The 123,476-nt window shown below is 43.9% G+C and overlaps 1 protein-coding gene and 1 long non-coding RNA gene across 2 annotated transcripts; one reads left to right on the plus strand and one right to left on the minus strand.

Annotated features, from left to right (window-relative positions):
- Window positions 1-25,125: 25,125 nt before the first annotated feature.
- barx1 (BARX homeobox 1) lies at window positions 25,126-29,884 on the minus strand. The gene is made up of 4 exons (XM_086002293.1): window positions 29,078-29,884; window positions 27,316-27,610; window positions 26,420-26,504; window positions 25,126-26,336 (listed from the first exon to the last, which is right to left on the minus strand). The coding sequence occupies exons 1-4, from the start codon at window positions 29,280-29,282 to the stop codon at window positions 26,172-26,174; spliced, it is 750 nt and encodes a 249-aa protein (XP_085858419.1). The 5' UTR covers window positions 29,283-29,884; the 3' UTR covers window positions 25,126-26,171.
- Window positions 29,885-53,897: 24,013 nt separating this feature from the next.
- Window positions 53,898-105,224, plus strand: LOC147111123 (uncharacterized). The gene is made up of 3 exons (XR_015080114.1): window positions 53,898-54,161; window positions 104,159-104,212; window positions 104,314-105,224. It is a non-coding gene; the product is annotated as an uncharacterized LOC147111123 (long non-coding RNA).
- The last annotated feature ends 18,252 nt before the right edge of the window (window positions 105,225-123,476 follow it).

A 123,476-nucleotide genomic window follows, 5' to 3' on the forward strand; every position in this document is an offset into this window, starting at 1 on the left:
GAAAAATAAATCAATAGTTAGGAATCAAGATGGCAGCCACTCACCTCAGCTCAGAAGGATTAGGCCCACCCACACACGCAATGAAATGCCCCCCATGACGCACCGATTGGTCAACCATCAGGTTAATCCCCTGTATGATTGGTCAACCATCACGTCACTCAACGCTAATGAGCGGAATGTTGCGGTTTTTTGAAACTTTTTTGTATACTGTCCGAACAATTTTTGTCTGACCAAAAAGTAAATACGCCTATTAGACACCCCTAATGATAAGCTTTCTTTTGATATAACATGCGTGTAGGTACGCTGTATAACTTTTGAGTGTATAGCGGACAGACAGACAAACAGACAAACCGCTTTATATATATAGATAGATAATCCTGCCTGAAATGGGGGAGGAGTGGAGAATGAAGCTAAATATAGTGGTGAGGAGGGGGGACAATCCACGGAGATTTTTTCTAGCATCCACTCTAGTTACTGCCACTTCCCAGGACCACAATATGGAAGGTGGCAGTAGGCTCCGGAATGCAGTGGCCATGAAGACCCACAATTGAGGGAGAGGATATTGTAATGGTCTCCTCTCCTTCCAATATGGCCCCCACTTACCTAAGCTTGGATGGTGGTTTAGTAGATTTTGTCTTGCATGACTTCCAGATCTTAAGGGTCTTCTGCTCCTTTAAATGCCAGGCTGTCTCTTCTGATGCTGTAATGGCAGTCTGCTGCAGCACTACTGCAATTTTGCGACCATGCACTTGCGGGTTCCTTTTTTAAAATTTGTTCCTGGGATGTGGGCGTCGCTGGCAAGGCCAGCATTTATTGCCCATCCCTAATTGCCCTTGATAAGGTGGTGGTGAGTCACCTTCTTGAACCGCTGCAGTCCTTGTGGTGAAGGTACTCCCATAGTGCTGTTAGGGAGGGAGTTCCAGGATTTTGACCCAGCGATGACGAAGGAATGGCGATATGTTTCCAAGTCAGGATGGTGTGTAACTTGAAGGGGAACTTGCAGGTGATGGTGTTCCCTGTTCAAGCCTGTTGCCCTTGTCCTTCCAGGTGGTAGAGGTCGTGGGTTTGGGAGGCAGCCAAGGGTAGATGCAGGGAGGATGTTTCCCCTGGCTGGGGAGTCTCGAACCAGGGCTCACAGTCTCAGAATAAGGGGTCGGCCATTTAGGACTGAGATGAGAGATTTCTTCACTCAGAGGGTGGTGAATCTTTGGAATTCTCTATCCAGTTGTTGAGTATATTCAAGACAGAGATCGATAGATTTTAGGATATTAAGGGAATCAAGGGATATGGTGATAGTGCAGGAAAGTGGAGTTGAGGTAGTAGATCAGCCATGATCTTATTGAATGATGGTAGAGCAGGCTTAATAGGCCGAATGGCCTACTCCTGCTCCTGCTCCTATTTCTTATGTTCTTATATCTCATCTGAAAGACGGCACCTTCGACATTGCAACACTCCCTCAGTACTGCACTGGAGCATCAGCCTAGATTTTGTGCTCAAGTCGCTGGAGTGGGACATGAACCCACAACCTTCTGACTCAGAGGCGAGAGTGCTACCCACTGAGCCATGGCTGACACATGACCCTTCCCTGCACCAACCTCTGCCTATCTGCCGCTGAAACCGCCCCTCTCTGTAAACTTCAACTCATTCAAAATTCTACTGTCCACATCCTATCCTACACCATCTCACTCTCCCATCACTGCTGTCCTCACTGATCTACATTGGCTCCCATTCCCCAGCACCTTAAATTTTAAATTCTCATCCTCGTATTTAAATTCACCAATGGCGGTGGTCTTCCTTATCTCTGTGACCTCTTCAGTGTTACAACCCTCTTCCCTCTGAAATCTTGCTCATTAGACTCTGATCTTGTGTGCATCCCCCTCCCCCTTTGCCCCATCGTTGGCAGCCATGCCTTCAGCCACCTATGCCTCATGCTTTGGCATTCCCTTCTTAAACCCCTCTGCCTCTTCACCAGCCTTTTCCCCTTTAAGACCCTCCTTAAAATTGACCCTTTTGACCAAACTTTTGGTCACCCCTTGTGTCGAGCGTAATCACTGGCATAGACCTGGTGGGCCAAATGGTCTGTTTCTGTGCTGTAAAATTCTGTGTAACTTTGCTGTACTGTTGGCCCAACAACATACATACAAGCAACAATTAACATTTTAACAAAAAAAAAGATAAAATGAAGGCATGCCTCTAGCCTGGCCCTGGTTGTACAGTTGGTTGTGCCTCTGTATATTATGATTTCTATTAACCAGGGAGTAGCAATTTCTCAGTACTTGTACCAGATTCATATGAAGGTTTTACACCCCATGAGGGCAGTCAAACATTAGAATTATATCCTCGCAATGCCGTATTTATGATCGATGTCTAACACTATTTATAAAAATCTCTTAGTTTTTTGATACCACATAATGTTGCTCAATGGGGAAAATACTAAGGTATAATATAGCAATGAAATAAATGCTTTTACAACCAATTTTCCAATTCTAACTGCCACAAACCCTGCACTTCAAATCTGACCATGTGTGTTGATTTCTGCAGTTTTATTTGACTGAGATCATTTCTGGCTCACAGCTCTCCTCTTTGGGCCATTGCCATTACCTGCTTCCAACCAATCATCCCAGGCTCGTTTTGCTCTTATTCCTGGACATCCAAGAATTCTTCACCTGAATTTTTATGGCAGTGCTACGTGTTTCACAGTACTGGGCATAATAAATCCATCTGTTCAAAGGCTGGAAAAAGTTAAAGCTCTGACGAGAAACCAAATTAGGATGGGAGAAAGAGAAAATGAAGAAAGAGGAGGGGCAGAGAAATACAAAAAAGTACAAAGAAAGAAACTGAACGGATGAGAAATTAAAGAAGCTATCTTAATCTAGGTATATATGAGGAACTTGACACACAATAAGTTCTTGTTTTTTTAGTAATTCATTAAAAATGTGACTTGGCTCTGAGGGGAAACTTTGGAAAAGTGAAGGCTTTGAACAATTCCTTATTATGTAAATCACAAAATTAATATTGACCTTTATTTCTCCTATTTTGAAAGCCAACTTGTTTGTATCAAATTAACAGAAAAAGTATTTGGTTAAGATGCTGGAGCTTATCTGGAGGTTCGTCCTACAAGATGGTTGTCACTGAGAGAACCTTGAATAACAGAATGTTCTTTCCTATGTCATTCTTTCAGGACCCTCCATGGTTGCTCCTCAGTAGTTCCAACCTAATATTTTTCTATTTCACTTGTTTTACTTCTTTGAGTCATCACAGAGAAATCATTGCTTCCTTTTTCTTGTGGCTTAAGATGAGTAAATATTGCTTTTACCAGGGCTAGTCGTTTTTTTGGAACTCGCTCTTCTTGCATAGTTCTTACATACCCTCCTTGTCCAGTTTCCCTTCATTTTAGTCAGTGATACTAAATTTGTGGCAGTAACCTCTGACTAGCCTCCTTTCTGTGGCAATGTTATTGTTGGATTTTTTTTGTATTCTTTGGCATGACAGCACAGTGCTTCGGAGTGTGATATTTATGATGTTAATAGTTTTGGAACTTATTTTTACTGAGTGTTGACTAAAGAAAAAATCTTATGCTTCAATTACTGTGACCATACTTCTGCAGCACTGGCATTGTTTGCACATTGGTGCAAATGCAAAGCACTCAGACTCCTATTCATGCTCAAACCCCTCTTGTACTACTGTTGAATTTTATGCTGAGAACTAACAAGACTATTATTTTTTTTAATCAAAAATAAGAAAGGTGGTCTCCTGCATTCCCAAATTTTAAATAAAAGGCACCATCCCCTTGGCTCCGTTTATAAAGTGCTTACCTGGTCAAAAAGACTCCTTGAACTTTCTTAAATAGGATTTGACACTGCACTGGTGTTATATTCTATCAAGTGTCAAATTCGAGCTGTGTGAGACAGGCACCGCCAAAGAGTCTCACACTGCTGTAGTCCAGAGGCAGACCAGGGAATAATTGGCCCGTAATTTCCGATAGGAGGCTTCCTGCGTGCGGATGCCTCCTATCGGAAAAAAATCTACGCACTTATCCGAGGGCTCCCGAGGTCCGGACACTTCCGCTCCTGGGCCTCTCCACAGTCGAAATGCGCAGGACCCACATATCCCAGGGGCGCATGCAGTTCGCAAGCGTCCTGGGATCACATGGGTCAGGCAAGCCAATAGGAGAAGGGAATCTCCCTTCATACTTTTGACAGATAGACCTGTCAAAAGTATGAATGGAGATCACCCCAAAAAACATTAAAACATTAAATAATTTTTTTAAAAACCATCACGTTTTTAAAATAAGTTAAAATTACATTAAATTAAATATTTGAAACAAAAATTTAATTTTTTGAAAAAAATAATTAAAGTTTTTTTACGGGACTAAAAATAAACTTATCTTTTTTCAAAGTATTTTTAAATTATAAATGAGTGAAAAAATTGGGTTTTTTTAACTTTTAAACTCTTATGCTGGTAAAAGCGGGCCTTACGCCTGCTTTTACCAGGCGTAAGATTTCTAAGGGTTTTCAGCGGGCGGAGGTTGTGCAGAAAGCGGAACTCTCCACCGCAGAGGCCCTTCTCTAGGGCAGGTGTCCGATCTGTCAAGAGCATTCTTGACAGTTCCCAAATGCCAGTTTTCAGCGCATGCACTTCGCATGCCTGAAACTGGCATTTCTGATGTCCCTACGGGTGTGTACACACACGTAGGGATCGGAATATATGGGCCAATGTCAGTTGCATTATATTACACCTTTGTCAGCAGCACAAGAAAAATCTCTGTGTAGTGCCGATATCAACAAGAACAGAATTAGTAATAGCAGTGTCTCAAAACCTTTCTTTCACAGAGACATTTAAGGTGTAGTGACACTGCCACTTTTGCTAAGGAATCAGGTCCCAAGCACTTTATAAACTTAAGACAAAGTTTTGAGAAGTTGGGAACTCCGGCCTATGCTCTCAAAATATTTTATTTACTGTGGGAGAGAAGAGCTCTTTGTATATGTATGCGCACAAGTGCAGAGTTCACTCCCGGCTCCGAGAGTTTGATGAGGAGCCATGTGGTATGGAACAGGTATGGCTGAGTTGGAATTGATTCTGGAGCTACCTGTCTCAGACCTGTGGCTACAGTACTAATGCAGGCCAAAACTACCAGAAATATAGGTCAGCAGATTATTGGGTATACGTCGCATCATTTTAGATTTTAATGAGTGTACAAATATAAAATATAACTCTGCATTGCCAGGTCTAAACACTCCCACAAATAAGCGTGCTTTTCTTTATAAAAGCAGCAACATTGGGCAAAATTTGATTGCGATTCTGCTAAAAATACAGCCCAGAGCATGTTTTTTTTTGTTTGACCTGCTTAACTTCAAACCCTTTTAAAGTTCAACTATTAACCAAACGTTAAAACAATCCTCCGCCATACAAAAGAAATGCTGTGTAGTTATTTTCTGGAAAAAAACTTGGTTTTAATACTACAATATAACTTTCTTACAGGCCTGTAAAAGAGAGGGAAGTTCATTATTCTGGAATTGTTTACTTTTATTAATTCAACCTCAGCCACCGCCGAAGAAAGAACTCATTTTGCCAAGAGCTGGGGGGCCAATCAGTTGTCTCATTTGCCACTTTCACTTTCCTGGAGGCAAAATAGATCTAAAAGTTTGGCCTGTTGTTATCATCACATGACTAGGTCAGATTTTACTAATCCGTTTCCCAACTGGCAGAAATAACCGGGGATGAAATTGGGTTTGGGGCGATAGCCTTTAAAAGTTTGAAAAATTAGCGCCAGGCACTATGTTTTTCAAACTTTAAAAAAATTTGGTTTCCTCACACCAAGAGGGAGGTGGATCGCTAAATCAAGCGCTCCACTTCTCTCTTGGAGTGTGATTGGCAGCAGGCGGGGCGGTGTATTCTACAGCCGCGTTGGAAGGCTGCTTCCCTCCCTTAAAGGGAAGGGCCATCACTGCAGGCTCTGCAAAAGAAAGGGCACCTACCTGGACCACCAAGGGAGCGGCGAACCTGAGCGATCAGCCCGGCACCCACTCAGAGTGCCGGGCTGATCGATCTCGGGCAGGAACCCGCAAAAAAAAGGATCAAAAAAGGTAAGTTTTTTTTTACTTACCTCGGCCACCTCGCCTTTAAGCATCGCCCCCGAAGTGGCCAGTCGCCCAATGCATGTCCCCTGAAGCTGGCATTGTTTTTGCCTGGCGATGTTTCAGGGGGTGGAAATTAATTTCGGGTCCGGGACGATGCGCAGCCAGATGATGTCACGATCTCTGGCCGCAGGCGAGCATGGCGATAAGGGTTACTGCCGCCGCAAACCAGCAGGCGAATTTCGCAGGTGGTGGTAACATCGCCGCGCCCAGGTGTTAAGACCTTAGTGTCCATTATCACCCTCTGGAGGCGATAATGGCAGGTGCTAAGGCATCAAATTTCTAGCCCATAGACTTTAAAACTGGTGCTCAGCCAACCAGCAATGGCTTTTATACAACACAAATCCTGGCCCCAAAAATTACTGTGTGTTGGTGAGGGCAGAGGAAAACAAGTCAATGTCTAAGAGAAAGACAAAATAACAACAAATAAAGGATAAAATAGAGGGCACATGGGAAAGAGAAATGAAAGTGATGTTATATATATTACTGTACTAAACTTACTCCTAATATTTCAATATTATTATAATTGAAGTAATTGTTGAGCTCCTCAAAGTGTGAGGTAAACTGTTTAAAAATAAAGTACCACCAGACAAGGAGGTAGAAAATTGCCTTAAGATAATGGTAATGTAAGGATTCAATTATTGTGCCAGCTGTGGCTCAGTTGGTACTTTGGCTCCCTTGCCTGAGTCATGAAGGTTGTGGGTTCAAGTCCCACTCCAGAGATTTGAGCACAAAAATCTAGGCTGATACCCCTCAGTGTAGTACTGCACTGTCGGACATGCCGTCTTTCAGATGAGATGTTATACCGAGGCCCTGTCTGCTTTTGCAAGTGGACATAAAAGACCCAATGGCATTATTTGAAGAAGAGCAGGGGAGTTATTCCCGGTGTCCTGGCCAATATTTATCCCTCAATCAACGTCACTAAAACATATCGGGGACAAAATTGGGTCGCGCCCCCTTTGGGGCGCTACCTTCGCCGGGGCGCTAAAAGTAGCGCCCTGAAAAAGTTAGCACACCCGCGCTCGAAATTCACTGGTAGCACACCAAGAGGGAGGCGCCCCTCCTCCCTCTTGGGGTGCTACGAGTGAATATCGCGACGCTATGTGCCACAGCGTCATGCGCTGCGGTACTGCAGGCCTTCCTCCCCTTAATAAAGGGGAGGGGCCTTGCGCAGCACAACCCGGGGCCCAGCTGGGCCACCAGGGATCGGCGTGCCGGCAAAAGAGCCCAGCACTCAAGAGGAATGCCGGGCTCACGGAGCGCAGCCGGCACCCCGCGGGGAGGGGCTTCACAGGAGACCAGGGACAGCAACGGGGGCAGGTGCTGGCAGGCGGCCAGCAACAAAAATGGCCGCCCGGCACCTCCCCTTTAATTTACGCCGCCCCGGCCGCAAGTAGGCCCCCTGACCCTGTCGGACATGGCGTCTGGCGGTAAGTCAGAAGGTGCTACTGAAGATCGCGGCCGAAGCGCAAGTGGGGTGCTGCGCACGGCGATGACGTCATCGCCGGAGGCGCAGCACCACGGGGCACTAATGGCTACCACCGCCGCTAACCTCCCGCTGAATTTCACAGGAGGCATTAGCGCCACCGCGCCTGGACGCGCCTTGCTTTGGGCGCTAACGGGAGGTGCAAATCAACCAAATTTTTCCCCCCTTATCTGGTCATTATCACATTGCTGTTTGTGCGAGCTTGCTGTGTGCAAATTGGCTGCTGCATTTCCTACATTACAACAGTGACAACACTTCAAAAAGTACTTCATTGGCTGTAAAGTGCTTTGGGACGTCCGGTGGTCGTGAAAGCCGCTATATAAATGCAAGACTTTCTTTTATTGAACAAGGTTAATGCTTATATATAATAAGGCTTGTAATTAAGCTGATAGAGTCTTGAAGTGTATTTAATTGTTATAAAAACTATCTAGCTGTGCAAGAATTATACTCCATATACTGTTCTGAGATCCGATATTTGTTTGAATGCATAGTGATTGAATAGACCGGAGTTATACTGTCCACCCTCTCTGCTAAAGCTTTGGTGTTGTGAAAACTGCAGCTGGCTTTGTGCACATTCTCAGAACAGGGACATGATGATGCTTGCATGTCTGAATGTTCATGTATGTATCTGCTGGGGGTGTTGCAAAGGTAGAAAGGAATGAGGCTGTTAAAAGATTTAAAGATGAGAATTTTGAAATCAATGTGCTGAGTGATGGGAAACACTGTAGGTCAACAAGAATTGCGGAGGTATGTGAGTTGCACATTCACATTCAACTGTGAAGGGCATCGCAGGAAAGCCCTTCTGAAAGCTTTTACTTGTAGGGCATCACTAGATAACAATCAGGAGTAGGAATTATGGCTAATTAAAAATGTTCCCTCTCTCTAGATCAGAACTCTGTACTGCCCTTATTGCCTTGTCGCTGGGATCAGCTAACGCACAGACTTAGCATCGAACTTGGAATTGCCTGGCTTGTATGGCTCGGTACGATACCTGTGATGGATTTACCCACTGAACCATCAGCAAACTTCAGGTTTCACTTTGAAAGGCATCCCCCAGAATTAGGGTTGTTTTTCATGTTTTTTTAAATGTTACAGTAAAGTGTTTGTTTCCAAAATTTCAAGTTCAAACACAATTCTTTGACTAGATATTTTGTTCTTCCAGCAGAGGTAAAACTCTGCCGCAGGACTGTAGTGTTTCATAAAACCTGTATTTTGATATAGAATGGCTACATTTTCATGTGCTTAGTTTTGATGCTTCGAGCAATACTCACTTACAAAAGTAAGCTGTGCGGTATTTCCCAAGTGCCTGCCTCTCACACAGCCAGAAGTTCTCCCATCTGTTCTTCTTAAAACTCTTTTGCTCCAGGCCTTTTTCTGTTTCAATCAGAAGGCCATCTTCTCTTTCTCATCCCCTGTAGTACAGAACCTGATTACTAGCGATTGGAAGCTTGACACTGTGTAAGCTGTGCCCCCCCACACACACATCACCCACCACCTCCCCCCCTCCCCCCACCCTCACCCCCCCGACCTGATCTAATCTTAATGCTAGGCCTGACAAGGCAACATGAAGAACTGTGAATCTTACTGAAATAAAATGGAAGTTGCTGAATGAAGCTTAATCATTACTTTCAAAGCCACAATAAGAAGTGTCGGAAAACCTTTTTCATCAGTTTGTCAGCTCAGGATAAGATGGGTCAAAAGGTCAGTGCATCACTAAAATATTTTGTGTCATTTGTTCAGGGTACCATCAAGATGAAAATATGTGTCTGTGTTCCATTCCTCAAAAAGTGAAAATTCCTAATTTAAAATATTAATCATCTTTTAGCAGTCTGAGGGTCATTTAGGGAAAATACTTTTTCAATACTAAAATATCTAACTGGGAGGGGGGGGAATAAATTACTGGGCTCAGCAAAAAGATTATTTTTCTAATTTCTTTCGCTTTTAATCTTCTTTTCATGTAATGTCTCTTCTAAAATCTTCCATCCTTAGAATTATAAGTGGATCATACCCCAAAGACTGGAAACTATTTAATCAGACCAAAACGCTCAGTGCACATGCCAACCAATCAGAAGACAAGTCATTCTATTTAACAACTTGTGAGCTTGTAAGAATCGCTTTCTGTGAGGAGCTTCATTGTGGAATTATTTAATCAAAGAGTGGCCTGGTAACAAATGTTCTAAAGAAAAATGTACATGTAACACATCACATCTTTTAGAAAACTTCCTTTGAGGCAGCTCAGTAAAAAATGTTATTGTGGGGCAGTGCAGCTAGGGACAATGTCACTGCAATAATGGGTCGTATGAACCACCTGGTATTCAATCTGAGTCCCAAGAATCCTAGAATAGAATTATTCTCAAAAGTTAGTTTTTTATAGTGTTAATTATACAAAAAGGCACAATGTGTGATACAAAGATGATAACAAAAATGGATTTTATTGCTGCACTTATTTTGTCTCAAAAGCTTACTTGAACTTGACTAAATTTACCATTTTACTTACTTTGAATAGTTTTGATTTTTCTGGCCAAACTAAGGCAACTTGTTAAAATCTGACTATGCTGTAAGTTAAAAATGGTACAATGGCAAAATTTACTGTTGATTCATAAAATCAGGATTCTTCCTGTTTCTTCCCCGAATTTTCTCCTCTCCTTTCCTGAAAGTGGTGGCAGATACTGGGATACGGTTCTAGAGAGGCCGCCAGCCCTCTTGCACATTGCCCATGTGGCCAGTGTGAACCTAGAGAGTGAGGGCTGAAATTTCACAGGGCTCTTCTGATTGTCCACCGTAACTTCAGCGGAAGGGCCATGGAAATCTTGGAAAAAATTACGTAATCGCTGTTTATGCTGTTTTTCCAGGTTTTCTGTGGCCCTTAGAGTCATAGTCATAGAGTTATACAGCACAGAAAGAAGCCCTTCAGCTCATCGTGTCCACGCCGGCCATCAAGCCCTGTCTATTCTAATCCCATTTTCCAGCACTTGGTCCGTAGCCTTGTATGCTATGGCATTTCAAGTGCTCATCTAAATGCTTCTTGAATGTTGTGAGGGTTCCTGCCTCTACCACCCTTTCAGGCAGTAAGTTCCAGATTCCAACCACCCTCTGGGTGAAAAACTTTTTCCTCAAATCCCCTCTAAACCTCCTACCCCGTACCTTGAAACTATGCCCCCTGGTTATTGACCCCTCTACTAAGGGGAAAAGTTCATTTCTATCTACCCTATCTATGCCTCTCATAATTTTGTACACCTCAATCAGGTCCCCGCTCAGCCTTCTCTGCTCTAAGGAAAACAATACCAGCCTGTCCAGTCTCTCTTCATAGCTGAAGCACTCCAGCCCAGGTAACATCCTGGTGAATCTCCTCTGCACGCTCTCCAATGCAATCACATCCTTCCTATAGTGTGGCGACCAGAACTGCACACAGTATTCCAGCTGTGGACTAACTAACGTTTTGTACAGCTCCATCATATCCTCCCTGCTCTTGCCTTCATTAGCCGAGGCATAGAATATAAGTATCCCATATGCCTTTTTAACCACCTTATCTACCTGTCCTGCTGCCTTCAGGGATCTATGTACATGCACACCAAGGTCCCTCTGATCCTCTGTCCTTCCTAGGGTCCTACCATTCATTGTGTATTCCCTTGCCTTGTTAGTCCTCCCAAAATGCATCACCTCACACTTTTCAGGGTTAAATTCCATTTGCCACTGTTCTGCCCATCTGACCAACCCATCAATATTGTCCTGTAGCCTAAGGCTTCCCTCCTCGCTATTTACCACTCCACCAATTGTTGTGTCATCTGCAAACTTACTGATCATACCTCCTACATTCATATCTAAAACATTAATGTACACTACAAATAGCAAAGGACCCAGCACCGATCCCTGCGGTACACCACTGGACACAGGCTTCCAGTCACAAAAACAACCTTCAACCATCACCCTCTGCCTCCTGCCACTAAGCCAATTTTGGATGCAATGTGCCAAATTGCCCTGGATCCCATGGGCTCTTACCTTCTTGACCAGTCTCCCAGGTGGGACTTTGTCATAGCCTTACTGAAGTCCATGTAGACTACATCAACTGCACTACCCTCATCCACACACCTAGTCACCCCCTCGAAAAATTCAATCAAATTGGTTAGACATGATCTCCCCCTGACAAAGCCATGCTGACTATCCTTGATTAATCCTTGCCTCTCCAAGTGGAGATTAATTCTGTCCGTCAGAATTTTTTCCAATAATTTCCCTACCACTGATGTTAGGCTCACTGGCCTGTAATTCCCTGGTTTTTCCCTACTATCCTTCTTGAATAATGGTACTACGTTAGCTGTTCTCCAGTCCTCTGGCACCTCCCCTGTGGCCAGAGAGGTTCTGAAAATTTGTGTCAGAGCCCCTGCAATCTCCTCCCCTGCCTCATACAGCAGCCTGGAATACATCTCGTCTGGGCCTGGGGATTTATCCACTTTTAAGCCCACCAAAACCGTTAGTACCTCCTCCCTCTCAATGCTAATTTGTTCAAGTATATCACAATCCCCCTGCCTGATTTCTATGTCTACATCGTCTTTCTCCATAGTGAACAGAGATGCAAAATATTCAATTAAAACCTCACCTACATCTTCCGGCTCTACACACTGATTGCCACTTTGGTTCCTAATGGACCCTACTCTTTCCCTGGTTATCCTCTTGCCCTTAATATACTTATAAAACACCTTGGGATTTTCCTTTATTTTGCCCACCAGTGTTTTTTCATGCCCCCTCTTCTATTGAAGTTATGGTGGCCGAGCAGGAGAACCCCCATGGAAATTCACCCTTCCAGGCTGTTTGACTATAGAAAGCATCAGAACGGAGGCTGGTCTTCTTCACTCTTACACACTTTCCAATGGGGGTCACTGGATAGCAATCAGAAGTGGGGCACCTGGTTGCATTTAATTTTTCCTATGTATAGGACAAGAGCACGGAGGTGTTTTTTACTACCATCTAAGGCAACATCAGCCAATTTAGCATGGACCAGATATCAAACCTAACTTAAGGGTGCATTTGCCTAATGAGCCATTGAAGGAACCATAGAGATATGTGATAATATATGGTTATAATATTTTTCTAATGTGGACACTTGTTAATGAGAATCTGAGAATTGTTTGGAGTCTGTTTAGAAATTTAGCCAGACATACAATTCACTATCCTTTTGGACCAATTTGACCACAACATTTTGTTTTTAACTTGATTGATTGAAATCAGTGGGTAATTCAGTATATATTTCGAAAGGCATTAAATCAAGACTTGCATTGTACTTTGTTTCTTCATTTTTATATTTTTGGCATGCAATTGTTTCCAATTCTATTCCCTTTTGATGTATTTTTAATCCGTTGCTTACCAGCTTGTCATTCTTTGGTTTATATTAAAGAGATTTTAAGTCTTTAATTTGAATTAAACATACCAGCTGTATTACCAAAATATCATTTACAGATGCAGACAGGATATTAATTGCATAACAAAGCACATTACATCATATTTCCAGGAGATGCATTGCAGCCTCCTGAATAAACAGGAGAAAATAATTCATCATCAATGTTCTGAGCTGAAAGGTCTCTGGAGTTGTTCTTTGTTAGTCGCAGGACAGATTCAAATGCGCATTAATGGATAGGTAAAGTAGAATGTTAAGATTCCATGATATGGATCTAGTAATGGAGGGTTATTCTGATTTCTGCTTCATAACAATGATGATTCTTGTTAATGAGAATGGTTCAATGCAAAGACCATTACTGTTAGTTTAATAGAGATCACTCCAACATTGAGTTGAGCCTGTAGGGATAAAAAATGAATTGCTGTCTGTTATACATAATAGATATCATACTTGGGCCATTTACAGTGGATACAGGGTATTTTATTATTGTTCATGTAAATAAAATGAAAGTGAAAGTTTACCTTCATTGTGATTGAACTGAAATGCTATTACTCAGTAAATATGTATTTTGTTTTTACTTTTACTATTGCCCATTCTGGAGTGGGTATGTAAATCAATCTTTTTAGTTAAACCCACTCAATCATAGCAGCTCCTTCTTGAAACATTACAGTGTGAATGGTCATTAGAAAGTTTCTATTGCATGTAAATTAAATGAGAACAACTATAATTTAAAAATCAATCGTAAACAAGTGGAAAAATCTCTGCGTGACATTCTGAGTTATGAACCTTTACCTCCAGTAGATATTATGACACCCTCAGTAAACCATCAATGATTAAAAAGTAGATTTAGCACTCGTACTTACCTAACAGTAGATCAACGTGTAACTTACTGACACATTTTTGGCTCCTGTACAGATTTTGCTAAAGGCAAAGTTAATTATTAATGTGTTTTCCTGATTTATGCCCGCGTTCCTTCTTTTAATAAAACCTCTTTTTAATTTACCTTAAACACCCTTAAAATATGCAGTTCTTCTCATTATTTATATATTTATACACTGAAGTGTGTTCCAAAAATAGTTTTATAACAGATTAGTTAATAGTAAAAGACTAAGATAAATGCTACTTATACAAAAAAAGATGGCATTTATTACAAGAAATATAAACATTTCAAGTTTATTAAACACATAAGCTATGTAAATGTAAAATAATTTAGGTTTTAAAAAAAAAGTATTTTATAAGCAGGTAGCCCAGACAAGTAGGGTTATGCCAACTTATACAATAAATGGTCTATATGGTGGTTTGTGTTTGATATTTGGCACATTACCAAGCCGCCACCCTAACTTTTATTAAAGTATCAGTACAAAAGTAATCTAATTTTATTTTTTAATTCACCCAGTCCTTATGTATATCTGCCTTACGTAAGATTTTTTTTTAATGGCCCAGATTCCCAACCAAAATTTAAAATTTGTAATTTTAGTTATCAAAAGTACATATGATTCCTGGTAGTTTACAGAGAATAAACCATTCATACCAAAGGTGACATAACTCACTTGTACCTGCGATGACCCTGAGTTATGCAGCCGGTACTAATTGGTTCAGTTTTAATACATCACCTCCTGAAAGTGTATCACCACAATTGTTCTATTATTCAATTCTAAATTATATCACAAATGTAAGTCAATCTGTATGTCTTTATTGATTTATACATTTTCTAAACATTTCCCATTACACTACAAAGGATTGAGCAACTTTAAAATATTGACCTCATAAATACTTTGGTATTTACATTTAATATTGTAGTATTGCTGACTGAAAACTGGCTATAAAACCAAGAACTGGAGGCCAGTAAATTTATTCTCAAACTGTTTTTACAGAAAAAAGTATTTTTGCAGAGTCGTGCACATATCAAAAGCACATCCTGTACTGACTGCCATGAGCTCTGCCAATTCCTAGGAACATACAAAATAGGCTGGAAGGAAAAGATGAGCAATCTTCATTTTGCATATCAGATGTGCCAGAGACTGCCCCACACCTCATGGCTGAAACATCCTGACTAGACACTCCCCCCCCCCCCCGCCCCCCCCCCCACCCCACCCTGCCCCCAACCCCACAACCATGTAATCTCCTGGGAGAGGCAAATACAGAGAAAAAAAAACTCTGGAAAATTCCTCTACAACCCCCTCAGGTGGTAGAAACCAGTCCAGAAGATCACATGGATCAAGTGTTGTCTATAAAGACACTTACCTTCAAGGGGCAGAGATTGCATCATATGAAGAACTGGTCCAGCTCCCTCTTGAAGGCATGCAAAGAGTCTGTGTATAATAACACCGAGATCTTTTTCTCTCTCAACCTCTATCAGTATTGTTCCCTGCAAATGATACCTGTATTCTGTGTTGGCCAGACCAACATGCCTGACACTATTTATCCAAGTTAAATGCAATTTGCCATTACGTGGACCACTGCCCAGGTGCATCTAAATCTTTTTGCTTTTGATTGCACTCCTCCACTGTGTGAACCTTTGCACAGATTTTGGTGTCATCTGCAAACTTACTGACCATACTTCCAAAACTACTGTCCAGATCATTAATAAAGACGGTGAATAGTAGCAGGCCTAGAACTGCCACCAAGTTCCAGTTTCAGAAATTCCTAGGAGTAATGACATATACACTCCACCGACTGCATGATATATTTGGAAATGTCACAGTCATTACTTTGGATACCATAATCATTATTTTTCATTGGCAATAATTATGTTGGAATAAAGTAACCTCAGAACTTTTATCACCTAATCCTGTTTGTTGTAGAGAGTTATGCCATACGAACTAGTCTGATAAAATATCTAATTAACACTGCAACTTATTACTTGGATTTTTGCAATGCATACTGAGAATAATGGTGAGTTGTCCTGATAACCTCCTGTTCTAAAACAATAAATAAGCTGTTGTCATGGGACACACAATTAAAGTAAAATACTTACTTTGGGGAGATGATTATCAACTAACTTCAGTGCTTATATTTAAAACAAATAAAATTTACCTGAAAATGTTAATGTTACCTGCATCTAGTGGAAATTGTTGCACATATTAGACGTTCTCCGAGTATAAGCTCTGAATTTAAGCTCCGACTGTCAGCTGTGGCTCAGTGGTTAGCACAGTCACCTCTGAGTCAGAAGGTTGTGGGTTCAGGTCCCACTCCAGGAACTTGAGCACAAAAATCTAGGCTGACACTGCAGTAGGAGCGCTGCACTGTCGAGGTGCTGTCTTTCAGATGAGATATTAAACTGAGGCCCAGTTTGCTCTCTCAAGTGGACGTAAAAGATTCCATGGCACTATTTTGAAGAAGACCAGGGGCGTTGTCCCCAGTGTCCAGGCAAATATTTTGTCCCTCAAACAACATCACAAAAAAAACAGATTATCTGGTCATTATCACTGCTGTTTGTGGGAGCTTGCTGTGCACGAATTGGCTACTGCGTTTCCTATATTACAACAGTGACTATACTTCAAAAAGTACTTAATTGTCTGTAAAGCGCTTTCGGACGTCCAGTGCTCGTGCAAGTCTTTCTTTCTTTCTTAAGCCTGTATTCAAGCTACAAAGTTGTAAAGCACATAGCACAACCTCTATCCAATGGGAGGAGAACAGAGCAAATCTGTCTATTAACTGTCATACATTTATGACAACAATCATTTGTTTTTTAATACTCCTGTGAAGTGCCTTGGGATGTTTTACTACGTTAAAGGCCTTACATAAATGCAAGTTGCTGTTGTTGTTGTTGCTGTCTTTGACAGATTGCATGAACAATATGTAAAACTTTATTAATTTGGTTTAAAAAAATGATAACTGGTTTAAATGTTGTCAACTGAAATTAGTTCAAAATACGAGATCTTTGAGGACTTAGTCATTTTTAAAGATCCTCATTACAATGAGATGCTCTAATCAAAAGCTACTTCGATTTTTTTTTGTGTCAGGCACCACAGACTTTACTGATGTCTGGATTCTGTATGTGTGTTGTTGTTGTTGTTGATTTGAATGGCATTTAGGACAAGCATGAACTGGAACAGATGCTGAAATAAAATACAGAAACTCTATGCTAGTTAACGATGCTTCGCAGTCCATTATATATCAGTTTAGTCTTGTGTAAGCCTATTTAAAGGAGATGCATTAAAATGTGTTCCGTGTAGATATTTCTTCATAATAAAGATTACCTACACAGTTGTTCTTACAGATCTTATCCAAACAGTAACATTCTAAAAACCACCTTTCAGTCAGAAGTGATTGTGCGCGTTAGTTAAATACAGTGGCAGTTCATTACTGCAAAGTATTGACGATTCTTTAGATTATTCTTATTGAAGGTCTACTATTGAGGTCGCAATGGAACGTCTAGCGCCGGTTATAATGAGAGCTTCATAAAAAACAACAATCTGTATTTATAAAACGTGATGCAATTGTGTTACACTAAAGCTACGTAGACTGCAAGGCCCAGGAAATGGACCTGGCTTCTAGTAACGGCTATACTGCGCTCAGAGACAGAAAAGCAACTGGGCATGCTCATTATTAATTTTAATATGAGACATTAACTTCAATACAGTTTAATTTAAATTGATAATATTGGGCAGGAGCAGCACGCCTCTCCTAATATTAAAGAGAACCAAAGGTAAGTTCATGAATACTTCCCAGGAGACCGAATTAATACTTTTTGGTACCTTGGGCACGTTTAAAATGTGGCTTTATACAGGCTGGAGTTACACGACTCCACGTCAGCCCTAGGCGGGGGTGACACTAAGTACCGGAGGTGGGCTCAGATTGAGAGCTGACTGCCCAGTTACTTTGCTGTCCTCACGTCAATGCGCTGCCGAACCCACTTCATATCACATAATACAAGGCCAGCCTAATAACAGGTGTATAAGATAGAAATCTTTACTCCTGGGAAAACGCATGATATATATATATAACAAGTTATGCTAAATTCAACAAACTATTTTCCCCATCGGAAACATGGATAGGTAATGCAACCTATAGGAAAAATAGTTTGTTGAATTTAGCATAACTTGTTCCCACACTCAGTTTTCGAGCATTATGGCGCTTCAACATGATGTGGGAGTTCTGGAGTTCAGCCCTTGCGCGCACTCAAAGGTTTAAATGAAATCCTTGATTATAAAAGTACCCAGTGAATGGGCCGTTTACACTTATATCTTTCGGGAGCCGGCTGCTTGCCGCGGAACAAGCATTGTGTGAATTATAAAATCAAGCACATGGGATTCGGTTTTCTATAAAGAGCAACCGGACTCACCAACATAAATTCAATTTCCCTTTAATGTTAGCGCTTATCTAAATAGTAAGGTGACTGAGTGGGTAGCGCGGGTCACTTGTATATCTTGAACTTTGAGGGATGCGGAATGTCGGTGACAGTGATGTTGAGGATTGTGCCCGTGAGATTTGGTTTAAAAAAACAATCAACTTGCAATACAAAAGTTATGAGTCATCGATGAAGCTGTGATCCTGTACACCAACACCTGCTGAATTCAGGGATCCCAACTGAGATTTATTCCTCCAACAGTTTGATGAAGGCTCTGGCTCCGAAGAAACCTTTTAAGCTGTGCTGAAACTCCGAGGATCGGAAGAGCGGGTTTCTCCTAGTCTCTATCAGAGCACTCACACATAGGAAACCCAAGGAGGGGGTGGGGGCGACTCGAACCAGTGTTCTTCATCCATCAGCAGAATTCCGTTATTTTAAAGAAAGCTCTGCACAGGCAATTTAAAACTAGAGCGGCCTTTTTCCGGGTGACCCTGTCGATTTCAAATCATTCGGGTTTTTTTAAATGCTGTGTCTGATATACGCCGTGGAGAAGTAAATGGGTTACTGAATTAAACTGTCAATAATATTCAAAGGAAAGTGTACAAACTGAAGCTCGCAATCTAACAGGGATACGAAGAAGATTTTAAAATCGACGCAGCGGGTTCTATGAAAGGAAGTTCTTTTATGACATGTTACGATTTCAACTACCTTTGCGAAAGAGTTTTCTCGGGGCGGGGGGAAGTGGTGGGGGGGGTGTTAAATGACGATTTTAGACATTGTTAAGAATGTATCTGCCCACCTTAGGGCGTGAAGTTCTGACTATTTGCCTTTGGTAGAGGAGAAAGACAAACTAACTGGTGGCTCAATCGAAGAGTTTATTTGCTACCTGGAAAACAAAACGTCTGCTAACCACAGTAACACCTTCAAATATTCGGAACAAAAATAACCAGGGGGATGCCAGGATGCAGTTTATATTAATGTATTTAGCCAAGTATAACGAATCTCGAGTACAAACAGGAAAAAAAAAGGTTCCGGGGTCGCAAGTCGCAATTGCACTATATGTTCCCACTTACTCTTGTGCCTCTCACTCTGTGAATCCTGTTATGAGATTTAAAACATAAAAGTGACGGATGTACCTAACCATGTCTAAACACCCAGACACTAATGTATGTTGCTGGCTGTAAACAGGTCAGTTCTAAACCGTCAGGCATACACTCCTTGCTTGGGTAATCTGGAGACCGCTGTGGATTGAGTAACGCGCACATCTGCACTCCTCCTATTCCTCGATCTTTTGCGCTTTGACCATGTGGAAATTCAGAGGGATCAGCCTGCCCTCAGCACACGATGCTGCGAGGCTGGAAGGAAAATGTAGTAAAGATATATTGTAGTAGCAATAGTTTATAAGAAACAGGATTGCATGCGTGCATTTATCCTGGCGCCTGTGAAATTTGTGAATGGCGAAATTGTAACTGGCTCAGTAACTTGGTACAAACCAGTCTTTGTTTATTGCAATTTTATTACACTTTTCATGGCTTCTAGTATTCCTCTGATTGGGAAGTGCTTGACAAAAGTCTCATAATGATGGCATACGACAATTAAAAAGCTGCGGTATCACATAAATTAACAGTAATTCAGAAATGTATGTCAGATGTAACATAGAAACCAACATCCACACGAGACCTCATTACAAGGTATAATGCATTTTATTTATGTCCAACCAAATGTATACATATTTCCGGCAAGCTTAAGACCGTTCACATTCAAACTGAAAATAATTGCTATCTTGGACACAATTATTCATTGCACATTATGTAAACTGTCAGTATTGATAAGACACGAAGAATCACGATTTAAATGGTGGAATATTTAAATAATAAAAGAGAACGTTATTCAGATGCTAATTTATTATTGCGGTGCTCTTATTTAAAACGTATTTACTATGTGTTCTGATAGAAGGGAAAAGAACTTGCGTATCTATGTAACGCCTTTCATGTTCTCGAGACGTCCCAAAACGCTTCCCATGTCACTGAAGTACTAATGAAATCTGGCCTCTATTGTAATGTAGGCAAACTCCGCGGCCAATTTGCGTGATACACTGTTTAATTCTATTTAAGTTAATATTTTAAAACGACCCGAATCAAAAAATCGGCGTGATTAAGAGTATTGAAGGGATTGCATATTTACAGTATCAAAGATAAAATAAATTCAAGCTTTTGAAAGACTGATTGTTAAATCAGATCACTAACATAATAAATATTTGACGGCAGTGAATTTTAAAGTGAGATCCATAGCTCCTCTGTGTACTTGTATGTGTGCTTTCATTATTCATTCCTGTTTACAAGTTTATTATATTGCTTTAAATGCATCTAAAGTTGTAATCGTATTGAACTGTAAGAAGCACCGTCCTTGACACAAAGTGTTGTATTAAAATTCAATACGTTTCATTAATTGGACTTAATTTGAAAGGCAGTGAAAGGCGAAAGGGAATTGCGTGTTTATACATATTCCCGCATCACAACAACCACTGAGGAGAAACAACATTCAACTGGTCAGGCTTCTTGAAATACCACGAAACCAAAGTCGAGAGAAGATTGAGTACGGGACGATACAGTTCCGGCCTTGTTATCAGGCCGTACTGTCGTGGACTCTAACTTGCTGCAACATACAAACTAATATGAGGACATTATTCAACGTTGATAGGACTGTGTTTTGTGGCATATATTCTTTACTGAAGAAAGTGATATGATATAGTGCAAGGCTAGAAACATTAGCTGCAATGGCAGTGCCAAAAGTAAACAGTTGGCTCGCCATGCCCTCTCTGAGAAGCCTTGGTTATTTTCTTAACGATGTGTTCTGAATGTTTTTTTTTAAGGGTTATGTCATTACACTCATTCTACTAAATAGTCGTAATAATTTTAGCCATTAGGCCAAATTAGGAGAAATTCTCCAATGAAATGAAAGGTTAATTGCCCATTTAACCTAATCATCCCACTGCATTAATTCCAACATGTGTTCGCCGCATACCGACCGTTATTGGGTGGTGTGTCACTTCTCCTTTGCCCTTCTCATTAGTGTTGTAATGCAGTTGTGTACTGGTCCGCGTGATTTGTATCCATCACTTGATTTGAATCTTACTATTGGTTGGTCAGTCTACATGACGGCTTTTTTGTTTAACTTGGAAATAAATGACCGAATGGACAGTATACCGAATAGGCCTATGTAGGCTGAACTTTACATATAAAAAATAAAATTATAACGACATAACCTTGCTTTACATACCTAATATTTCTTAGCACGTTTAAACTAGTATAAATAACAGGACATTGCGGCAATGCTGAGAAAATATCTCTGCCAAAATTTAGTTTATACAATATTAAATATTTTAAACAACTGTCTGGGTTATTTTGTATGCCCGAAATATGTTTGAAAGCGATCTAGATTGGATTTCTGATAGTGTAACCACTGGTATTGAATTTATGTATCTTTAAAATAGGCATGTTTCTCTTTAGTTCCTATGCTGAACATCAAGTGAGAAAAGCTAGAAAACTGCGGTTCAGTGCACTCTAAGCCCTATGGGTTCTAAAAAAAGATATGTGTTTAAAGAGACCGAGGGAAATGCTTATTTTGGACGCTACTTTATTGCAAAGTGTTAGGATGCTGGCATAATGTTGGCCAGCTGTGTTTGATTTCAGTGGGTTTGGCCAGTAGCTCATCTGATAACCATCAGATCGAAGCCTTCGCGGGAGCACAGTGCTGACATTGTTATTCTGCAGATGTCAATCACACCAACTGCAGTCCTGGGTTTCCACACCTGTATGGCGCACCTTTTCACCTTTTGACTCCTGGGTTTCCTTGCCTGCTTCAAAAAAAACCTTCATTTGATATAACTCTGGGGGAAAGTGCTTTCCTAATTTTCAGCGTTCTTTAAATGTGGTGAAACGCTTTAAGTATCATTGAAGAAGTGCGATTCCTATCTAGCGTTCTTTTCTCATCTTTTCTATTGTCATTATTTGATTTTGTCACGTGCGGTTCGGTGCAGGTATATCTGATAAAATGAAAGCAGTCGGACTTCACAGAGCCCGAGTTCTTTTTAAGCTCAGTGCGGGCGAAAGGGTGACCGACTCGACAGGAGTGTGAATTGATTCTGCATGAATTGTTTCAACTGACTTGAATAAGATTATTATTTGCCAAACGTTGTGTGAATATTTATTATGACATTGTTATAATTAAATATTGTAATGATCCTAGCTTAATTAAACACGGAGTCGCAGTTAATATTCCCACATTATCCTCCCCCATGCTGATTTTCAAATCAAATATGAATGTCATATTTTCAGGGACAAATACTTTTTTTTTACTTTGATGGGTATTGGCGTCTCTAGCCTGTTATTCATTCAGGAATATGAGGAATTCATTCTCGTTATTCCAGTTAGCTGCTCGTCTATTGGTGCGTGTGTGTGTGTGAGTGTGTATAACATAGTAAAACCAGAGCAGTTTTTCCCATTTGGTAATATTTAGATTGAGTTACTAAAGATAATTCAATTTAAACCGGCCCACCGACAATCATTCTGCCTACACTGATAAGACAGTGTCGTTATTCATTTTAAACAGTTTTTAATTAACGAACATACTTTTCGGAGTTGATTTTGTCGAAATGTAGTGATTTCCTTTTCATCTCTCAAATTTGAGTTTCCAGATGTGTGGTGTGCGTGTCACGTGAACACTGGAGAATCAGACTAGCCAGAGTGGGCCCAACGTGGAGTTAAAGGTTTATGATTCGGAGTGCGCAGAATGGGCCCAACGTGGAGTTAAAGGTTTATGATTCGGAGTGCGCAGAATGGGCCCAACGTGGAGTTAAAGGTTTATGATTGGAGTGCGCAGAATGGGCCCAACGTGGAGTTAAAGGTTTATGATTCGGAGTGCGCAGAATGGGCCCAACGTGGAGTTAAAGGTTTATGATTCGGAGTGCGCAGAATGAGCCCAACGTGGAGTTAAAGGTTTATGATTCGGAGTGCGCAGAATGGGCCCAACGTGGAGTTAAAGGTTTATGATTGGAGTGCGCAGAATGGGCCCAACGTGGAGTTAAAGGTTTATGATTCGGAGTGCGCAGAATGGGCCCAACGTGGAGTTAAAGGTTTATGATTCGGAGTGCGGGTGGATATCTTTAGCCTTATTTGTATTTTTCTATTTAAAACGCTTTCAATTTTCAACATATTGTAGTGCAACAGTTATTTGGGTGCCATTCGTCGGAGTTTGTCTTTGAAATAAACTTGCAAATACACTTTGTACCCTATTATGTAAAGCACCTTACTTCAGAATTCAGTCCTTAACCTCCGGACAGTTGGATACGTGATCCAGAATCCAGTCTTACTACAATAATATTGTTACACTACAGGCAATGAATGTTAGGTTCGGATTGATTATCCCTGACAACAGAGATATAGCACGTGTTCTATTATTATTAACCTAAACTTGCAGTTACATTTCAGGAGTAACAATTAAAGGATTTTCGAATTACGTTTATTTTCCACGCAGTAGACATAATAAAAAGTCGAAGCACTTTTAGTTAAATACCCCTATTAAATATTAAGGAAAACTGAGAGATGTCAGACATTGAGAAAATTGTTTAATCGTTTAAATTAGTGTAGTTTTTTTGTTTGAAGTTTGCATTGGCAGTAATCCACAAATATACAGTGTATAGATTATTTTCATAAAGTAGTCATATCTTTACATAATCCAAAATTGGATTGGCATGTTAAAACTTCAATAAGAAAGCTAACAGAAATGGAAAATACCAAGTATGCTGTTTCTACATCGGCTGCTACCTGCAGGAGTCCCGCATGCTTGTTGTTCCAGTAGATCACATATCATTAATGTGTAATGTTTTTGACTGACAGACTTTTATAGATGTTTAACTTTTTTTGAATAATTGAACAGGGCATAGGTCATGTGGCACTGGACCACTTAAGAGCAAATCATAGACCCGTAACGGTGAAGCAATGTCCTGCATACAGCAGCAATTCGGTGTTGTCAGCATCCACCCCCCCCCCCCGCCCCCTTTAGTAGAAACAGAAGTTGTCTTCTGAACGTCAAATGTTTCAGCTGAAGGCCCGAACAATTTCCGTGAGCCTTTACACTTCTACACAGAGCTAGTTATAGCGTAAAGCAGCAGAAGTAGATTGTTTGCGTCTTTAATTATTGTAACATAATGTTACATTGACAAGCATTATTCAAATTTGGACTGTCCACCAATTTGCTATCGGTTTCAGTCAGAATATATAGCCATGTCTAGCTGTTTGATTTCAATCGTATGAAGTTATCGGCGGGGAGAAAAATACAAATCAGAACTTTTCTTGTTTTATTATGTGGCAGCTACCAATATATATTAAAATTGAAACAGCGTGCGGACTGGCTCGAAAGGGAACCATAGGGTTAGGATCGGCGAAGGAAGCGGGCACAGACTGCAAGTGAACAGTTGCAGGGAAAGCAATGATTTGCATTAGCATGTAAAAAGAGCTGCACTTAACTGCAAATAAGACTGACTATATATAAAATTACAAGTATTTAAATATCAGGTTAAACTGAATACCTTTTCCTCCGTGCTATGTGGAATCCGAACCGTTTGTAATTGCTTAACATCCACTGCACGTTTGTGGTTTATGTATCTAAACCATTCCAGCCGGCTAAACAATGACATGCATAATACGCTGTAACATTTAAGGAAGGAATGCTGTGAGGGATATGTTTAATATAAATATGACATTGTTTTACAGCATGCGCCCTGAGGATTAAACTTGCACGTAAAAAGTACCAACCCATGTCTAAATATAATGGTTTAATATATTTTTCAGTCTGAACGCGCGCAATATTTTTTTTTAAACCAAAGCGTTAAAATAAAAAATATAAATACGAGGACTGACTAATCTTTTATTGTTGGTATCCGTGTCAGGGTAGTATAAACGGAAATATAAATTTAAAAAATACAAGCACATTTAATTAGATATCAAAGTTTCTGTACTTTTCTCTTGTCGAAAGGCATAAGACACACTTCTTGGCATTATGCCACAGTCATTGCTGCAAGAATTATTTACAGTTTCTCCTATCTTTCACAAGTGTATGAAATCATTTATAAATTCGGTACTTGGTACAAACACTTCAAATCTGCTACTGCAGCTGTGGCTCTTTTGCACTGAACCATAACATATTGTACTTACTAGCAAACTGGTTTGGTCAAAATATTTATAAAACTAACTTGACAGAGAGGCACCACAGGATTGTAGGCTGAAACCTAAAATATAAGTCACGACAATTGCATCTCCCTCAACAATACTGACATTTTGTTAAAAAAAATAGCAGAACGTGTTTGAAAGACTGTAAAGTGTAAAACTTACGATTCTGAGCTTTAATTTTATGTAGCCAAAACGTGTGTAAGAAAGGCGCTAAAATGCTAAATTACGTACAATCGAAGGGAAATGTGATCACTTTGATCCACTAAACAGTTCTCAGTTTCTTTCTCGATAATCTCACTTAGGGACTGAAAACAATGTCATAAAACCGGATATGCGTTCTGCAACAAACTTCCGTGTCAACGGCAAATTGATCCAATCTCCAAGTGCGACTAATTACTTATTAAAATATAATAATGGTGAATCTGTCAGCGGCAAGTTCCATCAGCTGGTGTTTGGAGAGAGAGAAAACAGTTTAATTCAAAGGTGGAGCTGACATTTACAGTTTGGGTGTAAATTCCACATGAATGACGCGCTAAAATCGGTAGACACGTGGCTCGCTGGCGTTTCAAGGTCAGTCTGTAACAATTCATCACCCCAGCAGTATGGAAATCAGTTTTGTTTCAACCACCGTCAAGCGTTATTCTTCCTGATTAACTTCGGAAGGTGATGGGGAATTCTCGATCTGTTTTTCGGCTTCTTTTACCTTCTCTTGTTCTGAAAGTTGTTCACTTGTCGGAATGGAGTTCTTCTTTGGACGACCTTTGGGTTTTGTCGGGGACTCCAGGCCTCCGCCTTGCAATACCTTTAAATAAAAATATAATTTAGCAACAAACCACTACCAGGAAGGGGTTTCGTTATTGAACGTTCATTAAATAGAATACTTACTATTTTCTTCCACTTCATTCTTCGGTTTTGGTACCAAGTTTTCACCTGAAGTTGACTAAGACCCAAAGATTCTGCTAGGTCTATTCTGTATTTAAAACATATAGAAGTAAATATATTTTGGGGCAAATCAAAATATCATGTATTTCAAATAGACATGAACCCGTTAATCAATCTGCCATTACAATTATTTCACGTTTTTGAAGAGTCTGTAGACTTGGAAATGAACATTGCGCTTTGAAAATCAATTGAACTGCACTCCAACTGCTTGTGTCGCTAAAAACTAAACTGCATTTCGACTGCCTGTTGTTACCTTTCCCACTCCCCGCCCCGAAAATACTCATACGAAACTCGAAGGAAATATTCTAATATACAAATTGCTATTAATTCATCTGCATGTTTAGATTGTGGGGAGACTATTTGTTGGGAATGATAGAATGTCACTGTCAATGTCAAATCGATGAAATGGCTGATGTCTGATCTGGCTCCGCACACTTGTATGTATATGTTTCAGACACTGTTGACTGCTGATTAGCATGGACTGTTCAATCAGTTTGTGTTTTTTTTTCCCTCGTTTGTTTAATCTTGTTTTTTCCCCTACTGTTCATTGGTGGGGGGAAGGGAAGAGATACAAAAAAATGATCACAACTTGAAAAGTGGTTATAAGGGGGGAGATGGTGGGAACTTTTCCGATCTCTAATCTAAAAGCAACAGGTTTTAATGCAATAAACAGTTAAACTGTTTAAAATAATATAAATTAAATGTTTAAAATAATATAAATTTAGATGTTACTAGGCAGAAGAGTGCAAACTAACTTTCTCTGTTGAGTTGTATATGTCTGTAAAAAGTGTCAATGTTATGCTTTGTATTTTTAATAAAGGGAAAATGTTCAAAGTTACCTGTCCGGCGTTGATAGATATTTCTGCTTTTCAAATCGTTTCTCGAGTCCCATTAGTTGTAGTTCAGTGAATACTGTTCGGCTCCTCCTGCCTTTTTTTGCCTTGTTTCCTGGTTCTGGACCTTGTTCGAGCTTTGACCGGAGATGCAGGTCTAGCGGAAGATGGGGACCTCCGGGGCCGGTGGGCAGACTCGATCCTCCGGATACCAACGCTGAACCCAATGGAGCGGCAAGGCTACACGAGATCGGACCCAGCGGGAACTTAAAAACTCCAGCGTGATCTGATTTCAGGCCAGCTGCAAGCATTTCGGGCACAAATGTTACTGCCAATGTTGTAGTGAACTCAAAGATTGTAATTAAGTGCATTCAAATTAAACCTGCCTTCGTCTATACAAGGTATAATTTCATGATTGCGCAGTATATTTAACAAAGAGACTGATGCCTATGTCAGTGAAATATTGTAGTATTAAAAAAAAACATTTTCAATGTGCTATTTGGTTACACGCAAGTACGATGTTATTTTAATTTTTAGTTTCACGAGTAACTATCCGTCTTCCTATAATGCTTGCTTTACGCCGTCATGATATGAAACAATCAGATAAAAAAAACACCAATATCTGAAATATATTCAGACTTTGTTTACTTTTTGGGGGAAATAATATTTCGCAATTCTTCAAATCAGCCATTTAATGGCTGATAAATTAATTACTATCGAGCACTACACATTTTAAAATTAGATAGCACCCTTTATAGGAAACTGTTCATTATTTGCCTTCCTTTATAGCACTAAGTATAATAAGTCATAAATACTCTCTATTGCAGCAGGACTACAAGGTTGCCTTTATACGCCAGTTGTCTTGTAGGAAACAGGAAATTATTCAATTTACCACATCATTCACTAATGTATTTCCATAATGTGCAATGACATTACTCAGGATCTGGATTAAAAGAATTGTAGTATTCGTGTGTGACATTTTTGTGAAAAAAACGTTTACTAGTTTAAATGAGGGTTGATTTGGGAGAATGTTGGTTAAAGTTTGGTACAATACTGGTCATTTATGCCTGTGTGTGTGTTTGTGTCTTGGAAGGGGTGAGATTCCCCGCTTCAAAATAAATGCTGCGATTATACAGGGGTTTTGGGGTTAGAATAGTTGTTAACCATATATTTCCGACCCGGGGACACACTGTTTATTCTAGAGAAATATGGTTGGGATCTTAGGTAATATTAAGAGAAAATTAAACACTGGATATATTTTTGTTAAGATTACAGATACCATGTGAAACATATGCAACATTTATTGTATAATGCCAAACTGGCGGTCTGCTTACAATGCTCGGGCAGGTTTTCTTCATTGCCTGGATTGCTGCACCTCGTTTCCTAGGCCTCTTCAAAATATTTACTGTGATCTACTATTTCATTACTTTGCTTCCATTTATTTCATTCTCTGCTTCAATGTGTGTACATATTTTATTGTGTGTTGTTTATTGCGCGCTGCATGCCACTCACGACCTAAAGCTAAATTAAATTGACAATGTAATCGTTGGAGAATGGCTATTCCATCCGTGAAGTAACCCAACTGGCGTGTTTGGGCACTAACTCATATTGTGGACTATACTTGTAATTTGTTCCAAATAGAAATATGTTGAGGGAGCAGAGAAGAGTAATTTGGAAACCACGTTTTAATCATGTCAATGCAACCTGCATAAAAGGCGAGAAAGACTTACATAAAGGAAGACAGAGTTAGGAAAGTTTTGCCACCTACCTAGATGGCTGTGGTAGGGCCGACTGTTGAGCAGAGCATGGACCCCGAATTTGAGGAGCTCTCCCCCGTTCGTGGCTTTGCCTGAGCCCGGGGGTTCAGTCAGTATCTCCTCGATCATAAAGCTCCTGTATCGGTGTGACCTGTAATCATGGATCGGCTCGTGAGGCAGGTAATGAGCACCCAGCTCCAGGGGATGCTGCATCATTTTCTTTATGCCACAATCCAACTGAGAAGGAGAGGAGAAAAAAGCACCAATAATGCAGGTTGATTTCCCTTCACGACTGCGGCTGGTGTCTGAATTCCACAAGTTCCAAGTTGCTCAGTGCTGCACACGAGAGCGAGTTTTCATTTCGACGCAACAAGTAGCTTCATTTTTGCACGTTCTCTTTTAGGATGCAAAGAAAGTGGTCATTTTAAAGAGCGTGATCCTTTCTGTGAGTCGGTAAGCACGATCGGTCGTCTTGTCGCTTATTCACTTGTGCTGATTTGCAGCTTTTCCGGATTTCGGAGCCGTACGATCTTGTCGGGAGAGAGCGAGAGTTGGGAGGTTTGCAACATCATTAACTCACGTGATGTCGTCCCTCTCCTCTCTCTCTCTCTCTCTCTCCGCCCTGGAAGGAGCCACCCAGCACTTCACACAGCCTATAGCTGCTCTCCTCATTCTTCATTAACTGGAAAACATCCCGGCTGCAATCACAGGAGTCAGGGTTGGGCTGCTCGCAAACCCTGCGCCGAGTCCCGCTTCCAACCCGGCACGTCCCACTTTTATTAAACAGCGTGAATTTAACCAAAACTTAAATGCACAAGAGAAATGGTAATAATCGGTGCTGTTCAATGGCAAACATGATTATGAAACCATTTGTAACGTTTGCGATCGCAATGAGTTCTTTCACTTAGTATGGCCATTTCTTCCAATACTGCAGTTATTGGCTATTTAGCGCACTTTACTGAAAGCCATCAGATAACAAAAGAATTTTGATTTTGTTCAGCTGGATGTGTGTGCTCCGAAACAGGGCGTAGGACGGACGACGCAGAGCTCTGATTTATTTACTTTGCTCTGCCTCGTTAGGTTTTCTAACCAGTTGCACGGCCAATAGCGCAATATGGCACAACAACTAAATGAAGATGTGTTTTTTTTAATCAGCCTGATTGCCCCGACAATTCAGCTCCTGATGTCACGTGGTGCTCCCTCCCGAAAGGGGCCACTTTCGGATGGTGAAAATGGAGGTTTGACATTGAGCACAATGCCACTTGTCTTGCGCTGCGCCGTGCACATGACTACCGCAGGGCTACACAATGCGGGGAGAAATGGTTATCCGCAATACAGTGCTTCGTCCTGTAAATATCAAAACAATAAATAAGCTTCATGCTCATACGCGACTTTTGCAATGACCCCATTTCTTGTGTACAGACACGCTCTCCGCGGATCGCCCCATTCCCAGACGAGTTTCAAGTAATAGCAGAACAGTTTACAGTAACACATCGAATGCATTTCAGGAGCCGTATTTTATTGAATGCTCAGTCATAAAGGGCATGCCAAGATTTTGGCAATGTAGCTTTTGGAACAGAGATACTGATTGCCTTCTGATTTGCGGAAATTGCGAGCCATTAAAGTAGTCTGAAGTCCAAAGTTTAGGATGCAACTGGTCCCGTCCAGTTGGCCAAATATAATACTGTTTTCTACAGCCACAATCCCTGTAAACCTAACTCCTAGATCGGCAGGACTATGGATGTCAGATCACAAGGAGGTATTTATCCCCTCCCCCCAAAAATACAGTCTTGCACTTTTTTTCTATGCATTATGCCAGGCTCAGTATTATTTCCTGGCAATTACAGCCCCGTAACATGTTAAAACAATGTGAGTGGCGCTCGACCCGCTCATTTGGAAATACGGGTTTTCGGATACTTTTTTTTCCTTTTTGTCCATTTTCTGAATGACTGCCAGGCACTTCGTGTGATGTTTTGATAACAAATATGTTAACAGGCTCGTTTTTACTTGCACCATGTGAGGATCAAATAATTATATGCCTTACTTTTAAATGTGTGGTGGGTGGGGGGGGGGGGGGGGGGGGAGGAGGAATCGCCAATTTGTTTTGCGCAAGTAAGAATTGTTGACAGGACTTTTACAATTATCATTGAACTTGTTAGCAATTGTCAACACTGTGACCCCGGGTCCGAACTCGCGGGCAAGCCAGCTTGTAAAGAAAAATGCACCAACCCTGGTGTTGCAAATATTTCAGTCTCCTTTTTTATTTTATGCAGGGCGTCAAATGGAAATCTTCCACAAATAATTCGTCCTGCGAATATTAGCTGGAATTACACATATTTTGAAATAGCAGGCAGCCAGAAACCGATGTCCAAAGGAAAGTGGGAATTTTATGATAAGCAGCCATGACGGGGATCCCGGAATGGCGTGTTGCCTCCTAGGCAGCTTCTATCTCTCAAACTTCCTATAATGAAGTTCCACTGTAATCAAAAAAATGCGTTTTTACAGTTTGGTACATGTTATAATAATTGAGTGCAAAGCGCATGAGTGGACGGTGTGTTTAAGACAATTTGTTACTGAATTTGATATCTTCCGAGCCATTTTACACAGTACAATAAGGGGGTAAATGCTGCATTAAAACTCCAGAATATGTTATGTTCTTATAATATATTTATGAAATATATTCATTTATGAAATAGTTTTATTTCATTTTTACAAAGTATTTGTTTTACTTGCATCAATCCTTATACTTTCTTCCTTTTCTCGGCTTAAAACGGAACGATCGAAAGCTGCCAATTACGAACAAACTTCGCATTCACTAAACCTCAATAAATAAAGAGCAGCTCTGATATGCATCTCAACGTGAAATTGAAGACTGAAAATCTCTCTAATCATGTTGGTTTCCCATGTCAATTATTAGAGTAAAGGAGAGATTGTTTTAAATCGCACCCAGTGATACATTTCGAAATAACCGCTTCAATATAAAATAAATATTTTAATGGCAAACTACACTTCAGCCAAATAAAACACTAGCTATACCAAATGTTTTAATTACGAAACTTGATGACGGATTCGAATGCTATGGCACTTCCAATTATATTGCAATGTATAGCACCCGGAAGTTAAAAGAGAACGTTAAATAAAGTAATTAAAAGGGCCCCTGCACACATCCCATGTTTCTGTCCAGATAGACTCGGGTGATTTTCTTTCCATTTTAAACCTAAGTTATAAAGCCCCAGAACATTACCTAGAATATATTTTGTAAATGTAAGTGTCAGGATAATGTATTATGCCTGTAACGTAATTAGGGCACCTGACACGTGGGCAAGTTTTGATTAATGCCCTGTTTACTTTCCCTTTGATTACACGAATGGAAGCAAGTCTATTGCTAACTGTTTGTATCATTACTCCCTCAATTCAAACCTTTTACATTTCTAAAACATTTGAATATTGATACTTCTGAATTTTGTTGTACTCGCAAAGATAAATGCTTTTTTTAAACTCAGGTGAATCACTCTTTCAGTTTCCAAAATCACTGACAGTCATTAAATTTGATTGCGAGGACAACCCAATGCACCGCTCCGCATGCATTACACGCAGTTCACTCCGATGCGTTGCATCCGCACTTCTAGGCCTATGAATTGTAGCTTCCTATAATGTAAGCCCGCGTTTCTGTTTACCGTTAAAGCAATAGAATATTATTTTTTTGGTCTGTCAAAAAACAGCAGTGTCAAAAGACGTGAACTATCCCAGGTGGAAAACCTGTGAATCTTGAATCTTGGCATAACTTTATTATTGGTAATAAAATCAAATTGGCGGCCGCGAAAGTTGGATCCCGTTTTTTTCAGGCGCAACAATGTTTCTGGACCCTGTGCACTAGGTGGAGTCTCACTGTGAGATACGAAGAAAACCGCAGAAAAGAAATGAATATATAAATCTACCACCTCAAGCAGACCAATCACTGCTGATAGCTTTACATTCTTTATTTCAGCACAGAACTCTAGCTTGGTTTTGGCCTTATTAGCCCCTTTTCACAGAGTGAATCGTGTTTTCTTCCCAGAGGAAGTGGCATATTTCGCATGCACAGTTATTTATTGCTTGATTCGACTGTCACGTTTGTGTGATTATCTTTTTTCAATTTAAAACGTATCCACAACATCTTTCACATTGTTTCAATACAGTGTGCAATTAGTAATAAAGTTAAAATACGGAAAGGAGACTCTAGTGGCAGATCAGTTATGCACTGGAAAGTGAATGTAGTTTGACGGGTACAGTAATAAGTGACAATATGTGCTGTATATTAGCAAAATATGGAAAGTAAATAACTTCATAGAAGGAGTGAATGTGACAAAATATATGATCAATTAAGGAGCCACATGTATTTTCATATAAAGCATCATAATTGCGAGGTTCGTGTGTTTTTGAAGTTTCAACAAGTAGAGATATTCCTTGAACCCCAAAATGCTACGAATTCCTTTCCCACATGATGACACGGGATCGAACGTTTTTCTTGTTGCGTGTTAGGAGCCTAATACCAACAGAAAATCATTTATTTAAACTGCCTGGAAAATGAAACAGCTCCATCACGAATTATAGAATTATACAGCTATCAATTTATTTACACGCACACTTAGTGCATTATGTGCACACTCTATTATTATCAGTGTGCGATATTGCCATGCAATGTATAATCATTTTTCAGACCGCAGAGGGAAAAATCATTTGGGATTCTATATTTAAGTTAAAGTATATTGAGGACAATTTAAGTACACCGTTTTTGGTGTTAACTCTTTATGTAAGAAATAACCCTGCAGGTGGTAATTAATTTGGTTGCCATTCGCAACGAATGTAAGAAAAATAAAATATACTGCAAGTGACTAAGCATCTGTCTTCCTGACGCATTGTGCTTGTGATTCATTCTTTAACCAGGTGGCCTTTTCACTCCTGAAGCTGTCTCTTGCGCTAAAATGCTGCATTAATAGAACGTTTCCAACGCGCCGATTGCCTTATAATAAAATTCGAATACGACCAACAAAGTTAAGAGCTGTATCCTTAGCTGTGCAGTTAGACGAGATGTTCTGTGTAAGATGAATGGTTGCAGCAGACTGTAGTTGTGCGAGAACACACGTATTTCAATTGAATTTAAGAGACATGACAAGAAAGGTATGAAAGCCTGTATTTTCTAGATTCACTATGCTGGGTTAAAGTTGAAACTGTATTTTAAAAGTACAGTTTTTTCATAAATTTTCTATATTTTTATAAGTGATAGATGAGGAAACGTAAGAAATCGATACATTTAAACAGTTCTTGTGTTGGTGACGTATATTATGCGCATACTTACAGCAGTCAGATATTATTAGTCACTACTGGCCGATTGACTTTTTTAAAAGGAAGATTGCTGATTAAAATACTGCGACACCTGTAAAGGTGTCCTTTCCATCCAATCGGCTAATTTTGTTATAAGGCACGACTAAGCTCAAGAATTGCTACAAGCCATTGCACCAGAAGATCAGCAAGGATCCTGTCCTGGGACACTTAGGAAAGGGTGCAGATCATTTATTTTTGATAACGCTCCTGTGAAGCACCTTGGGGCGTTTTACTATGTTAAAGGCGCTATATAAATACAAGTTGTTGTTGTTGATGATGGAGTATTAGAGGCAGGATTATGAAAATTGCGGCTGTTTGGAGATGCTTAGCGTTTCAAAACGTTCTCATTCGGCCGATTCTGCCAGTGCTGTTCGACATAGCGAATGGATCTGTGTAGCGAAAAAAGTATGCTGTTTTTTTTTCTTATTTCATTGGGGCAGAAATTAGGATCCTTATATACGAGCAAACACATGCATGCGCCGCTGAGCACCCGCTATTCACTAGACAATCCTTGTTAGAATTTAGATCGGCGTAGAGAAACTTAACTTTTACAATCGTCCCCTGATTCTCATGAAGTAGGATAAATCTTCATGCAATTGTCAAAATTGTGATGTTAATTTAACATCGTCTTAACTGCACATTTTTACAATGGGTTTCTGGCTTAAAGCACTTTAGACAGCTTGCGAATAGCGCACAATTTTTGGAAGGAGACGATGTCAACTGTTGATAATACAAAGCGTGGCTTCCATCTTTGTTATATTGTATATTGCTTTTTAATTCACATCAAAGTTAGAAAAATCACGAAATTAGCTGGAACGCCATGTTTTTACTTTGATTATTTTTGAATTGTAGTTGAGGCTTATAGCAGGTCCCTACAATTGTTATTACGACCAGGAACGAAGTTTATGGAACACATCTAATTATTTAATTCCACAAATATGGACAGTGCGTATCCAGCATGGGCACAATACTGTAGCAGTTGGCAGCTTTTCTAAGTTGTAATGCTCTGTTGGCACACTCTGTGGGTGGGTAGTCAATATGCCCACTGCAGCAGTGTCATACCTGCACAACATGTGTTTGCAATTGGAAGTGACCCGCACTGGGAAGTTCGACGGTATTCCAGGGAAAACCATGGCTCAAGGGCAACAGCATGGGACAATTAGTCAATATAACTTCCACTTTAACATTCTAACGGCGTTTGATATTCCGGAAGCTTAGAAAAGCTCTCCAGTACGAACGTTTCCTTACCAATAATCAATAATCTAGTTGTATTAACAGTTTCTTTTAAAGAAAATGTGCGCGAACAACATATAAATGCCGATTACTATTTTCCAGATGTATTTCATAATAATTCCCGGGCTACATTACGTTTCTGCAATTCTATGATTACTGGGTTAAATCACGTCATGGAGAAGACTATGTTTATAGTAGAATTTAATCTCTATCAAGTCACACAAGCTACATTTTGCAAAATCGGCAGTCCACACTGTATTAGCATGCGGAAACCGTGACTTCTGACTGTTTCCCCTTCACTTCCCCCAACCAGCTCGGTAGAAAAGTGCAGCTGGAAACTAACCGATGCCCGTTGAAGCCGCTTACATTCATGCCACATGGAAAAGGGCATAAAAGCGGAGAAAACCATCATGGATAAGAATAATTTATTTCTTTAGCAAGCTATCCCAGCACGGGTCGCCGCCTTCAGGAGAGGGAGGATAACAGGAGAAAGTCGGCGGAGAAACGGCAGAGAAAACAAAGTTTAAAAATTACCTTGTGTCTTAAACGTCCCCTTTTATATTAATACACAAAATGATTCCCCTTGTCACATGACTGTTATTTGAATTTCAGGAAAGTGTGAACATAAACATAGAATAGACTCTCTGTACTAAAGTAGTAATGTACAGAGGGAAATTACAACTCTGTAGTTAACGGGCAATTGAAGAGGGTTTTTTTTAAGTCCAGCTTTTAAGCATTAATTTAAAGCAGATTTTGTTTCTGCGTCCCTTGGAAACTCCAAATCAATAAAACCTAAAGGACTTGGCATTTTCAATCGCACAGCACTAAGTGATGGTAAAGGTCCAGTTATTTGAAGAAGAGTAAATCCGAAGGTGCTATCAAATGTAACTGACGTTTCTGTGGGTCTGTAATACTTTCCGCCATTCTGACGTAGGTCCTGTCGCACAGACACTTTTTGGCTGCAGAAAGCCTACAGCTGCTGGTCTCAGCCTTGTGTCGTTACAGTGCGGTGTTCAGACGGCAGGATTCAGTTACACTGCCGGCTGCACCTTGCACCGACTTCAGCCACAAAGGATATCTTCCTGTGGGCATACGCACCTTCCTGCTCACTGTGTGGAGACGTGTTACTATTAGGAGAGAGAGGTGACAGTTTCTGCACCTTCCTCTGGGGTATCCCCGCCCCGCACCAACTCGGCAGATGGAACGCGAAACTACACCCTGTCTTTGCACTGCAAACGTTGTGTCCCTGTAGTAATGATAAAGTTGTGGTCTAGATTCAGATTGAACCGAACTAACACAATAGCAAAATACTGCGGATGCGGAAATCTGAAATAACAGAAAATGCTGGAAACACTCAGCAGACCAGGCAGCATCCATGGAGATAGAAACAGAGTTAACGTTTCAGGTAACCCCTGACAGAAACAGAATAAGACCCCGGACGTCAGTTTGAGGTCACATGCAGTGATACCAGAACTGAGAGGTTATACCTATCAGGAAAGACTGAACAGGCTGGGGCTCTTTACTCTAGAAAAGGGAAGACTGAGGGGTGTCCTGAAGAGGTCTTCAAGATTATGAAAGGGCTTGATAGGGTAGATGTAGAGAAGATGTTTCCACTTGTGGTAGAGACCAGAACTAGAGGCCATCAATATAAGATAGTCACTAATAAATCCAATAGGGAATTCAGGAGAAACGTCTTTATACAGAGAGTGGTGAGAATGTGGAACTCGCTACCACAGGGAGTAGTTGAGGTGAATAGCATAGATGCATTGAAGGGGAAGCTAGATAAGCACATGAGGGAGAAAGGGATGGAAGGATATGTGGGTTGAGATGCGGAGGGGTGGGAGGAGGCTCGTGTGGAGCAGAATCGCCGACATGGGCCTGTTGGACCGAATGGCCTGCTTCAGTGCTGAAAATATTTTGTAACTTTGTAACATTGCACTCATATCCGTCCATGGAACCCCGAACGAATCGCTCCCAAGTTCCTTTTGGGGCTGGAGGCCCCATTCACACAGATACACCCCAAATCCGATCTGGGCCCATGAGGATTGCTTTGGTGGCGATGTTATGATGTCATGACCTCACAGTTGGTTATGTTTTATTGTTTAGAACTATTTGTAACTATATCCCAGAATAGTTTGAACTTTATCCTCATCTGGGGATTGCTTTTTGACAATAAAGAAAACAGCTTGGCGCTAATAAGCGTCGCCCCTTGGGATGTTTACACCGTGGTTTGAGATAAGCAGTTGTGCATCTGAAATCAGCAGGTGCTAGAGTTAGTTAGTCGGATCTGGAGATTGCATTGATCTGCCATCAACCCTGTTTACACACCATCTTTAGCATTACTGTACTGCAAAGTGGAACTGCGTCACAGCAACGCTAGATGTGGCGTGTGAATGCACTGTAACTCCAGTGGAATTTTTTTAAGTGGCTGGAGAGTTGCTTGGATCTTCCGGACAATTTTACATTTACTGCTGGTAGGTTTAAATTGTTTAAACAGCGCGGACTCTGCTGCCCGTTTAAACGCTCCTAAGCTGCTGCGAGGCCAAGGTTGTGCATGCACATAGCCATGCAGGCACTGAGCTTTCTTGGGTAGGAGAAATGGAGTTCCAGTCAGACAGGAACTAGGTAGTGTAAACAGGATGCAGCCTGGCTGGAACTTATACTGCTAATACTGGTTTGAGACCGGTAGCTGGAGTATAAATGCAGCATTAGAGGTGTGGCGTTGCCTATCAGAGGTAAAAAAAATAGGAAACTATAGAATAGTAAAAGGCCATTCGGCCCATGGAACCCATTACCTCCAATGAGCTGTGCACCACGTGGCCTCTTAATTGGTTTTCCTAAGGTAGGGAATTTAAACACAGGTTAGACTTCCAAGAAACCAAAACTGTGCAGTTCCTCCAGTAAAATTCAGTGTACCTGAATAATATGCTCCGTAAACTATTACTCACCCATGCCTTGATTTATCCTTATAACTGGCAATCCAATTTCTACCCATATCAGCATCAAACTCCTTTTAGAAATGCTTTATTGATTTAACACCAGCTTTGACGAAAGTCATCTCATATCCCTGGCTTTAAAGTGCTGGAGTGGCAAATGGCCAACCTGATTCCAGAGTTACACAGCCACTTTGTACATACCCAAAGCAGTGGCATTTCCGTGAAATGGCAGCATGACTCCAGAAACTGCTTCGCATCAATGCAATATCAATGCCTAACTGCAGCCTTCGAGAAACATCAACTATATTTTAAAATAGATTATTATTGAGAAGGCTTGATTTATCTTATAAGACAAGGGATGTTGCCTTGTTTTGTAAAACTAGGAAGTACCAGTGATTATTATTGAATAATAAACAACGGCAGGCTGTAATGGTGATAAAATACTTTAAATATTTTATTATAATTGTGATAACTACACTACAAGTGAGAAAAAACATGAGACAACACATTCCCAGATTCTCCTTATATACTAATAAATGGCGGGAAATTACAATAGGGTAAACATCTACAAATATTAGCTCAGAGATGAATTTCTACTATTTACATGGTCACACAAACTTACGACAAGTAATTGAAACCTCAGTTAAAGTAGGTTTGACCATTTCTCTCGGCTCTGTATATGCATCTTACTTGCGAAGAAGTTCGAGTACACTTATTGGTTAGTAACATTAAAAATAAACACGGCGAATTCTTTACATTAAAATTACCTTTGCTAAGAGTGGCCCGTCAATCATTTTTTTAATGAAACTTCGGTATTCTAAACATGACTTAGCCCAATGGTTGCCTGTGCTTATTTCCTATGTGACAGGATAAAGTATCAAAAGCATTTTCCAATTATAAAATGAAGTCTATCACAAGTTATCCGTGTATCTGGTGTGACACAAATAGTTCACTTGGGACTGTTATAATTTGTTTCTGATTGACATTTGGAGTACAACATTATAATTTTTTGAAACTTTAATTCCGATAGACAGCTAAATGTGTTTCTGCAGATGTAACTTGTGAATATCATCAACAATTGTAAAGAATAGAAAATAACACGCTCAATCTGTTTTTAAATAGCAGTGATATGAAACCTAATTCCCTGGTTTCAGCCTTTTACATAAACCCATAGATTGATTGCTAATGGTCTCCAAGTGTGATTTTTGCTCTGAATCTAACTGGTAGTTTTATTTGGGATAAGAAACTAGAAGATAAATACAAAAAGGTATCAGGTTGTACTCCACAAGGATTGAACGTTCAGCAGATTCCATGATTCCCGAATTTCCTTCCATTTAAATGATAGGGCCGCGCCTAGTTTTGATTTTCTGGGAACGCCGGGATGTTTTATTGAAAATAGTATTGCAGTGACATAGTCGATATGAAATAACACAGTCGAATCAAATTACTGTTTACAAAACGATACTTAACATTTCCAAACGCCTTTGGGGAAATCAGTGCAATCTTTCGAGCCAGTGGGCAATAGTTAAATTTCAATAACAAAACATATAATGTCGACATAATAAAATGACAAGTTTACTTGAGTCTTATGTTAGAATATTATGTGCCAAGATCCTCTCAATCTATGAACAAATATTTTCTTTGAATTAGGTCATCTTTCTATTCAATACTTCATGTGTGTTCTTTCGGACGAGACGTTAAACCGAGGCCCCGTCTGCTCTCTCAGGTGGATCCCATGGCACTATTTCGAAGAAGAGCAGGGGAGTTATCCCAGGTGTTCTGGCCAATATTTATCCCCCAATCAACATCACTTAAAAACAAATTATCTGGCCATTATCATATTGCTGTTTGTGGGAGCTTGCTGTGCGCAAATTGGCTGCCCTATTTCCCACACTTCAAAAAAATACTTCATTGGCTGTAAAGCGCTTTGGGACGTCCAGTGGTCGTGGCAGGCGCTATATAAATGCAAGTCTTTCTTTTTTATACTAATCTACAGAAACTGTTACTTTCTGCGAACCCATCTATAAACTCACTAATGCTGTAAGAATTTCGTGGCTAACAAGTGAATACTTGACACCTGATCCCTTCCTAGTAATCCCCCCCGCCGCCCCCCCTCCCCAGAAACGCTGGAATCTATATTGCTGACAGTGGATCATTGCTCTAAGATAATGTTCAGCCGACCCTCACATCATGCTCCCGGCCACCATATACAGCACCCGGACATATGTTTTATTTTCCACTATTCGAATCCAAGGTTTCTCAAGCGTGAGACTCCTGTTCAATGTAAACGAGTTTACAATATAATCGCAACTCCCACCGCTTCCCTACAGTAGTTAAGTGGACACTGACTTTTTCAAAGATTAAAGATACCTGTTGTACCTTTGGTGATGAACTTGGGTCTTTCAATCTAGGTATTAAGACGTCAGGCACTTCCTAAAATAATTATTTATCTAACCAGCAAAGATTACTTGCATATTTCTACTAATTACTGGAACAACATAGGACTGTTAGTTATAATTTTCAGATGAATTGCGTATTGGTGTCTTGTAAACGGGCTGTAAGATTAGTGACTTTGTGACCTGCTGACAATTTAAAGGATATTAGACAACTAGTCTTATGCTGTAGTTATCTTTGGGGACTGACAATGGAGTTTCATTTGCGCACATTTACCGACGAAATAAACGTTATTTAAATATAGATTATTCGTTGAAACAAATGTGAGTGATCATTCAAAAGCAACTGCCAGTTACCTCAGACCAACCAGAGATCAGCTGAGCTGCTAGATACACAGAAATGCTTCTAACTTACATAAAGTTATTGAGATACAACACAGGTACAGCCCAGAAATAGATTAATAACAATTACTCTAACATTACAATACTTCTGGTGCAAGTGAGCTTTTTGTTGATGTTTTACCGAATTTCTTTCTTCACTTTACAATTCTTTAACCAGATGACATGTTTTTAAAAAATCGAGTTGGCCTGTTCTCTCCATTTAGTTTTACGTGCTCAATAGGTACTTGAATTTTTTCGCCACTGACACTTCAAGTGGTAGTATTAGTAGTCACTATATTCAAACCAGCTAAATGATAACATTGTGCAGTACAGAATAAACTTTTAAAATGTGCTTTTTAAAAAGTTGATACCAATTTTTGCGGGCTACATCTTCATCCGGAATATCTAGTAATTCTCATTTAGGTTATTTTTCTAAAAACTGGGAATGTCGAAGAGTATGCAATTAATGCACCGTGCAGTATTGCTTTATTTGCGTTTTCTATTCACTGTAAAACAACGACGCTTCATTTTAAACACCAAATATTGTTTTGAATGCAGAATCTATTTTATAACGAAACACATAAAACGATTTAACAATAAAGGAGCATTGCGCTGCACCATCCGATGACGGAAAATGCCGCTTGATTTTCGTCTGCACAATTTGGAACAAAAATGAGAATTACAATCGGTTTGTGATGGGCAGCGACATTAAACGTGGTAACAATATATAATAAACATTTGCTGAACTCCTATGTTGTTCGCAATCATATTTCACACAGCCAAACATTTATGATTTATCGAAAGCTTAACTGAAATAAACTTTTTGAAAACGAAGTTTATGAACAGCAATAGTTAATATAACTTTTAATTGCTTAACTTTTTTTAACCTTGCTAACCGTTCGTTTCTATCACGCATTCAAATAATTTCAGCAAACTGAATTTTACATCAACTCTTCGTTTCTATAGAATATTTAACAATGCAAAGTTACCAGCCTTTAAGTTGATACTTGGGTACTAGTACTGGGATTCAGTTATTATTTTGCAAGTGATCCATTTGCTATGGATTTGTTGAGACACTCTGGAAATCAAAGCGATCAGGCAAGAGCCTCCGAGGAGACACTTTCTTCCAAACGATGTCTCCAGGAACCTACCCCTGACCTCGGGTTAATACTGACCCTGGGACAACAATGAAGAACACTCTTAACACTTAACACTTTTCTAGGTCTGAAAGTGTACCCCTTAACGAATGAAAACTGAACAACTTTCAAATAATTTTGAATTAGCCTATTTATTTATCGTCATTATTCCCCGGGGAAATCTAGAACTTTTAACACTGAAACTCTCCTTTCATCTTTAAAATATGTTCTTTGTCATATATCTACATTCCGAATATTATAAGAGAGAATTCGCTAAATATACTAAACCATCCAGAACATTTCTTGATCCAAATATTCTGTAATAAACCGAGGCTGTAGTTTTGCGCATAATGCTACCATAGTAACTAAAACACAAAGCAAAATAATTTGATCAAGAGCTAACTTTAGACAAACTATTCTATTCATTTGGAATGACTGCTAGAGATTTGCCCATAACTTAAATAAATACATCGATGAATAAAAATGACTTTCCTAAAATATTTACAAATTGTTTGGACATTCATATATACCGCCGAGTTTAAACGCAATATATTTTGGTTGGAAATTATCAAACACTGATGAGGAACAAAACGTCTTTCGGTTCTTGATGCACTTGTCTTTTATGATGTACGAAACTAGATGCATTGATGCAACTTTGGTCCAACAAAGCACAGCGCAAATACAAACACTGGGTAAATCGTTCTGCCGATTGTCCATGTGAAATCCCTCAACTTAAATATAAGAGTTACCGATACTGGAAAAACTACACGAGGCGCTGTGGTGCTACAGGTGGCTGTGCACACACGGTAAAAAGAGCATTTTTCCATATATAGCAAATAAAATGGCACTTGAAAGTTGAAGTAGGTGAATACATTATGTAAACAAAGAGAATATTTTGAGTAACAACATAAAAATGGAAGTATGTAAGAAGATAGAGTGATATAAGGTGCATGGTATATAACGCGTTAATTCCCCTCGTAAAGAAGCTGTTAATTGCAGTGGCACGGACTATTTGCTTCGTTATTAACCTTTCGGGGTCCAAACCTCTTGTCGAGTCACGCTTTCAAGGTTTATTATAAGCTTTCAAGCTGTAGCTGTCTCGTTAATTGGTCTGTAAACTCAAACTACCTTTCATTATTTTGCCCAAATACCCTGGTGGTAACTCTTGTACAACCCTCTAAAACCCTGCAATAATTATTGTAAAAACTTAATTAAAACATTGAGACAGGTCTGAGGTTTTGGGAAGCTTTTTAAATATTTCGCTTCCGGAAAAATATTCTCGTTATTATTATAGCATAAATTAACATTAATAATTTGAGCACAAAATCGTCTTCCTCTTTAAAGTATTTCTAGAGCTGAAGATTCTAAAGTAGAAGTTACAGAAATGTACAGCGAACGTCCTGATTCACAGTATTACCGTCAATAACTAAAAAAGCGGGCGTTTGACATTTTCAAACTTAAACGCGTTTGAGTCAGAAGCGAGTATTGAAATGAGCATTGTAAAACATATCAGCCAGCACCACATGTGTGGTTGTAAATAGTATATTGTCACTTCAATATACTGGTAAAACAATTGCACTTATACTGCTATTTTGCTTAAGAATGATATTATTAATTATTTCATAAACTGACTTATTGTTCACAGTTAATTTACATTGCAAAGCATCACTTTAGAATACAGCTATTCACAGACAAAACACCAACAATAAACTCAAAATAAAAAAAGGCAAAGAACAAATTGGTTCAGTGATTTACAGTTTGTACATTATTTATAAGTCCATGGCATGTCAGTGTACTGTGTAAACCAGCAGAATGCATGCTTGGACCTCATTCCCAATTTCATGTACTCTTGGATGATTTTGTTCATTCTGAGGGTGTCGGCATTGGTTAAGTAGTAACACTCTTGCCTCTGAATTGGAAGTTCTAAACCCTAGTCCAGAGATTTGAGCACATAATGTAGGCTTACACTTAAGTGCAGTACTGTGGGAATGCTGCACTGTCAGAGGTGCTATATTTTGGATAAGACATTAAACTTAGCCCCCATCTGTCCTTCTGGTGAATGTACAATATGCCACAGCACTATTAGAAAAAGAGCAGGGGAGTTTTTCCAACATCTTGGCCAACATTTATTCCTTAACCAACATCACAAAAACAGATTATCTGGTCATTTATCTCATTGCTGGTTGTGGGACATTGCTGTGCACAAATTGGCTGCAACATTTGCATAGATTACAACAGTGGCAACATTTCAAAAGCACTTCAGAGTTCTGTAGCACTTTGCAACACCCTGAGAACATGAATGGGACTAAAGGCAAATGCTTTCTTTCTTGTCCTTATTTGTCTCTCAGCATCCAGTTCAAGAGCAGCGTTGTTAGAAATATGGGAGAAAGTCAGAGTTAGCCATAGTTGCTGAAAACAAAGTTAAGGAATGTGGTAAACTAAAGAAATGTGTTACCATTGGTATCTCAGCATCATTTCTCAAAAGCTACGTTCGCACTGGCATTTGTTTAGTTCGGAATCTGGGAGATCAACATCCGTGAGCCTGCTCTTATAAATTATATTACTAAATCAAGCTGGCCACATCATCCAGTTTCTCTTGGATCTATGGTTGTGTTGCTGGGATAAAACAGTCAGATTTACTTGTATAAATTCAAGGATGAATCACATAGACATCAGTCCTTTGGAATTCAAACTAAGTGACTTTCTCCAGAATCTCATTAACAAAGTTTTAACTGGCCTTAGTAATATATCATTTTTAAAAATTGGATTTCTGGTTTGTTGTGGAAAATATCAAACCTCAACACAAGCTTGTGAATACCAAATAGCTCAGTAAATGTTTTTTTTAAATGTGATGACTTTCACTCTCTATTGGGCAGAGAACAAGTACAAGTGCAGAAAAAGAAAACAAAACCTATCTGTTTCAGCTTATCTCCCAGATTTCCTTCAATTTAATATCCATCGCTTCCCTCACTGTTGTAAACAGAAAACAGCTCGTAACGAGAGCCCCAGGGATGGAACTTCTATGGCCAGACAATGATTAGGGGACAAGAAGATAAAGATATAGTTCAAGTTAAAACTTCACTTGCAGATTGCTGAACCAGTAAACAAAGGCCTACTGTCAATCAAGGCGATCTCTAGGCAACATGTGAATGAGATGGACAAAAAGTTACCTGACTCACAGTCACATGGTCTTGGAAATCATCGCAAACATCTGTTTACAGATACTATTTGGTATTCATCACTAAAGTATTTTAAACTTTAAAAGCTCTATATTTGGAGAAGGATAAAGGATCAGTAAGTCTGTTGAAATCATACATTAGAAATGACATACTGACTCGCCTCCAATTGTCTTTGTTTTGCAGCACTGGCAAACTCTGACAACTGACAAGGTTGAAGTAAGACCCCATGATATTTATTTATTTGCTAATATCATTGGCAGACATTGAGGGAATAGGTAATTCATCTTTTGAATATGCATTTTTTCAGTACATAAAATGTGCTTCTCCACCTCCTTTTTAAAATATGTTTGTTTTTACCCCTCTCTTTAGGGCTCCTTTTCTCTTATTATATCTGCTCTTGTGAGGCTAATCTGGTGTCATTGTTCCTCTCTGTGGAGATGCAGCTGCTCTCGAATCACTGCCTCACCTGACATTATAACTGAGACTGAAATGCAGAGAATTGTGTTGGAGACCTATGTTGTACAGTGTGGCAGACTACTCCCCACTCCTTTGTTCACAGAATGTCAGCAACATTAATGTGGCATAAATTTTAATAGATGAGTTATACAGTAATGGAACACTTTTGATTTCATAGTGTTCTTGGAATTAAAAGAAATGTGTTTTTTTTTTAACTTTTAAATTGATGCATAAATATTACTGCAGTTCTCAAAATCTTCACCAAAATAGTCCAAAATAGGATTGTAAAAGACATTTGTCACAGTGCCAATTTATTTTCTGTAATGTGGCAGTAACCCTGTAACCATTTAGTCCTTCCCCGAGAGATGACAGAAGAAAATCTGGAGTGTGCAGTTTACCATCTTTGGGTTAGTGTGTTGCTGACAAACTGACATTGGGGTAAATGTTCATCCTCAGTGCACAGGGAGCACATTTGAGAATCCAGATGCATACACCCAAAGGTTTTCTGTCCATTAAAATTGGGGGGGCGGGGGGGGGGGGCGGGTGGCAGAGAATCATGGTGGCCCATGCATGGATTCCTGATATGTACTCCCAGTAAATAGCTGAGTGCTGATGAAGAGCACGTACATTATAAGCCTAGTGAGAAAATTGAATCTGATTGCTATTTCTAGAAAAATCATGAAAGCATTCTTTTACAATATGTTTATGATTTCACTAGAAACAGTGATCAGAGGAAATCTTCCCGTTATAATTTTGATGTCACTGACACAAGGTAAGATTTCTTCTCTTTGATTTGCACACAGATTTCCACACTAAACAAGTTACAACTGCCTTAGGATTAGGAAAATGTTTTCTGTCTTAAGCTATCAGTGTTTTCAGTGTTTGCATGAAGGATGTTGTAGGTAGGCTGTTGATAATTGAAATTAATGTGAAAGGCAAAAATGTAAAAAAGTAGAATCTAGTTGGTAACAATTATCAGAGTAATTAAAAATGGCAAAAAAATTAAAGGGCCTACTTTTCTGACCTTTGTCCCTAGGGATTTCCAATTTCTCTAAGTGCAAAGGTCAGGAAAAAGGGGTAAAGACCTGATTCATTGAGTCTCCTCCCTGTTACATTGCCATGGGATAACTGGAGCTTCTCTGCGGGCGGGGAGGGGGTGCTATAGCTGATGCAGGCCCATTACTCTGGCGCACTGTCTACCCTGGGAACTATCTTGGATGGTGACTGTGTGCTGGTCCTGGGGCAGTATAGGCAGAACAGAAAACTGATTTTACACTTCCTCCCAGGATGTTTGAATGCAATCATAGCCTTCTAGCTGCTTGTCTCCATCAGTAGCCAAAAGGCCACAATCTTGATGTCCTGATGTGTTTAAATGTGTGCTGTTTTTTAGATCTAAGGCCCAGCCATGTTGATGGCTCAGGACAGGAAATAGCAGTGCCCCTCATCCTGGACAGGTACAGTACACTTTGGGTGCATTGCTTTGTCCAGTGTCGGGGTGGGGGGAGGAAAATTTCAGGTTATCGCTTATGTTATTTGCCATTAGAGCAAGGACAACATTGATTTTTGCTGCAGTCATTATGAACTGCACCTAATTGTAACCTACAGTTCTCAATAACAGATTGTTCACAGAAATCACAGAAATCACAGAAACCTCACAGTGCAGATAGAGGCCATTTCGGCCCATCGAGCCTGCACCGACACATATCCCACCCGATCCCTGTAACCCCTACCCCACCCTATCCCCATAACCCCACGTATTTAATCCCCCTAACACTAAGGGTCAATTTTATCATCGCCAATCAACCTAACCCGCACATCTTTGGACTGTGGGAGGAAACCGGAAAAATCTGTTATTTAAGATATATTCTTCTCTACATACACACACTTTTTCTCATTCCCCTGTCTCACTATTGTGTGCAATTTCCATGTTTACTCTTTTAGCTGGAAGGACAGGAGAATCTTGGCTGGAGAAGTCTTTGGAGCCTTATTCCCCACTTTCTTGCATTGCTCCACCTTGTGGTTTGCTTCAGAAATGACAAAATCTATCCAGTTAGGAACATTTTCATTCAAGGCCATGATTCAAGTTCATGACAAAATGCTCCAGCTGGGTTTCCAACTCTTTACTTTAACTACAAGGCTACCCACTGCTGCATTTTAAGAAATTGTTCATGAATTTTAAAGGACTTTAAAAATCTCTATTGATTATGAATGTTTAGTTAATATTTTCTCCAATTACATATTGGAAAGACCGAAGCCATTGTTTTCTGTCCCTGCCACAAACTCTGTCCTCTAGCCATTGACTCCATCCCTCTCCCTAACATCTGTCTGAGGCTGAACCAGACTGTTCACAACCTTGGTGACATATTTGACCTTGAAATGAGCTTCCGACCATATATCCGCAACGTAACTAAGACCACCTATTTCCACCTCCATAACATCGCCCGTTTCCGCCCTTGCTTCAGTTCATCTGCTGCTGAAACCCTCATCCATGCCTTTGTTACCTCTAGACTTGACTATTCCAACGCACTCCTGGCTGGCCTACCACGTTCTACCCTATGTAAACTTGAAGTCATCCAAAACTCGGCTGCCCATGTCCTAACACGCACCAACTCCCGTTCAACTATCACCCCTGTGCTCGCTGATCTACATTGGCTCCCGGTTAAGCAACACCTGGATTTCAAAATTCTCATCCTTGTTTTCAAATCCCTCCATGGCCTTGCCCCTCCCTATCTCTGTAATCTCCTCCAGCCCCACAACCCTCCGAGATATCTGCGTTCCTCTAATTCTGCCCTCTTGAGTATCCCTGATTATAATCGCTCAACCATTGGTGGCCGTGCTTTCTGATGCCTAGGCCCTAAGCTCTGGAATTCCCTGCCTAAACCTCTCCACCTCTCTACCTCTCTTTCCTCCTTTAAGACGCTCCTTAAAACCTACCTCTTTGACCAAGCTTGTGGTCACCTGCCCTAATTTCCCCTTATATGGCTCGGTGTCAGATTTTTTGTCTTATAATATTCCTGTGAAGTGCCTTGGGACGTTTTACTATGTTAAAGGTGCTATATAAATACAAACTGTTGTTGTTGTGGTTGTAATACACTCTAAGAACAAAGCAGTGGTATTTAATACACAGCTATTTTGTTAATTAACTTTTGAGACCTTTGTTTAACAAATGCTTCTCCTAAAAAATGAATGTCTCTTTTGATGTGGAGAGTGGATGGGTGGGAGAGGAGAGGAGCTCCGAGGCAGGGGGAGAGAGGAGCTCGGAGGAAGGAGAGAGAGGAGCTCGCAGGGACGGTGGGAGGGGGGGGAGGTCAGGAACTCGGTGGGGGAGAAGGTCAGGAACTTTGGGAGAGAAAGTCAGGAACTTGGCGGGGGGAGGTCAGGAGCTTGGGGGAGGGGAGGTCAGGAGCACGGGGGAGGGAGAAGGTCAGGAACTCGGGAGAGAAGATCAGGAACTCGGGGAGAGAAGGTCAGGAACTCAGTCGGGGGTAAGGTCAGGAACTTGGGGGGTGGGGTGGTTAGAGCATGGAGGAAGCACGTGACCCAGATCTGAAGGGGGGATGAAAGCGAGAACGTGATCCAGATGGGAAGACAGATCAGGTTCACCCTCTCTGTTAGACGTGGATCACATTCTTCCAACTGGATGAATTAGTGAATCCCTTCTCACACACGGGGCAGGTGAACAACCTCTCCCCAGTGTGAACTCGCTGGTGTGTTAGAAGGTTGGATACACACACGAACCCCACACACACGGTCCCTTCATTTAGAGTTAAAGAATTTTTAGCATTTCTAGAAGGAAAAAAACCCATCAAACTCCAAAGAATTAACTAACTCACAAATTAGAGTATAAAGTCTTTCATTTTACCAGCCAAGGACAACGATAATTACAATTGCAGAATACTAGATAACAGGATCTTCACAGAGCTAACTATACTTCCACTTTCTGTAGGCTCACTGGCAAGACTGGATCAAATTATACATTGCAGGGTTGTCTACAGCAGGCAGGATCAAATTACACATTCCAGACAACTGTTGGGTGTCCTCTTTTTTTTAAACCCAAAAAAGACCCTTAAACAAATAAACCCTTTAAATAAACCCGATAAATCAAATTAAAATTTGGCCCCTTAAATCGATTACGCACTCCAGACCCCGCGGCACCCACCGGTCACGAAAGAGCTCGAGCTCGCCGGCGGACACCGCGTGCTCCATCTCCAGGGCCACCCGGCCGCGAACATGGCCGCGGAAGAGCAACTGTTGGGTGTGACTTGTCCTCCAAGAGGACCAATCAGAAATCTGGTGCTGCAAATAGGCACAGCCATAAACATGGCAGTGGACTCAAACCCGCCCTTTTGCTGTTCGGAGAGTTAGGTTAAAATCACCTCCTCACTATTCAGTTCAGACATGAAGAATGGCTACTTGGGAAAGGTATTGAAGAACTGCTTTGCCTGTTGAACCAAGCACAATTATGAGTCGCTGGCTTTAGGAAAGCAGAGAAGAAAAGGGAGAAAAAATAGTGAAAAAAGAAAACCCTGAATTAATATAAAATAAATTAATTAATCAACCCTGACTGGTTAGCTTCCAGAAATAACATTACCATGTTTCCACACGCTCTGTTTGGAAACTGGGATCTATCAAATGTGAGGTCCTAATGAAACATGGAATTTGTTGTTATTGATCTTAAGAAAGAACTGGAGATCTATTTGATGCATTTAGTTACATTATAATCTTTATTGTGATATGGTAGCAACCTCTGGTATAGTGTCCAGAACACTTATTTAACAGTTTCAGTGAAATGTGTGAATTTTATTTGTTTTACCTTACAGAGCACAATACAAATTAAGGCAATTTTTTAAGTGGTGAAGGAGTTCAAAATGAAAAGAACAGAACCTTGTATTTATAACTTTCATGACATGTTGAGTGGACCTAATATTGATTGTGAGACAACTTGATCAAGTATCAGGGGCTGTAATCAGCAGTCAAATAGGAAAGGCATGATTTATATCTAATTTGCACCAATCATTAACTAATTTAAAGTTAGAATCATAGAATGATGCCACACAGCAGGAAGCCATTCAGCCTATCATGTCTGTGCCAGCTCCTTGAAAGAGCTATCCAATTAGTCCCAATCCCCGGCTCTTTCCCCATAGCCCAGCAATTTTTTTCCCTTTCAAGTATATATCCAATTCCCTTTTAAATGTTATTATTGAATCTGCTTCCACCACCCTTTCAGGCAGCACATTCTAGATCACAACAACTTGCTGCATACATTTTTTCCCCCTCATATCGCCTCTGGTTCTTTTGCCAATCCTTAAATCTGTGTGCTTTGGTTACCCTGCTGCCACTAGAAACAGTTTCTCTTTATTTACTCTATCAAAACCCTTCGAGATTTTGAATACCTCCATCAAACCTCCTCTTAACCTTCTCTGCTCTAAGGAGAACAACCCCAGTTTCTCTAGTCTCTCCACGTAACTGAAGTTGTTCATCCTTGGTATCATTCTAGTAAATCTCCTCTGCACCCTCCAGGCAAGTTTATATTGCCTCTCCTCATTCTTCCAACCAAAATGAATCACTTCACACTTCCCTGCATTATATTTCATCTACCATGTTTCTGCCCATTTCACCAGTCTGTCTATATGCTACTGAAATTTGTTACTATCCTCCTCACTGTTTATTGCATTTCCGATTTTTGTGTCATCTGCAGACTTTGAAATCATGGTCTGTATACCCAAGTCCATATCATTAATATATATCAAAAAAAGCAGTAGTCTCCTGGGAGACACCACTGCACAGTTCCCTCCAGTTTGAAAAACAACCATTCACAACTACTCTCTGCTTTCTGTCCCTTAGCCAATTTTGTATCCATGCAGCCACTGCCCCTTTAATCCCATGTGTTTCAATTTTTCTGTCAAGTCTATTATGTGGTACTTTATCAAATGCCTTTTGAAAGTCCATATATACATCAACCACACTACCCTCATCAACCCTCTCTGTTACTTCATCAAAGAACTCAATCAAGTTAGTCAAACATAATTTTCCTTTAACAAATCCATGTTGACTTTCATTTATTAACCCATATTTTTCCAAGTGCCAATTAATTTTGTCCTGGATTAATGTCTCTAAAAGTTTCCCACTGCCAACGTTAGACTGATTGGCCAGTTTTTCTCTTTTTGAGAAGGTGGTAACTATTTAAAATTTTATAATTTTGTACGAGTAATCAGCAAATCTGATAACTAGCTTGCCTCTAAGGTCACATGGCATAATTCTCCATTGTGACTGGGTAATGGCCAATGTGAGGTTTATTGACCAAAGGCAGAGGCATGCCTTTGAGAGTGCCCTGTGCATGCGTAATAGGTGAGAATTCCCAGGGTCTAAAACATTTAAATTAATTTCAGGTAGCTTTAAAAATTGACTGGGGTTTGGGGTGGGGACGGATGACATATCACATATCCCCTGAGTACTTTGTAAATCAAGTTTGACACCATACTGGATTTACACTCTGTGCTACCTGCCTCTCTTCCGCGCCACATTCACGCCCAGGTGGCCCTGGAGATGGAGCACGCGGTGTCTGCTGGCATGCTTGAGGCCTTCCACGACTGGTGGGTACCGCAGGGACTGGAGTGCATCATCACCCCGGCCAACCAAATTTTAATTTAATTCGTTAAGTTTTATTTAATGGTTTTTAAAGTTAGCGTTTATTTGTTTATGGTCCATACAAAAGAGTACACTCTATGCTATTGTCAAACTCAAGTGGTGTGACACTTCCTCCTCCAGAGTCAAGGCTCACCTGATTCCAGATTTAAATTGCAAGTTTAGCATTGGTGCAAAGTGGAAATTGTTTTGTACCAATCTAAATTTACAGCATAAATACATCACAAGTATGCATTTGTATTGCATCACAAAGCTTCAGCTCTGTTCTGGTTACCTGGTATTTCCACTTTTTTAGATTGCTTCTGTACATTGTCTTCACATTCCCTTTACAGTGCCGAGACCAGTAGTAGCAGTTTGCGTTCCAGCCACTCAAAGCCCTGCTTAGCTTCTGTCTGGATGGAACATTAAATGACCTGATTGAGAGTTCTGTGCATGCCTGAATACGGGATACGTGCATGGGCAGAGCTATCTCCTAAAAGTTAGACATTTAAATATTTAGAGAACAGGGCAGAGAGAATATTTGTTTTATAAACATCTAAATTAAGGTCAGGTAAGTTTACAAACTATCCAGGAAATAGACCCCAAGCATTTTGCTTAAGATGTGGTGCTGCACTGGACTTACACGCCATGCAGAGTCCAACCAAATCAGTGTGAAATTATTCACACCTCCGAGCAGTCTCACTCGAGTCAGGTCCGCTAGACTCTGGATTTACACTGTCAGTTTAGTGTCTGTGAAAATACCCTGAAAATGAGCCTATTGTCACTCCTAGGTCCCTTTACAAAGTTCCCTGCTAATTCTATTCCCTTCAATTATATACCTATGGTGTTCATTCTTTCTCCCAATATGTCCAGTACTCTGCATTTGTCAGCATGAAATGTGATTTGCTATTTGTATAACTGATACATTTGGCAAACGTTAACTGCATCTTCCTAATTCCCAGTATGTCCAGTACTCTGCATTTGTCAAGATGAAATGTAATTTGCTATTTGTATAACTGATCCAAATTTGGCAAACGTTAACGGCATCCTCCTAATTTTAGTGGCTGATACAAATATTGCGGGGTAGTTCTGATTTGCACAGAAACACCGCTTGCCTGTGCTCCAGGCAGGTCACTGTGTGAGAGTACTGCAGTTCCCGCGGTGCTGAGCCGCGCCCTCCGCCGTTGCCAGTGAGTGGAGCCAGCGCTTGGTCACGTGGCCCGAGCCGGCTCTCTGCCCCGAGCGCGGTGGGACCGGCTCCCAGAGCGAAGCTGCTGCCTATTGGGGCGCAGCTCCGGCCCTGCCACAACCAGTGAAAAGGGGGGCGGCGGCTGCTGTTGCGAGGCGACCAATCTCATTGGAATAACGGAGAGGGAGAAGCGAGAGTAGGAAGGTAGGCCGATGGCAAGGGGGGTGTGTTGCTGTCTGCAGGCTCGGTGCCATCGCCGGAGAGCGACGGCTCTCATCCTGTGCAGGCGCACTGCTGCCTGACTTGTACTCGGTGCGGCCCCCTTCACAGGACCGGCCTCCACAGCAAGGCCCGCCTGGCAGTCGCACGCCTTTGCTTTTGAATGGGAGGCCTGGTGTGTGTGTGTTCATTCTTTCTTTCTGTCTGTCTGTTTTCATGTCGCTTGTACCTTTAAGGTCGACCTGAGTCGGTTGCCGCGTGTTCAAAACACTGACATTCGTGATTTCCCCCCCCACCTCCCCAGAGGTTCCGCCGCCAGACACAGACAGCTCTTTTGTTTTACTCGTTTAGTTCAATAAGTTGTGTGTGTTAACTTTTGTAGTTAAATAAGACGATGGTCGAGCTACTATGAGACAAATCTAGCTTTATTTTAAAATTTTATTTCCACGTTGCAGCTTTATCAGAAACCAATATTGCCGTGCAAGTTGGACCTTTTTGTGTTTATCTCTGAACAGGTGATGGTTTTTTGCTTATGGAAATGAGACACAAAACTGCACAATGGCTAGTTGTAAACACAGCTGCATTGTATGTATTAATGAAATATTTATAATGAGGAAACCTGAGAGGTCACTACTGTATTTCACGGGTATGTTAAAAGGTGCATTACTCCAGTATTATATTTCAACTCTAAAAATAAACTTCCAGTTCCTTTAACTATTACTTCATGTAAAACTTAATTTAGCTGCTTGCTGCTATCCTGAAATTGACTTCCAGTGACACACGTGAATGGCTGATTGATATAAAAGTAAATATATACAAGATAAACTGTATTGCTGTTATCTCTGCTATTGGAAGCTTGTTTTGTGAAATACTTCATGATTAAAAAGTTATCTGGTTGTTCATTAACAGTTTGACAGGAAACCCCAGGAAAACAATGAAAATTCAAGAGGGGAGGAAAAATAACCTAAATAATAAATGTTCCTTTTAATCAATTGAAAAAATACTAATTTCCATTATTTCCCGGTGGGACATATAAACACAATGACCCCACGGTCACTGGATGGGGATCAGAACTGGGAATCTTGGCTGGTTATTGTTTTTTCCACACCCTAGTCATGGATAATTGAAGATGGGTGTATCTGTGCCATTTGCCAGCTGAGATAAGGTAACTTACTTAGCACAACCAGAGATCAAAGGTAGAGATTCCTGATCTGTGTAGCTCAGCACCACACTGTGTGCTTAAAATACATTTCAAAAAAAGTAAGGGCAGAGATCTGGAAGCTTGCTGCTGTATTTGGAGATTAGTCTTTTACATGCAGGTGCATGTGGACATTTGCAAAATTAAATGTTTCCAGTACAGTTAACCTAAAAAAAAGTTAAGTCATCCTCTGTTGTGTAGTACATACACCACATCTCTTTTTTTCTGCTGCAGTCTTTATACAGTGATTTAAAAAAAAAGAAAAGTGGTTATTTCATTTACTTGATATCTGAGCTCCTCCAATTCTGGCCTCTTGCTCATCCCTGACTTTAATCGCTGCACCATTGGCTTCTGTGCCTTCTGTTGCCTAGGCCCTAAGCTCTGGAATTCCCTCCCTAAACCTCTCTGCCTCGCTATCTCTCTTTCCTCCTTTAAGATGCTCCTTAAAACCTACCTCACCTGCCCTAAAATCTCCTTACGTGGCTCCGTGTGAAATTTTCTTTGATAACGCTCCTGTGAAGCGCCTTGGGATGTTTTACTACATTAAAGGTGCTATATAAATGCAAGTTCTTGTGTGGGCTGTTGCAGGCATGTTTACTGTTTCAGCACTTCAGTTCATATAAGTCATCTCTTTTTTTCTCTTTGCTATTGTGTGCTCCATCCTGAAAATCTGCTTAGTTTTAATTTGGGATCGAGACTGCCACTGATTTCTAGTTAAAGTTAAAGCCTTGGATCTGTGGCCCCACTGATCAGTGGATTGGCTCATCTAAAGGGAGCTATTCGATCCTGAAAGCCTTGGAGATGGCTATGCCCATGGTCTGGAAGCTGTGATTCATGCTGCATGCCAATCTGTCCCCTATTACCTCCAGAGCTGCAATCTGTGCTTCCATGGAAGTGGAGGCCATGATTGGCCTCTGGCTGCCTCTTCTCTGGGGACCTGCTGCACAGTTTGATGCAGCTGCCACTTGCTGCATTGGTATCTGCAAGGAAGACAAAGCTTCTGAGATGTTGTCACAAAGGAGATCTGTAGACTGGACAGTGACACCTGTCAGCTGCTGCACATCGTGCGAGATTGTCCTTGGAGCCTACATGTACATATGATATTTCTCAAATATCCTTGTCGGGCAAGTACCCATGCGTTTTGGCTACACAACTCTGAAGCCATAGACAGCCATTTCGTCGGCCTCTGCTGGGAAGAGGGAAGATCTTCTGGGTTCCCTGTGCTCGGTGAATCACCTGGTACCGATTCTTCACTAGCACTATCTAATTCCCCACTGTGTGAAAGTCTGGTGCCTGGGAGATGAAGAATATGATGGTGCCCAGCAATGTTCCCTTTTTAATTTTATTTTGGGTGCGCGGCCTCTTCAAAATATCATGCATGCGTGGTTTTTCTTCTTTGAAAGCCGGTGAGCCGGCTGCGCAGGAGCTGCAGAGCGCTGCGCGACTTAAAGGGAACCTTGTTGCCCAGATGGGCGAGGACAAAAGAGAGAGTGTGGGGCGTGTGTTACCTTGCTGCCCCTGGTCAAATCATTGAATTTCTTTTGCCACTGTTCTGCAGTCTTTGGAGTGAGGAAGTTGGCAGTCATTGCCACTGCCACCTTCCTCCATGTGGCACGACTGCGATTCCTGGCCAGCTTGGCGGAGTCTGTGTTTCCTGCTTTTAGTCTCGTCCAGGAGGACTTGGAGGAATAGAAGTTCTACCTCTTTTTGGCTATATCCCTGCCCTGCTGCCCTCTGGGCACTGATGGGATTTGATTGGTCATAATGCTGCCAAAATATAATCAAGATATTGGTGAGAAATGCATTGAAGTAATTTTGAGGGAGAAATGAAAGCGAGGCAGTGTTTGTGACTTATCTATTTGTCTATATTAATGACTTGGATGAAATCAAATCAAATCAACTTTTATTGTCATTGTTAGTGCACAAGTGCAGTACAATGAAATGTAGGCTTGCGGCTCCCGAGAGTGTACATTTAGATTAAGACATTTAAACATTCAACATACATTTCGCTTGTAATACATTAACATAAACATAACCATAATAAAGTGCATTGGCAGATGTGCAGGCTTTAGAGTTTATTTGTGGAGTTCAGTAGGATGACAGCCCTGGGAAAGAAGCTGTTCCTAAATCTGGTCGTACGGGTGCGAATGCATCTGTAGCGTCTCCCAGATGGCAGGAGGGCGAACAGTCTGTGGCTGGGGTGGGTAGGGTCTTTGATGATGGACCGTGACCTCCGTAAACAGCGTTTCTGGTATATGTGCTCTATGGTCGGTAGCCGGGTGCCGGTAATGCGTTGGGCAGTTTTGACTACCCGCTGCAGGGCTTTCCGGTCATAGTAGCTACAGCTGCCATACCATACTGTGATACAGTTCGTCAGGATGCTCTCTATTGTGCAGCGGTAAAAGTTAGAGAGGATCGGGGTGACAGGTTACATCCCTTCAGCCTCCTTAGGAAATATAGGCGCTGCTGGGCTGCCTTCACCCGAGAGGAGGTATTGAGGGACCAGGAGAGGTCTTCCGTGATGTGGACTCCGAGGAACTTAAAGCTGTCCACCCTTTCCACCACAGCCCCATTGATGTGGATGGGGGTGTGACTTCCGCCTTTAGACTTCCTGAAGTCCACAATGATTTCTTTGGTTTTCTTGATGTTAAGGGCCAGGTTGTTATCGGCGCACCACTTCACGAGATGCTGGACCTCCTCCCTGTAGGCTGACTCATCGTTGTTGGTGATCTGGCCTACTACCGTGGTATCATCCGCAAACTTGATGATGGTGTTGGAACCATGAACAGCCACACAGTCGTGGGTGAAGAGGGAGTAGAGGAGGGGGCTCAGCACACATCCTTGTGGGGCCCCCGTGTTCAGGGTCGGGGCGGGGGGAGGTGTGGTTACCTAATTTGACAGACTGGGGTCTGTTTGTTAGGAAGTCCAGGATCCAGTTGCAGAGGGAAGTGTTCAGGCCAAGAGTTTGGAGTTTGGTGGCCAGCTTGTTGGGGACGATAGTGTTGAATGCTGAGCTGTAGTCTATGAACAGCATTCTGATGTAGGTCTCTTTACCATCTAAGTGATTCAGTGCAGAGTGTAGAGCAGTTGTGATTGCATCCTCCGTTGATCTGTTTGCACGATAGGCAAACTGGTGTTGGTCAAGAGAGGCGGGAACACTGGCTTTGATGTGAGCCAGGACCAGTCTCTCTCAACACTTCATTATGATGGGTGTGAGTGCGACAGGTCGATAGTCGTTCAGGCACGTCACAGCCGTTTGTTTTGGCACAGGAATAATGGTAGCGGTCTTGAAGCATGTAGGGACTACTGCCTGGGCCAATGACAGATTGAAGATGGCGGTGAAGACATCAGCCAGCTGATCAGCACATTCCTTGAGTACCCGTCCAGGGATGCTATCCGGTCCAGCAGCCTTTCGTGTGTTCACTCCGCGTAGAACACCCCTTACCTCGGAGGTCGACAGAGTGAGCACCTGGTCTTCCGGGGGTGGCAAGGCTTTGGTAGCCGGCTCCCTGTTGTCCCTGTCGAAGCGAGCGTAGAAGTTGTTAAGCTCCTCCGGAAGGGAGGCATCGCTAACCGGGGGGCTGGTGTTTTTGCTCTTGTAGTCAGTGATGGACTGGATGCCTTGCCACATGCGCCGGGGGTCCGAGTTGTTGTGGAAATGATCCTCTATCCGCAGTGTCTGTTTCCTTTTGGCAGTCCTGATACCCTTTTTTAGGTTGGTCCTAGCTGCACTGTAAGCCGCCGCGTCGCCAGATTTAAATGCTGCGTCGCGTGCTTTCAACAGCGAGCGGACCTCTCCGTTCATCCAGGGTTTCTGGTTGGGGTATGTCCTGATATTTTTTTGGGTCATGACAACCTCGACGCAACTGTTAATGTAGACTAGCACTGTGAATGCGTATTCCTCAATGTCATTATGGGCAAACATGCCCCAATCAGTGCGTTCGAAGCAATGCTGAAGCTCCGAGACTGCCCCCTCTGGCCATACTTTCACTGATCTCACTGATGTTCTCACTCTTTTGATGAGCGGTTTGTATGCCGGGGCTAGAAACAGGGAGAGGTGGTCAGACTTCCCAAGGTGGGGGTAGGGAATGGCCTTATAAGCGTCTACAATGCTCATGTAGACTTGAGCCAGTGTGTTCTCCCCTCTTGTGGGGCAGGAAACATTCTGGTGGAATTTCGGTAGTACAGTTTTTAGGTTTATGTGATTGAAGTCCCCCGCGACGATAAAAGCTCCGTCTGGATGCGCAGTTTGTTGTTCGCTGATGGCCCTGTAGAGGTCCTTCAGTGCTAGTTTGGCATTAGCGTGTGGTGGGATGTAGACCGCCGTGATGATAACAGCCGTGAATTCCCGAGGCAGGTAGAAGGGTCTGCACCTTACCATGAGGAATTCCAAATCAGCCGAGCAGGATCTATCGATTATGTCCGTGTTAGTGCACCAGGCATTGTTAGTGTAAATGCACAAACCGCCTCTTGCTCTTACCGGAGTCTGCAGTTCTGTCGGCGTGGAAGACCGTGCGTCCTTCTCGCTGAATGGTGGTGTCAGGGATGCCGTTGTTCAACCAGGTCTCTCTGAAGATCATGGCGCAGCATTCCTTTGTCCTTTTCTGTGAGGAGAGATCAAGTTTGATCTCATCCATTTTGTTTTCTAGTGACCTGACGTTGGCCAGGAAAATACTTGGGAGGGAGGGTTTGTGTGGGGCCCTCTTCAGCCTATTTTGGATTCCGGCCCTCTTACCCCGCTTCTGCTTGCGTTCCCTGCGCGGTCTGCGCCGACTTCCGGCTGGGGAAGGACGCCACGCTGGTCCCGGGGGTCGGGCGATGTCGGGAGGCAGATCGATGGCGCTGAGTGAGAGCCGCACGCAGTCGGCCCCGATGTCGAGGAGCGTCTGCCGGCTGTACAGTAGGTCTGCCCTCAATTCCCGTATCAGCAGGGTCCAGAAGAGACTCAGAAAGAGGGTGAAAACGCTCAGTCTCGGGAGAAGGGACCGAGTGTAATGTAGCCAAATTTGCTGATGATACAAAGATAGGTGGGTTAGCAGATTGTGAGGAGGACACAACGAGTCTGCAAAGGGATATAGATAGGTTAAGTGAGTGGGCAAAAATTTGGCAGATGGAGTATAATGTGGGAAAATGTGAGATTGTCCACTTTGGAAGGAAGAATGAGAAAGCTAATTATTATTTAAATGGAGTGAGACTACAAAATGCTGCGGTACAAAGGGATCTGGGGGTCCGAGTATGTGAAACACAATAAGTTAGCATGGAGGCAGCAAGTAATTAGGAAGGCTAATGGAATGTTGGCCTTTATTGCAAGGGGTATGGAGTATAAAAGTAGGGAAGTTTTGATGCAACTTTACAGGGCGCTGGTGAGACCACACCTGGAGTACTGCGTACAGTTTTGGTCTCCATATTTAAGGAAGGATATTCTTGCATTGGAGGCAGTGCAGAGAAGGTTCACTAGGTTGATTCCTGGGATGAAGGGGTTGACGACGTATGACGAAAGGTTGAGCAGGTTGGGCCTATACTCATTGGAGTTTAGAATGAGAGGTGATCTTATTGAAACATAAAAGATTCTGAGGGGGATTGACAGGGTGGATGCTGAGAGGATGTTTCCTCTCGTGGTATCTAGAACTAGGTGGCATCGTTTCAGAATAAGGGGTCACCCATTTAAGACGGAGATGAGGAGGAATTTCTCCTCTGAGGGTCGTGAATCTTTGGAATTCTCTACCCCAGAGAGCGGTGGAGGCTGAGTCAGTGAATATATTCAAGGCGGAGATTGACAGACATTTGAACTATAGGGGAGTCAAGGGGTATGGGGAGAGAGTGGGAAAGTGGTGTTGAGCCATGATTGGATCAGCCATGATCTTATTGAATGGCGGAGCAGGCTTGAGGGGCTGATTGGCCTACTCCTGCTCCTGTTTCTTATGTTCTCCCAGAGTGGTGAAGTGTGCAAGCTGAACAGTGCTTTTAAAAGGCAGCACAGAAATTTTCTGGAGGCTCAGTTGCTTACACCTGTTTTATTTTAAAGGTGCAGCTTTGATGTAAATCACTGAGGAAATTCTGGGCCTGTATCTCTGCTTGTCTCCTATAATTATCTGTGCCTCTTATACACTTCAGTTGTCGTTCTGTATCTCTGGGTTTATCTGTGACTCTGTCACTCTTTCCCTTTGACAAGAGGGAAAGATTGAGAGAGTCACAGACTACTGGACTAGGAATCCAGAGGCCTGGACGAACAATCTGGCGACGTGTTCAAATCCCACCATGGCAGTTTGTGAATTTGAATTCCGTTTATATAAAAAAAAATACAATTAAATAAATCTGGAATAAAAAGCTAGTATCAGTAATGATGACCATGAAGCTATCATTGCCGTAAAAGCCCAACTGGTTCACTAATGTCCTATTAGGGATGGAAACCTGCCGTCCTTACCTGGTCTGGCCTATGTGACTCCAGACCCACAGCAATGTGGTTGACTCTTAATTGCCCACTGAAATGACCGAGCAAGTCACTCTGTTGTATCAAACCGCTACAAAGAAGTATAATAAGAATAAAACTGGACGGACCACTCGGCTTTCACCTTGGCATCGGATTCAGACATGACCAAGGCACACCAGCCCAGTCGACCCCGCAAAGTCCTCCTCACTAACATCTGGGGACTTGTGGCAAAATTGGGAGAGCTGTCCCACAGACTAGTTAAGCAATTGCCTGACATAGGTACAATTCTGTGAGTATATCAGCCAATGTCCCAGAACCCTCCATCACCATCTCTTGGGCATATCTTGGGCCACCGGCAAGAGAGACCCACCAGAGGTGGGGGCATACAGTTGGGATGGCGTGGCTCTGGGAGTCCTCAACATTGACTCCGGACCCTATGAAGTCTCATGGCATTAGATATGACATGGGCAAGGAAACTTCCTGCTGATTACCGCCTTCCCTCAGCTGATGAATCCGTACTCCTCCATGTCGAACACCACTTGGAAGAGTCACTGAGGGTAGCAAGGGCACAGAATGTATCCTGGGTAGGGGACTTAAATGTCCATCATGAGTGGCTCGGTAGTACCACCACTGACGGAGCTGGCCGAGTCCTGAAGGACATAGGTGCCACATTCAGTTGTGAATGGTGGTGGACAAATAAACAACTAATGAAGAGGAGGTGCCACGATCCTCCCCATCCTCCAGGATGGCGGAACTCAGCACGTGAGTGTAAAAGACAAGGCTTTATAAAGTGTTGGCACTTCTGGCTGAAGACGGTTGCGGAGTGGATGATCCTTCTCAGCCTCCTCCTGAGGTCCCCACCATCACAGAAGCCAGTCTTCAGCTAATTCAATTCGCTCCATGTTATATCAAGAAGCAGCTGAGTGCACTGTATACAGCAAAGGCTATGGGCCCCAACATCATCCCAGCTGTAGTGCTGAACACCTGTGCTCCAGAACTAGCCGCACCTTTAGCCAAGCTGTTCCAGTACAACTACAACACTGACATCTATCCGACAATGTGGAAAATTGCTAAGGTATGTCCTGTCCACAAAAAGGTGGACAAATCCAACCTGGCCAATTACCGCCCCACACTCAATCATCAGCAAAGTGATGGAAGGTGTCGTCAACAGTGCTATCAAGTGGCACTTACTCACCAATAACCTGCTCACCGATGCTCAGTTTGGGTTCTGCCAGGATCACTAGACATAGACCTCATTACAGCCTTGGTCCAAACACGGACAAAAGAGCTGAATTCCAGAGATGAGTGGAGAGTGATTGGCTTTGACAACAAGGCAGCATATGACTGAGTGTGGCACCAAGGAGCCCTAGTAAAACTGAAGTCAATGGGGATCAGGGGAAAACTCTCCACTGGCTGGAGTCATACCTAGCACAAAGAAAGGTGGTTGTTGGAGGCCAATCATCTCTGCTCCAGGAATTCCTCCGGGCAGTGTCCTAGGCCCAACCATCTTCACTTGCTTCATCAATGACCTTCCCTCGATCATAAGGTCAGAAGTTGGGATGTTCGCACAGTGCTCAGTTCCATTTGCAATTTTTCAGATAATGAAGCTGTCCATGCCCGAATGCAGCAAGACCTCGAGACAACATCCAGGCTTGGGCTGATAAGTGGCAAGTAACATTTGTGCCACACAAGTACCAGGCAATGACTAACTCCAATAGTCTAACCACCTCCCCTTGATGTTCAATGGAATTACCATTATCAAGTCCCCCACTATAACATTCTGGGAGTCACCATTGACCAGAAACCATATAAATACTGTGGTTACAAGAGCAGGCCAGAGGCTGGGTATTCTGCGGCATGTGGCTCAAAGCCCAAAGCCTTTCCACCACCTACAAGGCACAAGTTAGGAGTGTGATGGAATATTCTCCACTTGCCTGGATGAGTGCAACTCCAACAATACTCAAGAAGCTCGACACCATCCAGGACACAGCAGTCTGCTTGATCAGCACCCCATTCACCACCTTAAACATTCACTCCCTCCACCACTGGCGCACTGTGTGTACCATCTACAAGATGCACCGCAGCAACTCTCCAAGGCTTCAACAGCACCTCCCAAACCCATGACAAGGGTAGTGGGTGCATGGGAACACCACCACCTCCAAGTCACATACTGTCCTGACTTGGACATATATCGCCGTTCCTTTATCGTCACTGGGTTAAAATCCTAGAACTCTCTACGTAACAGCATGAACTGCAGCGGTTCAAGAGGGTGGTTCACCACCACATTCTCGAGGGCAATTACGGATGGGAAATAAATGCTGGCCTTGCCAGTGATGCCCACATCCTGTGAATGAGTAAATAATTAAAGGTAGTGCCACACTGCAGAGGAGGTCAGAAGAGCAGGGTGTTGTGGAGGGGATACAGGGCTGGAGGAGATTGCAGAGACTAGGTGGAGTAAGACCATGGAGGAGTTATAGATAAGGACAAGTATCTTAAATGTGAGATATTGGAGGACCAGCAAGGATAGGATTGATGAGCCAGCAGTACATAGTGTGGGACAGGATACATTCAGCAGAGCTTTGGACAGTTGGGAATCTATGGAGGGTGGTGAATGGGTGCCCAGCAAGCAGCGCATTGAACTAGTAAGGGTCAGAAGATTGGGTAAGGGAGAAATGGGGGGCTGTGGTAGATGCATGAGAAAGAGGGACCGAGGTACGTGCAAGAGGGAGAGAACTGGATGAATGCATGTGAGACAAAAGGCCACACAAAATAGAGGAACAGGAGCAGTAGAGAGAGAGAGAGCAAGAATATAAGTGACCGTGGGAATTCTTTGTTCTATGTGTTCATCTTCATGTCATCTAGCAATAGTGGTTATGTTACTGGACTAGCAGTCCAGAGGCCTGGACCAATGATCCAGAGACGTGCGTTCAAATTCCACCACAGCAGCTATGGAATTTAAATGCAGTAATTAAATAAGTTTGGAATAAAAAGATAGTAGCAGAATGGTAACCATGAAACGACCGGATTGTCGTAAAAACCCATCTGGTCCTTTTTTAGGGAAGGAAATCTGCTGTCCTTGCCCGGTCTGGCCTACCCACAGAAATGTGGTTAACTCTTAACTGCCCTGTGAAATGGCCTAGCAAGCCACTCCATTGTAACAAACCGCTACAAAGAAGTATACTAAGAATACGGACTGCTGCAGGTCAAGAAGGCAGCTAACCACCACCTTCTCCAGGGCAATTGGGGATGGGCAATAAATTCTGGCCTTGCTAGCAACACCCACATCCCATGAACGAATTTCAAAAAAATCTATATAAAGCTGTGCTGGACAAGTCATTGGCTGAATCGTCTGCTTTTAATGCAGTTTTCTGCTCATCAGTTAGGAAGCCCCCACCTTCTACTTGAATTTCTCCAAACGATTCCTGCTAAATACTGGAAACTCCGCATGCATCGTCTTGAGCGTGAACCTATATATTATGGACAAGTGTGATTTAATCGGAGTCGGCATGGATTTGTGAAGAGTACATCAGGTTTGACTAATCTAGTTAAATATTTTGAGGAGGTCACTAACATGGTGGAGAAGGGAGTGTCAATGGATGTTATCTATATAGACTTCCAGAAAGCATTTGATTAGGTTCCAACAAGAGATTATTAGCAAACATGGAAGCGCACGGAATTGGAGGCAATATTGCAACATAGGTTGGAAATTGATTGGGAGATAGGAGACAGAGGCCTAGAAATTCGGTATAGCCGCGTTTTGGGCGCTAGTCCTGGCGATGCGCAAAGTTTAGCGCCAGGCGCAATTTAGCGCCACCTAGCGCAATATTGGGTTGCAGCGCCCCTAAAGGTGAATGCGGCGCTAAATCAGGCGCTGCACGCTACTCTTAAGGCGCTAACCCGGCGGCGCAACCCAATTTCGCGGTGGCGGGGCGCAGCGAAGGTGCTGTCAATAATCACTTTCCCTGAGACACATTGGCGCCGGCCAGCTCTTAAAGGGGCAGGTCAATTGGCATCACCAGAAACACTCACTGCCTTGTAGGCCTTCAAAGCGGTGGGAGCCTACCTGTGGCGCACCAGCCTAGCAAGACATGGAAAGGGTGAGGCAGAGGGCGGAACGCCTCACTGATGGGGCATTGGATGCTTTGGTTGGCGCAGTGGAATCAAGGCCAAGGAAGATGGTCGGAATGTGATTTATGATTTGGACAGTCTCCTGGGTGTGAGAGGCAGTTATGTGTCAGTGTATTAGTTTTGCTTTCTGTTGCCATAGCTTTCTCATGTTTGAAGGAACCACATTTTGTGTAATGAAACACTTTCTTCATTTACAATGGCCATGCCTGCTATTTACATGCATCTTGCCCTTCACAGGCTTGGGGGTATCAGACCGGTTCCATTCCTGTTCTTGGAATGGCAGCAAGCATTCCGTGAGAGGGGCCTAGAAGCTACTTCTGATTTAGCCCCTGACGCGCAGCCTGAGAAGAGCCACTCGCGTAGAAGTTCAGGCCAGCAGGCATCTTCTCAGCCACCGACAGAGATGGCCTGCACCTTATCTGAGGCTGCAGATCTGGCTGAAGCAGCTGGCACAGCTCAGTCACCACCTCCTTTCTAAATCGCAGCCTTCTGACACACTGCTCCTCCGGCATGTTCATGTAGGAAAACTGCTGTCGGAAAACCCTGCCAGCGTAAGGTCTGCTGTGGCGATGTCTGTTGGCCCTCCTCCGTCTGGCCATGCCCGCCCCCCTCTCCCAGCGTCTCAGTGCCCTTTAGAAACATAGAAACATAGAAGATAGGAGCAGGAGTAGGCCATTCGGCCCTTCGAGCCTGCTCCGCCATTCAATGTGATCATGGCTGATCATCCAATTCAGTACCCTGTCCCTGCCTTTTCCCCATATCCCTTGATCCCTTTAGCCTCAAGAAATATATCCAACTCTTTCTTGAATATATTTAATGAACTGGCCTCCACCGCCCTCTGGCAGAGAATTCCACAGGTTCACCACTCTCTGGGTGAAGAAATTCCTCCTCATTTCAGTCCTAAATGGCTTACCCCTTATCCTTAGACTATGACCCCTGGTTCTGGACTCCCCGGCCATCAGAAACATCCTTCCTGCATCTAGTCTGTCCAGACCTGACAGAATTTTATAGGTTTCGATGAGATCCCCTCTCAATCTTCTAAACTCCAGTGAGTATAAGCCCAATCGACACAATCTCTCCTCATACGCCATTCCTGCCATCCCAGGTATCAGCCTGGTGAATCTTCGCTGCACTCCCTCCATGGCAAGAACGTCCTTCCTCAGGTAAGGTGACCAAAACTGCACACAGTACTCAAGGTGTGGTCTCACCAAGGCCCTGTACAACTGTAGCAAGACATCCTTGTTCCTGTACTCGAACCCTCTTGCTACGAAGGCCAACATACCATTTGCTGCCTTAACCGCCTGCTGCACCTGCATGCTTACCTTCAGCGACTGGTGCACAAGGACCCCCAGGTCTCTTTGCACTTCCCCTTCTCCCAATCTATTGCCATTCAAATAATAATCTGCCTTCCTGTTTTTGCCACCAAAGTGGATAACCTCACATTTATCCACATTATTGGGCAGAAACATGGCAAATGCACTATCACCCAACCTGTCCAACTCGTACTGGAGTTTCCCGACATCCTCCTCGCAGCTTACCCTCCCGCCCAGCTTTGTGTCGTCTGCAAATTTGGAGATATTACATCCAATTCCCTCGTCCAGATCATTAATATATATTGTGAACAGCTGGGGTCCTAGGACCGATCCTTGCGGTACCCCACTAGTCACTGCCTGCCACTCGGAAAACGACCCGTTTATTCCAACTCTTTGCTTTCTGTCCGCCAACCAGTTCTCTATCCAAGTCAATACCTTGCCCCCAATCCCATGTGCCTTAATTTTGCACGCTAATCTCTTGTGTGGGACCTTATTGAAAGCCTTCTGAAAGTCCAAATACACCACATCCACTGGTTCTCCCTTATCTATTTTACCAGTTACATCCTCAAAAAATTCCAGTAGATTAGTCAAGCATGATTTACCTTTTGTAAATCCATGTTGACTTTGTCCGATCCTGTCACTGCTTTCCAAGTGCTCTGCTATTACATCTTTTATAATAGACTCTAGCATTTTCCCCACTACCGATGTCAGGCTTACCAGTCTATAATTCCCTGCTTTTTCTCTACCACCTTTTTTGAATAGTGGGGTAACATTAGCTACCCTCCAATCCATGGGTACCGTTCTAGAGTCTATCGAGTTCTGGAAGATGATCAGTAATGCATCTACTATCTCTAGGGCCACTTCCTTAAGTACCCTGGGATGTAGACCATCAGGCCCTGGGGATTTATCGGCCTTCAGTCCCATCAATTTTCCTAACACCATTTTCCTACAAATACTGATTTCTTTCAGTTCCTCACTTTCATCCGACCATATGTTCCCCGGCATCTCTGGTAGGTTATTTGTGTCCTCCTTTGTGAAGACAGAACCAAAGTATGCATTTAGTTGGTCTGCCATTTCCTTGTTTCCCATTATAAATTCCCCTGATTCTGACTGTAAGGGACCTACGCTTGACTTCACTAATCTTTTTCTCTTCACATATTTATAAAAGCTTTTACAGTCAGTTTTTATGTTCCCTGATAGCTTACTCTCATATTCTATTTTCTCTTTCTTAATTAATCCCTTTGTCCTCCTTTGTTGACTCCTAAACTGCTCCCAATCCTCAGGATTATTGCTTTTTCTAGCCAGTTTATATGTCCTCTCCTTGGATCTTATGCTATCCCTAATTTCCCTTGTTAGCCACGGTTGAGTCACCTTTTTTGTTTTATTTTTACGCCAAACTGGGATGAACAAATTCTGTAGCTCATCCATTTGGTCTTTGAATGTTTGCCATTGCCTATCCACCGTCAACCCTTTGAGCGCCATTCCCCACTCAATCCTACCCAACTCGCTCCTCAGACCATCGTAGTTTCCTTTATTTAAATTGAGGACCCTTGTTTCTGAGTCAACTACTTCATTCTCCATCTTAATGAAGAATTCGATCATATTATGATCGCTCTGACCCAAGGGGCCTCGTACAACAAGATTGGCAATTAATCCTTTCTCGTTGCATAATACCCAGTCTAAGATGGCCTGATCTCTGGTTGATTCCTCGACATATTGGTCCAGGAAACCATCCCGTAAACACTCCAGGAATTCCTCCTCCACAGTATTGTTACTCATTTGGTTGGCCCAATCTATATGTAGATTAAAGTCACCCATGATGACTGCTGTGCCCTTATTGCACGCTTCTTTAATTTCCCTTTTAATGCCATCCCCAACCTCCACCTTACTGTTTGGAGGTCTATATACCACTCCCACTAATGTTTTTTTCCCCTTTTAGTATTTCTCAATTCTACCCATACAGATTCCACATCATCAGAGCTAATATCCTTCATTACAATTGTATTAATCCCTTCTTTAACCAGTAATGCTACCCCACCTCCCTTTCCTTTTTGCCTATCTTTCCTGAATATCGAATACCCCTGGATGTTGTGTTCCCAGTCTTGGCCATCCTTGAGCCACGTTTCTGTAATCCCAACCAAATCGTATTCGTTTACCTCTATTTGCGCAGCCAATTCATCCACCTTATTACAAATGCTCCTCTCATTAAGACACAAAGCCTTCAGGCTTGTTTTTTTAACGCTCTTAAACTTATTAGAATTATTATTTATTGTGGTCACGTTTGATTTAAATCGTTGATTTCTCTGACTGCCACATTTGTTTTTCTCCTTCCTATCTTTTGCTTTTATCCCTGTTTTCCTTTCCTCTGTCTCCCTGCTCAGGTTCCCAACCACCTGCCATTTTAGTTTAAACCCCCCCGAACAGTGCTAGCAAACCTCCCCGCAAGGATATTTGTGCAACCCGTCCGACTTGTACAAGTCCCACCTTTTCCAGATGATTCAGCAGCAGGACGTTCCCCTCCAATGCAGCCCCCATAATAAGTGCCCACAGGAAGGTTCCCCGTTGTCAAAGCTCACCAACAGCAAGGTGATGGTCAGAAGGCTGAAGATCGTCTGCCTGCGCTGGCTCAATGGTCAAATGGCTCTCAGTGTGCAGCTCAGCAACTCTTTGTAGCTCTCGAGGAAGTTGTGCTCCAAAAATGGCTGCCGCTTTTAAACCACACCAGTCCCCTTTAAATAACGCTCCTCCAGCACGAGAGCGACTTGGTAAGGTTCCAGGTGAGCTGTCACTATTAGCGCCAGGCGCTACGGAGGGGGGCGCCACTGAATTTCCGGTCCGGGGCACCCAAAAGGCGTTGCACACTCAAATGACGTCGTAATCAGCCTGCGCCCATGAGCGGGCGCTAAGATTTAGCGCCAGCACTAAATGCTTGCTCAATATGGGGCGAGGCGCTACGCGCCCTGCGCCCAGCCAGAAATTGGCTAGCGCCCCACTTCTCGGTCTCTTTAGGCGTTAATCGGTGGCGCTACCAACCGAATTTCTCCCCCAGAGAGTAGGGATAAAGGGTACGTACTCTGGATGGATGTGACAAGTGATGTTCCCCAGGGATCTGTACTGGGGCCTCAGTTTTTCACCATATTTATCGATGACTTGAATAAAGGAATAGAGAGTTGTATATCCAAGTTTGCAATGACCTTAAGATAGGAGGCAAATTAAGTACTGCAGATGGGAGCACGAAGTTCGAAAGGGATATAGACAGGTTAAATACATGGCCAAAACTATGACAAATGGAGTTCAATGTGGGGAACTGTGAAGACATCCACTTTCATAAGAACATACGAAATAGGAGCAGGAGTAGGCCATACTGCACCTCAAGACTTTTCCGCCATTCAGTAAGATCATGGCTGATCTTCGACAGCAACTCCACTTTCCTGCCTTATCCCCATATCCCTTAATTCCTCTGGAGTCCAAATATCTATCTATTTTGGCCTTGAATATGCTCAACGACTGAGCATCCACAGCACTTTGCGGCAGAGAATTCCAAAGATTCACAACCCTCTGAGTGAAGAAATTCCTCCTCATCTTAGTCTTAAAAGGCCGGCCCCTTATCCTGAGACTATGCCCCCTAGTTTTAGATTCTCCAGCAAGGGGAAACAATCTCTGCATCTACTCTGCCAATCCCCCTCAGGATCTTATGTTTTAATGAGATTGCCTCTCATTCTTCTAAACTCAAGAGAGTATAGGCCCATTCTACTCAATCTCTCCTCATAGGAAAACCCTCTCATCCCAGGAGTCAATCTAGTGAACAGTCATTGCACCGCCTCTAAGGCAAGAATATACTTCCTTAAATAAGGAGACCAAAACTGTGCACAGTACTCCAGGTGTGGTCTCATCAGAGCCCTGTACAATTGTAGCAAGACTTCCTTTCTCTTGTACTCCAAGCCTCTAGCAATAAAGGCCAACATGCCAGTTGCCTTCCTAATTGTCTACTGTACCTGTATGCTAACTCTGTTTCTTGTACTAGGACACCCAAATCTCGCTGAACACCAGCATTTAATAATTTATTATCATTTAAAAAAGATTCTGTTTTTCTATTCCTACCAAAGTGAATAACCTCTCATTTCCCCACATTATACTCCATCTGCCACCTTATTGCCCACTCACTTAACTTGTCTATATCCCTTTGCAGGCTCTTTGCATCCTCCTCACATCTTACTTTTTCACCTAGCTTTGTATCATCAGCAAACTTGGATACATTGCACTCTGTCCCTTCATCTAAGTCATAAATATAGATTGTAAATAGCTGAGGCTCAAGCACTGATCCTTGCGGCACCCCACTAGTTACAGCCTGCCGATCTGAAAATGACCCGTTTATCCCTACTCTCTGTTTTCTGTTTGTTAACCAATCCTTTTTCCATGCTAATATATTACCCCCAACCCCATGTGCCCTTCTCTTGCTTAACAACCTTTTATGTGCCTTTTGGAAATCCAAATCTACTACATCCACTGGTTCGCCTTTATCTACTCTGCTAGTTACATCCTCAAAAAATTCTAATAAATTTGTCAAACACGATTTACTTTTCATAAAACCGCCTAATCATATTATGATTTTCCAAGTACCCTGTTTCCACTTCCTTAATAATGGATTCCAGCATTTTCCTGACGACTGATGTCAGGCTAACTGGCCTGTAGTTCCCGGTTTTCTCTCTCCCTCCTTTCTTGAATAGCAGGGTTACATTTGCTACCTTCTAATCCGCTGGGACCTTTCCTGAATCTAGGGAATTTTGAAAGATCACAACCAAAGCATCCACTAGTCCTATCAGTTTCTCAAGTACTTTTTCTCTACTGATATTAATTACTTTAAGTTCCTCGCTCTTATTAGCCCCTTGGTTCCCCACTATTTTTGGTATACTTTTTGTGTCTTCTGTGAAGACAGATACAAAATATTTGCTTAAAGCCTCTGCCATTTCCTTGTTCCCCAATATAATTTCTCCTGTCTCGGCCTCTAAGGGACCAACGCTTGCTTTTGCTACTCTTCCTTTTTACATACTTGTAGAAGCTCTTGCAATCTGTTTTTCTATTTCTCTCATTCTATTTTCTTCCTTTTTATCAATTTTTATCAAATATCCCTTGATTCCATTAGTGCCCAAAAATCTATCTACTGTATCTCAGTCTTGAATATACTCAACGACTGAGCACCCACAGCCCTCTGGGGTAGAGAATTCCAAAGATTCATAACCCTCTGAGTGAAGAAATTTCTCCTCATCTCAATCCTAAGTGACTGGCCTGTTATCCTGAGACTATGCCCCCTAGTTCTGGACTCTCCAGCCAGGGGAAACAACCTGTCAGCATCTACCCTGTCCAGCCCTGTAAGAATTTTATATGTTTCAATGAGATCACCTCTTGTTCTAAACACCAGAGAATATAGGCCCATTCAACTCAATCTCCCCTCAATCTACTGAACCTTTGTTGCACCCCCTCTAAGGCAGGCATATCCTTCCTTGGGTAAGGCGACCAAAACTGTACACACTTCTCCAGGTGTGGCCTCATCAAAGCCCTATATAATTGCAGCAAGACCTCCTTGCTCTTAGCCTTTATTGCAAGGGGGTTGGAGTATAACATACCATTTGCCTATCTAATTGCTTGCTGTGCCTGCATGTTAACTTTGTGATTTGTGTACAAGGACACCCAAATCCCTCTGTATCCCAACATTTAGAAACATAGAAGATAGGAGCAGGAGTAGGCCATTTGGCCCCTCGAGCCTGCTCCGCCATTCAATGCGATCATGGCTGATCATCCAAGTTAGCCTTAAGAAATATATCCAACTCCTTCTTGAATATATTTAATGTATTGGTCTCTACTGCCTTCTGTGGTAGAGAATTCCACAGGTTCACCACTCTCTGGGTGAAGAAATTCCTCCTCATTTCTGTCCTAAAAGGCTAACCCCTTATCCTTAGGCTGTGACCCCTGGTTCTGGAATCCCTGACCATCGGGAACATCCTCCCTGCATCTAGTCTGTCCAGTCCTGCCAGAATATTATAAGTTTCAATGAGATCCCCTCTCATTCTTCTAAACTCCAGCGAGTACAAGCCCAATCGCCCCAATCTCTCCTCATACATCATTCCTGCCATCCCAGGTAGCAGCCTGGTGAATCTTCGCTGAACTCCTTCCATGGCAAGAATATCCTTCCTCAGATAAGGTGACCAAAACTGCACACAATACTCAAGATGTGGTCTCACCAAGGCCCTGTATAACTACAGCAAGACATCCTTGTCCCTGTACTCAAACCCTCTTGCTATGAAGGCCAACATACCATTTGCCGCCTTAACCGCCTGCTGCACCTGCATGCTTACCTTCAGCGACTGGTGCACAAGGACGCCCAGGTCTCGTTGCACTTCCCCTTCTCCCAATCTATTGCCATTCAGATAATAATCTGCCTTCCTGTTTTTGCCACCAAAGTGGATAACCTCACATTTATCCACGTTATATTGCATCTGCCATGCTTCTGCCCAATCACCCAACCTGTCCAAATCATCCTGTAGTTTCTCGGCATCCTCCTCACAGCACACACGCCCACCCAGCTTTGTGTCGTCTGCAAATTTGGAGATATTACATCTAGTTCCCTTGCCTAGATCATTAATATATATTTACTTGTCTTTTGATCCAAGAAAGACAAATCGGAGTATTTTCTAAATGGTAAGAAACTAGGAACTGTGGAGGAGCAAAGAGATTTGGGTGTCCATGTGCACAAATCAATAAAAGTTAGTGGACAGATACACAATGTGATCAAAAATATGAATCGAATGTTGGCCTTTATTTCACTGGGGCTGGAATACAAAGGGGAATAAGTTATGCTTTAGTTGCATAGAGCCTTGGTTTGACTCCATCTGGAGCACTGCACACAGTTTTTGGCACCGCACCTCAGTAAGGATATATTGGCCTGGGAGGAAGTACAGCACAGATTCACGAGAATGATACTGGGGTTTAAAGGGTTAAATTATGAGGATAGGTTGCATAAACTTGGCTTGTATTCCCTTGAGTTTGGAGGTTTGAGGGGGAATCGAGGTGTGTAAAATGGTATAAGGATTCAATAGGTTTGTAGATCTAGAGAAACGATTTCCTCTGGCGGGGGACAGCAGAACAAGGGGGCATACTCTTAAAATTAGAGCCAGGCCATTCAAGAGTGAAATCAGGAAGCACTTCTTCACACAAAGGGTATTAGAAATCTTGAACTTTTTTTGCCCCTCCCCCCCCCCCCCCCCCCACAAAAAAAAAATAGGCTGTGGAGGCTCGGCCTATTGAAACTTTCAAGACTGAGAACAATAGATTTGTGTTGGGTAAGTGTATCAAGGGATTATGGAGCAAAGACTGATAAATAGAGTTGAGGTACACATCAGGCTTGAGGGGCTGAATGGCCTACTCCTGTTCCTATGTTTCTGTATCCTTCGTGTTTGAAATGCACATTGATCTATTATGGTACCAAACTTCTTTAATTGTTTACACTTAACAAGGCTAAAATTTCAACCTAGTCAATGACTTGGTGCACTCTCTAGTGAAACAAGGAAAGCACTGCGAGCTTAATTCTTTAGATTTGAGATTGTTAAAGGACTGGCCAGAACCATCTGGATGGGTGAAAGTAGATGGGGTTATAATAATGTCATAGATATTTCCTGATTCTGAAATTAATTAAAAGTTATGAAAGTAACTCACTATGCAGATAGTATAAAGAAAATGTACTGGCCAGTTGACATGAAACAGTGCAGATATCCAGTCTGGGCTAATGAAAATTAATGGGAATAAGTTGACCCAAATGCATGCAATGGGAAAGCTGGCCATGGGTATCCATGCTGATGTAAGAATCACTGTTTTCTTCTTCCTCCACATCTCAAGCTGGCAACTAGAGTTACATACTTGATGGTAAAATATTGAGTGCAATTTTTTTGTGGGAAATTAAAAATACTTACCAAAACTGATTGCACTACTTAGTTCATTTAAAAAATGAAGCTGCAGCTTAAAGTAACTAGTTTGATTACAGTCTCCACTCCTTTCTACTAGACAGGAGTTTTTGTGTTTTTGACACTGTAAAGATGTCTCCATCACTCAGTATAATTTAACTGTTAACAGCTATACCAACAGGAAACATATGTAAGAAATACCAGTTTCAAGAGACATTGGAGACTATAAAAACAGTGGTAATAAGTCCGGAGCAAATTAATGTCTGGTTTCTTGCCTCCTACCTACACGATTCTCTGTGTTTTCTCTGCTATTAGTACTTGTGCTGCAAAATGATTACACTTGCTAATCAATTAGCTTTAAGGACAATTGGCCCTGATTATCACTGTGGGTAAGGTAGAACAAGCTTCGTGCAGTTGTAGTGTTGACTTGGATGAACAAAATCTGGTGTTGCTGTAGCTTTAACTAACTCTGGTGTGCTATCTGTATTGACTGATGCAGGTAGTTTTGCTCAGTTCAACCCGCAATAAATATGAGTGACCTTTTCTATCATACATTTATTATTAGGGTGATTTGTTAAGTGGCACACATTTTTAAAGTTATACCATCATCTCACTGGGAGTTTATTTTGTACATTAGATTTCTGTAACGCAATTCTGACCCAACTGACGCCAAAATAGGTGGTGTGACAGACGGATTAGCCAATTATCTGTTACTGTCCCCATGGCAGTCAACAACATTTGAAGCTAGGCTGTAGATGAGTGATGACGCACAGCTTCAGTTTGTTCCATGTGTCAACATTGAATGATGGCCCTGGTAGGGTAGTAAGTAAGATTACTACTCTGTTGGGATTTTGTTTCCTGATATAACGCTTCAAAAAATATTTTTACATTTTTTTCCATATTTTATATTTAAGTCCTATCCTTTACTGGGCCTCTCAATCTTTGCTGGGTTTGGGGCGAGAGAAACAAAAAGAGCCTTCTATGGTACATTTTCACTCGTATAGCCTGACCTTTTGCCCGATATGATGGATTTGTTTTTGTGGTTGATCTGGTACTTGACACAAGTGACCCGATAGAAAGTGGAACTGATAGAAATTGAAACACTTGTGTCCCAAGTGCCACATTAATATCTAAACCAAAAAGTAAATTTTTACTGGTAAGTGAAGATTAAAAATGCATCACAGTTGCCTTGGAGAGGTTGTACTTTATTTTAATTTTGCTGTTTGTTATATATGTTGCTCTTCTGCAGCCTGACTGCAAAATTATGTAGATTTTCTTAAATGCAGAATATACATATCTGAAATTCTTTTGCCATATGACCTGTGTACGTGTTCACCATCAGATAACTTGCCTTGGGCTCCAGTAATATAATGCTGCTACTTTTCCCCTTAATTATACATTATGGCCTGGTGTTTCCGCTGTTTTTTAGTGCAATTTGCCCAAAAAGATAGCGGAATTTCCAGCGCAAATTATGTCTATTGCAAATTGAGTTTCCGCGATCTTTTGCACTAATTTTTAAAAAATCGTGCTAGAAGCTGGCCCCGCCCATAAAACTGGCCAAGCTCCAGATCGAATTAATCATCATTGCGAGTTTCTGCTAATTCCGCCCTTCGAGGAGGCTCTTAAAATTAAGCTGGTTCTTTTTGGCTCAAGGACACTAATAGGCACGTTTTAAAAGCTTTTGAATTTTATTTTTAATTTACTAAAAAGCTGACTGCTGTACACCAATATATCTAGCAAATGGTTCTGTATAGTATTAGTCATTTTCAGTTATTTCAAATCGGGTTACTCACACTGTACACTGATTAAAAATGCTTATTTTTTGTGATAAATCCATTTTCGGCTATCAATCAAACTGCACCACTCTTAACTATATCAAGTAATATTTTTTAAAGTAAAAAAAAACATTTTAAAACGCTGCCTGATTTACAATGGCTCATGGCAGATTTTACGTTCAGCGATATGCAAATGATTTGAGCAGAAACTTGAGAAAAAATACACTTCTCAAAACTGGTGCCTGATTGCCGATTGCGTCCAAAGCGGAAACTTTACCTCTATATATTTTAAATGCTGTTCAAAAGAAGAAATAATTTAATTTCTGGGGAATAGATTTCAAACTGTTGTACCTAATCTATCTTTTTAACAAGAAAAATGCAGTGCTGATGTTTTTGGATTAGATGTTGCTGTTGATATATTGCAAAGATAACTCTAGGCTTCTTTACTCCATTACCAACTGTTTACTTAAACTTCTTTCCCCTGACTGCTCATCCTCATCTTTAACAACAAGCCCAAAGAGCTTATAGACTTCTTTGTTACCAGGATTGCGACCATCCGTTCAGCTGGCTGTGCTGCTTTCATCTCCTTCTCCACCAAGCCAAACCTCTGCCCAGGCCCTCTCCCCTCTCCCCTCTCCATATCTCGTCCGGTTTGCACTCCTCACAAACCCATCCTAGATCTCTGTCCTTGCAGACTAACTGAAACCCGTCACCTCAACTATTCGAATGCTTTCCTCGCCAGCCTCCCAACTTTTGCTGTCTGTAAACTTCAGCTCATTCAAAACTCTGTTGCCCATCACCCCTGTCCTTGCCGGCCTACATTGGCTCCTGGTCCCCAGTGCCTCAAATTTAAAATTCTTATCCTTCGTGTCTGATTCCCTTAATGGCCTCACCCCTCCCTATCTCTTAACCTTCTCCAGCCCCATTAAACTCCCCCCAGAACTGTCTGATTCTTACCTTTTGTTCAACTCCCTTTGCCTCACTATTTGTGGCTGTATCTTAAGCTCCATAGACCCCACACTCTGGAATTTTGAACGGAAACCCTTCTGCCTTTCCACCTCCCACTCCTTTAATTGCCTCTAAAGGTTTCAGCCTTTGCTCAGTGGTTGCACTTGCCTATGAGTCAGAAGATTGTGGGTTCAAACTACACCCCAGAGACTTGAGTACATAATCTAAGCTGACAGTTCAGTGCAGTACTGTTTGAGCTGCCGTCTTTTGGATGGAACTTTAAACCGAAGCCCCATCTGCCCTCTCGTGTTATGATTTGTACAAGAATAGGGGAGTGTTCATTTAACCCCTTAACTGACATCAAAACAGATTATCTGGTCATTTATCTCATTGCTGTTTGTGGGACCTAGCAGCGTGCAACTTGGCTGCTACAGTTGTGCACATTACAAGGGTGACTACATTTCAAAAGTTGTCGTAGTAAATGTGTTGAACATACCACCAAGTTTAGCAAGAGGGCACTATACTTGCGAGCCTAAAATTTAGTTTTTTTCCTTGCGATTTCTCATTATGATCTGCCTATTTAAGTGAAAATTTTGAGTTTAAACACTCTTGGCACAAGTGCTGCTAGTGTAGTTGGAAAGTTAGGACTGTGGAAGGACATGCCAATTGTGAGAGGGGCTTCTTGGTTCCCCCAGTGCACATGATCAAAACTTTTTGGGGAAAAATGGTAAGTAGGAATCCAAGTAAACAGGAGTGAAGAATGAGGGCAAAGATCTATAAAGCCTTTGAAGATGAAAATACCTCGTACACTACCATTTCTATTTGCTGAAATGTAAAATATGCTTACAATCTACTGTTTTTGCCATGTTTATTGATTTATGGTTTGTACTAAAAGCTATAAACTAATGTCCAGAATTAGATGGTGAATAAAACATCACCATGAATTAATTTTAAGCTCGTATCCCATTCAAAAGATCTGTATTTTGGAACTGAAATTAAATGACTGAATATGTCTGAACAGTCTGGCTGTCCCAGTAGGTTAGTACACTTGTCAAATATTCTGTGGAACATTATGGACTTTATGCAGCTGAACCCATAGAAGTGCCATCTGTGGAACTGGGCAAGTTTGAATAGTTGACATGTAAGTGTAGATAGATACTTTGAAGTTCCGCTTAACTATCTTTGGGAATAAGGGAGAAATTTTGCAGAACTTTCCCTCTGGTGAATTAATAAGTGGAGTTGAGGCCAAGGTGGTGCTTTGTTCTAGAATGGAGCAGAACATTGTTTTTGGTTAGTGCTAAAATAACATTGGTCTTTTAATGTCTAACTATCACTTGCGGGGACAAATATCCACAGTAACAAATATCCACAGTAACTTGCATCTTCGATCTATTGGCCCATTCTGCTAACCTGCTTTTGTCAGCCTGAATTCTTTTACAGTTCTCCTCACTGTTTGCTGAACCTCCCACTTTTGTTTCATCAATAAATTGAGATTGTGCTCCCTATGCCTAAATCCAAATTATCTACATCAAGAACAAAAGTTAACCCTGCACTGACCCCTGGGATATACCACATGCAACCCTTCTCCAGTCCGAGCAACATCCATTTACCCTAACGCCGCCTTCCTGAAAATCCATATTCATTACTTCTACTGCATTTCCTTATTCACTTCTTCAAAAAAGGCTCTTAAAGGCAAGTTGTGTTAGACAAACTTAACAAATCTATGTTGGCTGCCCTTGATTAACCCATGTATTGCTAAATGCTCACTAATTTGATGTTGAATTATGGATTCTAAGGGCAGGATTTTCATTGGGCCGTGGAGGCGGGATTGGAGGTGTGTGGGAGGTTAAAATCCCGAAATTGGGGGGCACGAACCCATCCCGCCCCCAACCCGCCTCCATGCCAGTTTCAAAACCTGACCCGCATTGGGACCCGCCTCCCCGAGGCGGGAAGGGGATTAGTGCCAATTAACTGCCTGTTAACAGGTAGTTAATGAGCAGTTTTTAGCCTAATCCCTATTTTCATTCTTGAAGTGTGGGATTCCCGACAACTCCAAACCACGCCAAGTTAGCGAGGCGGACTGAAGGGCTTGGAGGGGTCGAGATGTCCGATGTTCAGGTGAGTAATGGGTGCATGAGTACAGAGGTAAGTGTGTTTGGTGTGTGTAAAGTGTTTAAAGAAGTTTTAATTACCTTTACTTTACGGCCTTCCTTCAGGTCTCGGGAGTCCCTCATCTCACTGGCACAGAAAGCAGAATGGCTGCAATCTGTCAAAAGTTGCAGCATTCAGCTTTCTGTTCCGGAGAGATCTCTAAATCATCCTGAGAGGAAGGAATTAACCTGGAGTACAGATTGTCAGTGTTTGACAGCTTCAAACAGCTGTGAAATGCTGATATTTCATCTGTCAAAAGGTCTTGACAGATGAAATGTCAATCTATGATGTCACCTGTTGCCGGGTGGCCCTTAATTGGCCTGCTGAGCCCGCTGGGCAGGCTCAACAAGGTCAATCAAGTCAGAATCACGTGGGTTGGCTAGAACTCGGTGGAGGCGGGACTACAACCTCAAGTTGTAGACCCACCTCCTCAATGAAAATCCAGCCCTAAGAGTTTGTTCACACTGACGTTGGACTAATTGATCTTTAGTTACTCGGTTTATCCTCCTCCTTGAGTAAAAATATTACATTGGCTACTCTTCCAGTCCCTGACACAATTTACATATTTTAATGAGGTTTGAAAAGTCGTGGGCAGAGTCTCTGCTATCTTCTCTTTGACTTCTTTCAATAGCTTAGGGTACATGCCATCAGATTTTGGGAGTATTGTATTTCAATATATGATAAACCTATCTATAATGTTGATGCACTCAATCTTGTCAGTTGCATATAATGCAAACAGTATCATTCTGTCAGAATAACGTGCGTTATGATGGTTTTGTAGGATCATCTGTGGCAAAGATTATTGTTAAAAAAAAAAAAAAAACTTTTTTCCCTCTTACACTGGAAATTAATTTGATGAGCTGGATGTGCTATTTCCTAAATGCTCTGTAGTCTGCAATAATGAAGGTGAAGTATTGGACTGGAATTTGTGGTGGGTAATAACGCCGAACTAACAGCGTTCGCTGTTATTACCCCTTTGAAACTGACCACAACTTCAGGATGTAGCGCATGCACATCCTAATGCGGAAATCCTGAAGTTGCGGTGACTCATTCACTGCTGCGACACTGGCTGTGCTGTGGTTCTCTTCCCCCCCCCCCCCCCCCCCCCCCCCCCCCGACCATAGCCGGCAATCAGTGAAACTGTCGAAAACTTGGGCTTTTCCACGATAATATTGCTGTTAAATACCCCATTAAATGTTGAGCCTTGTTGGAATAGGCGTGACTGGGGTTTTCCAACAGCGTATTGACTGCTAAACAAATGTTATGGCCCTGAAAAATTAACTTTAATTTTGGGGAGTGCCAAATTTATTCATTATAATAAATTACAATTTTTAAGAAACTTAAAAAAAAAAAGTAATTTTTTCCCCCCAAAATTTGTTAATGATATTTCAGGTTCTATCTTATCCCCATGTGAGAGCCCCAATCTGTGTTTTGCTCTCTAACATTTAAAAAAAATCAGGATAAAAGCAGCTTCTCATTTCCTGGGTCCTGTCTGAGACTTCTGCAATGTGATTGGCTGCATAGACAGCTTGTTGACGTCACAGCAGATCGCTCTAGGGATGCCCCACTACACTGCGCTGAAATTACTTGAACGTTGTGGGCAGCTTTCTTCAGGGCCAGTGGCCTTCGCCGCTGACCGCAAATTCCGGGCCAATATTCTAAATCTCTTTGAAAGTTTGTCTTTCCCTACAATTATAATAAGTGATTACATTTCAAAATATTTCACTGGCTGTCAAATGCTTTGGAACATCCTGAAAGGCACTGTAAAAATGCAGCAATTTCTTCGGTCTCGAAAATGCAGGTTCAGTTTAAGAAAATACAACTTTATTTACTAGTACTCAACAAATGCAGTTAATTCGGAATATTTTTTGTGCATGTGTGTATAAATGGGACTTGGCACTACTGAAGCTCCAGCTTATATATATTATTACTAATACAGCTGTAATATGCTTGTGGCAGTTGCAAATCTTGTGGCTTTGTGGGAAGGTGGCCATGGTATGCAGTACATATATACTCCACAATTAACAGAACTGCTATACGACTGAATTTCTGGTCTATTGAATGGGTCCTAATCCTGTTTACTTTGGCAGGGCAGAGTTCTACTGCAGTGTAATTTATATCTCCTCTAAGATGTGTAAACTTGCACCTATTTTAGAAATTATGGAGCCGTATTTTATTTGGGCTTTAAAAAAAAAAAAAATTATTGGTCAGAATTTATAACTCTGCAGCTGGCACAGCTGTGCATTGGTATACGTGTCCTGGGATATTTAAAGGTTTGTCAGAACACTTCTGTTTTTTAAAAAAATGACAGAAGCTGGTAAAATATTTTTACGGCTAGGGAGGTGTGTGGGGATGTTACATCTGCCAGCTTGTACTGATCAGAGTGAAATTGAGGTGAACTTGTGACTAAATAGTCTTGTTTCTCCTCTATGGAATCACTTGGAGCATCTATCCTGTATCACACATTGGCTATGTTCTGAATGATACTTCATTCAAAATTTTGGGTCTATAATTGCTAGGAACACACGCCATAGTAATGACGCATTAACTATGTGCGCCATTATTTAAATGTTAAAGTTCCAGCAAATAATTGAGCAAGTGAGATGCGCCATGAGTTGCATTGCGCCATAATTTGCTGGAACATTTGTGCTGCCCCGCCATTATCCTTGCCTAAGCCAATAAAAGTTTGTTCTTGTCCCTCACCCCACTGTTGCAGTCAATGGCGATTGCCAGTTTGCTGGACGTATGCCATTATTCGCGCTGCAGCCACTTGAGACTTGAAAATAATGGCGTGGGTGACCTGGTATTGATGGCCATCGCATGGTTATCAGCCTGGGAGGCCAACAAAGGCACAATTAAAGCTGTGGTGCCTCACCCCTGCAATCTGGAAATTGTTCTCGAGCTTCTTGTTTCCAATTCTCTTGGTTTTTGTAATCTTTTCTTGTCAGTTTTGCCATCCAGAGTACTGTTAGTGCCTGAAGGCAATTATTTTCAGGACCCCCGCCGCTTTCTACACATTAAGAATATGAAAGCATTGCAATGGCTTATCCACTGGGCAGTGCCCTGTTCGTGATTATCATGGATGACCTGGAGGAAGAGCAGAGGGAGCAGACACATCACGTGAAGCACCAAGGCCGGAGACTGAACCATAGAAACATAGAAAAAACATAGAAGATAGAGCAGGAGTGGGCCATTCGGCCTTCGTAGCGAGAGGGTTTGAGTACAGGAACAAGGATGTCTTGCTGCAGTTATACAGGGCCTTGGTGAGACCACACCTTGAGTATTGTGTGCAGTTTTGGTCCCCTTATCTGAGGAAGGATGTTCTTGCCATGGAAGGAGTTCAGCGAAGATTCACCAGGCTGATACCTGGGATGGCAGGAATGACGTATGAGGAGAGATTGGGTCGATTGGGCTTGTACTCGCTGGAGTTTAGAAGAATGAGAGGGGATCTCATTGAAACTTATAAAATTCTGGCAGGACTGGACAGACTAGATGCTGGAAGGATGTTCCCGATGGTCGGGGAGTCCAGAACCAGGGGTCACAGTCTAAGGATAAGGGGTAGGCCATTTAGGACAGAAATGAGGAGGAATTTCTTCACCCAGAGAGTGGTGAACCTGTGGAATTCTCTACCACAGAAGGCAGTAGAGGCCAATACATATTAAATATATTCAAGAAGGAGTTGGATATATTTCTTAAGGCTAAAGGGATCAAGGGGTATGGGGAGAAAGCAGTGACTGGGTACTGAATTTGGATGATCAGCCATGATCGCATTGAATGGCGGAGCAGGCTCGAGGGGCCGAATGGCCTACTCCTGCTCCTATCTTCTATGTTTCTATGCTCCGCCATTTAATGAGATCATGGCTGATCATCCAAATTCAGTACCCTGTGCCTGCCTTCTCCTCAAATCCCTTGATCCCTTTAGCCTTAAGAAATATATCTAACTCCTTCTTGAATATATTTAATGAATTGGCCTCAACTGCCTTTTGTGGTAGAGAATCCCACAGGTTCACCACTCCCTGGGTGAAGAAATTCCTCCTCATCTCTGTTCTAAATGGCTTACCCCTTATCTTTAGACTGTGACCCCTGGTTCTGGACTCCCCCGCCATCGGGAACATCCTTCCTGCATCTAGTCTGTCTAGTCCTGTTAGAATTTTATAAGTTTCAATGAGATCCCCTCTCATTCTTCTAAACTCCAGTGAATATATGACCAATCGACTCAATCTCTCCTCATACGTCATTCCTGCCATCCCAGCTATCAGTCTGGTGAATCTTTGCTGCACTCCCTCCATAGCAAGAACATCCTTCCCCAGATAAGGCGACCAAAACTGCACACAATACTCAAGATGTGGTCTCACCAAGGCCCTGTACAACTGCAGCAAGGCCTTGCTCCTGTACTTGAATCCTCTCGCTATGAAGGCCAACATACCATTTGCCTTCCTAACCGCCTGCTGCACCTGCATGCTTACCTTCAGCGACTGGTGCACAAGGATACCCAGGTCTCGTTGCAGTTCCCCTTCTCCCAATCTATTGCCGTTCAGATAATAATCTGCCTTCCTGTTTTTGCCACCAAAGTGGATAACCTCGTATTTATCCACATTGGGCAGATGCATGGCAGATGCAGTATAACCACCCAACCTGTCCAAATCATACTGGAGTTTCTCAGCATCCTCCTCAGCACACATGCCCACCCAGCTTTGTGTCGTCTGCAAACTTGGAGATATTACATCTAGTTCCCTTGTCAAGCATAGGTCCCTTGCAGTCAGAATCAGGGGAATTTATAATGGGGAACAAAGAAATGACAGACCAATTAAATACATGCTTTGGTTCTGGCTCACAGTTGCAGCACTGTGGAACCCTTGCAGCTGTAGGGCCCTGTCGTCATGATGGGTCAGCTCCTTCAGGAAGGGGATTCCGCCTCCACTCTGAGCGTGCTCCTGCGCGCTATGCACCTATGTTTGCCCTGCGGGGAGGAAATGGAGAAAATATTAGCTGGGTCGCCTCACGTGAGGTGTCGATCTGGCGGACTTCCCTTGCAGGGAGCCCTCGCCTTTGCCATCGCCAGCAGCCACTCCCACCTCTGCTCCACCTCATCCAAGAGGGCCTGCAGATCCTTGTCCCCAAAATTACGCGCCTTCGTTTTTGTTCATGAAAAGGGGCATATGCAAACGCTGAAAATGACACATTAGTATTTTACAAAGTTAAAATTAACATTTAGAAGTTACAGCTCACTTGTCTCCCTGTGACACAATTCAATCTGGGTTATGGTGTCTGTTCTAAACTTTTTCTAGTGCCATGTGGTTGGTCGGCGGGGTAAGCCATAGGCTGCGCTGTCCATGAAGCCCCAATTCTTCATTGATCTTGCTATGCCTTTAATAGATCGATGGTCCAGAGAGTTGTGGTGCCAATATAGTGCAATAAGAATGAGGAGCTGAACCTCGCTACGCCAAACACGCCATTCCAGCAACTTCATTCATTTTTTTATATAGTAGCTGTTATGCATACACTTTTATATATCGTCCAACATCTGTATGTGAGCTGGAGATGCACAGAAGGAGCCAATAACTATTGGTCATTAAACGTGTTGTGTATGTACCTTTAATAGAAGAACTGATTTTATACTGCAGTACCAGCAGTGACCACCCCTGTATAAAAGGCCCTAGCAGGCTTCTGTACTTCAGTCTGACGTTACCCTCTGTTCAGTAAAATACCTGTTTAATTGTTCTCCCGAAGTCTGTATTATTGAGGCGCGGACTTTACAGTGGCGACGAGCAAGTTCGAACTCACCTGCAGTACTGCATCACCTCACGGGGACCTTTGCCTGAGAAGAAGTTTCTTGGAGGTCGAAGTCAGAGCAACGGGCGTCGACCGCGGGCAACCGCCCAAGGATCCATCGGTGTTCGGAGAATTGCAGGAGAGGCTGTGGAGAGCTGAGCTTGGCTCCCCAGTCAAGGTGTTCCAGCAAATCGTGCTTGTAGCAGGTAGTGCGCTGACCCTTCCGGACTGCGGCGGGCTCGAGTTCGATCGAGCGGCTCTGCAAAAGGGGCCGCGCAACGTCGCCGGGAGGAGAGAGAGAGAGAGAGAGAGAGAGAGAGAGAGTGGAGCGCACAGGGCGCGGTCGGTGCTGAAGAACCGGGCAGCGGAGAGAAAATAAACGAGGGGAAGGAAAAGTGAGACGCGCCGAAGCCGTGGGTCGCCGCCATTACCCTGTAGAACGCTAGGAGCAGCGTGGCAGCAAGGGGAAGAAGGAAAAGCGCGGGAGGCGCCATTTTATTCCATTGGGGAAGAAGGAAAAGCGTGGGAGGCGCCATTTTATTCCATTGGGGAAGAAGAAAAAGCGCGGGAGGCGCCATTTTAAATCGCCCAAGATGCCGAAAAGTGGCAGTATCACTGCTTTCGACAACGAGGTAGAAGACTGGACCACGTATGTGGAAAGAATTGAAGTGTACTGCAAGGCAAATGAGATGGCTGATGGAAAGAGGGCGTCGGTATTATTAAATCTGATGGGCGCGAGAATGTATGGCCTATTGCGGAATTTAATTACCCCAGCTAAACCAATGGAGAAGTTTTGAGGAGATTGTTAATATCCTAAAGGAACACCTAAACCCTACACCGCTGCTGATAGCAGAAAGATTCAAGTTCCATAAAAGAAACCAGCACAAAGATGAGAGCAATGCTGACTATATCTTACGGAACTACGCAAGTTATCGAAGCACTGCCAGTTCGGAGCAGGACTGGCAGACACTTTACGGGATAAGTTTGTCTGCGGGCTCCAGAGTGAAGGAACCCAGAAACGACTACTTTCGGAAAAGGACCTGATGCTAGAACAGGCTTTCAGCGTGGCAGTATCCTATGAAGCAGCAGCACGGGGAGCTGCGGAAATACAACAGAAACCACAAGAATACAGCGCTAACGAAATGGCGTATGGAGCCGAAAAGTGCTATCGCTGCGGCAGAACAACCCATGATCAGAAGGACTGCTGGTTTAAGAACAAAGTATGCAGGCAATGCGGGAAAATGGGACACATAGCAAGAGTCTGCAGGTCGGGAAAGAAAACCAACACTACAAGAACTACTAAGGAAAAGTACAAGAAAGTAAAGAAATTGACAGACAGTAGTTCGGAAGATCAGGAGAGTGATAACGACTCTGGGAGCAGGAGACTAATAAAGTTACACAACGTGATCGCAAAGGAGGATCACCGAACCATTTGGGTCACCCTCATGATAGCAGGGTCCCAAGTAAAGATGGAATTGGATACAGGATCAGCCCTAACTGTCATGAATCGACGAGACTATGAGCGGCTATTCTCACACATACCCTTGAAGGACACATCCATTGTATTGAAGACATACACGGGGCAAAAAGTCTACCCCAGAGGAAAAATAAGGGTGCCAGTTAAATATAACGGCAAGGAAACACAGAAACTGTATTTATATATACTACAAGATGGAGGACCACCATTATTGGGACGTGAATGGATCCGAAAAATAAAATTGGATTGGCATTCCATTCAGGCGCTAACTGTGACTGACAAAAAGGATGATGACATCACACCTGGACGTCTGTCACAAATTCTAACTGACGCGAAAGAGGTGTTCCAACAAGGACTTGGGACTCTAAAAGGAGTAAAGGCAACGATAAGAATCGAAGATAACGCAAACCCAAAATTTTTTAAGGCCAGACTGGTGCCGTACGCGATCCGCCCAGCCGTCGAAGCAGAGCTGGAGAGTCTGGAGCGTTCGGGTGTGCTGTCCAAGGTGGACTGGAGCGAGTGGGCCACACCCATTGTTCCTGTAATGTTTTTTGTCTTTTTTTGTTTTTCATACAGACCCCAGCATCTGCAATATTTGACCCCTTGTGACCCCACCTCATTGTTCTTTGATGTAATGTTTCCCTGACTGACCTGTTTGGACACCATTCACACCTTTGACTGCTGTGATTATCTCTCTGCCGAGGTGTGACAAATGGCAGTTGGAAAGGTTACCTGTAAACATCTGACATGATTCTCTGACTATATAAGCTGTGTCTTTATGCATTTCTCCACTTCACCTGAAGAAGGAGCAGCGCTCCGAAAGCTTGTGATTTCAAATAAAGCTGTTTGACTATAGCCTGGTGTTGTGTGATTTCTTACATTTGTCCACCCCAGTCCAACTCCGGCATCTCCACACCAGAAATCATTGAGCAGCACGCCTGGGGAGCCGAAGAAGGTTTGCATCTGTGGGGACTTCAAGGTAACTGTGAACCCAGTCCTGCACACAGTACAATATCCACTTCCACGGAAAGAAGATATTTTCGCCTCACTATCTGGAGGGAAACGCTTTACGAAGATTGATCTGGCCCAAGCGTATCTACAAATGGAGGTGGAAGAAGCATCTAGGAAATACCTCACGATAAACACTCTCGAAGGCCTTTACCAGTACAATCGACTGGTATTCGGGGTAGCATCAGCCCCGGCTATTTGGCAGAGGGCAATGGAACAAGTCCTGCAAGGGATCCCAGGGATCCAGTGTTATTTGGATGACATCCTGGTGACGGGCGAAAATGACAGTGAACACCTTGCCAACCTGGAGCAGGTGCTCACTAGATTGCAGGAATATGGGCTACGAGCCAACCGCCCCAAATGCGAGTTCTTCAGGAGACAAATCTCGTATTGTGGCCACATGATTGATGAGGAAGGGTTGCATAAGTCGCCAGACAAGATTGAGGCTGCAGTCAAGGCTCCAGCACCGGAAAATGTGTCGCAACTGAGGTCGTTTCTCGGGCTGGTGAACTACTACCATAAGTTCTTGCCGAATTTATCTACAATTCTGCACCCACTGAACGCCCTGCTGCAAACTGGAGTAACATGGAAATGGAGTGATGAGTGCAAGCGTGCCTTTCAGAAATGTAAATGCCTAATCACTTCAAAAGAAGTATTAGCCCACTACCGATTCGGTTGGCATGTGATGCGTCTCCCTACGGCATTGGAGCAGTGCTGTCACACAAATTCCATGACGGTTCAGAGAGGCCAATAGCCTTTGCGTCGCGCTCGTTAACCTCAGCCGAGCGTAATTACGCCCAGATTGACAGGGAGGCCCTCAGCCTGGTGTGGGAGGTGAAGAAGTTCAATCACTATCTGCACTGGCAGAAATTCACCCTACTGACTGATCATCAGCCCCTGGTCTCCATTTTTAACCCAAAGAAGGGCGTTCCGGTGATGACGGCGCAACGGCTGCAAAGATGGTCACTGTTTCTAGGGGCACATCAGTACGACATAGAAACATAGAATACAAGGGTACGAAGCAGCATGGAAACGCTGATGGGCTGTCGCGCCTACCGTTGCCTACGGTAGAGGAAACGCCTGCAGTGGACCCTGTTGAGATATTCCATGCGACCATAGTCGAATGTCTGCCTGTTACAAATTCAAGTATAGAGAAGGAAACCCGAAATGACCCGACACACTCTCGGGTCTATGATTTGACGGTGAAGGGATGGCCAGCACATGGCGACTCACTGTTGCCAGCATTCTCGCCAAGGAGAGAACAGCTGTCAGTGTGCCGGGGGACCTTGATGTGTGGATCCCGAGTGGTAATTCCACCCAAGTTGAGAGATCGAGTGCTCAATGAGCTTCATGAAGGTCATCTGGGAGGGGTAAAAATGAAAAGCCTAGCCAGGGCTTATGCGTGGTGGCCAGGAATCGATAAACAAATCGAGGACCTGACCAAGAGCTGCTCAGGATGCCAGAAAGTCCAAAATGCACCACCACAGGCCCCTCTACACCCATGGGAGTGGCCCTCATCTCCATGGCAACGGGTACACATTGATTTTGCTGGTCCATTTATGGACTCCATGTTTCTAATCGCCGTGGACGCCCATTCGAAATGGCCAGAGGTCATCAAAATGTCCTCCACCACCACGGAGAAAACGATTGCAGTCCTACGGACCATCTTCACCAGGAATGGCTTGCCAGAACAGATTTGCTCCGACAATGGGCCACAGTTTGTGTCCGAGGATTTCCGGAGGTTTCTGAGGAATAATGGGGTGAAACATTACACATCTGCCCCATATCATCCAGCCACAAATGGATTGGCTGAAAGGTTTGTTCAGACCTTTAAAAAGGCAATAAAGGCGATGTATAATGACGACATACCACTACAATACAAGGTAGATAATTTCTTGTTTGCTTACCGGAATGCGACACATGCAGTCACCAACCAAGCTCCAGCCATAATGTTCTTCAACCGAAGGCTAAGATGTCGCCTGGATTTGCTCAAACCAAACATAAGACGAGATGTTGAGGATAAGCAATTCCAGCACATCAACGAGAAGCCAACCAGGAGCTTCAAGATAGGACAACCAGTCTTGGCCCGCGACTACCGAACAGAAAAATGGCAGCCAGGAACGATATGCACACAGCAGGGACCACTAATGTACACAGTGGACGTTGGAGAGAGCATCGTGAGACGCCATGCTGACCAGATTCTAGAGTCACAGGAACAAGCCAAACCTATACCACGAGCATATGCACCTGGTAATGAGCCCGAAGTACAGATTGCGTCTACCTCCGAAGCAGTGGTATTGGAAGCTGACGAACCAACCAATGACAATGAGCCAGAATTGACTCCACCGCAAGAACAGGATACTCGAGAAAGGCGCTATCCAGTCAGGATCAGGAAGCCTCCTCAAAGACTGAACTTATAAATGATGATTTCAGTTGATGTATATATTACTGAGAAAATTGTAATTAGTTATTATTTAGTTGTTAAATGAATGTTATGTACTGTTTATCTAAAAGGGGAGGAATTGTTTTGTATGTACCTTTTTAAGAGAAGAACTGATTTTATACTGCAGTACCGGCAGTGACCACCCCTGTATAAAAGGCCCTAGCAGGCTTCTGTACTTCAGTCTGACGTTACCCTCTGTTCAGTAAAATACCTGTTTAATTGTTCTCCCGAAGTCCGTGTATTATTGAGGCGCGGACTTTACAAAACGGACCCACTAATAACCAGCAGTAGAATTCTTCAGGGATTATGGATCTCCGTATAAGTACGACCACAGCTGCAATCACAATTGTACACCGTACTCCAAGTATAATCTGACCAATCCATATATAGACAGAAGGTTAATTGATAGATGCCAACTTCTTCCAAGTTCTAAAGAATCCTCTATGGAGTTCCCATAACATGAATTTGTACTGTGAATGTGTAGTTATAATGCAATACCTTATATGGAGGAGGTGGGGTGGGACCGAAAAGTAATTCCTTTCCTCTGTAATGCTTCCTGCAGAACAGGTGGGGACTCCCAAAATTGATTTCAGGGGTCATTATGTTAATACGCAAAATGAAGGAGATATGAACAAGGTACTAAATATGAACAAGGTACTAAGTAACCCCACTGGACATAAACTTTGGGCAAAGCATTTTTGAAGTATAACAACAACTTGCATTTATATAGTGCTTTTAATGTGGTAAAACGTCCCAAAGCGCTTCACAACAGCCACTCAAATTGGTGAGCAAATCCTGACCATTCCCCAAAGCAATCTTGATCTTTGACAATGTGTTCCTTGTGGGAATTTTGGAGATACTTGGTGTTATATTTTCAAGTGCTTAGAGCTCCGCCAATGGCTCAATGGGACATGCTGTATGATACTGAGCTTTATGGACCAGGAAAATTTGTCCCGAGTTAAATTACCACAGTGCTGGCAGCGGGAGAAGGAGGAAATAGTTCTTGCTTTGTGATTCTTGCTTTTGATTGCCAGTTAGTGATTCCTGTTGGAAGTCTGTCTGGCTGTCACATGAAGAAAAAATAAGGCTTCCATGATCAAATAACCTGTTACCACTTGCCTATTTTAAGCTCCAACATAAAGAATGCTAGCTTGGCTGAGCTATTACAGGTGGTAAGAAAAAAGTCAGGTGAAAGAAACCAATCACAATGGCCCAGTAATTCCTCTCCCAACGCGTGAGTACGGACGGGGTACTCACGCGTGTGCCCGGAGGAATTGCCGGTTTTCAGCATGCACAGCGCATGCGGAGAAAACCGGCATTTCCTCTCCTCTGACCCAAGGGGTTAAGAGGCTGAACGCGTGCGCGCAGGAGTCTGCGCGTGCGACTTGGATTTCCTTTATTTTTAGAGAGTTGCGCATGTGTAAAGGCCTCCGGTTTTTACGCATTGAAAAACCACACATAAGTACTTAGTTTTACAGGTAAGTGGTCTATTAATACAATTTATTAAAAAAATTTCCGCAGGTTTATTATTTTTAAAGAATTTACAGTAAGGTAAGTTTAGTTTTAGCCCCGAATTTTTTTCAAATTTTAAAATTATTGTTTAAAATAGTTTTTTACATTTATTTATGGTTCATTTAAGTAGTGCAATGTTTTTTAAAATTTTCTTTCAGGTTTAAGTAGTGTTTTGGGGCCAGGAGTTTTCATGAGTTTGACAGCTCTTACTGTCAAACTCATGAGTGAACTTTTGCAACCTCCCATTGGTTGCCCTGTGCTCACGTGATCCCAGCCGGCTCATCGCACTAAGTACGCCGCTGGGTCACGCACGCACAGCGCGGCAGGACCTCAAGCGGGCCAGTGAGAGGAAATGCAATGCGGGCCACGATTCAAATGTCAGCGCGCCAGGTAAGTGCACATCGGGGGCTTGCACGCGCGGCAAGCTCCCGATCCTAATTTCAGGGCCAATTTCTCCTAAATCTGCTGTTTGTTTCCAGATATGATGGCCCAAGTGGCTATACTTCAATTGTGAGTCTAGACAGTGAGGCAAACTATTCAACTGTGGGGCATCACAGCGGAGCCTGATCCTGTCCTCACGTGGGTACTTTGCAGCAGTAGTTACTGGATGATAATCAAGAGTGGGAACCTGGATTTCATTTTATTCTCTCTTTCTCTCCCCTTGCTCATCTTAGGCCAAGCTAGTTGCAGCTAATTATAACATACCTAGTGTTATGAGTTGAAATGATCTAACTTGGTACAAACTGGGATTTGAACCTGGGGCATCCTGGTCAGCATTGGTAAGCTACCAGGAGATGCTCTCAATTTCTAACTGAAGACATTTGCTCTGGTGTTAGAGGTATGTGATGATTTGCAGTGAATAATAAGAAAAAGGCAATTAATTAAAAGCAATACACGAGAAATGAAAGTTCAAACTGAGTATGTTATATAAACTATAGAATATTAGATACATGGCAGTAATTAATAGGTAGTAAGGTAATCAAGGGTCTGATGGTGTAAATTGTAAGAGTGAAGCACAATGGTCCCTGAAGCTCAATTAAAGAATTAAAATCCTATTCAGTCATCAGTTACTTTATTATAAGATATATATGATTGTGATTTAATGTGAGGTTTTAACCTTTATTTCAGTTCTAGTGCTAGCAATGGCTATTATTAGCTATGCCAAATGTTAGTGGAAAATGATGTTCACATAGGATTAGTTTTGCTGTGAAAATTATATATTGAGTACATATTCAAAAAAGGTTTATTGTATTGGCTGAAGTACTTTCTAGTATATAAGACAATTGGATTAACCATGTAATTTGGTTATCTCTGGCCCAGAGTCTTTTTTTCTTCTTTTGATGTATGAGAAATCAGAGAACAGGGACATTCCTGGTAATAATTGTGTTAAATTGCGATATAAGGAATATACATTGTGGTGGCCTTTTTCTCCCTTCCTCTCCTGAAGGTGGTGACTCAAGCTGGGTGGGGCATGGTTGCATGGACAGCAGCGGTCCACTGGTACCTTTCATGTTTGAGCTTGGCCAGTTAGTGTCGGTGGGTTTATTGAAACATGGGGGTCATAGAGTCATACAGCACGGATAGAGGCCCTTCGGCCCATCGTGTCCGCGCCGGCCATCAAGCCCTGTCTAATCTAATCCCATATTCCAGCATTTGGCCCGTAGCCTTGTATGCTATGGCATTTCAAGTGCACATCCAAATGCTTCTTAAATGTTGTGAGGGTTTCTGCCTCCACAACCCTTTCAGGCAGTGAGTTCCAGACTCCAACCACCCTCTGGGTGAAAAAGTTCTTTCTCAAATCCCCTCTAAACCTCCCGCCCTTTACCTTGAATCTATGCCCCCTAGTTATTGACCCCTCTACTAAGGGAAAAAGCTCCTCAGCATCCATCCTATCTATGCCCCTCATAATTTTGTACACCTCAATCATGTCCCCCCTCAGCCTCCTCAGCTCCAAGGAAAACAAACCCAATCTGCCCAGTCTCTCTTCATAGCTGAAGCGCTCCAGCCCTGGTAACATCCTGGTGAACCTCCTCTGCACCCTCTCTAACGCGATCACATCCTTCCTGTAGTGTGGCGACCAGAACTGCACACAGTATTCCAGCTGTGGCCTAACCAGTGTTTTATACAGCTCCATCATAACCTCCTTGCTCTTATATTCAATGCCTCGGCTAATGAAGGCAAGTATCCCATATGCCTTTTTTACCACCTTATCCACCTGTTCCGCCGCCTTCAGGGATCTGTGTACTTGCACACCCAGATCCCTCTGACCCTCCGTCTTGCCTAGGGTCTTTCCATTCATTGTGTATTCCTTTGCCTTGTTAGTCCCCCCAAAGTGCATCACCTCGCACTTTTCTGGGTTAAATTCCATTTGCCACTGTTCCGCCCATCTGACCAACCCATCTATATCGTCCTGCAGACTGAGGCTACCCTCCTCGCTATTTACCACCCTACCAATTTTTGTATCATCCGCGAACTTACTGATCATACCCTTTACATTCATATCCAAGTCATTAATGTAGACCACAAACAGCAAGGGACCCAGCACCGATCCCTGTGGTACCCCACTGGCCACAGGCTTCCAGTCACAAAAACAACCTTCGACCATCACCCTCTGCCTTCTGCCACTAAGCCAGTTTTGTATCCAATGTGCCAAGGCACCCTGGATTCCATGGGCTCTTACCCTCTTGACCAGTCTCCTGTGCGGGACTTTATCGAAGGCCTTACTGAAATCCATGTATACCACATCCACTGCGTTACCCTCATCCACACACCTAGTCACCCCCTCAAAAAATTCAATCAAATTAGTCAGACATGATCTTCCCTTGACAAAGCCATGTTGACTATCCCTGATTAATCCTTGCCTCTCCAAGTGGAGACAAATTTTGTCCCTCAGGATTTTTTCCAATAATTTTCCTACCACTGATGTTAGGCTCACTGGCCTGTAGTTCCCCGGTTTTTCCCTACTACCCTTCTTGAATAATGGTACTACATTAGCGGTTCTCCAGTCCTCTGGCACATCCCCTGTGGCCAGAGAGGTCCTGAATATATGTGTTAGAGCCCCCGCAATCTCCTCCTTTGCCTCACACAGCAGCCTGGGATACATTTCATCCGGGCCTGGGGATTTATCCATTTTTAGGCCAGCTAAAACCGCCAATACCTCCTCCCTCTCGATGTTAATATGTTCGAGCATATCACAGTCCCCCCGCCCGATTTCTATGTCTACATCGTCCTTCTCCATAGTGAAAACAGATGCAAAAAATTCATTTAGAACCCCTCCTACATCTTCCGGCTCCACACATAGATTGCCACTTTTGTCCCTAATGGGCCCTATTTTTTCCCTAGTTATCCTCTTACCCTTAATATACTTATAAAACATCTTCGGATTTTCCTTTATTTTGCTCGCCAGTGTTATTTCATGGCCCCTCCTTGATCTCCTAATTTCTTTTTTAAGTATCCCCCTGCACTTTTTGTACTCCTCTAGGGCTTCCTCCGTCTTTAGCCTTTTGTATCTACCAAAAGCCCTCCTTTTTTTCCTAATCCATTCTCGTATATCCCCTGACATCCAAGGTTCCCTGTGGTTTTTGGAACCACCCTTGACCTTTACGGGAACATGTTGCCATTGTATGATCTCAATCTCCCTTCTGAAAGCCTCCCATTGCTCCGATGCGGATTTTCCTACAAGTAGCTGATCCCAGTCCATTTTGGCCAGATCCTGCCTTATCCTATTAAAATCGGCTAAGCCAGATTCTGCCATGTACATAGCTGCGCGGGGTGGGGCGGTCAGTACATAATCGTGGGAGGTCATTACGGTCATTTTTTTTCTAGCTTCGCGATCTTGAGGGTAAAGGAAAAATGCATTTTCATTTTTGAGTCGCTGATTTATTAGTCACAAGCTTTTCAAAAGCATTTTGGTTAATTTTTGTTTCATCCTGCCTTAGATTGATCTGATAACTGAAACTGCATCTGTTTTTAAATTGGTAGAAGTGTTTCAAACATGTGTTCTAATGATACAATAAATAAATGCAGTAAAGGGTTTTATGGAGCATTTTAATAGCAATTTCAGCATCACTATTGCATTGTAACAAATACTGGCCTGTAATTTGCGGTCAGTGGCGAAGCAAAGGCCCTGAAGTAATCTTTCCACAAAGATCTCGCGAGCGCTGTGGCGAGAAGTTTGGCTTTTCCGACGTGCAGTTGGAATCCGTGGAAGTTAATGGGGAATCCCTAACGCGAGCTGTTGTGACCTCAACAAGCCGTCTAAGCAGCCAATCAAAATGCAGAATTTTCACAGATCGGGAACCAGGAAGTGAGTAAGCTCTTTTGATTCTAACTTTTTAAAAATATTAGAGTAACGATTGGGGCTCTCACATGGGGAAAAGATAAACCTGAAATGAAGATGAACAAACTTTAAAAAAAAAAAAAAGTTTCTTAATTTTGATTTTTAATAAAATGGATAAATTTGACACTCCACAAAATTAAAATTAGTTTTTCAGGGCTATAACACCTAATCCAAAAGGGTCCAACTTTTAACGGGGATATTTAACAACGATATTACAGCGAAAAGCCCAAGTTTTCATCAGTTTCACTGATTGCTGGCTATGGCGGGGGGTGGGTTGGTGCGGAAACCACAGTGCAGCCAGTGTCGGAGCAGTGAATGACTCACCGCAGCTTCAGGATTTCTGCATTAGGATGCGCATGTGCTACATCCTGAAGTTGCAGTCAGTTTCAAAGAGGTGTTCGTTCGCTGTTATTGCCCACCGCAAGTTCTGGGCCAATAGTTTTAGTCAATGAAATCTTGTTGAAGAAAAATTTATATTTTTGTAAAATTTGACGCTAACAAACATACCGGGTGGTGCAAATAGTTTTGACTGTATAACCTATATTGGCACAGATGCTACCTGACCTGCTGAGTGTTTCCAGCATTTTCTGTTATTATTTCAGATTTCCAGCATCTGCAGTATTTTCCTATTGTATCGGCAATATTATAGCTGTAAATCCAAAAAATGTCTGGGCAAAATTTCCAAATGATTTCAAAATTGATGCAATTACTCAGTCTAAAAAATTACCTTTTTAGAATTTTTTAACAAAGGTTTCTGTATTCTTGCAAATATTAATGCCAGAGTGATTTGCAGAATCGGCCCTTTTGGATTGCATTTTAAAGCATAGCACACATTATGGAAAATAACCAGAGTTGTTTTTAGGTCTTGGTGTGAATTGTTTGAAGCACATTGAATATAACCCTTACTGAATTGGGGCTACAAAGGTGTGGCATAATTATCCACTAAACAGATGCAAGCTCTTTTACTGTCAATCTGTACAAGTAAAGGGAGAGTTTATTTTTTTGGCCAGAGCCATGTGTGCTAATTACTGACTGACCCATTTCAAAACTTTGTATGAATTAGGGTCTTTATGAGAGTCCTAAGTACTTCAGTATGGTTGAAAAGCAGGAATAGCTTTGAGCATCGGACCACCTCACTGGATCCTGAAGTAAAACCACAGGTTTTTCCAATTTCAATTTGATTTATACATTACTATTAATACAAGCAAGTTGGGGTAAAATGGATATTAGGAGCACAAGCATAATTACAATTTACATTATAAAAACAAAAAAAACCTAGGCCTTGTAGAAAAACATTTTTCTCATGCATTGAGCAAATCATGTAGGATGCTGTAATAACTTTGCCATAAAAAATATTATTGCATGTTAAAATTGGGTTGTTTTTTAGCATTGAGTATTGCACCCGACTATTCAATCAGATGTAATTGGATCAAAACTGTATTGAAGAAATGCACTTGTGTGCAGGTAGGTACAGAGTAGCGATGAATATGTCAAAATCTCTTTCCGATGCGAATTGGGATGATTTCATTTTATTCACATTTTTTCTGAATTTGTCCAGTTCAGATGACCGGTGTCTGACCCAGCATGTTCAACCACAGGTGTTGTGACAGGTAATGGTCAGTGCCTTCCCAGACACATAATTTACAGTATTAAATGATCTGAACCAAATTGAGCTTCCAATATTTGAAGAAATACTGTTTCAAAGCTAGAGCTTGGATTTACAGAACCCCGATTGTCTCAAATTTAGTGTTGAGGGGCGTAGTATCTAGGCTGCTTTGCTGTGTGTGGTCCAGAAGTTGAATACATTCTCAAATGCTGTAGAATATATTTAAAAATTGTAAGTACAAGAATCATTTAAATGGATGCCTCTTCTATTCCATTTTAAGGAGGATTTTTTGTTAATTTACAGCCTTATAAAGAAACTTGTGGAATTAATTAATAGTCAGCTGGTTGAATTGAAAACAAATTTGACAATGAAAGCACAAGGGGGTGATGAAAGCAAAAACGTTGTCTGTGGAACAACTATTCGTGGAGTTATGCAAGGGATCTGTTCTGGGTCCACTGCTGAAAACATTTATTAACTACTTGAAGGAGGGTACTTATGATATTACAAAATGTGCTGATGATGCAAAGTAATGAGGCAAGTATAAGAGCATTTGCTGGTATCCAGAGACCTGGACCAGTTAAGCTGATGGACAAAGGAATGGCAAATTTGTTTTTAATGTTGGTAAATTTGCTGTTTTATTCAGACTGGTGATTGGGCTTTGCCAGCCCACCAGAAACATGCTTGCTCTTCTCACTAGGAGAGCACATCGAACTAATCAAAAAGAAGTTGAAAGTGTTCAAGCTGAAATTTGGGGAAAAAAACTATTCTAATGGCAAGAGTGAGATCCAGTTTGACAAAACAATCCTATATTGTGCAGTATGCACCTGTTGCAGGAAGCTTCTTTTTAAAAAAAATGGCAGACACCAAATACCCGTGCTTCAGAATCACCCCAAGTGCACGTGAAAAATGGGCAATCAATTGGAGACATCTGCCTGGTGATCCTTTGCATCCAGGAATTATGAATGACTGACTAAATTTTGCCATGCCCCGGAACAAATTTACCGGGGGATCCTTTGACCTCCTTGCTTTAATATAGGTAGATGTAAAGTAATTCATTTTGAAATGTGAAACGTATGCATGCTTAAAGGCTGACCAGTAACAGAGCGAAAGGGATTTTGGGGTGACTGTTGATCAAACCATTTTCAGTATACATGAAGCTATTATCAGCAAGGCTAATTGAATTTTGGGATGCATTTCAAAGGAATTTCACTAAACTAAAACAGGTTATTTTAATCCTGTATAGATCACTATGTTGGAATATGGCAATATTCTTTTGAATGTAGAAAAGAATATTGATGCATTGAATCTATTCAAAAGGATATTGATACAAATGAGGGTTCAAAGAAGAGTGCCAAGGAGGATACAGGGGCTTTAAGTTATGTGGAGAGGAATATAGAATTAAACTTTTTTTTAATGTAGCCTAAAATAAATTAACATTTCCATTCTCACTTTGGTAAATGCTAATCTGATTTGTGTAGACATACCGGTGAAGGGGAATATAATACCAGAAGTGAAGTCACTTTAGATTACCTTATTCACTGTTCTCTCTATTTACTATAAATGTTTCTCTACTGTTTACATCTCTGGTAATCAGTTTCTTGGGCTTTCTTGATTGCTTTTTAAGCTATGAATTTGGGTCTGCCATCGATACCTTCTTGGGTTCCGTGCTATTGGTCTCTTCCATAAGCGGTCTGAATGTTTGTTTTTATCTTAAGGGAGTTGAATCGCACTGTCCTATATGTACTTGCTTAATTTGGGGGAAGGGAGTGCAACAAAAGTGCCCCCTTGTAATTTGAATTTGATACGTGTCTTTTGCCGCGTATTTCTTCAGTCTCTCCGAAGACAGACCAAGCAAACACTAGGTGAGATGAAGCTTGATACATGGGATCATAGAATGATACAGCACAGAAGGAGGCCATTCAGCCCATCGTGCCTGTGCCGGCTCTTTGAAGGAGCTTTCCAATTAGTCTCACTCCCCAGCTCTTTCTCCATCGCCCTGCAAATGTTTCCTCTTCAAGTATTTATCCAATTCCTTTTTGAAAGTTCGATCAAATCTGTTTGAAAGCCATGATTGAGTTTGCCTCCACCACCCTTTCAGGCAGTGCATTCCAGATCAGGACAACTCGCTACATCATTTTCCCCCGCCCCCCCCCCCCCCCCAATGTCACCTCTGGTTCTTTTGCCAATTACCGTAAATCTGTGACCTCTGGTTACCGACTCTTCTGCCACTGGAAACAGTTTCTCCTTATTTACTCTACCGAAACCCTTCATGATTTTGAACACTTCTGTCAAACCTCCTCTTAACCTTCTCTGCTCTAAGGTTTAGTAGAGTCCAGACTGAGTAGTAGTTCTCCCTCCTCTTCCTCCTTCACCCCCCCCCCCCTCCAATATTGGCTTGGCTGGGATTGGGGAGGGTGGGGGGTGGGGGGGCTTCCTTCTCCATTATACTTGCTCCTAAATAAACAAATTTGATGAGCCATACAGCAAAAATAAATTGTGCATGTATACCCCCAGGTCTCGCATGTTCCTGCATCCCCTTTAAAATTCTACCAATTAAAAAAATATGAACTGATGAGCTGCTTTCCCCCTCACAGTAAATAGAGCATACTGAGCAGCAGTTATGATTGGGCTAACTTATCTAATCAGTACAACCTATCTTTGTCTAATAATGCAAAATAAAAACACACCACTCTTCCCTACATCAGTAGGTCATCTTGACTTAAAATGAGATGGCTTTTAACTGTCTTCCAGAATTTCTAATCTAGTCTCTGAAAGTGCATGCTGCTTTCTCCTCTTTAAATAAACCTGACTGACAAATTGGCGTAACAAGTGGAAGTCATGAAATCTGACTGAACAACATGGCTATGAATACCGTCACACAATCCATCTGAAATCTTCAGTATCCCACAGATGGAGGGTGAGAGTTATTGTGAGAGATTGCCCTGTTCTGGATTTGCAAGGAAGCTGATCACCTTTTTTGGAATCTAGGTGAAAGAGTGATAGGGTTTCTTTTAATTGAAGATGTGGATTTCCATGGGTGCACGACAATTTCTAGTAAATGGGCAACTTATTCCCTTGTTTGGTTGGTGCTTCCTAGTAAATAAGAGTTTGTGAGAACTGCTTGGCATCAACTTCCGCAAGCTTCTTTATAAATGGGCATCAAATTATTTGTAAAACACCTTGTGAGAGTGAACATATTTGTGCCCTAATAAGTTCATTCCAGTCAGGTGACAGTGTATAGTTTGTTTTGATTTATCTTTCGAAGTGGTAAATCTTTCTTTTGAATTGCTGGTGTTAACCGTGTGAAACATTAAATTTATACTAAAAACTTCCACTTTCCCCGCCCCCCCCCCCCGAAGTACAACTATTCCTGTGCTACTGTCTGGTCCACCATCTTGAAGCAACAATAATTGAGCTCACTGTGGCTGTGTTGTTCTGCCCATCAGCAGCCTGACCCCATTTCCTAGAAAGTGTTCTGTACAGGGACAGATGTAATAAACACACACCACCTGATCCAGACTATACAAAGCAGAGCTCTTCAGCTTTGAAGATTCAAGAAGGTAAAGGCACAGCTGCCCAAAGCTTTAGTTGTCATATTGACCAGTAGTGAGATTAAATGATGATCAATAGAGAAAGGAAACGGAGATCATGACTGAAAAGGGATTATGAGGGATGGAGGGTGGAGAAATTTATCCGAACCAGAGCTCAAAATTGCGATTACCTTCGCTGAACTAAAATCTTTTAAGCGTCTGACCATTCTTCAATCTCAAGCAGAAATCCTTAATTGGATCATTAAGTTGTACACTGTTAATCTAAAGTCAAGTATACTGCTCCTGTACAGTCATGAAGGGATAATTACAAGTCCTAGCCCTGTCTCGGGCTACCCCAGATCAGGCATATTCCCCAGACGTTCACCTTCAACTTAAGTTAGAGATAGCCGAATTCCATAAGATGCTTAAATAGGTCTAAAGGTTCAGGCTATCTCTCCCTAAAGGAAAGGAACGACTGAAGATGTTACTGTCCTCCAGATAGCACTTTTAATAAGTTTAACTAGACTGTAACCTTCTGGATATTATGAGGGTCCGGAATACCCCCCAGAATTCTGCAACTCCTTACAAAAGAGTGTACAGAAATTGGGTTTGCGAGTTTATACAGAAATACTCTGACAATTCTAAAAAATATAGTTTTATTTAAGAGCCGACATTCATTTAACAGCTGTTGATTCAGTCGCAACTTTAACAATTCAAAATACAAATAGCTTACATTTCTTATTTCTCAGAGATCCTTATTCTCAAATCTTTACTTCGTTACATTTCTTACTTATTTCTAAATCCAGAACATCCACCAAAATCAATTACTTTGATTACCCGAGACTCAAAGTTAAAAACGTACAGATGGTGCCTGTAAAGTTAAGAAATGCTTGGCCCGTTCAGCGAGTTCTGACTTTCTGTTTGAAAAGCTCTTATTTTTATACCCTTTTTGCAGTGGTTTATTCTTTGAAGTTCTCTGCTGATGTAAGCTAATTGTCTTTATTGATACCTCTGTTGAATGCTTTCTATCTTACTGTCAATTCAACTATTGCATGCATAATTATGTCTCTACCTTTAGGTGTTCCAAAAACTATCATAAAAACAATATGACAGCAATGGTTTCTGTTTGATGCCATTCTTATACAATGCTTTCATTCAATTCTTAATATTGGCTTTACTGGTTTTAGCAGATGTTGAGTCTCCTAACTGCTCCAAGTTCAATACAAACACAATGTAATTGCTTGGCACATCTATTGAAGTCCTATCTTCAAAGTGTTCCTGCTGGTATCATATTTACTATGTAAATTAAAGACACTTTGAGTGTTTACTTGTTTTCTAGCTATCTCAATTGGTTGCATATTTAATCTTCTGTTTCCTGTCTTCCAAGTTGAACATAAAAACTATTTGACCAGCAGGTGTTTCTTTTACTTGATGTCACCTTTTCAAAGGCACATGCCGCTTTTTTAATGTTTGTGTTTCTGTTCAACGTGTTAGCTTATAACACCTTAAACTGGGTCTTCCATTGTGTTGTTCCCAAACTCCAGACCCTCTGGAATCGCCAAACTGCCATTTCAATAGAAACATAGAAACATAGAAGATAGGAGCAGGAGTAGGCCATTTGGCCCTTCGAGCCTGCTCTGCCATTCAACGAGATCATGGCTGATCATCCAAACCCTAGCACCCGGTCCCTACACCGACAGCCATCCCACCCAAGCCCTATCCCCATAACCCCATGTATTTAATCCCCCCCTAACACTAAGGGTCAATTTTTTTTATCATGGCCAATCAACCTAACCCGCACATCTTTGGACTGTGGGAGGAAACCGGAGCACCCGGAGGAAACCCACGCAAACACGGGGAGAATGTGCAAACTCCACACAGACAGTCACCCGAGGCCGGATTTGAACCCGGGTCCCTGGCGCTGTGAGGCAACAGTGCTAACCACTATGCCACCGTGCTGCGGTCATTGTTTTAGTATATTTAACTAATTCCCATTTCAAAGCTTGTTTGTTTTTTACAACTTTGTTAAACAACTGATCTTTATCTCAGAAGCCTGTATTTCTGTTTGCAGCCTGTGTCTCGGAGGCTTTAGATTTTTAAACCCAGTATATCATGTATTAATAATGTCAAATTATAGGATGGTGTATTTTTCTGAATTATGGCTTATTCCCTCACAGTCACACAAGGTATAAAAGATTTATATTTAAATGTCAAGATGCAGTTGATTTGATATTTGTACATTGGACCTATGCAAGGTGCCATAGCTTAAAAACAATCTATTTACCCACTATGGATAGTAAAGGGTCCCAGCTTTCAAAATTTCTCTTCACAGATAATTGTGTGTGTAAATATCTATTCAGTGGCCCTTGTGTAACGCAGTACTCATTCTCTCTTTAGGCCCCTTCAGCCATGTGAACACTAGGTGCAGTGGATAGTAATTCCACATATGTGGTGAGTATTATTAACCTTTTTTAATTGCATGCAATTATGGCTGGAATCTTTCCTCATTAAGGATAAGACTTTGAGTAATAATGCTAATTTTCTCTGCCTAGGGAAAGAGATTTTGATGGTTTTTGTGATGGTTCAGTTCTCTACACAGACCAAGCCAGAATTAGCCTAGGATCTTATTCACACGGCCATCATTAACCTCAACGATCCACTGCTTTATTCTATGAAGCATTTTGTTTAATGTGTGCAAGTATTGATCCCTCTCGAATTTTCCATGAAATTCAGTGAAACTTCTTCAAAGGAAATTTAAGGTTTGCTGTAAAATCAAATAATCTATTTAGGAGCAAGTATAATGAATTGAGAAGGAAGGACCCCCCAGCCAATATTGGACGGGGTGGGTGGAGGAGGAGGAAGAGGAGGGAGAACAACTACTCAGTCTGGACTCTATTAAATCTATTTCATTACAGCCACAAATCCAATATTTAAAGTGAGGCAAGCTGTTTAGCAATGAATGTACAAGATTTTAAGTGAAATGGAAAGATTCATGTAGTATGTGAACATGAACAGAGGCTTAATTTTTCCTGTTTGATAATGGCTTTTCCTCTAAGGCCTTATTAATTCAGAATTTTACATAATTATAATTGCTTGTTTGACCCTTCTTAATGTCATATCCATACCCAGAATTGTGCAATAAGTTTCTGACATGCAAACTCACATGATTGACTGAGACCTCCCTGACTGTTAACTGTTTTTACTATTAAAGCAGGTTGCAGACCTGAGCAGAAAGGAAATTCTTGCAGTACTGTGGGTAGGGTTAGGTCATCTTAAATTGTTTAATATTAGTAAGTGGCTGACCTGCTCTTCCTGCATGTTAAATTAACATGCTGTCTAGTTAAAGGGAAAGGAACTTGGCCAAATAAGTACTATTATGTGGTAGAAAAAGTAATGCATTGTGTAATTCACTCATCTGCTACTTGTAATGTCTTACACAAGAAACAATTATGGCTACTTCAGGAAACGGTTTTAAGTATCATTTATTTCAAATTGTTTGTACAAATCTTTTCTTGTTTGATGTAATTCTTAGTTTTAAATGTAACTTTTTATTCACTGGACAGGAACTAACTGGTAAAGTATGTAATAGTTACAATTCAAGATTTAGGTTTATAGCTCTCTTTAATATGCAATATATTTTTGAAACCAGCTATTCTTGATCCAGATCTATCAACTGATCATTTTTAATTGGGTACAGTGTAGGTACAGTAGCAATGTTAAGTTTGTTTTTAAAAGGCCCAATGCCAAGTTCGATTGAGAGGCTCTCCTCTCGCTCTCCTCTCGCTCTCCTCTCCCTTCCCCCTCTCTCCTCTCCCTTCCCCCCCTCTCTCCTCTCCCTTCCTCCCCTCTCTCCTTCCCCCCTCTCTCCTCTCCCTTCCCCCCTCTCTCCTCTCCCTTCCCCCCTCTCTCCTCTCCCTTCCCCCCCTCTCTCCTCTCCCTTCCTCCCCTCTCTCCTCTCCCTTCCTCCCCTCTCTCCTTCCCCCCTCTCTCCTCTCCCTTCCCCCCTCTCTCCTCTCCCTTCCCCCCTCTCTCCTCTCCCTTCCCCCCTCTCTCCTCTCCCTTCCCCCCTCTCTCCTCTCCCTTCCCCCCTCTCTCCTCTCCCTTCCCCCCCTCTCTCCTCTCCCTTCCTCCCCTCTCTCCTTCCCCCCTCTCTCCTCTCCCTTCCCCCCTCTCTCCTCTCCCTTCCCCCCTCTCTCCTCTCCCTTCCCCCCTCTCTCCTCTCCCTTCCCCCTCTCTCCTCTCCCTTCCCCCCCCTCTCTCCTCACCCTTCCCCCCCCCTCTCCTCTCCCTTCCCCCCCTCTCTCCTCACCCTTCCCCCCCCTCTCTCCTCTCCCTTCCCCCCCCCTCTCTCCTCTCCCTTCCCCCCCCTCTCTCCTCTCCCTTTCCCCCCCTCTCTCCTCTCCCTTCCCCCCCTCTCTCCTCTCCCTTCCCCCCCTCTCTCCTCACCCTTCCCCCCCTCTCTCCTCACCCTTCCCCCCCCTCTCTCCTCTCCCTTTCCCTCCTCTCCCTTCCCCCCCTCCTCTCCCTTCCCCCCCCTCTCTCCTCTCCCTTCCCCCCCCTCTCTCCTCTCCCTTCCCCCCCTCTCTCCTCTCCCTTTCCCCCCCTCTCTCCTCTCCCTTCCCCCCCCCTCTCCTCTCCCTTCCCCCCCCTCTCCTCTCCCTTCCCCCCTCTCTCCTCTCCCTTCCCCCCCCTCTCTCCTCTCCCTTCCCCCCCCTCTCTCCTCTCCCTTCCCCCCCCTCTCCTCTCCCTTCCCCCCCCTCTCTCCTCTCCCTTCCCCCCCCCCTCTCTCCTCTCCCTTCCCCCCCCTCCTCTCAATTCAATTCAATTCAAATCGCTTTATTGGCATGACAAGTTACATCTTATGTTGCCAAAGCATCGGAAAACATTCATGTTTGTTCACAAAAATACAGATCTCTCCATACAGTGTATAAACAGATATATCCCTGAGTGTATAAATATATACTTTCATATAATTTATATATACTCTTTTCTTATATTTAGTGGTTGTCCCTCTGTTTATGGCAAGCTGTAACATAGTGTGCCGCTAAGGTTACACAATTTCTCTCTTCCCCTAGTAGGTATGGGAGTTTTTGGTCGTCATTCAAATTTCTGAATTCCGGGCATATTTTTGTGAATTTTGGGTAGAAATTCTCCCTTATGCCCTGATATTTTCTACAAGCTGTGAGGAAGTGCATCTCTGTCTCCACCACTCCCTGACTGCAGTGAGAGCATATCCTGTCCTCTCTTGGTAGCCGGGTCTGCCTGTGTCTACCTTTTTCGATCGCCAGGCTATGTTCACTAAGTCTGTACATTGTCAAGGTTTTTCTCAGTTTGCTATCCTTTGCCATGGTCAGGTAATCAGCCATGTTGTATTGTCTGTTTAGGGCCAAGTAGCAATTGAGTTTGTTTTGGGTTTTTGTTGTTTCTGCCCAATATGACATATTTTCCCTCTCTCCACTCTCCCTCCCCCTCTCTCCTCTCCCCCTCTCTCCTCTCTCCCTCCCCCCTCTCTTCCTCCCCCCTCTCTCCTCTCTCCCTCCCCCTCTCTCCCTCCCTCCTCTCTCCCTCCCCCCTCCCCCCTCCCTCCTCTCTCCCTCTCTCCTCTCCCCCTCCCCCTCCCCCCTCTCTCCTCTCTCCCTCCCCCCTCTCTCCTCTCTCCCTCCCCCCTCTCTCCTCTCTCCCTCCCCCCTCTCTCCTCTCTCCCTCCCCCCTCTCTCCTCTCTCTCTCCCTCCCCCCTCTCTCCTCTCTCCCTCCCCCCTCTCTCCTCTCTCCCTCCCCCCTCTCTCCTCTCTCCCTCCCCCCTCTCTCCCTCCCCCCTCTCTCCCTCCCCCCTCTCTCCCTCCCCCCTCTCTCCCTCCCCCCTCTCTCCCTCCCCCCTCTCTCCTCTCTCCCTCCCCCCCTCTCTCCTCTCTCCCTCCCCCCCTCTCTCCCTCCCCCCCTCTCTCCTCTCTCCCTCCCCCCCTCTCTCCCTCCCCCCCTCTCTCCCTCCCCCCCTCTCTCCTCTCTCCCTCCCCCCCTCTCTCCCTCCCCCCCTCTCTCCTCTCTCCCTCCCCCCCTCTCTCCTCTCTCCCTCCCCCCTCTCTCCTCTCTCCCTCCCCCCCTCTCTCCTCTCTCCCTCCCCCCCTCTCTCCTCTCTCCCTCCCCCCTCTCTCCTCTCTCCCTCCCCTCCTCTCTCCTCTCTCCCTCCCCCCCTCTCTCCTCTCTCCCTCTCTCCTCTCTCCCTCCCCCTCTCCTCCTCTCTCTCCCCCTCCCCTCTCCCCCCCTCCCCTCTCCCCCCCCTCTCTCCTCTCTCTCTCTCTCTCCCTCCCCCCTCTCTCTCTCCTCTCCCTCCCCCCTGTTGTGTCGGCACTTTTCTACCTAGACACAATTTAGGACTCAGAACTCAGAGATTCATAGATACATAGATACATAGAGATAGGAACAGGAGTAGGCCATTCGGCCCTTCGAGCCTGCTCCGCCATTCAATGAGATCATGGCTGATCTTCGTCTGAGATCATAGCTGATCTTACCAGTTCAGTACCCCGTCCCCGCCTTTTCTCCGTAACCCTTAATCCCCTTAGCCTTCAGAAATATATCCAATTCTCTCTTGAAAATATTTATTGAATTAGCCTTCACAGCCCTCTGTGGCAGGGAATTCCACAGGCTCACCACTCTTTGAGTGAAGAAATTCTTCCTCATCTCTGTTTTAAATGATTTGCCCGCTATTTTTAGACTGTGGCCCCTGGTTCTGTGCTCCCCGGCCATTGGAAACATTCTCTCTGAATTCAGCCTGTCCAGGCCTGCCATAATTTTATATGTTTCGATGAGATCCCCTCTCAATCTTCTAAACTCCAGAGAGTACAAGCCCAAACTATTTAATCTCTCTTCGTAGGTCATTCCCGCCATTCCAGGTATCAGCCTGGTGAATCGCCGTTGCACTCTTTCCATGGCAAGAACATCCTTCCGCAGATGGGGCGACCAAAACTGTACACAATACTCCAGATGCGGTCTCACCAGCACCTTGTACAGCTGTAGTAAGGTATCCCTATTCCTATACTCGAACCCCCTTGATATGAAGGCCAACATACCATTTGCCTTCTTAATCGCCTGTTGCACCTGCATGCTCTCCTTCAGTGACTGGTGCACAAGAACACCCAGGTCCCTCTGCACTTCCCCATCTCCCAATCTATTGCCATTTAGATAATAATCTACCCTCCTGTTTTTACCCCCAAAGTGGATAACCTCGCATTTATCCACATTATAGTGCATCTGCCACGTATCCGCCCATTCCCCCAACCTGTCCAAATCACACTGTAGCCTCCTGACATCCTCATCAGAGCCCACCCCTCCTCCTAGTTTAGTGTCGTCAGCGAATTTGGAAATATTGCATCCAATTCCCTGATCCAGATCATTTATATATATTGTGAACAGCTGGGGTCCCAGGACAGATCCTTGCGGCACCCCGCTGGTCACTGCCTGCCACTCCGAAAACGAGCCGTTTATTCCAACTCTCTGTTTTCTATCCGCCAGCCAGTTCTCTATCCACGTTAATACTTTGCCCCCAATCCCATGAGCCTTAATTTTGCATGATAATCTTTTGTGTGGAACCTTATCGAAGGCTTTCTGGAAGTCAAGGTACACCACATCCACTGGCTCTCCCCCATCTATTCTACCAGTTACCTCCTCAAAAAATTCCAGCAGATTAGTCAAACACGATTTACCCTTTGTAAATCCATGTTGACTCTGTCCGATCCTTTCCCCATTTGTCAAGTGCTCCGCTATTTTATCCTTAATAATGGACTCTAGCATTTTGCCCACAACCGATGTAAGGCTTACTGGTCTATAATTCTCTGCTTTCTCTCTACCCCCCTTTTTAAATATTGGGGTAACATTAGCTACCCTCCAATCCACGGGTACTGTTCCCGAGTCAATGGAGTTCCGGAAGATGATCCTTAGAGCATCTGCTATCTCCAGGGCCACCTCCTTAAGTACCCTAGGATGTAGTTTATCAGGCCCTGGGGATTTGTCGGCTTTCAGTCCCCTCAACTTACCCAACACCATATCCCTAGAGATACTAATTTCTGTCAGCTCCTCCCTCTCATTAGTCCCTATGTTTGCTGATATTCCTGGGAGGTTATTTGTGTCCTCCTTTGTGAATACAGAACCAAAGTATGAGTTTAATTGGTCTGCCATTTCCTTATTCTCCATTATATATTCTCCCGAATCGGACTGCAAGGGACCGACTTGGGATTTTACCAGTCTTTTCCTCCTGATATACCGATAAAAGCTTTTGCAGTCTGTCTTTATGTTTGCTGCAAGTTTACTTTCGTATTCTATTTTCCCCTTCCTGATTAATCCCTTTGTCCTCTTTTGCTGTATCCTGTACTGCCCCCAATCTTCCGGTCTGGTGCTTTTTTTTGCCAGTTGATATGCCCTTTTTTTTGATTTTATGCTGTCCCTAATTTCCCTCGTTATCCACGGTTGAGTCACCTTTTTAGGTTTATTTTTATGCCAAACCGGTATAAACATGTTCTGGAATTCTTCCATTCTATCTTTGAATGCTTGCCATTGTCTATCCACTGTCAATCCCCCCAGAAACACCACCCAATCAATCTTACCCAATTCCCGTCTCATACCCTCGTAATTCCCTTTATTTAAGTTCTGGACCTTAGTCTCTGATTCAATTTCCTCACTCTCCATCTCGACTGAGAGCTCGATCATATTATGATCGCTCTGACCCAAGGGGCCTCGTACAAGAAGATTGCTGATAAGTCCCTTCTCATTGCACAATACCCAGTCTAAAATGGCCTGATCTCGAGTCGGCTCCTCGACATATTGGTCCAGATAACCGTCCCGAAAACATTCCAGGAATTCCTCCATTCAAACATGAAGTGCTTTATTGGAAGGTGATGGGCCTTCAATAACCACAAAACTAGAAGTTATAGACTTAAACAAGTTGGCTTTTAATCACTAAGATCAGAGCTAACCTCTCAACACACCGACTGGTTCACAGGAATGAGTCATACAGATCCTGGGATCTTTATGTAAGAGAAGTCAGAGGCGGAGCCAAGAGCCAAGACCTGGAACCTCCCAGGTTAGTCGGGAAAGAGGAAGTGAAACTATACACAGTGGGGGAGGGTAATATACATGAGTGTAAAACGAATACAGGATCAAGACAAACAGATTTCATTACATTCACCCCTTCTATAGATTTAGTCCATCGGGGTGATGTTTCTTAAAAGTTGGTATAAGTGAGTCTGTCAGGAGGTTTTGCAGTTCTCAGTGATCGGCGCAAAGCCGGTTGGGGTGCCTCTAGGGGAGTGGATTCTGGTTCCTCTGCTGTCCGGGCCTCCGCAGTGTCTTCCAGGTTATCTGCAGTGTCCTCCAGGTTAAAGTTGGGTATTGATACCTCTGGATGTCCTGTCTCTTTGTAGTGTAGGTCTTCATCGGGTAGCCTCCCATCGTTCTCTCCGCTGCCCGAGGGAGCGAGGTCTTTTATGGAAACAGTGTCCTCTTGCCCGTCAGAGTATTCGATATAGGCGTACTGAGGGTTTGCATGGAGGAGCTGTACCTTTTCCACAAGGGGGTCCGTTTTATGGCCTCTCACGTGCTTCCGCAATAGTACTGTCCCCGGAGATGTCAGCCACGCGGGTAGAGATATGCCCGAGGTGGATTTCCGGGGGAAAACGAACATCTTTTCGTGAGGGGTAGCGCTAGTGGCAGTACATAACAGAGACCTTATGGAGTGGAACACGTCTGGGAGGACTTCCTGCCAGCGGGAGGTCGGAAGGCCTTTTGACTTTAAGGCTAACGTGACAGCCTTCCAAACAGTAGCATTCTCCCTTTCCACTTGCCCATTACCCCGGGGGTTGTAGCTAGTGGTTCTGCTAGTGGCTATCCCCTTCGAGAGCAAGAACTGGCGCAGCTCATCACTCATGAATGACGTCCCCCTATCGCTGTGTATGTAGTTCGGCATGCCAAACATGCAGAATAGATTACAGAGACACTTGATGACCGTGGCACTGGTCATGTCTGGGCAGGGAATGGCGAAGGGGAAGCGGGAATATTCATCGATGATATTGAGGAAGTATACGTTACGGTCGGCAGAGGGAAGGGGTCCCTTGAAGTCCAGACTTAGGCGCTCGAATGGCCGTGTGGCTTTGATAAGGTGTGCACGGTCAGGCCTGTAGAAACGAGGCTTGCATTCCGCACAGATGCGGCAGGCTCTAGTCATTGCCCTGACCTCCTCGATGGAGTGGGGCAGATTGCGGGACTTTATAAAATGGTATAGTCGGGTGACCCCTGGGTGACAGGTGTCGTTGTGGAGACCCTGTAATTTGTCCGTATGAATGCTGGCACACATTCCCCACGATAGGGCGTCTGGGGGTTCATTAAGGGCTCCCGGCCTGTACATAATATCATAATCGAACGTGGATAGTTCGATCCTCCACCTGAGTATTTTGTCATTCTTGATTTTCCCTCTTTTTGTTATTAAACATGAAAGCCACTGACCGCTGGTCGGTGAGCAGGGTGAAACGTTTGCCGGCTAGGTAGTGTCTCCAGTGCCGCACTGCCTCCACTATAGCCTGTGCCTCCTTCTCGACAGAAGAGTGCCTGATTTCAGGTCCCTGAAGGGTTCGGGAGAAGAAGGCCACAGGTCTCCCAGCCTGATTGAGGGTCGCAGCTAAGGCAAAGTCTGACGCATCGCTTTCGACTTGAAAGGGAATGCATTCGTCCACTGCACACACTGCAGCCCTTTCAATGTCCTGTTTAATACTGGTGAAAGCCTCCCGAGCTTCAGCTGATAGTGGGAAGGACGTCGATTTTAATGAGGGGTCGGGCCTTATCAGAGTAATTGGGCACCCATTGGGCATAATACGAAAAAAAATCCCAGGCACCTTTTTAAAGCTTTGGGATTGTGTGGCAGGGGCAGTTCCTTTAGGGGGCGTAATCGGTCAGGGTCTGGTCCAATTACCCCATCTTCCACCACACAGCCGAGGATACAGAAACGGGTTGTGTTGAAGACACATTTGTCTTCGTTGTAGGTTAGATTCAGCTTTAGGGCAGTTTTTAAAAATCTCGCAAGATTTAGATCGTGGTCTTGCTGGTTGTGCCCGCAGATAGTGACATTGTTCAGATAGGAGTAGGTAGCTTGTAGTTTATTCTCGTCAACCATGCAGTCCATCTCACGTTGGAAGACCGAGACCCCATTTGTTACCCCGAAGGGCACTCTGAGAAAATGGTAGAGGCGCCCGTTCGCCTCGAAGGCGGTGTATGGGCGGTCCTCCGTTCTAATGGGGAGCTGGTGATACGCGGATTTGAGGTCGATAGTCGAGAAGACTCGGTATTGCGCAATCTGGTTGACCATTTCTGATATGCGGGGTAAAGGGTAGGCGTCCAGCTGGGTATAAATATTAACAGTCTGGCTGTAGTCAATTACCATCCGTTTCTTTTCGCTATTTTTAACTATGACTACTTGGGCACGCCACGGGCTGGTACTGCATTCAATAATGCCTTCCTGCAGGAGTCTGTCCACTTCCGCCTTGATAAAGTGTCTGTCTTCCAGACTGTACTGTCTACTTTTGGTCGCTACGGGCCTACAGTTCGGAGCGAGATTAGCGAATAAAGAGGGCGGGCTGATTTTTAAGGTTGATAGGCCACAGACTGTGAGTGGCGGCTGGGACCCGCCATATGCTAGCGTGACACTTTCGTGGTGGCACTGGAAGTCCAGGCCCAAGATTACATTAACACAGAGTTCTGGCATCACGAGGAGTTTAAAATCCTTGTAGTCCGTGCCTTTTACAGTCAGTGATACCGCACGGTAGCCCAAAATGTCCGAAGTGTGGGACTTAGCAGCCATAGCAATTCTGCTCCGTGTAGGGGTTACCGTTAATGAGTGCCGCCATACCAGGCTAGGGTGGATAAAACTCTCGGTACTCCCACAGTCAATTAAACATTTCGTTAAATTCCCGTTTACCTGTATGTCCATCATGGATTTTGTCAACGGGTGTGGCCTGGATTGATTCACCGTGATCGAAGCCACTGTTGGGCCCTGGGCAGCCGTTGAGTCGGGAAAAGATGGCGGATCCCAAGATGGCGGCACGCACGAGGCGGTGACGGAGTTGGAAATCGGATTCCCCCTGCAGACTTTGCTAAAATGCCCCTTTTTCTTACATTTGAAGCATGTAGCGTCCTTCGCTGGGCATCGTTTTCTGGGGTGCTTGGCCTGGCCGCAGAAGTAGCATTTCGGGCCTCGAGACATTGCCGCTGTAGTAGGACTCCTGGGTGAACTTCTGTGTGGGGACTCCGGCGGCGTAGAGCTGGTCTGAGACCTGGATGGGGAAGATGGCTGATTCCAAGATGGCGGCCCCCTCTGCGCGCACGAGGCGGTGAGGGCCGCATGGCCGGAAGAATAAGAGTCAGAGTTTTTCTGGGCCACGTCCAGCGATCGCGCAGTGGCCACTGCCTTTTTAAAGTCCAGGACCTCCTTCTCCAGCAGTCTCTGCCGGATATAATTCGATTTGAGGCCCGTGATGAAGGAATCGCAGACCAATTCGTCAGAGTACGCGTTGGCCGTCACGGCCTTGCAGTTACAGTCCCGGACCAGGTCCTTTAGGCCCTGTAAGAAATCGTCCATTGATTCCTCTGGTCGCTGCCTGCGTGTAGCCAGCAGATGTCTGGCGTACACTTCGTTTACCGGCCTCTGGTATTGGGCCTTCAGGATAGTGATGGCCTCCGTGTAAGAGGTGGCGTCCCGGATGAACGAATAAATCTAATGACTTACGCGAGTAGTCAGTAGACTCAGTTTATCTACCTCGCTAGAGGATGAGGCCCCCGTGAAGAGTTCGAAGCATTTGAGCCAGTGTCCAAATTGATTTGATGCTTCAGCAGAATGTGGATCCAAGTCCAGACGCTCTGGTTTTAGGAGTCGATCCATCCTAGTATTCTTTAGTGATTAAAATTGATGGGCCTTCAATAACCACAAAACTAGAAGTTATAGACTTAAACAAGTTGGCTTTTAATCACTAAGATCAGAGCTAACCTCTCAACACACCGACTGGTTCACAGGAATGAGTCATACAGATCCTGGGATCTTTATGTAAGAGAAGTCAGAGGCGGAGCCAAGAGCCAAGACCTGGAACCTCCCAGGTTAGTCGGGAAAGAGGAAGTGAAACTATACACAGTGGGGGAGGGTAATATACATGAGTGCAAAACGAATACAGGATCAAGACAAACAGATTTCAGGAAGGAAAGGAAGTTCTGGGAAGTTCCGAACAAAGAGAGCTAAACTTAACCGAGAGAATACCCAACCATTTATCTCCTGTGACAGCGCCACCACAGGTGGGAGGAGAGCACACAATAGAACACACAATACATAACATTTCCTCCCCTCTTAAATGGAAGGACCACATTATTCCTCAATAGGTAAGTTACTTTCAATACACTCAACTAACCTAAGGTAGAGGTAGACTGCCTCAAACCCTGACTTTACCCTGGGGTTTATTCTGCCCCAGTCTTGTGGGTAAGTCACTAAGCCTACAGATCCAAGCGTCTTGGAGGCCGCCGTTCTCTGACAGGATACCAGCGGTCATCGCTGGCTTCCACAGCAGTAGGCATTGACACAGGCCTGGATGGAGAAGGTGCCTGTGTCAGTTGAAAGTCAGGAGTTTGCACAGGTGGAACAGTCTCTTTGACTTCCTGTGTTGGAGAAGAGCACTGTGGCAAAGGATGCTGGTTTGCGGTATCATTCGGAAACAGTTCAGGCCAACCAGCCGTTGGAGCCTCTGTGGCTGTCTCTGCTCCTAGCAACAGTTGATTTGTGTGTCTTCTCCAGACGACGTCCTCAGCAGTCTCAACCGTGTAAGACACAGGGCCCGTCTGCGTGATCACCGTAGCAGGAACCCATTTCAGTCCAGTGTTGTAGTTTCGAGCTAGGACGTGCTCTCCCGGATGAAACCGTCTCTCCTTGGCTCTTTTCTCTCCCTTTTCAACTTGAGCTTGTTGTTGACGATGGACAACCTGTTCTGCCCTTGGAGGTTTGAGTAAGTCAAAACTTGTCCGCAACTGCCTCTTCATCATGAGCGAAGCGGGGGAAGTTTTGGTTGTGGCATGCGGCTCGTTCCTGTAGGACAACAGGAAGCTGTTCAGACGTTGGTGGATTGAGCCCTGACCTTGCGATGCCTTCAAGGCGTGCTTCAAAGTTTGCACGAACCTTTCTGCCTGGCCGTTAGTAGAGGGATGATAGGGCGCAGACCTGATGTGTTGGACACCATTCACATGCAGGAAGGTTGCAAACTCCTGTGATACAAATTGTGGACCATTGTCACTTACGAGTTGTTCCGGTGAGCCATAACTGCTGAACACCTCACCAAGTTTCTCAATTGTTTTCTCTGCCGTGGTAGACCTCATCACAGCGACCTCCGGCCACTTGCTATGAGCGTCCACAACCACCATAAGCATCTTCCCTTCGAAAGGACCGGCGAAGTCCACATGTACTCGCTGCCACACTTCTGCAGGCCAATCCCAGGGGTGTAGGGTTGCCAACTGTGGAACATTCCGGACCCTTTGACATGGGGAACATGTTTTGGCTTTCTCCTCAATATTCCCATCGAGACCTGGCCACCAGAAGCAGCTTCTTGCCATTTCCTTCATCCGAACCATCCCACTGTGGCCTGTATGAAGTTGTTGCAGTATAGGTTCCCTCAGAGGTGGCGGAATGATGACACGGCGTCCCCAAAGAAGACAATCTGCCTGGACGGAGAGCTCATTTCTTTTTGAAACGTAAGGTTTCAAACTAGGAGAATCTCCTATAGCTCTCCCTCGAATGACATCGTCCATTACCTCAGACAGGACTGGATCATTGCGGGTGTACCTTCGCACCTGAACTGCAGTGACAGGTGCTCCCTCCACTTGTCTAAAGTAGAAGATGTCTATCTGACGAGGCTCTGGGGGAGTAACAGGCAAGGGTAGCCTCGAGAGACCGTCTGCGTTGCCGTGCAAGTCTGATTTGCGATATTTAATGTCGTATGTGTGTCCTGACAACAGTAAAGCCCACCTTTGCATCCTGCTTGCAGCGAGAGACGGAATTCCGGTGTGGGGCCCGAAGATTGAAGTCAATGTACGGTGGTCCATCAGGAGTGTGAACCTTCTCCCAAACAGGTACTGATGAAATTTTCGAATTCCAAAAACGATTCCCAAGGCCTCGCGCTTGATCTGCGCATAGTTACTCTCGGCCTTGTTCAAGGTGCGTGATGCGAAGGCGATAGGTTTCTCTTCACCCGAAGGCATGATGTGGGATATGACTGCTCCCACACTATATGGTGATGCATCACATGCTAGCTGCACGGGTAGCTTTGGGTCGAAGTGTGTCAGGACCTCCGAATTCAGCAATGCTTTCTTTGCTTGGGCGAAAGCTTCGTTGCACAGTTCAGTCCATTTCCATGTTTTGCCTTGACATAGCAACTGATGTAACGGCTTCAGCAATGTTGCTAAGTCTGGAATAAACTTCCCATAGTAGTTAAGTAGCCCCAGAAATGAACGTAACTGGCTCACGTGCTGGGGCCTCCACGATCGCCTTGACCTTTGGCGGTGCCTTATGCAGGCCAGTAGCGTCAATCACATGCCCCAGGTACTCAACTGAAGACTGAAAGAATTCACATTTGTCTTTACGAACTCTGAGTCCGTACTCTTTCGGTCGTTGTAGTGTCGCATCCAAGTTCAGAAGATCCTCCTCATTTGTCCCAGTGACAAGGATGTCGTCCAGGTAGCACTGGACTCCTGGCAGTCCACTCAAAATCTGATCCATTGCCCTTTGGAATAGAGCAGGGGCCGACGTAATTCCAAACGGAAGGCGCAGTACCTGTATAGCCCCTTGTGTGTCACAATTGTTAGCAGCTCCTTTGATTTGTCATCGACGTGCATTTGTAGATAAGCCTGGCATAAGTCTATTTTGCTGAACTTTTGCCCTCCGGCCAGGCCCGTAAAATGATCATCAATGAGGGGAAGAGGGTACTGTTCCGCAGACAGCACCGGGTTAATAGTCACTTTAAAATCCCCGCAGATTCGAACAGATCCATCCTTTTTCAGGACAGGAACAATGGGTGTGGCCCATTTGCTCAAGCTCACAGGCTCCAGGACTCCATTCTCGACTAAGGCCTCCAAGTTAGCCTCAACTTTTGGCCTAATTGCATAGGGTACAGGTCGGGCTTTGTGAAACTTCGGCTTGCTGTCAGGTTTAATGTCCAGTCTCACGCTGATCTTTTTCATGCTCCCAAGTTCCCCATTGAAGAGTTCTGCATGTTTGTTTAACACTGCAGTCAGACCTGACTCCCCTTTTGACATCATGCGGACTGCAGGCCAGTCCAGCGTGATTTTCTCTAGCCACGCACATCCCAGTAGCGATGGGTAATTTCCCTTTACCACATAGTGGCAGTTTTGCAGTCTGTCCGTTCAATTTAACTGTCACCTCAATGACGCCTCTCATGGCCACAGGTTCGCCGGTATACGTCTTTAGCACAATGTTTGTTGGCTGAAGGGTAAGATGCTTTAGCATTTTGTTGCAGACAGTGTCTGAAACGAGGGACACAGCCGCGCCTGTGTCCACCTCCATCCGCACTGATTGTCCTTCCACCAGTGGTGACACCCAGTAGCCATTTGAACCTCCTGCAACCGTCAGTATGTGCACCTCTTCCTTCTCAGAGGTGTCGCTCCCCTCTGTTTTGCTTGTTCCATCATACTGCACTGAATGAACACTCTTTTTCCTCTCTTGTCCAAATACAGACATTTTGCTTTCATGCTTCCCAGCTCTGTCTGTTTTTTTACTTCTACAGGCGCGTTCAATGTGACCCTTTTTGCCACAATTTCGACATTCCAGCTCCGTACACCAGCAGTCATTAGCGTGATGGCCCCATTTTCCCACAACGGTAACGTGCCGTTCCGCGCACCTTTAGGCTCAGACGACACCTCGTGGACTCTCCCTGTTGAACTCAACTGGTGAGCCTCCTTTTCCACCATCTCCATGGAGACACTAACTTCAATGGCCTTTTCAAGAGTAAGGTTGTCCTCAGTAAGAAGTCTGTCTCTAATGGTGTCATTCAGCACCTCCTTGAACTGGCAGTGTTCCGACAACCTTTTTAAAGCAGCAATAAACATCGTCACTGATTCCCCCTCCTCTTGATTCCGTTTGTGAAATCTAAATCTCTCAACAATAACCAGAGGTTTTGGTGAAAAATGTGCTCCAAGAATTTCCACTAGTTGCTTATATGTTTTAGTTCCTGGCTTATCTGGCTGCACGAGGCTGCGAAGTAAATTGAAAGTCTTCGGCCCGATTACACTCAGAAAGGTAGGCACGACCTTTTCATTTGCCACCACATTCGCCAATACAAAATAGTCAAAACGTTCCGTATATGCGCTCCATTGCTCCACATTTTCATCAAAATCACCGATGTTTCCTAATATAGTAGCCATCTCACGTTTCAAATTAAATTTTCTGTTTACTCACTGCACCCGTAACGTACACAGATTCAATCCCATCCTCGTCGCCACTTGTTGTGTTGGTACTTTTCTACCTAGACACAATTTAGGACTCAGAACTCAGAGATTCAAACATGAAGTGCTTTATTGGAAGGAAAGAAGTTCTGGGAAGTTCCGAACAAAGAGAGCTAAACTTAACCGAGAGAATACCCAACCATTTATCTCCTGTGACAGCGCCACCACAGGTGGGAGGAGAACACACAATACATAACTCCCCCCTCTCTCCTCTCCCTCCCCCCCTCTCTCCTCTCCCTCCCCCCCTCTCTCCTCTCCCTCCCCCCCTCTCTCCTCTCCCTCCCCCCTCTCTCCTCTCCCTCCCCCCCTCTCTCCTCTCCCTCCCCCCCTCTCTCCTCTCCCTCCCCCTCTCTCTCCTCTCCCTCCCCCCCTCTCTCCTCTCCCTCCCCCTCTCTCCTCTCCCTCCCCCTCTCTCCTCTCCCTCCCCCTCTCTCCTCTCCCTCCCCCCTCTCTCCTCTCCCTCCCCCCTCTCTCCTCTCCCTCCCCCCTCTCTCCTCTCCCTCCCCCCCTCTCCTCCCTCTCCCTCCCCCCTCTCTCCTCTCCCTCCCCCCTCTCTCCTCTCCCTCCCCCCTCTCTCCTCTCCCTCCCCCCCTCTCCTCTCCCTCCCCCCCTCTCTCCTCTCCTCCCCCCTCTCTCCTCTCCCTCCCCCCTCTCTCCTCTCTCTCCCCCCCTCTCTCCGCTCCCTCCCCCCCTCTCTCCGCTCCCTCCCCCCCTCTCTCCGCTCCCTCCCCCCCTCTCTCCTCTCCCTCCCCCCCTCTCTCCTCTCCCTCCCCCCTCTCTCCTCTCCCTCCCCCCCTCTCTCCTCTCCCTCCCCCCCTCTCTCCTCTCCCTCCCCCCCTCTCTCCTCTCCCTCCCCCCTCTCTCCTCTCCCTCCCCCCCTCTCTCCTCTCCCTCCCCCCCCTCTCTCCTCTCCTCCCCCCCCTCTCTCCTCTCCCTCCCCCCCTCTCTCCTCTCCCTCACCCCCCTCTCTCCTCTCCCTCCCCCCCTCTCTCCTCTCCCTCCCCCCCTCTCTCCTCTCCCCCCCCCTCTCTCCTCTCCCTCCCCCCTCTCTCCTCTCCCTCCCCCCCCTCTCCTCTCCCTCCCCCCCCCTCTCTCCTCTCCCTCCCCTCCCCTCCTCCTCTCCTCTCCCTCCCCCCTCTCACCTCCCCTCCCCCCCTCTCCTCTCCCTCCCCCCCCCTCTCCTCTCCCTCCCCCCCTCTCCTCTCCCACCTCCCCCTCTCCCTCTTCACTCCCCTCCTCTCCCTCTCTCTCCCCCCCTCTCTCCTCTCTCCCCCCCCCTCTCTTCCCCCCCACCTCTCTTCCCCCCCCTCTCTTCCCCCCCTCTCTTCCCCCCCTCTCTCTTCCCCCCCTCTCTCTAACCCCCCCTCTCTCTTCCCCCCCCCCTCTCTTCCCCCCCCCCTCTCTTCCCCCCCCCTCTTCCCCCCCCTCTCTTCCCCCCCCCTCTCTTCCCCCCCCTCTTCCCCCCCTCTCTCCCCCCCCCTCTCTTCCCCCCCCCTCTCTTCCCCCCCCCCTCTCTTCCCCCCCTCTCTCATTCCCCCCCCCTCTCTCTTCCCCCCCCTCTCTCTTCCCCCCTCTCTCTTCCCCCCCTCTCTCTTCCCCCCTCTCTCTTCCCCCCCTCTCTCTTCCCCCCTCTCTCTTCCCCCTCTCTCTTCCCCCCTCTCTTTCCCCCCCTCTCTCTTCCCCCCCTCTCTCTTCCCCCCCTCTCTCTTCCCCCCCTCTCTCTTCCCCCCCCTCTCTCTTCCCCCCCTCTCTCTTCCCCCCCTCTCTCTTCCCCCCTCTCTCTTCCCCCCCTCTCTCTTCCCCCTCTCTTTTCCCCCCCCTCCCCCCCCTCTCTCTTCCCTCCCCCCCTCTCTCTCCCCCCCTCTCTCTTCCCCCCCCTCTCTCTCCCCCCCCTCTCTCCCCCTCTCTCTTCCCCCCCTCTCTCTCCCCCCTCACTTCCCCACCCTCTCTCTTCCCCCCTCTCTCTTCCCCCCCTCTCTCTTCCCCCCCTCACTCTTCCCCCCCCTCTCTCTCCCCCTCTCTCTTCCCCCTCTCTCTGCCCCCCCTCACTCTTCCCCCCTCTCTCTATCCCCCTCTCGCTCTCCCCCCTCTCTCTCCCCCTCTCTCTCTTCCCCCCCTCTCTCTCTCCCACCCTCATCCCCCCTCTCTCTTCCCCCCTCTCTCTTCCCCCCCCTCTCTCTTTCCCCCCCTCTCTCTCCCCCCCTCTCTCTTCCCCCCCCTCTCTCTTCCCCCCCTCTCTCTTCCCCCCTCTCTCTTCCCCCCCTCTCTCTTCCCCCCCTCTCTCTTCCCCCCTCTCGTTCCCCCCACTCATCTTCCCCCTCTCTCTTCCACCCCTCTCTCTTCCCCCCCTCTCTCTTTCCCCCCTCTTCCCCCTCTCTCTTTCCCCCTCTCTCTTTCCCCCCCCTCTCTTCCCCCCCCTCTCTCTTCCCACCCTCTCTCTTCCCCTTCTCTTCCCCCTCTCTTCCCCCCTCTCTCTTCCCCCCCCTCTCTTCCCCCCCTCTCTCTTCCCCCCCTCTCTCTTCCCCCCCCTCTCTTTCCCCCCCCTCTCTCTTCTCCCCCCCTCTCTCTTTCCCCCCCCCTCTCTTCCCCCCCTCTCTCTTCCCCCCCCCTCTCTTCCCCCCCTCTCTTCCCCCCCCTCTCTCTTCCCCCCCCTCCTCTCTTCGCTCTCCCCCCCTCTCTTCCCCCCCCTCTCTCTTCCCCCCCCTCTCTTCCCCCCTCTCTCTTCCCCCCCTCTCTCTTCCCCCCTCTCTCTTCCCCCCTCTCTCTTCCCCCCTCTCTCTTCCCCCCTCTCTCTTCTTCCCCCCCTCTCTCTCTTCCCCCCCTCTCTCTTCCCCCCCTCTCTCTTCCCCCCCTCTCTCTTCCCCCCCTCTCTCTTCCCCCCCTCTCTCTTCCCCCCCTCTCTCTTCCCCCCTCTCTCTTCCCCCCCTCTCTCTTCCCCCCCTCTCTTCTCCCCCCTCTCTCTTCCCCCCCTCTCTTCCCCCCCCCTCTCTTCCCCCCCTCTCCTCTCCCCCCCCTCTCTCTTCCCCCCTCTCTTCCCCCCCCTCTCTCTTCCCCCCCCCTCTCCTTCCCCCCCCCTCTCTCTTCCTCCCCCCCTCTCTTCCCCCCCCCTCTCTTCCCCCCCCCTCTCTTCCCCCCCTCTCTTCCCCCCCTCCCTCTTCCCCCCTCTCTCTTCCCCCCTCCCTCTCTTCCCCCCCTCTCTTCCCCCCTCTCTCTTCCCCCCTCTCTCTTCCCCCCCTCTCTTCCCCCCCTCTCTCTTCCCCCCCTCTCTCTTCCCCCCCTCTCTCTTCCCCCCTCTCTCTTCCCCCCTCTCTCTTTCCCCCCTCTCTCTTCCCCCCCTCTCTCTTCCCCCCCATCTCTCTTCCCCCCCTCTCTCTTCCCCCCCCTCTCTCTTCCCCCCTCTCTCTTCCCCCCCTCTCTCTCTTCCCCCCCCTCTCTCTTCCCCCCCTCTCTCTTCCCCCCCTCTCTCTTCCCCCCCCCTCTCTCTTCCCCCCCCTCTCTTCCCCCCCTCTCTCTTCCCCCCCCTCTCTTCTTCCCCCCCCTCTCTCTTCCCCCCTCTCTCTTCCCCCCTCTCTCTTCCCCCCTCTTCTTCCCCCCCTCTCTCTTCCCCCCTCTCTCTTCCCCCCCTCTCTCTTCCCCCCTATCTCTTCCCCCCTCTCTCTTTCCCCCCTCTCTCTTCCCCCCTCTCTCTTCCCCCTCCTCTCTTCCCCCCCTCTCTCTTCCCCCCCTCTCTCTTCCCCCCCTCTCTCTTCCCCCCTCCCTCTCCTTCCCCCCCTCTCTCTTCCCCCCTCTCTTCCCCCCCTCTCTCTTCCCCCCCCTCTCTCTTCCCCCCCCTCTCTCTTCCCCCCCCCTCTCTCTTCCCCCCCCTCTCTTCCCCCCTCTCTCTTCCCCCCCTCTCTCTTCCTCCCCTCTCTTCACCCCCTCTCTCGCTCTCTCCCCCCCCTCTCTCTTCCCCCCCTCTCTCTTCCCCCCCCTCTCTCTTCCCCCCCCCTCTCTCTTCCCCCCTCCCTCTCTCTTCCCTCCCCCCTCTCTTCTTCCCCCCCCTCTCTCTTCCCCCCCTCTCTCTTCCCCCCTCTCTCTTTCCCCCCTCTCTCTCTTCCCCCCTCTCTTCTCCCCCCCTCTCTTCCCCCCCCTCTCTCTTCCCCCCTCTCTTACCCCCCTCTCTTCCCCCCCTCTCTCTTTCTCCCCCCC

The sequence above is a fragment of the Somniosus microcephalus genome, chromosome 11, assembly GCF_052327205.1.
Source record: "Somniosus microcephalus isolate GS21.2 chromosome 11, FLI_Smic_1.0, whole genome shotgun sequence".
Classification (NCBI taxonomy): domain Eukaryota; kingdom Metazoa; phylum Chordata; class Chondrichthyes; order Squaliformes; family Somniosidae; genus Somniosus; species Somniosus microcephalus.

What these genes read in the sequence shown, in the direction of transcription:
- barx1 (XM_086002293.1), bottom strand. Translation starts at nt 29,282, where the DNA reads ATGATGCAGCATCCCCTGGAGCTGGGTGCTCATTACCTGCCTCACGAG. An exon ending in GCCCTACCACAGCCATCTAG is followed by an intron (nt 27,611 to 29,077) that starts GTAGGTGGCAAA and finishes AAATGCTTGCAG; the next exon opens with CTGGCCTGAAATCAGATCAC. An exon ending in TATCTATCAACGCCGGACAG is followed by an intron (nt 26,505 to 27,315) that starts GTAACTTTGAAC and finishes TTTTAAATACAG; the next exon opens with AATAGACCTAGCAGAATCTT.